Source organism: Colias eurytheme, chromosome 18, assembly GCF_061535395.1.
Source record: "Colias eurytheme isolate Ceu_HAF_F1 chromosome 18, ilColEury1 Martin Lab GWU primary, whole genome shotgun sequence".
Taxonomy (NCBI): Eukaryota; Metazoa; Arthropoda; class Insecta; order Lepidoptera; family Pieridae; genus Colias; species Colias eurytheme.
In genome coordinates, this window is record NC_142997.1 from 3,777,205 (window position 1) to 3,899,100 (window position 121,896).

Here is a 121,896-nt window from a genome sequence, read left to right on the forward strand (position 1 = left end):
ATAGGGTTTCAATTTAAGTGAAACCTAGACGAGGGCCACTTTGTCATCCATTCAGCGCGTCTAGAGCTTCTAAATTCTATTTACCGAATTCAAATAGTAATATGACCATTGTATTAAAAAGGAAATAATAAAATTGGCAAAATGGACAATATAATTTTAGATTCTTTTAGAACAAGTAATTTTCGTGGCTTAACGTTTCTCAGAATATAAAATTATATTCCCCATAAGCCGTTTTTTGGATCTTGTAACGCAATTTTACAGTATTATAACATTATTCGTTTTCTCGGAAGAAAGAAATTATGCTATATTTTGATGAGGAAAATGATAAGACAGAACTTTGAAATTTGCCGTAATGCAGTTGAATTCCTAATGCGTCCATGTTTTAAAGATCAATAGGCCCGAATATGAGCTCGTTACTCAACGGGTTGCTATAACGTCATTTCACTTTGTTCCCTTCCTTTCCTTCATCCTTCCTTTGTGGAATCGAAATTCGTAGCTGATAGCAGATATATGCCGAAGTACAAATTGCTTTTTTTAGGGTCGTATCGAATCATCAGCTTTGTTGTTTAAAATTACAAGCACACGTATGCATACATAAGAGTTTGATTCAACATTTGTAATGGCATAACATTAGTTGTATTGTAGAATTGCATGTTGCCATTGGCAAGGTAATTTCCACGTTTTTAACTATTGAATAATGATTACTTTTAGATCTGAATAATAATTACCTCTGTGAAATAATTTCCAGCTTATTATAAAGCAGTTGAGTACTTTCCGTATATCTATAATATCTAATATCCTAATATTACGAAATGTATGTCATATCCCACAGTACGTGAAACATCGAAGCGTGCTAAAGCGTTATTTTGTACAAAATCATTGACCTAACTCCGTTTGGTACCGAGCATAGTATAAAGAGAACTTATACTATGATACGAGTATCTGAAATATGAATTCATTTGGGAGTACTCGGTAAAGAGATGTTCTCAATCAAAATAAACGCTCATATACAATGTCATCCAATTGTTTCTGTGCCGTTCGATTAATTTATCTGTAGCAATGATTGTAATTGCGACGCTTTGGTTCTGGGAATAATATGAATGGTAAGAATGTAGCGTGGAGATTTTATTTTATCTTTATCTAGATATAAGCTGATATTAATAAGAAGGTATTAAGGTAAATAGGTACTTAGGTATGTACTTTTAAGTACTGGTATCTTACAGTTTTCCTGTTAGTTTAAATTGTAGGCACTTTATTTGGCTACGCTAATGCTGTTATTAGAAATAAGCCAATACTAATAGATTATATATTTCTTTTGATTAAATATCCTATTGGTAATGATTTCTCCGAACTTCGAGATGAAATTTCATAATTTCGCAAATAAAAATTGGGGTTCGAATAAATTCCCAAGGCTCATAATATTCTATATATCTATCTAAGTATCTTTGCGAAAATATTTATCAAGAAATACACATTTGAAATACGATCTCTCCATAAAGATCTTGACCGGAGTTTTATTTAGCGACCCCGTTCCAGTTTCTTTTTGAATAGGATATTTGGTGACGACACGGTCCATCACGACTCTTAGAAAGGGGTTGAATCGTCTATTTGAATCCGACAGGTGAGGTCGTAACAATCATTGGGATTGAGGTCGCACTAGAAATAAAGTGAGACTGTATGTTCGCGACATTGACACATAATACCTAATGTTCCAAGTATTCGACTGCACTGAGGCATCTTGAAGCATCTTTTGAAGTTTTGTGTTTTGAGTGCGTCTCTTTGGAATTACTTTTTATACTGAGGTGTTGATGATTCCCTACTGTAAACTTTGTTTACTCGAAGAACTTTTGAGGTTATCCTCATAGGAAGCCCGTGTCACAGCAGTGGGAACGTATATAAGCTGATGATGATGATGATAAAATTTAGAAAAGAAACAAGTGACTACATAGAATTATGATAAAACGAGGCTATGATTCTGCTTACTATGTATATAGCATTACCCAAGCGTACCCTAAGGTTGTTTTACCTAACCTAAACTGGCCTTGACAGATTGATGGATGGATATGTTAAAACTAATGTATAAGTTGTAGGTTTGTTTTAAGAGCGCATATTCCATTTAACGCAAGCCAAAATCTCCGCGATCTATTACGATAGATCGCGGCTCGCGCTATCCTTTTACTATGAACAGCATAGGTCGACAGGAGAGCGCCGAGCAACATGTCCTCTCTCTGGAAAGGCTCGCTGCCGACTGATTTTAATCGGGTGACGGGTCGCGCGCAGTGTTTTATAGTACTTTAAAAAAAATTGTAGAAAAATAATAGAGGTACCTTAGTTGATTTTTTAAATTTTATCTTATAAGTAAGACATTCTTTTATTGCAATATGTATAAATTATATTCAATAAAGTCAAATATCTTGGTGAAAATAATCATTTTGTCGACTATAATTTCTAAAAAAAATCACATTGTTCGGATTTTAATTTCGTAAGTTAGGAGTCCAAAATAAAAAAATCTTTTAACTAACTATTTTAATAAGGATTTTTGCAGTTAGTTAAAAATAATTGTGTGTTAGATCTGTCAGCAATTTCAGATATTTTTAGCTTCGAAATTGACACTAAAAGTGAAATCAAGTAATCATCGGCTCAGTTATCTTGATGGTATTCACAAATACTGTATTAATTGAAAAAAACTCTTAACTAACTACATAGACGATAAAATTTCCTAAAATTATTAGTAATTCATATGTTTGTAAGATAAGTGGTTGATGGACAATCTGGTTTGAAAAATCACATATTTGAGCCAAACAGCGCACGGACCGCGTACACGGCCTTAATTTCGGTCCGATATTGGGAAAATGGAATTCGACAAAAGATTTATTATCTTTTTATTGATTTGTGGTCACGGATTGACTTGGATACAATAAAAGAAAAATGAATACAATTTGCCACTAATAAAAGGCACAAGAATATTTTATATAAAATGGGAGCGTGTTAAAAGCTTGTAAATAGCCAAAAATGAACAGACAATAAATCTTTGATGCTGCTATTCGACGACACCTACACAAAAGTACCGTTTTCATAAGACTCGAAGTGTGAAGTGCCATTTACTATAGCTTCAGGTTTGAAAATAGGCACCACAGATTCTACAGAGATTTCTTTTGATGTGAATTTTTCTTTACATTCTTTAAAATTTTATTTTATACTGGCAGACTGTTGTGACTATAGTGTAACTATCGTCATATTGAAATATTTTTTTTACAAATTATTCAAAAGGGAAAGGTTTCCCCTTTCCTTCAAAATTGCATTAGAAATTTTAGAGCATTTTGCGAAAGTCGGAATACAAATAGACACAGTTAGATTATTTTATGAAATATCAGAGATTAGTTATCTGATTATATTCTGGTTTAATTCCTCCAAAAATTAATAGTTATTGCTATCAGATTTTTCCATATTGGCAAAAAGCTCCTTTTTTATGCAGTCTCTAGGAACCGTAAAGATAAGAAAGTAAAATTTATATGAAACAATAAACTAGCCTCACTAGAAAGCCCACGTCTTATCTTAGAGCAAAATTATCTTTATGTTGCGCATAGTTTCATTAAAATTAGTTATTATACCTAGGTGGATGTGTTGTTACACTTACAAGCTATACATGGTGTTTGCACGATTTATTTGATTCATAAAAAAAATTATTCATGTAGGCTAAAAATCTAATTATTGTTTCAAACAAGTTCCAAATGAATATGTCAAAAGAAGCTCTTTTTTACTATGAAAATACAGGTGCATAAAACATTTCATAACTGAAATACTTAATATCTAAATATTAGGTATGTTTTTTAATATCTAATTATAGAATAAATTATGTAAAAGAGAATGTTCTTCGAATTCTGTACTACGTGTATTCATTCGTATTCCACTAAAAATACATTTTTTAAACATTAATATTTGTACACGTTTCAATTTCTCAAATAAAGTCCTTCCAACCGAAATAAAACACACGCATTTAAAATATCGGCATAATCCATTTTTATTTCGAAAAATATCTCTCCAATTTAATGGCGGTCAAATATCAAAGAACTGGAAAACAAATAAAACGAATCACTTTACGACCTGTTGATATTCGACGCGGCAAGTTTTTAATTAGAATGTTTTAATTCTCATCAGAACATTGGTATTATTGGGAAATAATTCCGATTGGATTTTGAGGTTATTTAAGACAATTTTATGGGTTTCATTTTGATAGCAATTAAGTGTTGTATTTACATATGGTAATGAGGAACGGACTTGTAACTAAACTTGTAAGTACAATACGACCAACGTAACTTGGCGGGCCTGAACATAGCCTCTACGAACTTTTGCGCATGTACACTCGTAAAAAAAAGTGTTATAGGCATTTATTTCTTTTAAACTGAAATTCGAATAAAAATTTCCTTATACAGAGACCAAGTATAAATAAAATAAATATCAAAACGCTATGAGACATAAAGCAATAAAAATAACCTAATGAATTCAGGATTCACTCAGCAACTCTTAAAAAAACTTTGTCAACATTTTTTACGCCTTCTTCTTTTTCTTTTTTAAAATACTGCGTTAAATCGAATATTATTTTTCTCGCCTGGCGATTTAAAACCATATTATGCTTTGGTGGCATCTTTGTTCCCGAATAATACAAAATTCCAAGTAGAAAATTCCAAATTATCACTAAAACAAACTTAAACACGAACAAATTTAAACTTAACACTCAACAATATAATAATAACAAATAATAACGATCAACTCAACGAAAACTTTTGTAACCGCCTGTACTCAAGACAGAGATAGCGACACGAACACGACACCAATGTTAACGTGTGACTGAGATACATAATTGCGTACCGAGAATTGCCGAATATGCACGAAGTTATACGACGTAAACAAAAAGGGATGTCCACTATGCGTGTCTGAGGATATTGATTAATCGATTTTTTTTTCAAATCGATTGAAATTGAATTGTGAAATATATTTATATTTAATTTTATAATAGGTTTCAAATATTCTCAATCAGTCCTTATTGTAGTGGTCGTTTATAAATAAATGATATTTAACTAAATCATGTCTTACAACCATGAAAATAAAATGTTATTAGTTTTTTTTTGCTATTAAACTCGAAATCTCTTTTACTAACGACAAAATTCAATAAGTTTGTAAAGCTATTTCGTTCAGTATCTCATATAAACAAAAATCAATAAATTTCAAATCGATAAAAATCGATTGCGATATTCGTTCGAATAAAGGGATGATTGTGTTTACATAGAGTCAATCCCTAGCCTAGATCTCCGCCCCGCGCACGCCGCCTCATGCCACCATTTCGTTCCTAAAAAACGTTCGTGCGCAGCCTTCTGCGCGAAGTTCAGGCCCGCCAAGTTACGTTGGCCGTAGTGTAATGATTTACGTTTTTATGTTTGAAACGTGATTCTTGCAGCCATAAAACGCTCCTTGCCGCTTTGCTACCAGATTCCTGAAGGTAGAGGAATTTCGTTCCGCTTGTAAATAATATATCCTTTATTTTTTTTTGATTTTCAAAATGCTCAATACACATTAATAAAGGTATTATTTCTTTTTTACAGTTTATAAGTTGCTCGCAGTCCTGAAATCAGAAAAAATTGGCTATGAAAATCTCTTTTGAAGTCAGTTGAAACATGGTTGAAACATTAGACGGAACTTACATAAAATTGTTAAAGTGGGTATTCAATAATATTTAAGTATTTGCTATTTATTCGATTAGTGAAAGGTTCTACCATTATGAGACGAAAGTTGTTTGAATTACTATAAGCAAATAAACAGGGCAGCAATCAAATACTTATTTATAGCTGTAGTAAACATTGTGAATTACGGCTAAGTACCCACATACTAGCCGACAATAACAACATAAGGTAAGGCTTACATGGCTCTTAGTAATTTGAATTTATGATGTATATTGTAGTACACTGTATTGCAGATGCCGTGAGTTCTAATGCGTTTGAGCTGGCGACATGGAATATCATTATTATGTATAAATTTACTATCTGTTTTTGCTCAATATTACCTACAATAGATTTTGTGAAAGGATTATATATGTATACGACCGATAAAAAAACTTGTAGATACCTAAGTAAGAGAAAATAGGAAACTGTGCTTAAACACTCAATAAAAAAAACTGTTATTCTTCAATCATGGTGTTTGAAAATAACTTTAAAGTAAATATTTTAGATCTACCGAATACCGACTTCAATAACAGCATTGCTTCGTCCTTAAAAGGATATATTAATGTCCATGTAATCCCACGCGATACGTAGCGTTGTTGTAATATTGGTATAAATAGCTACCACCAGTAATCTGCGGTAATCAGACGAGATCAGCAGAATGTGAGCAGCTGTTACTTATTGTACTGGAATGTCTTGTTACTATGTCCCTTTTCCCTAGCCATGGCGAATGTAACGATTGTAAAGCAATTTTTCAAGAGATCTAGTAGGAATAAGTTTGATTTGTCATGACAAATCTATCCAATATGGTTATGGTTTGCTTTGTCTAGAAGTGCACAAGAACATCTTGAATTGAAGTCGGTTCAACAAGCAATAATCTTGAATTTGATATTTTTGGTTTAAATATAAATTTATAAGGAATACGCTTGGATGAATTGGCTGCAGGCGTCCGCCCCGGATTGGCGTGAAGGACGCGGGTTCGCATCCCGCCTCGTGATCGAATTTTTTCCATTATTTATAAATTTATAAGCAATGGTCTTAATTAAAGATCGCGAAATATTGTCTGATGGTTATGGGGATACTAAACATTCTGCTATAAGTGACCAACCTTGAGAAGGTACTTTGATGGAAGAACTAAAAAAAGGACATAGAGCGATCAAGTAAAATATATATTTATCGCATTCTATAATGGCAATTGATTAATAATCAAGTCATTAAAACATAGAAAACTATTCTATAAAATAAAACAACGGTTATTTATTGTTGTGTACCTTTGTATGTAAATGAGTAATTAATACAGTTACAAATGAATACACAATTGTTATGTCGGTATGATATATTATTTATTAGAACTCATTACACAGTTTTTGCTGAACATAAATTCTTACTCAAACTATTTGTTATTGAGTAAATTGACGTGAACATTAAGTTGATTGTAAAAATATAGAGACAGTAAATATAGAGGCATTTGTTATTTGTTCTATATGTCCTTTTTGTAGTAGTCGTTACATTACTTTAAACTATACCACCCTTAATTACTTGTACCTACCCTTAATGGTGGCTTAAATAAAGTTTAAAGTCAGACATATTATCACTCTTAAATCAATGAAATTCTTCAATTTAATTAAAAATATTTAGGAAAAGCAGGTATCTAATGAACATCAAACTTTAAACCCGCTTTTTTCTTTATTTGTTCCTCATTTGCATACAAAAATCTAGAGCTTACCGTTTGCGATATTTATACGCCATTTAAAAGCTAACTTTTCGTATCTATATTGCATGCATCTTTATAAAATTTAATTGTATCAAACTGAACCTCTTCGTTCGTACAGATTTAGTTGGCTCGTGAATTTTTCTTTTCTCGTCTAGTTTTCTGTATACAAAGTTCTTTGGCAAGGAACTGAATATTAACTATTCACTAGAAAAATCTCGGACGTTATTTCAAAAAGGTCATATATAAAATATAAAATGCAAAATTTTATATTTTCTAGTGCATAAAAATGAGCGAAGGAAAAAAGAAATATGGTGCATTCCGCTTCCTACTATAAATATTAATCTCAGGCAATTTATTAATAATTTATTCTAATGAGTTTTGCGCATAATTTTCAGTTAGCATGTATGACTCCTCATATTTTACTTATAATGGAAAAATACAATCTTTATAACTTCCTACATCATCTTTCTATTTTCATCAAAATCCAATATTTCTAATTGCACTGTACTATTACGTACAGTATGATAATAGAAACAACACAATCGTATTTAAAATACGGTCTTTTTGCGACTATAATAGCTGAACTAATAGTTTTTATTTTGTGTACTTGTCCGGCATTTTAAAATACAACAGTTGTTCCCACAAAGCAAACAATGTTCGCATGTTGTGTGACAATAAGATTGATACAGTGCTATTAATTATGAACTGTTATAATGACGGTTGTTAAGACTGTGTTTATATCCGCATAATAAGTGACTTCCAAACCTCTTACAAGGTAATAGCACATTCAATTTGAAATTAAATTGACTTCACGTAATTTGTGGCTTTGATTTAATAACAATGTTTTGTTTGGTTATATTGTGGTTTCAATCAGTTTGTTTTCAATTTGTAATTGATGAAATACTTTAAAATAAAAGTTGTTTAACTGGAAAAATTATTTTGTAGAAGTTGTATAAAATCATAACAGATTAAACACTCTATATAAAAGTAATTTGAATTGAAAAAGAAACGGTTTGTGTAAAAGTATTATCGAAAGATATTTTATTTCGATTCAAAAGAATTTGATGATAAACTTTTTTACAAAAGTTACATTTCTAACTCGATAGTATCTCTTCATAGATATCAAATAAACCTTTCACATGAAAGGTTTGTAACTATACAGCGATTTCAGTAAAATATAACAAATTAATAGTCGGGAAAACAGTTCATTTCACTAAAGTTCAATTGAAAATGTATAACATGAATATAATAATACTTAATATAAATGTTTAATATATTTTCATTTGCTTGTTAATACCCACTCGACTCTTTTGAAGAGCATTACTCGGAAGGGCCAATACTCAATAGGTACACGTGTATTTGTGTAGTCATTGTTTGATTTAATTATATAACCACATAATACTTTAAGAAGTGCACTTGAGTTGTTGAAATTACTCTGATGAAAGTTTTCCTAACTTTCTCTATGGATATGATAGATTAAAGCGTAGGTATGCCCCAGTACCTACATAGTTTAACAACTTGATCGCTCTGAAGTAAGTCACGAGTTGAGAAGATGCGTATGCTTCAGTACATTTCTTGACCGCTCTGAAGTACGTCACGAGTGGAGATGCAAATACATTTTTAAATGCGTTAGACAAGGACAGATAGAGAAAATATCTAACTTCACAGTGGTAAGATGTTCGACGGGAGCTGTGTGTTAACAATAATAATTAGCATTGAATACATACTTTTAACTTTTATAAATAATTTTAATTCCTTTAGAATACCTGAATTAGATACATCTTTGATCTTTTATCTTCATAAATTCTAATTTAACTATAAATACAAATTGTTCCAAGTTAATTTCGTTGGTATAATGGAAGAAAAGAGGACTATTTCTGTGTCGTCTTTAAAGGCCTTATCTAAGAAAGCTCTTAAACAGAAGCTCGTTGACTTCTGTGATGTTGAATATTATAACGATTATGAATGATAACATTTTCTTGTATGATTTTACACGTTATTTTACGAACAATTCTTGGAAATTTAATGTTATTTCAGTGTCTGTCAAAACATCTTACAAAGACTCTACCTGAAAGTTAATAAGTTCACTGAACTGTTCAAAACGTTGGAAGGAAAAAATAATAAAAAAAACTATTGTATTTAATTTATTGTCTACTGGTTTCTTCTACGAGTTTTTCCGCTTTCCCTAATTAGGTATTTATCCAAACCAGTGAGTTTCTTTAGTATCGAAATAACTGCTTAGTTCTTTGAAGAGTATAGCCCCTTAGCTAGTATCTAATCTGTACTCTTAGTTCAAACAGATAGGAATAACATTTTTATTTAATTTTTTTCGTATCGTTAGACAGATTAAATAAAAAGCTTAAATGTATTTCGAAATTACCTAGTTGCTTTTATGTGTTTGTTGTGTTAATATATTTTAGTTATAAATAGCTTCTAAAGTTTATTTAAGCCTAAACTGTCCCTCAGTGTGTACCCCGTTTTAATGTCAGACAGTAAATTATACAATACATCATAGCAAACAATTTATAGGCCTAAAATTCGCCGAGGGAATAAATGTTTGTGGAGTAAAACTTTCCCTTCAGTTATACAGACCTGGAATCGATAATGGACCTCAGGGATAAGTGGTATCACAAATATAAAGTGATTTATGTTTGTTGTTTTATGTCCAAGCTTGAGTGCTGTCCGCGTGAGCCTATGCCAACCGCATACAATTTTGCCTTACAAATTGAATTAGCTCAGTCTTACCCGTACTCACACTATAACTCCAAATATGTTTATATCCATTATATTGTAACAAAACAGATGAACAGATGTTCATAAATATACATAGAAATAGAGCAGACGTATACAGTTTAATCTATCTGTACCTATACTATTCATTTCATTTCATTTCATTTCATTTCATTTCATGTCATTTCATTTCATTTCATTTCATTTCATTTCATTTCATTTCATTTCATTTCATTTCATTTCATTTCATTTCATTTCATTTCATTTCACTATACTTGTCAATATGTAAATATCATCTAATCGTATGGCTCGTCTGAGAACTTATTACACTTCACTTCATAAAACTTACGTGTAAAGAAGTCATATTCCCAAATTGGACAAGTTGGCAAGAACACTCCTAGAATAATTTTGAGACTATTTTTTGTACCAAAAACAAAGGAACTAAATCTGTTCCGGACGTTTTGACATCTCGCCAATTTCACTAAGTTTGGTAAGAAATAGTTCTAGGAAAGGTCGAAGAACGATTCCATATTTTGATCTTCTTAAGACAAAATAAAAATTATATTCATAATCAACTGCGTCCCGCGGTTTCATCTGCGTAAATGAGTTTTTCCTTCAATTTTAATGTTCCTATAGGAATATCTATTAAAAGTAGCTTAAGTTACTCTTTATTGCATTAGCTATCTGTCAGTGAAAGTCACTTCAAAATCGGTCTAGCCGTTCCAGTGATTAGCCGGACCAAAAAGACAAACATAAAAAACTTGTTAAAAGTACGATTTTGTTTTATATCCGGTTTACAAAAAATAAGTTATTTTTAATATTACAAACAGACACTCCAATATTATTATTGGTATAATTTTCTTACTCGTAGACATTCTTTGCTCTAATTACTGCATAGAATTGAAACGAGCTCAGAAAGTTTCAAATCTAGCTCTAGGAAATAGAGCAGGCGTTTTAATTTCCTCTTTATCAGACTAATACGTTATCTAACGAGTTCTTGGCGTTGAATACTCAATATTTTTAATGCTAGTTCTTATTTAACACCTAGTTATTATGCTAAATGGTTGATGCAATTTGTAGTTCTAGTATTTCATGTAATATAAAATGTATTTCTATCTAATTAGTATTAGATGCCATATTGTTGGTTTATTTTTGTAGATCTGTAAAAACTAATTGGTCAATTTGTATAGACTACTAGCGGTCCGCCCCGGCTTCGCCCGTGGTACATATTTACGTTTTCTCTACATAAAAACCATCCTCGTACTTCAAGGAATATAATAAAAAAAGAATTATCGGAATCGGTTCAGCCGTTCTCGAGTTATGCGCTTACCAACACATTTTGCGATTCATTTTTATATATAAGATGGAACGCATATTAATACTTATATGCACTTAATGCAGAAAATGCTTTTATTTCTGTTACTGCAAAGTAAAGAAATGAAATGCAATTTACAATAGTCGCTCTAGACAACAATTTTATTACAATAACTAGCTGCGCTCCGCGAATTCACCCGCGTGGATCCGCTTCTGTTGCCTAGCGTGATGATAATATATAGCCTAATAAATGGCCTATCCAACACCGAAAGAATTTTTCAAATCGGACCAGTAGTTCTTGAGATTAGCGCGTTCAAACAAACAAACTCTTCAGCTTTATAATATTAGTATAGATTATAATTATTAACGATCTATCAACCAAAAGTAAATTTCACTAATTCTACAGACGAATAGATTTCACTGTTTTTACCATAATAAGTACAATTCCATCTACACGTATAAAATAATGTTATAAGCAGTAAGTAGAACAATTGTTTGTATAATGAAAGCTCTGAAGTTAATTCTACGAACTAGCCTCGGATAATGATTGGTACAAAGATATTATTATTTTCGCATTAGTGAATGCGAAATAAAAATGTAACTGGAACGACACACGAAGGTTTTTGATACAAAAATTTAAATTGTGTCGCTAAATTTTAGCTTTTAAAAGATTTTATTAATGTGGGTCATATTTAGATAGAGAAATCGTATACATCCATTCTCGAGCGAGCCATTTCTCGCAATTGTAGAGATGAAACTTATTTCATTCAAATTACATATTTTACATATTATAAATTCAAATTTACATATGAATCTTAATCCTCACAATCAAATGAGAATTTCAGGTCAATTCTCAAAATTATATAATTTTCGGAATTTTCAGAAATTATTCGATATTCGACTAAACTTTCATACAAATTTCAGATTAATTCCATACATTTTAACTATTGTCTGCTACATAATATGAATGAAAAATGGATAATTTAAGAGATACATCATAAATTGAGAGTGTAAAGTAATTTAACTTCGAAGACTCAGCCCACTGGGCAGTAAACTGACAGTAATTAAGATCTGTGTTGTCGCCGTAAAGGGTATTTTCACACGTTAAATAATCCAAGACTGTATAAATATTTATGTTACATTGAATAAATTTCTATAACGTTTTGAATTATGTAATTTTTAACTTCTTTAGAGCCTTATTATATTTTCATAACAGGGTCGATTATATTATTATCAATCCTAAAAAATTTATCCATGCAGTAGGTACATTAATCAAACTTATTTTTTTATTCGATATATTCATTAATAGTATGGTTATCATACCACCACTTTTACGTTGACGTTATTAACATTCAAAACTAATCAATTCATAAAACACAGATAGCGTTTTGAACCCTTTACAGTCTATTTTTAGCGTATAATATTCGCATAATCAAAGCTAAGAATACTATTATATTATCTTAGTAAGATGGTAACATGTAAATTAGCTCGAAGCCGCATTATGTTGCCTTAAATAACAATCATCTTTGCGAACATAAAAAGCTCATTATCGTTTAACAGCGGAAAATAAAACCATCCACGTCGTAAACCAGACACCTTCGATCAATTTATTTAAAGCAAGGTTCGGAGAGCTCAAGTGTAAGGCCCTCTTAAATAGCGGCGATCACTCAGTGAACACGAACCCTTATTTGAACCAGTCTGAATGTTTTATGACCACTACTTCGCCCTTTATGTTTTCCCAATTGTTACTGGTCTCTCTTGAAGTTGGCTTTATTAGTTGCCATGTTTTACGGCCCGATGAAAAGTTAATGACATTCGGTCAGCGTTAATGGTCACTATATCTCAATATTTAATGGCTTAATATACGGCGGTGTTTTCTAATCCATATTAATTATTATTGACCTACATTTTTCTCGTGTGATATATATGTTTTAATGATAGTAAGCTAGCAAGACTTGCTATTTTAACCTAATATTATAATCAGTTCTTAATTAATAATTTAATTATTCAGTATTTTCAAAACCCAATTCGTATCTCGAACAAAGAAAGGGCAAATAAACTATTCATGTCTATTCCAACTAAACTAGCGAATTAATCTGACATTGCCCGGCTATTTACAATATAAAGTAATTTTCTTTGTCCATTTTCAATGATACCTATTATGTCCTACACTTGATTAGGTAATCTATTTATTTATTTATAGGTTTTCTGATATTTTATTATAATAGTAGTCAGAACTTTAATTTGAACAGCCCATGTTATGCAAGCTCAACAAATATTGAAGAGTCGAAAAGAATAACCAGAACCGTTATATTAAGGTATGTTATCGGAATCATTACTAGCGTTGGGAAACTTGCTCGATATCTGTTCAGCCGGTTGACATTATCGACTGGCAGATGGATGATAATGCGCTAGAGTTAGGCTGGTTATAAACGAACGACAGTATTGTAGTTAATTTTCAAATAGTATACGAGAGACTTTGCAGCTATCAAATAGCTGTGTAGTATATTTGAGTCACGATATATTTTTATTCAATGTATGATAATGCATTTCGGTAAGGATGCTAGTTTTATTGTGTATTATGTTTCTCAAACATTAAATGTGTTATAATTAACTGATATTTGGTAAAAGTCAAGTCAAAGTAGAGTTGTCTCTTGTTTAAATTTGCACAAGTCGTCCGTGCGTGGTCAGCCTTAGATGAGATCGGTTAAACGCTTACACTTATTTATGATTATTTTTATACTATTTGCATTTAAACTGTTACTAAGTAGACCATTTCTTTCTTGCGCTTTAAGAGACCTCAGTAATTAGGAAATAATTCGTATTCAGACATGAAATGTTATCTTATTTCTTATGTATTAATGTTGGCATTCTAAATTTAATCGCAATGTGAATTTGATGATCCATACAAAATTGTGAAAGCAGACTATATTATGCTAACTGTGCCAAGTGCCTGTAATGCGCCAAATAATAGCGGCTACGGGTTTGTACAAGGAATTTTACATTTACCGGCTTGTACACTTTTTTCTATAGAAAATAATGCCAGTATTAAAATATATAGGACTAAAATATCTCATAAAATAGTAGGTAGGACATTTTTTTGATACATATTTCTCGACTGACCGACAAAGGTCGTGGGTTCGGTTCCCACCCAGGGCAAATATTTGTGTGATGAACATCGATGTTTGCTTTGTGTCTGGGTGTTAATTATCTATTTAAGTATTTATTTTAAATTATATTAGTATGTTTGTCAGCCATTTGGTTTCCATAACACAAGCGAAAGCTTATTATGGGATCATATCGTGCCGTGTCTGAAAAATTTCCTGAAATAATATATATTTTTTCTCTAGAAAACATAAAAGTGTTAAGTTTAATGGTTAATTCATTTTATTTCAAAAATCATTCTTTCGCCAAACGAAGGCACATTTCACATGAATGGAATGAAAAATTTATTCATTAAAAAACCTTTATTAGATTCATTATAAAGTATAACGGTCAAACAAAAGTTAAACATTAGCAATGTACAGAGGGTCTATATAAAAGATTAATTTACACCGTAAAAAGGAATGTTACGAAACACCGCTTTTTCTACCGTAAATTTTAAACTCAAAAGAATGTATAACAATTCTCGCTCAATAAATAATTCAGAAAGTATATAAAATTGAAATGGGCCTAATACAGGAATTTGTAACGAAATAAGATACTCAATTATATACTAAATTCCTATCAACAATCTGTGATGTTCACATTGGTATGATATCTCGGTCATTAACATGAAGATTACAAAAAAGCCAACTGTTTTCTTTCAAAATTCCTGCATTTGATTTCCTTATAATTAGATTTTTTTAATTGAGCAAGACAATATTGGGAATAAGGTATTTTACGTTAAGTATAGAGTGTGAATTTAATATTTTAGTTTTTTATTTATCTTATATATAAAAATGAATCGCAAAATGTGTTGGTAAGCGCATAACTCGAGAACGGCTGAACCGATTTCGATAATTCTTTTTTTATTATATTCCTTGAAGTACGAGGATGGTTTTTATGTAGAGAAAACGTAAATATGTACCACGGACGAAGCCGGGGCGGACCGCTAGTTTGTAATAATTTATTAATACAAAAGTGATATAATATTATGATATAGTAACCTTATTTTATCCGTAAAAATTGCACGAGTACACAATAATTAATTTCCTACGCCGTTTATTTGTATCTGAAAAAAGTTATAAAACAACAACAAAAAAAACACTAGTAAATGTAGAATGGAATGTGAATGTTCAGTCATCCGACTATTTGCAGTAATTACTCCAAATAATGCAGACAGTGTTTTAAAATTGAAGCCAAAACGGATACATTTTATTTTACTAGAGTTTTGTGTCATTTATCATTTGATATTTTCATACGTAAACATTTTATGGCACTCTGGGATTATACGAAGCTTAGAATCTTTTTACTGTTTTGCATTTTGCTCCTGATTTTTAAGCTTACCTTCAGATAATAATTGTTTGTTGCATTTATTTATAAAGTATATAAGTACATTGTACCTACTTAGACTTGATATACATAGATATGTATATCAAGTCTAAGTAGGAATCTTTTGTACATTTTGAGATCAAAATGTACAAAAGATTCCTATCGACTCAAAACAACTTATGTTTCAGTTACAGCATCTTTGATCTTCCGCACAAAGAATTCAACTGCACTCTGCAACTCAAGTAGATTCATGTCGCAATGCCGATCAAGGCGAATAATACTTCAGTTTAGAAAAAAGAGAGGATTTAAAAGCCAAAAGGTAACGCGAAAATTCAGAAGCGCTACTCTGCCATAGCGAGCGGACCCATTCATGCAGCATATTTTGAAACAAAGGAGAACCTTTGTAGAGTCTAGGTTGTTATTCGTGCAATTCGTAAATTGGGTACAGTGTAACGCTTTTTAGGTTGCTTTTGCAACTAAATATTGTAGTAAGATTCACCGGGGTCTCTCGGCTATACCTATCGCTATAGGTTGTAAAACTGGATGAACCTATGATGGTATAAAATTTTATGGTAATTGAATTTATGGTCATGACTCATGACATTTATTATTGTTGTTATGAAATATAGTCTATAATATTTCAAGACTATTTGCAAATTCATTTCAATAATAAAGTAACTACCTAGGTATTTAAGTTTATGGTGATTAAATGTACACAATAACGAAATCTAATATCTAATATTCTAATATATATTATAAAGGCGAAAGTTTGTAAGGATGTAAGGATGTATGGATGTATGGATGTATGGATGTTTGTTACTCTTTCACGTAAAAACTACTGAACCGTTTACAATGAAATTTAGCAGACATATAGAGGGTAACTTGGATTAACACATAGGATAGGTTTTATCCCGGAAATCCCACGGGAACGGGAACTATGCGGGTTTTCCTTTGAAAATGCGGGCGAAGCCGCGGGTGGAAATCTAGTAGAACTATATAATGGAATAGAAAGAAATAGAACCACTAAATTGACATTTGGAAATAATTTCTCAAATTACTCCACATTCGCAATTACTCTAAAGTTATGCAACTTTATTATCACAATTATTTTTATCTAGCCAAGGCTATAGTGTACAATTAACAAACGCTCATAGATTACCATGACTTGCACCTGTATACGTCATAATGATGACGTCACACGCCTGTCTTCGGAGCGCTTTGTAATTAAATAAATGTACACTTCATCAAGCGTTAAAGTAATTAAGAGAACTCACAGATCAACTTAAATTAGATTGGAGTGCAATTGGTTTTAATTTATTCAAAGGAAGCATTTGATAATGAATTAAATTAAAAATTAAAATGTCAATAGTTACGTTTAATATTTGAAGAATAATGAACTCTACAAGTAGAGAGTTATGTCATCAGATGTAAAATAAGTTTCTGTTTGCCAGGGTAAATAATATTTTGCATTTGTTACTTAAATCGTTTAATATGGATTCTCACTATTCTTCATAATAAAATATATGCTACCGTCTACCGTACATAAACTTTTTCGTACGGCCCGTAATATTATACAGAATGTACATGTTTAAGTAAGAAAATAAATATTATCTCTGATCTCTCATTGGAGAGATCTCTCATTGGATAGGCCGGTTTCGATATATTTTATTGATCAATAGCAATAATATCTGGGAACCTAATTTTATGTCTCGCTACTGCATATCTGTAAGTTAATATCAGACATTGATATAAAAACTTCAATCCATCAGTTTTTAATTAATTATAAAGTCGATAAATTTTTATCGAATCTTAATTGATTATCCTCCAGATATATTGTTTGTTTGACCGGAAGACGGATTGTAAAGATGTTTATTACGTCATAATTCAATTACAAGAAACTAGTGGCCACCCGCGGCTTCGGTCGTGTATACGTCGTTATTGCCTGCTGATAAACAAGATAGTCTAAAACACGATTCGGCATATAAAAGGTGCCTCTGTTTATAATTTGTATTGAGTAATTTATGACGTGAATTACAAATTGTTTCCTAATTTTTTTATCGGAAAAATAGTATTAGTCAATCTAAACTAATAGTGCAGATGAAGCGTTTGTTTTGTTCTTTGAAAGCGCTGTATTGATTTTTATTTGTATTGTATAGTCGATATATCAAGAAAGGCTAAATTTTAATCTATAAGATACTAGCGGTCCGCCCCGGCTTCGCCCGTGGTACATATTTACGTTTTCTCTACATAAAAACTATCCTCGTACTTCAAGGAATATAATAAAAAAAGAATTATCGAAATCGGTTCAGCCGTTCTCGAGTTATGCGCTTACCAACACATTTTGCGATTCATTTTTATATATAGATTTAACACAAAACGAGCGGCGCAGACATCGTGGCATAAATGGGAAAATATTTCTAATACAAGTAAAAACACGAGGCACAACTAGTGTGTTTAAATAATCTACTTTCCAAAAATGTAGAGTTTCTCAATTCAAAGCGTATTTTTCGATACGTTTTACAGTTCACGCTTTTAGCACTCTCAGCTAAACTCTAAATTTTAGTTTTTTGTCGAATTTTGAATTTAAAGTGATACTTTAGAACCTACGTATTTGTGTTAAAAGCGTAGATTTATGAAAAAATATAAAATTATTTTGAAAAATCTCACAAAAAGGTAGGTAAATAAAAACATTGACAGGAATTCGTATTCACTAACAATGTGAGAATTCTTTCATGGTCCAAACATGCGCTTTTATCAAAATAAAACTTTACATACTATAGAGAACAAATTCAAAACATTCCCGTATGGAATGTTAGATCAAAACCCATTTTTTATGTTATTCAGAATAAACAAAGGAACATAAAAAAGATGATGTTTTAATATTTTTTATTAATAATGTTTTAACCATTATTATTGTTTTAAGTTATGGAAGTAGTTAGGGAGGTGGTAATTTAAAAAAAACCTAACATTGGGTTCTTTACCTTACAGCCACAATAAATAAATATTCATATACCTACATAATTATTTTATTCTAACGGATTAGTGATTTGTAGAGATTGTATTCAAGTGTCTTGTTACTATAACTTATGTTAATTTAGTTAATTTTCATATTTTAAAGTTATTACGAGGGATTACATTAGAGACCTTGTGTCATTCATTATTACATGGTAAAATCGGAATACAAATAATATATAGGTATTAATAATATAAGAATAATATTATAATATACATATATTTGATATTTTTTAAAATATCAAATAAGTGTTTGTTGTTTTTATTAGCCTAATATTATAGAGTTTATACACCTATGCATAGTGCATAAGTTTGTTTTAAAAAAAATTAAAAGCATTTCTTTCTGCTTCATCTTGGAGATGAATTACATTTCAAATACAAAGTGCCTTCCTTGAATATAAATAATACAATGTTGAGTTCAATCCGTTGGAGATTCTTCGTTTGTTTTTTACGTCCAAGAGTCATTATAATCATTGATATCACCGGATACTCTCTAGTAATGGAGTCTAAAATATTTTTTCTTAATTCGAGATAGAAAATGAAACCTCTCTGTTTAAATAAAGAAGAGTACGTAACAATTTGTTCACTGTGAGACGTAGAGGAAACAATTATTGTTAATGTTATTATTGATTATGTCATTAATTTATGTATACCCCTTTAATTGTTTCTGTAAGATCTCCAAATAAATAAATAAATTATTATTACAGGCATTGTTATTGTCTATTCTATATAGAATTACTGAATACAAAGCTATCTGGAATTTGGAATATGTCCGGATTATGGAAATGTCTGCTAAATCCTAAATACCTGTAGCAGAAATCGCATACCTATCTGTAGGATATTTAAACATACTTAAAAGACAGTTTGACATGTTAAAGTACCATGTATTTATGAGATGGCACTTTAACGTGTCATAACTACACTTTAATTTGTCATAAAATTTAATATGATATGACTGCGATCTCTTACGAGAGATATTTATCGTATACAAGTCCTAGCCGCACCTATTGACCGCGAAATTCTAATGAGAATGAGTATAAATTGTATAAAGTTCTCTAGACCCTATCCTAAGACATAAAAATAATATCATAAAATCGCTAAAAATTACAAATTCATTTAAAATAATGGCAGGTCAAATTATTTTGCTTGTCTTTAAACTGTGAACCTAGAAAAGATTATACTTGGACAAAAATTCAATACTCTGAGAAATCTATTTAAATTTATTTATCGAATTTCAGGGTGACAAAATCACTCCATAGTAAGTAGGTTCTGTTGCCACATTTCAATGCACGATAAAGTTGGCGCGGAATCACAATTCCAACCGCTCAACTTTGTTTCCCTATACCGACTTTCAAAACTGTATATTATTTTAACGGAACACTTCACAAAACAGCTGAAGCATATTACTTACGAGAAATTAATGAGGGTATCGAAAACAAACAAAGAAGGAGCCGTTTAAATAAACCCGTGTTGTCGTGGCTCGGCCGTCTGTCAACAAATTACTGAGAATGTCAATAACGTTCAGCTAACAAGCGTTTTTCTTTATTTCGGGCTCTATTACTTTGTAAATGTGATTTTTTAAGCGAAGTTAATTGTTGCTTTTTCTTGGAACAATGAATGTTTATAAATAAACATTTTTTACCTTAGTAAGACTGACATCCATACTAATATTATAAATGCAAAAGTAACTCTGTCTGTCTGTCTGTTACTCAATCACGCCTAAACTACTGAACCAATTTGCATGAAATTTGGTATGGAGATATTTTGATACCCGAGAAAGGACATAGGCTACCTTTTATTGCGAAATATGTACCACGGGCGAAGCCGGGGCGGACCTCTAGTAAGGTTATAAGCGGAATGTCAATGTTCTATAAATATTTTCACACTGTGTACATCATCGAAAACAGTAAAAAACAGTTTTTTTTTTTATTATTAACACAAAATCTTCGCCTAAACTCGCTGAACATAAAAACTTTGAACACTGAAACTTTGCTTATCTCTAGGATTAGACTTAAACATAACATACGATAACAATTCGGGAAATGGCTAGTTTTGAATACAATTCTATGTCTGTACAAACCATAAACGCATATTTAAGTATTTGTTACGTTTGTAAATATAATTTTAAATTTTAATTTTAAAAATAATATTAGTTAGCTAGGTGTTACGTACTTATTTTTTTTCTGTGAGGATAAATATCTAGAGGCTTTATAAAAATTTATCAATAAACTATTTCATTTTACGACTTATTAAGAAGAACGACATGACAAAACAGTCTATAATAATTGAACATTTATTATTCCGTATAAGCTTTTAATAAGATAGAATATTTATACGAACACTATAATCTGTTTACGAAGCAATAAGTACTTTTTAATAACTCTTCAAGGCTTGTCAAACGTCTTCAACAAGACGATCGAATCTACATTGAATCCATTTACAATTTATTATTAAAATTGAGGTCAGATTTGGAAAGATGTCCTATTATGGACTGAATAAACGTAGGTGGAGCATAATGAGTGCTAAAATCGATATTTAGCGATCTAAAACATACATCCATTACCACCTCTTATGATGTATAGTGACGCCGTAATCCATTAGTCACTCGGAAAGGAATTAATGATACAAATGTTCTTTTGTTTTCGCGCCCATACTACTTTTGGCGGGAAAACGGATTGTGTTTCTGCGATACGACCTATATCACACCTTTATTGTATTAACGGGAAATAGAACTAGGAAACTCTGTTTTGATTATTTTTACGTGCAATTATGAAAATTGTCTGCAGTACCTTCCTACGTAAATTAATAAATACTGAAATACATACTAAACAGTCATGCCATTTTATTTCGGGAAAGTAATAATGAATAAACTATTATTTAAGAATTATATGAATGAATGAATTTGAATTATTGTTTAAATAATAATTGGCCAGCAGCTAATTACTGTCCATAAATAAAAGTCCATTAGTTTAAGTTGATCTATAATAATTTCCATAGGCTGTAATAGTAGCTATTACGTTCACCCAATGAATAATATCGACTTGTAAATGCAGTAACTGGGTTACATTTGAAGCTAAATAAAACGCTATAAAATATCTCGCTAAAAATATTTATTTCACATTCCACTAAAAGTAATAAGCGCTAAATAAAATGCGCAGCTGGTTTAATATTTTCCCAAACAATGACCTATTTTTACTTTCAAATTACAATAATTAAAAAAAAATGTTTCATTCTAATGAAAAGTTGCAAAGAACTCTGGGTCACGAATCATTCGCTTCAACGCAAGCACCATATTGAAAATATTACACATAATACATGCATACCGCCGAACAATGGATATAGCACAATGAATTTTTAATTAAAAATTTCATTATTTTAACAAGAAATTGTATTATATTCCGTTTTTAAAGGAAAAGTAACTCAGGTTTATTATTCTAAGCAAGCTTTTTCTAGTATCTGGAGCGTGATATATTAAAAGGGAGTAATTATTAATTAGAGAGACAATTACTACCTGTTTGTTTCTATATAAGAGAATTTTCATTGCTTTTTCATAAGGAATTCTTTTCTGAAATTGTTTACTACTATTAAGTATTCTGTGCTTAAATATGTGACAATTTATAATAATGGTATTGGTAGAAGCAGATGGACCCACTTCGGGGTTTCAGCGCCACAGGAGTAAGTAAGTAAGTACTAAGTAGAAGCAAATGTTAATAAAATGAATAAGTAATATTTGATGTGAATAAAGTTAAGTCTACTCGGTTCTAAAAATTTTCTCTCATTTTTTTTTTCTCAGATATAAGATGGGAAATGAATGATTTTCAAATTACAACCTTTGTGAACTCAAGCAAAGCCGGTTAATTGATTAGTAGGAAAAAAAATCAACGGTAAAATTGCGGTCAACACAAAAATATTTAACTTCGCCAATTTCTACGAGCGCTAAACGAGTAATCATTTTTTATCTTATAAACCATTCATTGATGTTTCAACAGTAATTAGTATACATTTATCAATTCCTTTATTAAGCAATTAATAACAATTCTCGAATAGAAATTTCGAGAAAAAACGCTAAGTTAGGTTCTTACGCTAATTGCGCCATTTGCCGCGAACGCCTAACTGTAAAGGCTCTATTAAAATGATGTATGGGGAGTAAAAGTTTTTATTTTCTTCTCTTTCGCAAAATACCTAATAAATGGTCTCTTTATGATAACTTTTTTAATATGAGTTTTCGAAATAATTTCGTAACAAGATTATAAGTAGCTTTGTAAAATTCGTATTACTTATATCGATAAATTCTTCGATAAATTATATTTTGAATATGAATGGGAAATTTGTGCTTCTGTATGTGAAAATTTTTTTTAAGGAAAACATTTACCTAGTAGGTACTTACGTTTATTCAAAAAATCGGCTATTATCGTTTCGCCGAAATTGATATACCTAGGATAAAAACAAAAAAAGAGATAGGTATCTCATCGTATACCATAAGTTTTTAAACAAACAAAATCAATTTTATAATAGTAGTTTATATCCTTAAAAAAATGTGAAGTAGATTCTTAATCCTTATGTTTCTACGTAGAAATTATTAAAAAATTTGAACAGATAATTCAACCCGGGTAGAGCCAGGGGACGCAATGAGTTTATCATAGCCTTTAATTTCTAATTAAATATTTTGTCATATCCCTCCGTCTCCAAAATGTTGTATAATAGGCGCAGTTCATAAATTTATTAAAGAGAAAGAAAACTTATTAGGTAGGTTCATATTAAAATATTAATAACTAGCTGTGTCCCGCGGTTTTAACCGTATTGCTCCGCTCCTTACTCCTATTGGTCTCTGTACCATGTTTTTAACAAATAAATATTATTTCATTTTATTTTTATTTTATTTAGCATAATGATTATAGCCTTTCTTGATAAATGGACTATCGGACAGTCAATTTTTTTTTCAAATTTGGCCCGTTTATGAGATTAGCGTGTTTAAGCAAACAAACTATTCACCTTTATAAAATTAGTATAGATAGGTTATAGATAATAATATTTACTACCAACTGTACCGATATTTAATTAGTCTAGGAATGTTGGTATCGAATTTCATAATTACGAAATACTTGTTTACTAATTTTGATATTGAACTGGGATAAACTTTATTTAGGTACCTACTCATCTTTCAAGCCTTGTGAATTTTAGCAAATTATCTATGACGGTTATAATGTTTTTATTCATTTTATTTTCTTATACGATATACATGATTTAGAGATTACCTTATAATCAAATATGTAAGCCAAATCGGTGTAACTGTAACAGCTCGCCTTTTATTTTTTACTTTGTTATGACATAATGTAACACAAGGTAGGTAGGAACGTGTCAGAAACAGTGAATAATATATTATGTATTATATACGTATATATATACGTTACTAAAACACATTGTTTTAAGCCCATAGTTATTTTATGATTGAATAAATATAGATTTCATAACAATTAAAACCAGCAACAATTTTCGAATCAAAAGTAAATAATAATAATACTATATAAAAAAATATCAGAGTCAATAATCAACACTTTTGAACTCATTAAGTACAGGTGGTCGATACAAAAACTTAATGAAGTTCTGCTCCTGGTATAAAGACGTATTCGAAAATAAATTTCAATCACACACAAGACGTACTGTGTAATTTACTATAAAGTTATTAAGCATCGGTATTTTTAATACGAACTCAAGGAAACGTAAGTAAAAAAAAATTATAACTGTGGTGGTATTTATTAAGTCGTAGAAACCGAATATGGAATATAAGTTCTTTGGTGTGAGTAATTTGAATTCATTTTAGGACTTTAGGTGGGCTTTTAGGGTTTTATATCAAAAATATTATTATAATTTTAATAGAGAAAGTGATATTACTTTAATATACATATACGTATATTATATTTTAGACGAAATATAGGAAGTAGGTATGTTAGTAAGTACCTACATCTAGGTATGTGAGCTTATTTATCTGTTTCTGGCAAACTTAGAAGCAAATTTACTAGAATGTATATTTACAATTTCCCATCCTATTACAATTTTATTTGGCTATGACAAATCAGTTTACCCATGAGAGGCATAAAGCACCTTGACCCGAGCGATTGTCGTAAGTCAAGGTGAGGTTTAAAATTTATCAATTAAATTGCAATATTGTGTGTACAATATGGTCATTGGTCAAGTTTCAATCGTATGCAGCACATCAGACCCAAATATTTACACAGATAATTTGATAAATTTGTTCGTTTCTGTTTTTGTTACGATTTTACGGCTAAACCATAACACCGATTTAGATGTGTAATTTACATAATTTTTTAGGTGAAACAGACGAAAATTAAAAAAAACAGTATGAAGTATTGAAATTTGAAACATCATCAGGGTCCCATTTCTTCAATTAAAATGTCGATGAGTGAAATTGCGAGTCACTGTTGGTACACCTTTTTTATATATCGTCATCGTATGATGCTTATCTAGTTCTAAAAGTAAGTAGTATTTTGCACCTAAATCCATACTTAATATTATAAATGCGAAAGTAATTCTGTCTGTCTGTCTGTTACTCAATCACGCCTAAACTACTGAACCAATTTTCATGAAATTTGGTATGGAGATATTTTGATACCCGAGAAAGGATATAGGCTACTTTTTGTCCCGGGAAAATGACGCAATCTCGGAAATCCCACGGGAACGGGAACTATGCGGGATTTTCTTTGACTGCGCGGGCGAAGCCGCGGGCGGAAACATAGTATTGTATAATTTGGAATATTGTAAATAGTCTATATTCAAAGTCAAATTCAATTATAAGTAATAATATATTACCTCCTAATCTTCCATTCCCGCCATCTTATACAATTTAATGCAAAATTAACAAAATTCAATTTTCAGCAGCGTTATTGAAATCACGCGGTCAAGCTCATTACAGTGAAATGTTTACCCTGTCATTAATCAGCCAACCAGCTTCGTTACAGGCACTATTAATTGTGTTTAATGCTAATTAATTGTTTTATTCTTTCATATCCATGTTGTTATAAAACGTTGATGAATCGTGTTTCAAATTCAATTGTTATCCCATTGGTAACACGTGTAACTGTTTTATGATAATATCTATTTTGTCTTACAATAATCTTTACAAATTTAGGATCGATATTCCCTTTATTATATAATTACCTTTGTGCGGGTCACTGACCGCATACTAAACAATAAGTATTATGTCAACCTAAACAACTAAACAATAGATCCTATGCGACAATTTTTTTACGTTAATAAACTTTTTGGATATAAGTCACAATCAAGCTAGACATCATTACCATAATCGTACAGATAATTTCTGCCACTCAACAATTATTATCTCTTTAACTGTACCGAGTTGCCGCAAACAATTAGCAACACAATCTTTATCTTCTTATCAAATGGAATGTAAAAAACCTATTTAATATAACATTACAAACTGAAGTAAAATGTTTTTATTTTATTGGACACCAACTCTATTGTGTTCATACAATTTTATGAATTTTAAACTATTAATAAATACATGACCGCCTCCTTGGAACAGTGGTTGACGCGTGAGCGTAGCACCGAAGTGTCCTGGGTTCGATTCCCGGTGGAGACGAAGAAATAAAAAATGTCTCGGTCTGGTAGAACACAGAAGGCTAATCACCTACTTGTCCCTTAAAGAAAATCGATCAGTGAAACAGATGTTTAATGCATCTGCCCCTTCCCCACAAGGGGACATGGGACTTAACTTTTTTAATAAATACATACGATCACTTACAAAATCAATTAAACATTTATGTATTTTCCATTATCTAAACAAGCGTTTCTACAATACCACCTGTCAAAGTAACTTCAACCGCAGAAACTTTCGCACGTCCAACATCGCAAAATGAATATCCATAATTGGAAAACTCTGTAAAATAATTCGTTCTTAACCATTCGTCGCTGAAACTAATAAAACGGCTTTCAATTGCCATCCCGATCCCGGAGAACTATTTCAAACTAACTCTCATAACATTGAAATACATTTAACGTAGAAGGTTTCTGATTAGTTCAGCCGATTGTTTTGACCACTGACCTGAATTTTACTTCATTAACTTTGTCAAGGTTTTAAGTATGGCGGTACTGGCGTAAGTAACTTTAATAATTATACGTCATTGTTTGTCAAGGCTTTGCTTGGATTTAATTTGTTTGTTACAAATAACAAGGAATGTTTTTGCCACGTGGGCGTAAGAGAAATTTACCGAGTAGCGCTTAATAAGTGTGTGGGGGCATACCCGATAAAAATTTTCTACACTAAATTTCACTCATTTACAAAGGAATTTGTATACTAGCTGCTCCGCGTGGTTTCACCCCCGTGGCTCCTTTTCTGTTGGTCGTAGCGCAGCGTGATGATATATTATAGCCTTCCTCGATAAATGAGCTATCTAACACAGAAAGAATTTTTCAAATCGGACCAGTAGTTTCCGAGATCAGCGCGTTCAAACAAACAAACTCTTCAGCTTTATAATATTAGTATTTAGTATAGATTTGTGATGGAACGTTGAAACACATAAAATACGAAAGGCATTTCACCGTGGCCGGAGGATTAATTACTTTAAATAATTAATTATACCCAATGTCATTTTCACAATTAAGACGAATTTCGTGTTGAAATCCATCAAACCGCAAGCGCTACAATGCCACAACATAAAACATGATAAAATAATAATACATACCTATATATAAATATATAGGTATGTAAATATAACTCTTATCAAAATTCTCATACAAAAATCCATAACACACCATTCCGTTACGCTTACATAGACTTACCTAGTCATGCAAAACTCTCCGAATTATTGCATGAACGATATCAGCCTTTACCAGGCGTGTTACATCACACCACGTTTTAAAAATTTGGTATTTTGTGCCATTAAAATAAATACCCTGACAATGTTGTTTAGATTTATTTAATATTGTGTACGAATTGCCCATTTAGCAATAAATCCCTACTTTTATAAAGCCGAAACTTTATTTGGCTGTGAAGATGTTTTTTTGCTGTTTCACGCCTAAAATACTAAATGGCAGAAATGGAATATACCTATTACGACCTTTTTATCATGCCACATGAGCAAAGCTGACATTGAGTTTTTGAGATATAAGTAAGGATATTAGGATATTAATCATATCCAATCAACAAATATTAAAAGCTATTTGAGGTATGTTTAGAATTTAAATTAAAATAAAAAAATAACGTGCCATATTTTCGTATTGCAAAAAACGAACATTTTGTTAAGTTATTCAAATGAAGGAATAATCAGCGCAGACAATTTGATATTCGTCTTATTATTGTTTTATTTCTATCTTGGAGTCACGAATGGTGAAAAATATTTGATATTCAATCACTTGCATATTTTATCACGAAGTTGACACTTAAATTGATACCTGTTCGCTTTGAATTATTAAATAGCTGTCCTATTTATATTGCGAAAATTATTTGCATAATAGTGTTATAGATTAGCGGCGCCAATTTAATAACGATGATTGATATTAATATTTAAACATCGAGTGTAATTGGACAGGGATTTAATCAAATTGTGTTCCGAGTTATCCATTTGTTGAAACTATTTCAGTATTGGTTTTGGATAGTTATCCTGCCCACTTGTTTCGTTTTAATTATCTAACCTTTAGGATATAGTTTCCTATATTAAACATATTTTACTTTAATTTTTATTCTCAACGGACTTCTGGCTAAATTTTATATGATTCATATTATACGAAATACCCACTAAAGTATTTAGGTGTGTTTTTTATGCGAAAATCTTATCAATAACTAATTGTGTGATGATTTAAACATTGACATTTTAAAATAACTTCTTTAGGAAGCCAAAACTGGGCGCGGGTGAATAAAAAAAAATGTTTGTGAAATGTCCTGTTTGATTACCCACGCAGTTTTGGAGCGAGGACTTCAGACCTCGTACTAAATAATCACATTGAATAACAATACGTTTAATTTACAATTCTATAATAGTCTATTATTATCTACAATGTTCGCGTCTACTGTTTCTGTTTTATATCAATACATTTCACGTGTGAATGTATTGATATTTGTAAATATGTCCAGTTGCTGTTATCGTCAGCTTATTAATTTATAATGACATGTGTTTTGTATACTATCAAATATTTCAATCCGTATTGCGTCAAGTAACTTTTTGTCTATACTCTATAGCCAAGAAGAAAACCAGAAGAAAGCTAGACAATTTTTACTTTAGTCTAAGGGCTCTATGACCTAGATCATAAATGTAATTCACATAAAAACAAACAAAAGACTTATACATTTTTAAAAATTCATATTATAATCGAAACAACTTATAAGAAAAGCTCTACCATACCGTTTATCTCCGTTTATCTGTCTGTTTCTTCGCGATTAACACAAAAATTACTAACACCAATGTATGTGGTTTTACCAAAAGACAGAGACATTCATGAGGAACGTTAAGGTGTTTCATTTGTTATGGATTTGCGTGAATTCAAATAGGTATTATAATTAAAAATTGAAAATTGTTTAAAATGACCTAAAAGTCAAGCCGCTTGGGAGTTTTCATTGACAATGTTGCCTAGTGTCTTTACAAAATAATGTTTAGTTGGATATTTCTGTTCCCAGTCTAATAGAAAAGTCTGCGCTATCACATACATATCTATAAGTATATATTATTTTAGTGATGATTTACAATATCTAGTCTAAAATCTATAAGCTGGTCACGTACCTATATTGTCGTATTCAGTTATTTTGTCGACTTAAATAGATTATTTACCTTTACTATTTCACATTACGAAAATATTTTGCACTTATTTTATAAGTTTATTAAATACTAGCTGGATCCCGCGGCTTCTCTCGCGTGGTATCCGCGAAAAGGAAGCCTTTGTTCTAAATTCTAATATAAGCTGCATTTATCTATCTGTGTACTAAATCTCATACGGATTAGCTGATTTATTCAAATTATAACTATTAAAGATGAGTTTCAACATTTCAGTTAGAAATAAACAACATTTATTTATTAGCGCAGTAATATACAAAATACTAAGTAATGTACAATAAAACACTGTTTATTTAACGTACTCAACACAGAACTAACTTCGAAGTGAACTTGAAGCATGAAGCCATATAAAATGAGCTTTAATGTAAAAAATGTTGCAGCGCTGACAATGTTACGTAGGTACCTTCTTTTTGTCCTACTGTAAATTTCATCCGCGGTGTCGGTTTTTCTTTTTGTCAAACATATTTGTACGAATACTTGAGCTCTATAAAATATCTACGCATTTCAATTAATTGCTCTATAAAATGTCTATTCGGGATCAATAATCTATATTATGTGAAATACAAAACTGACAAATATTGTAAGTTTATAAACACAAGATTGATTAGCATAAAATAATATTTAAAAACAAAACATATTTGAAACACACGTTATACTCGTAACTAACTTAAAGCTGACCTATGTCACTTCGTAGTTGACACGTCACCCCATTACTTCTTCAGTGACCTGAAAAACCGAGTCTCCTTTCAAATTCCAACATAAACATTCGCTTAACTGGGCTGTAGTAGAAATAAATAAGGCAATAATGAATGCCCCATATAATTCTAGGCACATATCAATCATTCAGTGTGAGTTGCCACCCCTAATTGGGGTGACAATGAGGCGAGCGACAAAGTGCCATTCCCGTAAATTAATGAGCCCATAAATGCGACGCTCCCTGTGCATCCCGGCAAACAGCGTGACATCAGCACTGTTTCGTTGTCCCTTTGTTTCCTTAATTCTTTGGCTGACGCTTGATATCATTCGAAAGCCATCAATCCTAATAAAAAGGAGAATGATGCGCGCTTTATTTAGCGGTAAGATTGCAAACAGTTTAATAATTACTTTTTTGGGTTACGCTATCATTGAGAACAATCGGCCTCTTACTTTTTATGGATAAGCAAAAAATGCTACTTTCGCGCACGGAAGTCACGCTACATACCACTTATCATTACAAATGATACTTTATATACATACAGCCAAATCAAAAAGGCAAAAAATAATAATTTGAATGCGAAAAAGAATTGTCACTCTGTTGCTCCTCAACGAATTTGATTAACTTGAAAAACTTAAACACAGTGAAAACAGTGCTATTGAAATAAGTTTCGAAGCTAAAGTTAAGTAAAATGTGTAAGTCTTCTGTAAAATTTCAAAAGCTTTTATAAGAACAATAAAACTCCGTTATAGACCTAAGAACTTAACAGCTGTATAGTAATATCGATTTTTATATATATTGGGATTCTTACTTAGATTTTATGTTATAGGTTTATTGTTTCAGGTTTACAAACAAAAGCTCTACGGGAAAGCATTGCATCAAGCCATCAATAAAGTAAAATCAATAAACTCCACTAATAATATACATACTATCGTTTATATTTACTGCTTAGTTCTTTTTACACAATTATGACCACTCGACATGCTTTAAAGTGTTGGCCTTGACAGCGATGAGGATTTTGCCACCAAAAAGCGTTAGAGTTTTATGCGGTCATTTGCGACACTGTTTTATTTAGATACGCCCTTCACCGACACCTTTAAACTTAAAGCAATCAACGTTAACAGAATTTGTTCCGCCTATTACATTGTAATTAAAGAAATTGCTTTTTTATAGTGACATTAAATTGCTTGAACTAACAAGACGTATAAACAAATTTTATTTATAAGACAAATTGGCATGTGCAATTTCGCATTCTTAAACGTAGCATACTATCTACGATATAACGATGTACATATGATATTCTCGGTATACGCGTTGGAAGATATTGTCAAGTGTACCAAGAGTCTCAAGATAATCTCGTATGTGCTCAACCTACGATTGAACTCGTTAAAGCTTGCTGCTACTCAGTACTCAGGGCGGCTCAGTCCAAAATTTCTTTCGTGCGGTGTGCACGTGTTTCATCGCTCGCTAGTTCACAACATCGTAAACGAAACTTTTGGAATGAAAATTTTTAATTAACTGAAACACATTTTTTATTGTTCCGCGTGTGATAGTGGTTTTGTACTTTATTGTTGTATACGGTTTTTGAGTTGTTCGGTGGATTTTGAGTGGATATTTTTTGGATTTTGGGTGAGTACAACCATGTCATTTTCTTAGATTAATTATAAGCTGTTATAGAGCTTTTAATTTTAATTTTAAGAAATTTGTTGAAAAAACTTTCATTATTCGAATTAATGCGTTATTAATAACAGTAATATAAAATTTATAAGATTTGTATTTAAAATAGATGGATTGGAAGTATCTTACGAAAGAAGCAATACTTTATAATGAAAATTTTCAATACTTTATAATAAAAACGATCGCAAGAGCATTTGCTCTACCAAAAATTTTGATTATTCGAATTATTAATGCGTTATTAATAACAGTAATGTAAAATTTATGAGATTTGTATTTAAAATAGATGGAAGTGTCTACCGCAAGAAGCAATGATGTTTATTTAAACGCACAATTAGAAACAGCTGATGAATTAATTACAAGTTTGGAAATGACTGAGCATCATTAAAGGGCTCGGATTCACTTTGTTGTAGCCGCCCATTAAATAAGAGGAGTCTTCATTTTTAGGCCATAATAATATCATTATTACTTACCTTATGCTCGTTCATTCTTATATTATAGAGATTATCTTATAGGTAGAAAGTAGAGTCGCGTAGTAAATTTCCTTTACTCCTATCTCAAAGAATGATGTATTGGTAATGTTTTATTGTTCTTATTAGTTTAGTATTACACTATCTGTATTGTTATCTATAAATATATTATGAAGGAAAGCATAAATAGGTATTATAATATATGTATATATTATTGAGCGCAAGGTTTGGGTATGGATTTATTTCTCTTCTTAGATTTTCCTTGAATGTCTTAGCAAATTCTGGGAATTTGGTTAAGAATCTTGATCTGAGACTTAGTATATTATTTATGTAGTATATATTTTGAAAATCCGTCGAAGAAACATAATACTTCTATAGGTACTTATAAATAATATTTTTATCATAAAGATACTTTTGCATAAACCTAGGTAGGTTAAATGGATGGACGAATAAGATTATATTTTATTTTTGCTTTTATTTTCTTAGGGCTGATTTTTCAATCCTTGGCTAAAACTTATTCGTAGAATAACGTATTAAACTACCATTTATGAAATGTATTCTAATTGCCAGTATTTGACAGTTTACAGGTGACATTTTAATATTATCGTGTAATACTTTTATTGGACGGGTAAGTTTTATCCAAGGATTGAAAAATCGACCCTTAAAATAATGTTTTGATATACCTATGTATTTCAAATTAACAAAAAAATTTAAATCTGCTGTTGGTGATGAAGAGAGATACATTTACCCTTTATGGTATCTACTCAATAGGTATTATCATTATGTTATAACATATAAAGCAAGGTGGGAAATGAAACCGGTTTCACGATGATACAGGTTTTTTATAGTTTTACTGTTTTATAAATAAAATTGTTATTGGTTTGTGCAATATTAGCATAGGTATTAGCATATGTATCTTCTTTACTACATTTTATTATTTCCTCTTCTCGATTTTATATCATACTAGCTGTACCCCGCGGTTTTATTCGCATTGCTCCACTTCAATTGGTCTTAGCGTGATGATAGTATGCCTAGCCTTCCTCGATAAATGGACTATCTAACACTGAAATCATTTTCAAATCCGGCCCGTTGTTCTTGAGATTAGCGCGTTCAAGTAAACAAACTCTTAAACTTTATAATATTAGCATAGATTTTAATGAAGTTACTAAAAACAAAATTCACGCTTGTGAAATTATTTTAAAGTTAAAATATAAGAACACATCTCGGACTAAGCAAAATATAAAGATTTTACAATGAGCTTTCAATATAAAATCGATATCCCTTGCTTTGTCCGAGATATATACTTATTTAACTTTACTACTTTAAAAGAACTCCACTTAGACCAAGGTGTGCTCATTTAGTTATGTATTTATTTTTATAGAATCAGTAATAACATGTCTATTCTATTCATTTATGCGATATATAAAATGAAATAAATATAGTTTTGGAAGCTTTTGTATAGCTTTTTCAAAGCTTTCTGTGTTTGAATTGACAAATTTCAACCAAATGGAGCGAATAATTCAAATCACTTACTATTCCATTATGTTTATATATTAATACTAAAGTGAAAATCTTTTGTTTAATATAGACAGCTTGACTACTAGGTACTCCTTTGAACCATAGAGGTATTAATTCCAAGTCTTCGATCATTTATAACAACTATTGTCGTAATTAATGATCGAAGTTCCTAGTAAGTAACCATTATATTCTTAACCTATAAATAATATAATAATATATAAATTATAAATCTTATATATAAAAATGAATCGCAAAATGTGTTGGTAAGCGCATAACTCGAGAACGGCTGAACCGATTTCGATAATTCTTTTTTTATTATATTCCTTGAAGTACGAGGATGGTTCTTATGTAGAGAAAACGTAAATATTATGTACCACGGGCGAAGCCGGGGCGGTCCGCTAGTCTTATATATAAAAATGAATCGCAAAATGTGTTGGTAAGCGCATAACTCGAGAACGGCTGAATCGATTTCGATAATTCTTTTTTTATTATATTCTTTGAAGTACGAGGATGGTTCTTATGTAGAGAAAACGTAAACATGTACCACGGGCGAAGCCGGGGCGGACCGCTAGTTATAAATAATACTAATAAATGTTTAGTTACCTATTAATAAAATGATAGGTACATAAGTTTCGCTTTAAAAATATTGACACGGAAATCTATACAAAAATTATATACCGGTAGAGTTCGTTTGTTTAATCGCGCTAATCTCAGAAACTAAGGGTTCGATTTGAAAATATATATTCACTGTTAGATAATCCATTTATTGTAGAAGACTATAGGCTCTATATCGTCACGCTAAGACCAATAGGAGCGAAGCAATGCGGTAAAAAAAGGGCACAGCTTTCAGAAATTACGTTTTAAAACCATTGTAATGTCATTAATAATATCTAATTGATATGACATTGTTACAATGCAAGTGTGGCTTAACAATAGTCTGTTAGGTTAGGTATAATTAGTGGGCTAACTAAGCTGGAATAATTTAGATTTTACCGAGCTGTCTCGTGTAACGCGTTATGAATAAATCGTTGGCTGCAGTTTCATACAAGTGTAATGAAGTAATCCTAATACTATTATAAAGGCGAAAGTTTGTATGTATGGATGTTTTTACTCTTTCACGCAAATATTACTGAACCGATTACAATGAAATTAAGCACACATATAGAGGGTAACTTGGATTAACTCATAGGATAGGATTTATCCCGGAAATCCCACGGGAACGGGAACTTTGCGGGATTTTCTTTGAAAACGCGGGCGAAGCCGCGGGCGGATAGCTAGTTTGGTATAATATGAAGATTCTATTGCCTCGTGCTGTATTTCGATTTCGTGCTATTAACAATAAAAATAAATTCCATTCATTCCATAACCATTTTGCACACACGCTATTTCTTACCACGTATTCAAAAGTTTCCAACTTTTACCATTTGCTTTGTTTGCAAACGGATGGTATAACTGGAGGCTACGGGATATCCATATAAATGTGTCTTATATAATTTATGAATATTTGCGGCAGATTTTTAGTTGAGAACAAATAAGTTCGCATTTTCATTCTATTTAATTGGAATTCGAAATGAGGACTCTTGCAAGTCGTAGATCGTAGTCGTTTTTTTATTTTATTTTTAATTGAAGATAGGGAAGCGCTTGACCATAATCTCGCCTGATGGAAAGCTTAGATGTGGTCTAAGATGGTACGCTTCCCTAGTAAGTACCTACCCGTTCACTCTTTGCTTGCTCCCATATTGTCGTATTTTTAAGGCCACCTGAAAAATTAACTGCAAAGACTATTTAATAAGCTGCAAACTATTTGTAGTAGGTACCTATACATTGTAGTATAAGTATTGCAGTGTAAAGTTGCCTTCCAACCTCTTTGTGTTTATTTTAGTATTTGATTTTAAGAAGAGCACGAAAATAAGCCAGATTGACAATTGACATGCCATTTAAGTCAGCCCTTTTACATTTACGTGTAAAATGTATTGTAGAATATATTTTCTAAATGTAGAGAAAACAAACAAGCTAGATTAAAACTTATACTTTCTATCGTTTTAATTAGGCACTTAAAAAAATACTATCTGCCGAAAAATAACAGTAAAACCGTACTTATACAATATAGGTAGGTACTTCATTTTTAATTTATTTTAATTTCTAAAAAAATTAAGAAACAACACGTTTATGTTTATTAAATAACATTCAACAATTAACAAAATCTTACACACCTTACAATCTTACACTTTTCATTGTAAAACTATTTTCCTCTATTTTAGTATACCTACTGTATTTTAGAGACTTAAGCCTTAAAATTGGGTCAATACCGAACAGTCACGCAACGACACCCTCTAAGTAAGAGATCGGTGTTAGTTGAATTCTTATGTCATCACGTTGAACTGATGTACGAATTTATTACCTACCAGCTTTACGCCCGCGGCTTGGCCCGCGTTTTCAAAGAAAAACCCGCATAGTTCCTGTTTCCGTGGGATTTCCGAGATAAAATCTTAATCCAAGTTACCCTCTATATGTGTGCTAAATTTCATTGTAATCCGTTCAGTAGTATTTGCGTGAAAGAGTAACAAACATACACACACACAGCCATCCTCACAAACTTTCGCATTTAGAATATTAGTAGGATATTTTTACTACATAGTATAAAACAAAGTCGCGATCCGAAGACTGTATGCTTAGATATTTAAAATTACGCAACAGACTTTAATGTTTTTTTTAAATAGGCAGATAGAGTAATTCAAGAGGAAAGTTTTGCCATTATAATTTGTAGAGTTTGAGACAAAGCGGACGTAGCCGCGGGCATAAAGCCAGTCAAGAATAAACGCATTTCCGCGTAAAAGCTCTCTTTTTAATTAACGATAAACGATAACAATTATAGAATTTTGAAATTAAGGACTTTTTAACGAATTACAATAATTTTTTCATTATAATAATATATTGTTTGACGTGACGTGACGTGACGTGGTTTCGAACACTTTACAGCGAGCATGGTTGTGGAGAGACAATATAATGAATAAATCGCGTTTCAAATCTTTTAAAAAGTATTTAATATCTAAATGTATAATACTCGCGTAAAATCAAACACAAAAATATGTAGTATAATAATTGTATTTATCATGTTAATTATTTATCCCCAAAAATGACATAAGTAGTACCATAATTTAACGTCTCTACTTTTACAGAATTCAGTTAATTTATTGATGTATTTTGAATTTAAAAGATTTTTTATCACAACTACTTACTTTACTACGAATTATAAATATTAATATTCAATAAATAAATATTAATAATTCATTGTTTGCTTACAATAAAAAATACATTTACATTAATTATATGTATTATATATCTATCCTCTACCTTAGGTGTCCTGGAAGAAATCGCTTTTAAACGATAAGGTCACCTTTTGTACTTTACCTCGCATCCATACAAATTATATATACCTACTGCACATTGTAATGTTAAATGGTGTGGTACAATAAATGGTGAAATAAATAAATAAATATTGAAATACTGATTTTATATTGTATTCAAGAGAGCTTATTTGACATTGACAGCGCTTGTCAGTTGTCGTTCAATCAAACTCATCCGAGCTTAATTTACGAAAAAATAAATAATAACAACATAAGTATGTACCTACTTTATAATAATTTTTTTTGAATGAATAGTGATGTTATTTGTTCCACGTGTTTATTTAGAATGAAAAGGGCTTATACATATTATAAGGGCTATATATATATAATATTTCTAATTGAAAAATAGATCGATTGATTTTAAAATTTTATATACCAAAAAAATATAGCCTACCTATGTGACTCAGGAAAAAATGCAGGTTACACTGGAGAAATAATTTTAAATTGATTTAAAATCGGTCCAGTAATTTTTGTGTGAAAAAATTACAAATAAACAACACCAATTTTTCCTCTTAATAGATATTTGGTACGTCTGAGAATCGGTTGTAATCTATTTTTCATACCTCTTAGACCAAATTGATAAAGGCAAAATAAAGTTTACCGGATTTGCTAGTTACTATTTAATATATTCCTCTATTAGGAATTCTATTTTTGCATATATATGGAATTTCCATTAACATTTCATGCAAAGTTAGAATATAACGGCAGAGATAATATCCGTCTAGTACTATAATTGCTTATACCATAATACCACGAATCGATTCATTATGTACAAGCTATATATAGCGTTTAAACCGCCTCCTTGGTACAGTGGTTGACGCGTGAGCGTAGAACCGAGGGGTCCTGGGTGCGATTCTCGGTGGAGACGAAGGAAAAAAAATGTCTCGGTCTGGCAGGACACAGAAGGCTGATCAACTCCTTGTCCCTAAAGAAAATCGATCAGTGAAACAGATGTATATTGCATCTGCCCCTTACCCCACTAGGGGACACGGGACTTTCCACACACTACTTAGCGTATTTGAAACAACGCTAATATTCAAGTTAGATTACTACGGTTAATGACACATGTTATGTGTTTATTTTGTATATCAAAGTAGATATATGATAATGTTATATAACAGTAATAATGTATGTCTTTATTAACATAAAATAATTAATTAGTTGTTGATCGTCAATTTGTTCACGTGGTTGCTGTTAAGTGTAATATGTAAATAAACATGAAAGCTATCGATATTTTGAATTATTGTTTAAAACTCGTTTCTTTGTTCGCAGGCGGTTTTAATTAAACAAACACCGCAAATAAAATTCAATACATGATAGTCGTAGTTACTTGTTTTCCAGGAGTGCAAGAATAACAATTTTAAATAGAAATAAAGGGATATAACAAGAATAAGAAACATATAAGCACACTTAACACAGTTAAACAATGTAATCCACAATTATAGTAACCTTATTAAACTCCCTAAAATTATTGCCTAAATATAAGTAGCTAGCTGTGCCCCGCGGTTTTAACCGCATTGCTCCGCTCCTGTTAGTCTCAGCGTGATGATATATAGCCTATAGCCTTCCTCGATAAATGGACTATCTAAGACAGAAATAATTTTTCAAATCTGACCAGTAGTTCCTGAGATTAGCGCGTTCAAACAAACAAACATACAATGAATTTTCTTTTTAACTTTAGCTGTAACATTTGCACCGTAACACACATTAAATTTACCTCACGCAAATAGTCAAAGTAATTCATGAACATGTAGAATAAGTTTCGTGGCATTTTCCTTCGAGCTTTCGCTATAGCAATAGCCTTGCTACGTCCTAAAATATTTTCGTAGAACTCCGATTTAAGCTGGAAAGGCATCTGTAATATCTGGCTTGGTAATTTCCACGCCCCGTTTATGTTGAAATATTTTAATACGAATTGTATAATAAATAGCTATTTCGGGGTTTCTCAGATATCGTATTACCTTATTCTATAGATTCTATAGAGGTAGACTTCGACTACAAGTTATGAAGTTAGACTGAACTTTGTAAACAGTTTCGAATCAACCAAATAGTTGGGTGGTTTGTATCCTTCTATTATTGCTAGAGTACTAGTATAATACTATATTATCTGTGGCTAGAATAAGGTTTTAGAGTAGCTATCCATAATATGTGAAGTCCCATGTCCCCTTATGGGGTAAGGCAGATGCAGCATTGTTTCACTGATCGATTTTCTTTTAGGGACAAGTAGGTGATCAGCCTTCTGTGTCCTGCCAGACCGATACATTTTTTTTTCTTCGTCTCCACCGGGAATCGAGGGCCCTTCGGTGCTACGCTCACGCGTCAACCAAGGAGGCGGTCCATATTGTCTTTAGGTGTTACCTGTGGGTGTTACTATGTACATTGTACACATTTATTAATGTGAACGTTTATGTATTTATGATATTTAGACCAAATGAGTATTCAGAATTGTGTAAAGCCAATTCCAATTCAATCGGCGTAAAAGTAGTCTAGTATTCTATTCTGTGATTCTGTTCATAAACGAAATATAAAAGGATTCATGATCATGTCACCCATCATTCAAAACATCCAAACGTTTCATTTACACTATTGTAATTTTATAAGTTCTTTGTTGGTCGACTGTAAATAATAGTAAAAATACAATAATATTTTTCTATATATCCCTTAAATATTTCAACTCTTATTATAATTTATAAATCGTTTATATTATAAACGAAGAACTTGTAAATACATACATTTCCTTTTATTTTTCTTGTATTATATTGTAAAAAGAATTTCTCTAGGTATTATATGTCAAAGGTGACACCTCCATTCCCCGAGAAATAAGGCTTGTTCTTATGATCACTTCATGAAACTTCATCTAAGGGATTAATCAACTATATCACCACAGAGATTAAGTGATCTCAGTGAGTTCTCGCTTCGTAAAGCACCTCACGTACTAAACTAAAACATATGAATAACTAGCTTTCCGCCCTCGGCTTCGCCCTGTATCTCTAGAACCTAATCTATACTTAAATATTATAAAGATGAAGAGTGTGTTTGTTTGTTTGAACGCGGTAATCTCATGTATTACTGGTGTGATTTGAAAAATTATTTCGGAGTTAGATAGCCCATTTATCAATCACCACGCTAAGACCAACAGGAGCGGAGCAATGCGGGTAAAACCGCGGGGCACAACTAGTAAATTATATACTAAAAACTTCTCTTATTTCTTTATCTATTAAAAAAACGCATCAAAATCGGTTGCGTAGTTTGAAAGATTTTAGCATACATAGGGACGAAGAAAGCGACTTTATTTCATACAATGTAGTGAGTAGTGATACTACAAAAATTGCTGAATCAACTTCAACTCAAACATTTATCCAATGAATGAGAATTCTTAAGAAGCGCGTTTGAATAGCCGTGAAATAAAGTTCAATGTAATTTTAAAGTATAAATTGAAATGAATTTTGTAAGAATACGTTAATATATTTGTCTCGAATCTTACAAATCGACTGCAGTTCTTAGTTATTTGAAGGTTAGGAATATTCTGTAGAACAATTTAGTTACCTTTGTGTGCAGAATTAAAAGCATAGAGAATAGTAAAAAAGTGTATGTACTCTCTTCCCGTTCAATCACTTAAAAGGCACTGTTATTCAATCTATTGTTGGTTTCAATCATTTTCTTATCATGGCAGCACTGCAGTTTATACCTTATGGTGCAACTGGCTGGTAAAGTAAAACATTTTTATTTTTAAGTGAAAATTTTCTTTAAACGAAATAATAACTTTATTTTAACGAATATCTTTATTTTTTTCTTTACAAGTGAGATTAAAATTTCAAGGTCACATCATGGAAATACCGTCACGTCATGGAGTAAGGCGACGGTTTTGGTATCTTTGAATTTTGCCAAAGAAGTTTCACTTCCGACACGTGTGCTTGGCACACACGCTGCAGATGACGCACTAGCCGCTCATGAGCCGTTTACCTACTAGCAAAAAGTTGTAGGCTTTCTTCTGTAAGGGGTTCACGTCATAATAGTTTAATAATTAGTTTGGAAGCACCAAGGCAGGTTACTTCTTCCACAACAGCGAGTGTTTGAAAGCAGAAATTCTTAGTAGGTATCTAGTATTCATTACATGTGTAGAACAGGCATAGAATACTAAGAACTGTGAGAAGAAGAACTGTAATCAATTCAAAGATAGTAATTTCCAAGAAAAAAGATTTATTCCAGGTAACATCCTAGATTTGGATTTACATAGAGCTCTAGATTATTTTTCTATTCAATCCGATATATTTTTATGCTGAAAATATAATCCAGTAGGAAACCAGGGCATATTGAATGTTCAGTGATATAATATTTTTATTTATATAGAAGCTCCCTAAAAACGTTTAAAATGTTTCTATCCAATTTTCCCGCGCTGACGATTTCTCCTGCGATGCAATAAATAATGACAAAAATATTAAGAGATATAGTTTGAAACAGATTTCACTGTAACATATATAAGTACGTTTACATTATACAAGCTTACCACCCGCGACTTAGCCCGCTTTGTCTAAAACCCAATAAATTATTTTCTAAAATTGCTCTTGAATCACTCTATCTATTAAAAAAAACCGCATAAAAATCCGTTGCGTAGTTTTAAAGATTTAAGCATACAAGGGGACATAGGGACAGAGAAAGTGACTTTGTTTTATACTATGTAGACATGTAGTGATGTATTTATACCTACTAAAAACATCAATCAAATTTTTACAACGCAGACAAATTTCCCAACCATGTTATTATTCTATTAAGGGCTGATTTTTCAATCCTTGGTTAAAACTTATTCGTTCAATAACGTATTAAACTACCATTTCAAAAATTTATTCTAATTGCCCGTATTTGACAGTTTACGTGACATTTTCGTGTTATACTTTAATGGACGGATAAGTTTTAACCGGGTATTGAAAAATCGACCCTATTACAAATAATATATAATTAATGAGAAAGTTTTCAAGAATACAATGTACTTACCTAATTAATTTGTGTATAAGTAAGTATTGAAACACAACTGTTTTATATGTTTTTGCAATTAACCTAAAAATACAGTGTTCTACAATACGGCTAGACTTCAGTAATTTATAGTGTAAAGCCCGTTCCTTAGGTCTTTATCTTAATAAAAACAGCTCCATTATTTTCTTATCAGATCTTTTTCTCTTCACATTATTTTATTATCTATGTATCTCTCTGTGCAAAACAGACTACAAAAGAATGTACGAATTCCTAACGAATTCGAATTTTATTCAAAATACAAGCAAAAATCAGCGCCAACGTAAAATATTTTTTTTTTTATTTGCAGCAAACTATATTTCGTCATGCAATAATTGATGTAGGTATGGAGCAGGTTTTCCAAACCCACTTTTATTGTTACGATGCTCACACGTACACAACAATTTTATTATGTCAAATAATGATATATTGTGTCGGTCTAATGGCTCTATACGTGTATTTCTTTAGACGTATACAACTACATCTCTATATATAAAAATGAATGCCTATTTCCCTTGGTTACGGCATCACGCGTGAACGGCTGGACCGATGTCGTTTTTTTTTATAATATTCCTTGAAGTACGAAGATGGTTCTTATGGAAAGAAAACGTAAACACGTACCACGGGCGAACCCGGGGCGGACCGCTTGTCTTCTACAAGACTGAAATAATTGTTTTCAGATAAGTGCTCACCTACAGATGGGTTTTTGTAAAGTTTGGAAGTGGGACCGTGGTCTTGGCAGCGTGCTATCTACAAGAAATCTATCCAGTGAAGAAATCTTTTTGTTAACAGCTTCGGGGAAGTTTTACCTCCAATATTAGACGGTTATCTACTACCTTTTTAGATTTAGCATTTCTATTATATTTTCTTTATGATTTCAATAATATTTGTGTGTATAGAGCGAAATTACCAATCGACTATTAGATGATAATATAATGTGTAAATAAATACTAAATCTAAAAAATAAAATACATATCAAACTAGATGATATTGTCTATCAGTAAAAACGGCACGTTACAAAACATTCAATCAACAATAAACAAGAACAATTGCTTAATTTAAATCTCACAAAATTTACTCAACACGTCTCATTTGCATTCGCATTACAAACAATAATCACGTGTACGTTTCAATCGATACTATCTTGACGTATAAGCCGTATATAGAGACTTATAAACATCCATCACCCATGGTCTTAATACCTTTAATCAGCCAGCGATACACACGTCAAGCTCACAATGCGTTCAAATTGAGGAGATGGCAATAAAGTTTAATTGACAGCGGATGAGAAATTGCGTTGTTGTTACTAGCCCGGTTTTATTGAGATTTTATACACAAACACCTAGATAGGGAATATGTTGAAGGCTTTATGAGAAAATTCTTTAACACAATAACTATGGAAAATATGTTAAAAATAATCGACTGGTTAGATAATACTTTTCCTAGAAGGTATTAGAGGTATAAGGTAGATATTGATAGGTTTTATATAAATACTATTTCAAAATTAATAATGAAGCAACTCTCACAAGTAAAGTGAATTGAACGATAAATCAATCTAAAGTCGATAAAATTGTTTACGCTGAATGTATAGAAACAAAATACAAACACTCTTTAAGCCTTGTCCTATTTAATCATGTAACTATGTATTACAGATGTCCTATGTATACAAATTTTGTCATCTTGCGTGTCAAAATTGATTTATATTTAGGTACATTGGGTATTTATATGGCCCTATTCATTCTCGCATGGGCAAGATCTGGCAGATGCTCCTCGATGAAATTACTATCAGATCCTTTTTTGCCGAACCCGATATTTTATAAGCTTTTTATGACTCGCCTGTTCAACATTTATAATGGTATTTTCAAGCACTTGCTCGCAATGACATCTTCTATAGTATAAAAATGAATCGCAAAATGTGTTGGTAAGCGCATAACTCGGGTACGGCTGAACCGATTTCGTTAACTCTTTTTTTTATATTCCTTGAAGTACGAGGATGGTTCTTATGGAGAGAAAACGTAAACATGTACCACGGAAGAATCCGGGGCGGTCCGCTGGTTTGATATAAATTTGAAATATTTGTGACCATGTTGTTATGTATTAGAACTAGTCTGTTAGTAAACAACTTATTCGTATTGAGGCTAATTGCTTTTTTATTAAACAAGTAATAAAAATGATGGATTGAACACATAGGTAGAGTGCACTTTGGAATTATTAATTTCATTTCAGGTAAACACTTTTTTAAACTTAATTGATAAGAATGACTCTATTATTATCTATTAGTAGAGTTTAATCATGTTGCAAGCTCTATCGTAAAATTAATGTACTTTAATTATTAATTAGTATATTTTTGTGCGATTATTAAATTTTTGGTACTTTCCATATCCTTCTTGTTGGGAAATCGGTTGAAAATCAATACATTTGTCAGTTAAATTCAATGACCGTGTGATAAAATTAGGTGTCATAAATTTTCTCAGAATAATTGTTTATCGTAATTTTCCCTTTATTGTTCTCAACTTGGTATCTTGTTCAATGTTTTGTTTGTATTATTACTGTTATTTTGTTTTAAATACAGATTTGTAAACACGCTAGCTGCGTATAAAACATGATTCTTATAGATTGGAATCGCTAGCACTAATAGCAGTAAGGACATAGTGTATAATATATATAATTTAAGTATAGTATTTCATAATGTGTGGTGTTATTAAAGTACTATTACTGCTAGTATAGTATATACCTATTTTATTAACTGTTAGTATTAGGTGTTAGGTAAGTATTCAATATAGCGTAATATAAAAAATACGTATGAACTATGCAGTATGCAGGTATAACCTTAATGTAGGTAATGTTACTCAATATTATGAAACTTTCTAAATTTGAATATTATTGGATACTCGTGGCCACTTTTCGTGTCGTAAAAGAGCTGTGGAAATTGTATTAAATTTCACGCAATAGTTTTCGTGGTATTCGTCTGTTCTTGTAGGTACTAATACAGACAGACAAACAAAAATTCGAAAATTGTATTTTTGGATTACGATGTTCTAAGAAATTCATAAGTTTATATTCAAATTCTATTTACAGACTACCTAACTGACAATGTTGCAAACATTGTGTTTATATTATTTTAGTATTCAAGCTTTTAATCCTTACAATTTATTAACATAACATTTAGAAATCTATGCAAATACTGCAATATTAAGAGTTTACTGCGAGATTTAATACAACCTTTCTGTATGTGAGTAAATTGAATTGCACGAGCACCCACTTATCCTATGAAATCCTAAAATCGAGATATACAATTTCTAACATAACATAACCTCAAAGCAAAGAGGAATATTTCTAAATATAATGTAGTTATTTGAGGTACGGCTTTTCAATGGTACCTATTTGGTTAAGGTTTTTGCATACCTACCTACCTATAAAAAAAAAACGAAGAAAAAATAAAATGACATTTCAAACATATATCTGCGGTACACATGGATGGAGTATGTATTTTTTTTGTTCATAAAGAAATTAATGATTAATTAATTATTATTTACTTGACATGAATAGTTGAATTTGATTTAAATACCTTTGCTATCATAATATTTCCCCTCTGCGTTGTTATTATGTACTTAATGCATGTAGCTTGGAAAATTTTCTTGAATTCACGAAGAAAGAAATTGATCAAATATAATAATTATAAAATTTTATTGTTTATAATTAATGTCTCTTCTTTTTAGAGGTTCGTCGAGAACTTAATTATTACAGAGACAATTTAAAAACAGTTATAAAAGACGTTTATCCTCTATTATCATAATAAAGTTATGGGCAAAGTCACAACATAAACGACTTTGCAACTAATTTAGAAAATCTACAGACTTCTATCAGATTTAACTTTTAAGCGCTTTAAATTATAAGGTTTAATAAAACTAATAACAGCATTAAATTTACTGAATAATTTCCGATGTGTTGCAAATTTTTATATTGGTTGGATGTTATATAAAAAAAATGTGGACGATACAAGGAATAATACTGGGTATGGTAAATGCTCAGAGTATTTATTTTAAAAAGTTAATAAAAAAACAAAGTTTAATTTTACTAAAAAACTTAATTTAAGTATTAAACAGATTCTTGCATTTACTTTTAAATTGAGCAAAGATTCTAAATAACATTTTACATATTTAGAAAAACCTATATAATGATAACGATGGACTAACGTTCTATTAGATTTTGCCCTATTTAAACAGAATGAACTTTTTATAAGTATTTTTATTCTACTTGATTGATCGTCAAGCAGATAATTTTGTCACCAATAAATTGTCTAAAAACATATTGGGTCGACGCGGACGGTATGAAAGTATAAAACGTTGCTTTGTATGAAGAAGAACAAACTTTTTTAATTTTAGCTTTTAAAATATTTCTGATTTGTGACACAAGCTTTTCCGCTTGGAAAAATATAATTTCAAACTAACTTTTTCGACATTTAATTAGATTGTATTTATCACGTATACCGATAAATATTTATTAACCAAAAGAGCCTGAAAGCAAGTTATGTTTGTAAATCCCACAATAACGTTATAAATGTAATTACAGCTTTTATAATGTTTTCTGCTTTCTATTAATGCTTTTATACTGATTGAAAAATTCATTTTTTTTTTCCAAACTCGATATGATACCTTCACGGTACTCGCAATAAAACGATGCTCTGAATTAGTACTCACAATTTTCCGAATTACCCGACATCCGGAATTCCTCGAATGCACTCTAGGTACTATAAAAGTACCATTGGTGTCAGTGGTACCTTAAAGTTTACTTTGGACTATAATAACAAAATCACTCGCCTGACGAGAATCAATCGCTTAAAAATAATAAAGAAACCTATAATCAAAACCAGCAAGGCCATAATAGGATAAAGGTAGGTACATGACTCACAAACATAAACCACCTACTATTATATGTAATTTATGTACAATCATTCAAACGCATAAAAGATTTCGCAAAAACATATTTTATGTTCAAGGAATTCTACACATTACAATTCAAAGTCAAACATAATAAAAAACCAATTAGATAGCTGATAGGAAGAAAAAAGCTTCACCTTTTAACAACATAGTTCAACGATCTTGGAGGCATTTAGTTTCAAATTTAGCACCACAATTTGGCAACAAAAAGTTTTCGATGGGTAACGGTACATAACATGGGTTTTTAGTGTTTAAACATAGCGGATATTAATTTAATCGAATTGCCAATTCAGTCATATGTAAATTTTTTTATAATCTGTAAATCAAATTTGGTTTTTAAACCATCCTTCTCCTTAATCTTTTCTTAATAGACTCGCTTTTATTCCTTGAATGGGCAAAAACATTTTCTTAATTTGTAATTTTAAGCTCCTTTTACTTTTATGTAGGTAGGCAATTATTTACTAAGTTTGTACAATGTTTATTAGTACCTAATTGGTTTATTTGCAAGAGTGATTTTTAGTGTTCATTTTTTATAATATTTAGCTATTTTAAATAATATAGAACCGTAAACTCGCAGAAAGTATACATGACTGATTTTTCTCATTAATTACGAAACAGTAAACTTAAAAGTATAAGTTAGATTAAACTTTGTATTAAGTACTTCATTGTCACGACTCACGAAATCTTCATAGAATTAAAAAAATATAAACGAACCTTGCAATTTTATCGATTCGAGGTCTAATATTAGGCTAATATAAAACTACAGCGCAACTCTAGCAAAGACAGTTTCTTTTTAATTACGAAATACGAGAACGCAAGTTTACGAGTAGATGATTCAAAAATCCAAATTAAAAAAGTTCATAAACTCTAGCTCGTCCACAAACGTCAGAAACATGTAAATATTTAACGCCAGAGGCTGTATGTATTAAATTGCGTTCAGTCGTTTCATTCGGGTGACGTGTTCTTATTAATCTGTGACAAAAAGCTGACGAGGCGCAGAAAAAGAGCATTTCGATCGTCATTCGAGCGCTTAGCCAACATTGGATATTGTCATTAATCATTTACTAAATAGAATTCGCTGACACGCTCAGATTATGGGCCTTTTGTTGAATTGAAAGAGGCCGTAGATTATCATTTAGTTGACGCACTGAATTACTATTTAAATGTTATATTTTCATTACGATTGGCGTGTGTCGAGTGATTCTACGAATAGTTGTATAGTTCCTGTTCTGACATTCGAATATTGTTATTGTTGCTTATTCTATTTTACACCACAGAGTAATAAATTCGTAATTTTTCAGTAAAACTCCTGTCACGTTATTACAGAGTTAAACTATAGATTTTACACCTTTGTGTATATATTTATAACGTGTTATATCCAGAATGTTTTCTTAGCCTATATTACCGGGGTAGCTGAACAGTAAACAGGAAATTGTCATCGCTTTTACAATCAAGCTTCATTTGTGTTCTAAATATTTAAGAGAAGAAATAACGCTCAGTTTTGCATGACATCGATAAAATAATACGTGTTTTATTATTATTAAGTAATTATTAATCCATTTATATTTTAAACGACCATGAGGTCGTAGCTCTAAAATATTTTCTGCGTAATGCCACTTCAAGAATCATTGAATCAATCAAAATTCTATAAAGATCAACTTAATCCTTTTCAACGGTGACATGATGAGTAATGCAAACATTAGAGATAAAAAATCATGAGTTATGAGTTATACCGTGGGTCTGCCACTCCCAAATGCCACTAACAAAATATCGAAAAACCCGAGATGATGTCAGCTCTTGAGGTAGGATTAGCAAAATTTATATTATAGCAACCGTTTGATGATTGTATGTATTAGAGAGCTACTCGTTTTTAAATTGAAATTTTATATTAACATAAATTCACTTTAGATTATATTCTGTGCATAAATCATTTTGATATTGTGAAGATAATTTACCACCTGAACACCATTTTCTTTTCAACTTTTCGGAAGGAAGATCTAAAAATATAACCGGCAAATAACGGATAACAAATCTCACTCTGATATTGAGTCTAGTTTGAAATTGTTGGCTTAAAACTTATAGCTTTGCGTATCCACAAAAACTTTTCCGTTTTTATCGACTATAAATAGAACTTTTATCCGCCACCTGCCTCGTCAATTTTAGTACAACTTTTAAACCTTAAATGTAAAATTATTTCGCATTGTTTGAAGTGAATAGCAGTAATGGCTCAGTGGTGAAGACTTTGGACTAGCCAACCCGCACTTGGCCGGTGTGGTGGATTATGGCCTGTACCCTCATAGGAGGCCTGTGATCCTTGCAGTTCATTATGTCCACAAGTCACAACTCACAACATAATTGGCTGATGATAATAAATTGAAAATAAATATTTTTATCATGTATCAATAAAACAAAAATTTAATTAAATACCTCTTTTATTCACGCTCAAATATTTTTTAATAAAATCACACAAATCGAAAGTTCTTTCAAAAACCCTTAATTAATGCCTACTGATAAATACATCTTACTGCTCATAATACCCTTAAACATCTCAATATGTTTCTACAAGGAAACTATTTATATACCGTGCGAACCCTCAATAAATATTGCCGTGTCAGCTAAGCAAGCTCTCTACCGTCCATTAGTCGTATACGTAACATCACTCTATCTAAGAACATAAGTCTTGATACTAGTACGCGACTGTACCTGAACTGTGACGGTTTAAATTTGTGACTTACATAACAATGTACCTATGTCACAAATTTAAACATAATTATGTTAACATAAGAATATGTTAATGTATAATAAAACATATAAATGTATAATTAAAACATCCATATTACGTACATTATTAGATATGTTAAGTGATCAACACAGTGCGATTAATTCTGTAAGTACAAATAACTATCATCCACACTGAAAGTAACTCTGTTACAGTACTGTCCGTCTGTCTGCCTTTTCTTCGTGCATGTACCACTTAAATAATGTAGATGAAAGCTACTTAGAGAGTTTGACGTCTGATAAAGTTCATAGGATAGATTACATACGGGAAATCCAAAGGGAATGAGAACTATATGGGTTTTACTTTGCTTACACGGCCGAAGCCTCGTGCAGAAAAATCTTTATAAAAATTAGTCAGTATGTAACGATCTCTCTTTTCTATGATAGCCCCCCACGTAAGTGCTTGTTATTTTTTTATAAAATGAACACTATTTGAGTCGAACGTATTGAGACAACACGCAAGAGTAGATAGTATTATTTGTTAATTACATTTTAGGTCTGCAGTTTAAGTTTGACAAAAAATCGATAATACATAGTTTCATCTTCAAAATGTTACTTATGTCGAAGTCGAAGTTCAGTTTCGAACTTACATCAAATAAAGTCATTTCTAAGAAAAAGGGTCCTCAAGAACTGCTGGATAAAGTCGAATAAAGAAAAACATTACTTTAGTAAAATTAACAAGAAATTTCTACGAAAGTGCCTTTGTACACTATGGTACATCAGATGACATCAGATACATTTTTACAAACATGTCACATTCTCATAACAAATGGTGTCTCGAACGAAAGGTCAAACGAGAAAATAGTTTATTAACATCGTAAAACATCCTTTATTTCATACAAACATGATTGTAATGGTATAAAAGAGCATTGTAATGGACCCACAAATCATAGGTACCTTCGTCCCAAGGCCGGCTTCGTCAATAAATCATTCCACCGGGGAATACCAATACTGTTTGCTTCAATAAAGCATTTGCACGAAAAGGACTATGCAAAAAATCGTCCCATATCATCAACAGATGCCAAACATATCTCATTAAATACATCTCGACATTATGATTATTTTTTACTATGGCGACATCACTGTAGGATATGGGGTTATCGTGCAATAAAAAAAAATATGTTATACTTATACAGTTTTATTAAGTATTAAGAACTGAATTAAAAATGTACTATTTAACTAAAAAAAACTCGAGAGAGAACAGCCGTAAGACGTACTTTACCCTCCCTCCTTGCTCCGTTACCCATATAATATCAATTATATGGTATATGGGCAAAGGTCGACATATCAACTTTAATCTACCAGCGGCAATGTTATCGACTATTATAATAGATGAATAATATAACGTTATTTTTGTCTGGATAATAGTTCTGTTGTTATTAAGTGTCTACTTGCACAATTGTTTTTGTGTTATTAATACTTAAAATGTCTAGTTGAACAATTGCTTTTTGTAATTATCGTCTAAAATGTAATTTTTAATTTTAAAATAAAAATACTTTATTTTTGTCAAAAGTCTTTTAAAAAAAAAACCCCGTCGAATTCCGAACTAAAAATTGGTACTGACTTTTCATGGGACGTAATAATGATATTGAAACTTGTCCCATGTCTGTTGATGGGATGGGACACTGCCCATACACTTTTTTGCATGGTCCTTTCGGCGTCGAATTTTGTTTTACAAATTTTTGTAGGTTAAGAGTTTTGTCAATTATGTAAAAAGTGCAAATCGCGGGACTAAACAAACTGTATTAACGAGCCACGTCGCCGTCGGCACACAAATTGCGCCCTTTTCAAGTGTTTTTGAGAATTTCAACTTGTATAAACCGAGTTGAGAAACTTTCGTTTTGAAATCGTTTTATAAACTTTTGAGAAGGTCAGCGTGTCCAATTCAGTTGCCATGGCTATGTTTGATATTCGTTTGTTTTTATATTTCTTTAACTTTGCTTATAAGAGTTTCGAGATAATTGAATCGGTAAATCAGAATTACTTTTGGTCACAGCTTTTGGTCCATTAGCCAGGTTCATGAATTTCTGGAAATATAATTAAGGACATCGGCCACTGCCCATACATACCAAGACCTGACTATGAAATGTCGCGACCATGATTAATATAGGGCTTAAATGGTTCGCCTAACCACCCTTAGCAATCCCACATTGCAAATATATTATTTGAAAGTGGTGGAGCTTAGAATTTTTACATAATTTGCCATTTTTGAGGTTATGGCTACGTATATAATGAATATGGTTTAGAGTTATACCTACAGCCATAACTAAATTCTAAGGGTGGACGACGTAGCCTATGTTATTTATTTGATTGATATATAAGCCAATACAACACAAATAATAAACAAAATCATGTTTTTCAGCTACGCGTCAGTCATGTCATGTGTCATCTAACCTTTGTGACTTGTGTCTATTATGCCGGTAAAAAATACGTTCCGTTTTACATATTTTAGGTATATTATTAAATGTATTTATGGCAAAAAATATTTTTTAAATCTATAAATTATATCTTTCTTACTGTTTTTGCTATTAAATATGATAGGTGAAATAAAACAAAGAAATATATATTATTATTCTAGTATTTTTTTAAACGTAATCGCTAATTAACTCCCGCTGCGCTGTGAAAACGAAACGCATGACACAGGTAAAAATGAAAGACGATTGGATGCGTTCAAACAATGTTATGAATTTGAGTTTATTTATTAATAATAATACATAACATTTTCCCGGCCCGAAAAAAATAAGTTAGACCCCGTTAGTAAAAGCACGCATAAATTACTATTTTTTGATACACCGATGATTAATGTTCGCATTCAGGTCATATGTGGCCATCCTCCTTTGACACATTAGAGGTTGTACGTGAAGTCGTGTAAAAAAGTATGTTACTGTCATGTTACTGTTACTGTTTTGCTGTGATTTCCTTTTTAGGTTATAATAATAAAAATTAAAAGGTTTTTAAGGTGCGTAAGTGGGTAGGTACTTTATATTTGTAATAAATTAAATTACAGTACAATTATTATATTTACAGTAACAGTATAAGCTTTATGAATTTTATGAATTTCTATGTACAGAAATTCATAAAAGTTTTCAAAGAAAAGTTATATTAATGTCACCAAATACAGATAATGGAAGAAAATATTACATGCGTGTATTCAGGTATTTCTAAAGAAACAATATAGTGAAGCCTTGATGGAACTTCGAAAAGAAATGCAAAGTTTTCCTTTTAAATTCTTCGAAACAAAAGTTTTCGGTGTAATTAAATAGAGTTCCTAATATTATAAGGATTGTTATTAGATTTATGTTTGAAGAAATTATATTGTTTCTTTTTTACTGACAGTAATATTAAATTAATTTATGATATAGGTACAAGCTTTCCGCGCGCGGCTTCGCCCGCGTTTTCGAAGAAAATCCCGCATAGTTCCCGTTCCCTTGGGATTTCCGGGATAAAACCTATCCTATGTGTTAATCCAAGTTACCCTATGTGTGTTACTTTCATAATTCATAGTAATCGGTTCAGTAGTATTTGCGTGAAAGAGTTTCAAACACACACATACACATTCTCACAAACTTTCGCATTTATAGTATTAGTAGGATACGATTTATACTTCATAATAATATGTATTTTATTTTATGTGATGCTAACAGCTAGTCCATAAATTTAGCTCAACAATATGAGTAACAATGACACGTTCGAAATTATGGTTCTGAATAATTATGCTGAATGTTATCCGACGAATATATGTGGCTCAGTGGCTGTGTTATTTGCATAACCACAATATCTTTTTAAATCAGTCGTATTATCCATGTCAATTGTATTAACAAAAATTTGTCTGAGTGTCTTTTAAAAGAATCGTTCACTAAAGTTTTATGCATGAGACCACAAAGAACAGTTGGCCAATATTCGACATTGTAACACAGTCCGTCCACAGCTCGTCATCTATATGTACCTACATAAAATACTTATGATGATTCAATACCTATGAAACGTAGAACGATTTTAGTTCATTAAATAATGTTTGAATAGTGTTACAATTACACGGCAAATGTGAAGTGACGCTGCTCTAATCGGTTCTTATCTTTTTCAGGACGCTTCTAAAAGTTGTATTATATTGTATAATATACCAGCTGTGCTCCTCGGTTTCACCCGCATTGCTCCGCTTCTGTTGGTCTTAGCGTGATGATATTATAGCCTTCCTCGATAAATGGGCTATCTTACACCGGAAGAACTTTTAAAATCGTACCAGTAGTTCCTGAGATTATCGCGTTCAAACACACAAACAAACTCTTCAGCTTTAAAATATTAAAATAGATTAGTTAAAACGAATTTGTCAAAAATCTTATATAATAGCTTCAGTACAATGTATTGGTATGATTTATAATCAATCAATAGTAATTACAATTTTTTACAATCCGAAATAGCTGGTGGCTTTTTACTACATTACGGACAATTAAGATCGATTTTCAGCATTAGTTATTCTTTACTTACATTCCGATATATTTTACGTAATCAATATACAATATTTATACTATCAAGTTTTCTTTACTGTCACTTATTTTGATCATTGATCAAAATAAAATGGAGCAGTAATACACTAAGCCTATATCTTAACTTTTCAGCGCTGAGTGTAATTGCTTACGCAAATTTCGAACAGAGCCAAATAATTGTTTGTTATATTGTGCTGAATCAAAAGCGCTAAAGTCTAGCTTAATTAATGTTTAAATTTTAGCTTACTAACACCAATTCTCGAGTCAATTAGAATCTGAGTAAGCTTTCTAAAACGTTGTTTAAAATCGCTTATTTATTTTATTCTTAGTTTAAGTTGCATGAAAATAATAGAGGAAACATCTTTATATGATGACTAGCTGCTCCGCGCGGTTTCACCCCCGTGGCTCCACTCCTGTTGGTCGTAGCGTAATGATATATAGCCTATAGGCTATAACCTTCCTCGATAAATGGGCTATCTAACAGGGAAAAAAAATTTCAAATCGGACCAGTACTGCCCACCAGAGACTAAAGAGCAGTAACAGCCCTTTTGTGATTTTTCGTTTTATTAGTGATTCTGAAAGCGGGTTTCTTAAGCTTTCTATTGAATTAACTTACTTATTTCTAAGACTATAAGAATGGTTTTTATTTAACAGTTTTCACTTACTGCAAACGAAAAAAATTAACAATTTGGCGTGATTTCCCAACTAAAATACAGTATAAATTATACTGCAGATTAAATTTTAAGGTTTCATAACTAAAATGCAGTAAGCAATATAATTTTACAGTTCTTTAGATAGTTTTATATTTCTGGAAAAAAATTAAAAAAAAAATTAATACGCAGTAAAATTTACCGCCATACAAGCTATTTTTACTGCAAATTAAGAAAATACAATTTATTGTCACGAACTCCCAACTAAAATGCAGTAAAATCAAAGCTTGTCGCATTTTAGTTGTGAATACTTAACATTCTTTTATCATTATAAACTGACTAACACGCAGTAAAATACAGCATTACTGCAGATTAGTTTGGATAGCATAATGACACAGATATGATTATTCCTAGCTAAAGTGCAGTTAATGTTTTAAATACTGCAACTGTGAACTAGCTATTTTTCTTACTGCACTAGTAAATTGAACACTTTTTTCTTAAAAAACTAACTAAAATGCAGTATTTTTTTGACCTTACTGCATGTTAGTTGGGTTTCTTGACAAAATAACTGATCCAAACACAGTAATAGGGCTTTTTGCTGCATTTTACTAAGTTTAAAATGGTATTTTTTACAAAAAAGGCTATGCAGTAATAGGCACCAAAAAGAATAAATGGCCATAATAAATTCAGTTATTAAGATATATTTTTTTTTATTGCTTTAACGTGTGAACCTATGCCTTTACAACCTTTCTGCATTCAAATTTTTTTGCTTATCATTCTGTTGATTTTTTAAAATCAATTCTTAACTTTAAATGCGTTTTACTCGAAATCGTGATTTTGCTGTTACTGCACTTTAGTGTATGGTGGGCAGAGTAGTTCCCGAGATTAGCGCGTTCAAACAAACAAACAAACAAACAAACAAACAAACAAACTCTTCAGCTTTATAATATTAGTATAGATATAGATTTTTAAAAAACTAGCTGTGCCCCGCGGTACGCATTGCTCCTACTGGCTTTGAGCGTGTTCAATCAAACCAACTCTTCAACTTTATAATATTATTGAAATAAAATTAAAATATTGTAGTAAGTAAAAGCCTTTCCACCAATAATGTGCAAGGATGTGCAGCTAGGAATGTGTTTGTTAATAACCAATAGCACAGACTAATAATAATATACTACGTATACAACCAATAGTATCGCTTCAAACTTCAAACTAAATGAAGCGATACGATTAATTAAATATCGCTTCATTTAGTTTGAACATTATTGGTGGAAAAGCACCCTAATGGTCATGTAATGATACATATTAGTTAACATGTCTAATGAAAGCATCTTGACAGCGCAGACGGCTCTTTGTGACAACTGCATTCTTTCAAGTTGCAACTATTATGTCTCACTCAGAAAATATACAATGGAAAGAGCTCCTTAAGTATGACGTCATTCACTGCTAGTTGAAAAGGAAAAGTATGACTGGGTCTTAATTATCATAAAACCTGACGACTATCGAAAATTTTACCAAAATTACATCTTTATTGTAAAGAAAAGAAATGTTATAATATAATTACATCTTTGTAATCTATTTGGAAAGCTCTACGAATTGCCAAGCACACTGAACACTTTAGAACATAAAATATAATTCTGAAATGAATGAATGAACAAAAATATGCAAAAAATTGTACTTAATAAAAATATTCAATGCCGACTCTAAAAGAAACCTGCATACTTATTATAATTTAACTATCGACCCATCCTTTGCTTCCTTATAATAGAAGAGAGAATAAGTTGTTAAACTTGACAATGACTAGTAAAAGTACACAACCCTTTTGTATGGCACACGTACATTCAAAAGGTCAAACTTAAACGTCAAATCTGCATTTTATGTGTAATAAAATATAAATTAAAAAGATTCTCAAGTTTATAAAGTGAAGCTTTAGGCCTTTGAGAGTAAAATTTCAAGGTCGTGTCATGGCAGTACTGTCACGTCATGTAGTAAGGAGTTTGGGCATCTTTGAATCTTGCCAAAGAAGTTTTACTTCTGACACACGTGCTCGGCACACACGCTCTTTTTTATTCAGACACTAAAATATCAATAAAAAGGGTTACAACGCGTTGTTATATTGAAATGTGTTCAATTTTATCGACATAAGACACAGCATCGTTTCAGAAATTCATAACAAAGAGGCACTTTAATATTTTTGCCTTTTAATGTCAAGCCTTACAACTTACTATCTTCAGACCAATTTCTTGACCCATATCCATTATTAATACCACGCCTAGATATGCGATATTAATATTCAATAAAGGCAATACCTTGACAACGTATAAACACTTTATTGCGGAAATATCTTGTAGTTTACATCTCTTACCGGTTTTAACATAAATTTTGGCTATATCATACCGGCCTATGCATATTAATTCTAATCCACTATTACCAAACCTCTTGCGATTTTCCTTATTGATGCGTTATCAAATGCCATTTGTTTCCAAATTCTTAAAAGGAGTGGTATTTTATGAATAATACACATAACTATAACGATATCCTAAATTTAGCTATAAGATTCATCCTTCTATAGTCATCTATTCTGTTTTATATTACATGCAAGTTGATATTTGAATAATTAAACTTTAAGGTAAACTCCAAAACCATATTATGTACACCTTGTTATAATTTGACATTTCTGACACTTTACGTGTGGCCACAGTGAAATGCCTTATTTTGCATTCATAATTAACTGGCTACACCAATTTTGTCATAATTAAATAAATTAGGTGTTAGTTCTAACGATTTTTATATTTACTACTAGCGGTCCGCCCCGGCTTCGCCCGTGGTACATGTTTACGTTTTCTCTACATAAGAACCATCCTCGTACTTCAAGGAATATATTAAAAAAAGAATTATCGAAATCGGTTCAGCCGTTCTCGAGTTATGCGCTTACCAACACATTTTGCGATTCATTTTTATATATAAGATTTACTATTTAGTTTTAACCCGTCCATTCACACCTCCATAATAATTCTACAGCATTCAATTTTCTAGAGGAAAAGTTATCCCCATGGTCCATTACATTTATCAAGCCTTACATGACAGCAAACACGTCGCCAAGCATACCAAAAATGTTTGTAATATCTAAAATATTTTCCTGTTCATAAAATATCCTAGGCTATCATTAAAATTACATAGCACGTAGCAGTATCTCGAGTATTTCCTGCTGTATCTAGGAAATATATATTGGACTCATGTGACGAAACAGCTCTACAGGGGACGTCGCTACATATGCATACATTATTTCACAACTCCGAATCCTCTTAAATTGAAACTGGATAGCGTTATTCAAATATTATATGAAAATTTTAATGATAGCTGTCTTACTACAGGTAAATTAGCTTGGAGAAATTTTTGCGTTTGTAGTAGTGTATGGTCAGCAAATAAAATAAAACAACATTTTATTTTTAGTTTTTATTTTATACAGGGTTACTTGTAAAACACCAGCAACCTCGCAGGACAAGATAGCTAACATCATAAGTAACAACATTTGTTCTACGACTTTTGGCATAACGCAATAAATTATTTTTAAATGATTTTTTAAACTTTTATTGTACTCTCCTTACATTTGTAAGTCTATGTTCTATTAATAATTATCGGATGGACGACGCGACGCCCCCTTCCCCCTCTCGTTCGCTTTTTGTTTACGTAATTTTTGGGAGGCGTAGAGTTTATAATATTCAGACGGAAAATTAAATGAATATTTATTTTTGTATGAAAATAAAATCTAACAAATTATCAAAAGTCGTAGAACAAATGTTGTTACTTATGATGTTAGCTATCTTGTCCTGCGAGGTTGCCGGTGTTTTACAAGTAACCCTGTATATATAAGGGATTTTAAATTAAACTATATGTGTTTCTCCTCTGAAAAAGATGAGACTTTATTTTAATATTTGCACATTTAACATACATATAACTTTTACATTAACAATGTTACTAAAATGAAAAATTTACTAACCTGAAAAAGAAACGACATTTAAAGTTTAATTCTTTAGTTTGAGAAGTCAAAGGCTTGCCTCGACCATGTTTTAACACTGGAGCCATATTGAATTAACAATATAAAGTTACAACACTTACACACAAATTAAACACTAGTTATGGCCCTGCCTTCATACAAAACTGCTGAATACGCCGTTCGCAAGGGAATAGAATGTGGATGCGATTTCCCTTAGTTAGCATCCAAGCTTACGTCTTTATAATTATTAAACTGTATGAATTCATTCTTTAACTCCGGTCTGCATCGTGCAGACATGGGTATAAAAGTCTCATTTTAGCTATTAAATGTAGTTTTTAAGTACATCTGAGTTTTCATTTGGGGCCTCCGGCTGCGGGACATGTAATTCACTTCAACAAATATTATAACAATAATAACAAATAATAACAACAATCAACAAATACAAAATTTATCAATTAAACTACGTACATAATAATTATAATTTTTGAATGAAATGTGCTTTATGTTGTAACGGTACCAAACGACTGCACGTGGCACCTGCGGACAGCGTAAACTGGTTTATTCTGGTTTTGTGCGTGTTTCCACTTTCCACTATCAAGTGACGATTTATTTATTTGTTTTGTTTCGTAATTATTATGGTCAAATATTAATTATGAAACAAATTATTATGGACACGATATTTTATTGTTTCACGGTAGTCGCCTTGTCGTTTGCTCAAGGACGTAAAATTGAATGATATATTTTTTTTTATAAAGTCAAAACCATTTTCTTTCAAATAAAAACTTGTTTTTATTGAAAACAAAAGTGTTGCTAGGAATAAGTATAAAATTAAATAGTAATGTAAGGATATCGAAACATTTTTGTATAGGCCAGAACGATATAGTGGAAACGCGCTCTAAGATCTGAGTAATATACACACCACTACATATGCAAAAATTTCTCCAAGCTAATTTACCTGTATGCAACTTCTTTTTGGTCCCCGACTTATACTTGTATCTTTTCTTTAACGATTTCTATTTCATCTTCTAGAGTATATTATTGTATTTATCTTGGTCTCATTTTAAATATGAATATTGTAGATGAAACAGCGTTTGTATTTTAGATGTAAATTATGTATCTCTCTATGTAAAGCTTGCAATGCAAATTTTTAAAATCGGGAGATATAGTTTGTCTAAAATTTAATGCAGACGAGAATAAAGTTGATTTTGGAAATATTGTTGGTCTTAATTTTTGTATTGTACATCATATCTTTGAGTGTTATTTTATTGAGATCAAAAAACAACAGCTAAAACGGTTATGGAACAGCACAAACATCACGTGTGCCTTCAGAGAACGCTTGTTTTTGCTGTGTTTTAAATACATTAAGCTTTACAAAGTATACATAAGTTCAAATATATAAACACAGGTTAAACGCAGCGCCATATCGATTTCTCCGTAGCTCACGAGAGGCCCATTAGAATAGCAAATTACCATATCAGGTTGCAAGCTTTTCTGTTTCTCTGACTGACTGGACAGCACCAAATAGCACGCCATTTTTGTTGATGCATTTCTAAAGTTATACATACTAAAGGTAATTTTTTAATTCAGGATTATTATATGTGTGCTCTTGTACGCAATTTCGTTGAATTAATTTTATTCTGTATTTTGGTTTTACTTTGTGTATCGGGGTTTGGAATGTAGTGTCATTTAAAATCCGTTTTTTGGAATGAACATTTTAATTTTTTAGTTGTATGAACCAAGTAATTAAATTAATGTGCATTTTTAAATTATTTAACATAAAACCTATTTTTATGTTTAAAATGATCTGGGTTAAATTTTTGAAACGTGCTCCCCGAATTTCATTATTTTGAATGTGTCTAATCGATAAATAAAAGGGTAGTTTGGGGTGGGGTTTTAGGGTGACTTTTCATAGTAAACTGCTTTTCTTTTTCTGCCGAAATGCGTAGTTTTTGTGAAAATCGAAAATGTAAATTATTTTTTTAGGTTATTTTTGTACTAAAAACGCAACTTTATGTAAAATCTTAAGCTATTGTAAAAATGCAGCCATGATCTGATCTAATTTCATATAGTTCTTAATATATTTTCTGATTAACCTAAATAAAACAAATTACAACAACAAAAGGAGAAGTAATTACAAAAATCGACAACCAACACAATTATGTTGTTAAACTTCCAAGTACAATGTAATAGCACGAACATTCGTAACATTAGGAATTCCACCGAGTACCGGCATTTATTGCCTATACATAAAATTAGTACAGCGTGTACTTTTACAAGCATAAGCATCAAGAATACTTTCAAGATACTTAAATAACACTAAAAGTCGTATCTTTCATCTTACCGCTGCAATTATGACTTCGCGGATCAATAAAAACAAAATAAACGATAATTGTCTAGAATTCTCGATATAAACTATGTAACTGTTGGCCACTTTTTGCATTACAAAGTCTAAACTATCGAACAAGTTGACTGACGACTGTTAAATATGTATTTGCGAGAACTTCGAGCGAACTTTGCGATAGTTTATCTTTACAAGCTAGTGATCCTCACAGATAGTGTTCGAAATTTACATTAGGAATTGTAAAAACACGTTGGCAAAATCTATGATGATATTTTTGATTTTAAATTAAGTACACGTCACATGTGATTAGTATATTACCGTCAATCCATAGTCAAATAAAAAACTAAAGCTGCAAATAAAAAAGTTAACTTACTTTCAAATCGGTTTAAAGAACTTTATTAATCTCATAAACAAGAACAATACAACATGATCTTTTACAAATATGAGAAATAACAATTTTGCAGTTAGTATAACACAATCAGCTATCGAAATTAGTTAAGTATGTCTTTAATTTATTTTTAAAAATAGTAATTGATGAGGATTCTTTAATTGCTTTAGGCAAGCTATTGTACAATTGTGCTCCCTCAAATCTTAAGTTTCTCTTACCGTATAGAGTTCTTATAAATGGTAATTCAAGGTTATCACTCTTTCGTGTGTGGTATTTGTGGGATTTTTTGTTTAGTGTTATTTGTGTTTTTATATTATTAGATAGAATATTTTTAATCAGTATGCATGTGTGATATTTATATAATTTATTTAAATCAAACAATTTGGTACGGAAGTATAGATCCTTAGTTGGCGTTAAAAAATTAAAGTTAAAAAGGATTTTTATTAGTTTGTTTTGCGTAATTTGTAGTTTTTTTAAATTAGTAGGCGCCGATTGCCCCCAAACTGGGATAAGATAATCTAGATGTGGTTTAACAAGCGTGTTATAGATACTATAACGTAATTTAAATGGTATATATTTAGCCGCATTTCTTAAAGCTCCTGTAAGTGGTATTAATTTAGATCTCACATGGTTTATGTGTGATTTAAATGTTAATTTATTATCCAAGATTAGGCCAAGATAATAAATGAATAAAATAAAAAATAAAAAATGAATCATCAAAATCGGTTCATCCAGTTGGAAATTCTGAGGTAAGAAAGCCCAAAACAATAATACAGTGGAATTGTAATATTAATATAATAATGTGTAAATTGTATTATTAGCTGTATTTATAAACTTACAGCTGCGTATTAAAGTACATAAAATCATAACCATTTTATGTATTTTAATTAAATTTTATTTGCTCAACTCGTAAGGCCAGTAATAAAATGTACGATGGGTCGCAATTTGAAATAACCTCGGTTGGACTAATCATTGTGTGTAAAGCAAGAGTAATAAATAAATAATGGGATTACCGGAAAATCAAATTAACTCACGATCAAATTCTGTGATCCCGCTGTGTAATAATTATAATTCACAAAATGTATATATATAGGATTATTTATATTTTATTTTATTGTTTGTAACCAGTGTATGTGTGGTGTGGTGGAGTTGAAGACAGTAAATTATTTCTTTCTTTCTTTCTTTCTTAATATAATTGCATAAAAGATAAGCAAAATATACTAGCTGTGCCCCGCGTTTTACCCGCATTGCTCCGCTCCTTGATCTTAGCGTGATTATATTATATAGCCTGTAGCCTTCCTCGATAAATGGGTTATCTAACACCGAAATAATTCTTCAAATCGGACTCAGCTTCTGAGATTAGCGCGTTCAAACAAACAAACTCTTCAGATTTATAATATTGAGTATATTGCGTATAGATTTGTTTAGCATCAGGTAGCGTGATTCATTGTTTACCTTCCTCTCACGAAAATATGAATTTTGTATTTGAAAGCAAATCTTAAAACGTTTTCAAATTCTACAAATTCTTCCTGTGCACTTAAAATACATGGCGTGCTACGCGACTTGTGTATTCCCGCCGAAATGTCAGTTCCAGTGAGTCGCAGACTTGAATTTCCCGGTAAAAGCTGTTCATCGCTAGTTTTGCTTCAAAAATGTTGTGTAGCTCTAGTGGTGGCCTGTTGTACAACGCAATGTATGTTATGTGTCGGCTTATAGTCTGTTTGCCCAACATTCAAGTCTCCACACATTTAATCTTTTATAGCAGCGCCGTAGCAGGTGAAAAATACGTTTAAAAATAGGATGTTCTTGAAAAATATTTTGTAAGAATACATGTGACAACCAACCTTTTTGGTTTTATGGCTGCATTTAAACTAGGAAAGATAAATTGAAAGAAAGCGTCCACTTTCTGACGAATGCACAATGTGTGGTGTAAAAAAAAGTTTCTTAACTTGCCAACATTGTCTATGGAAAAATAATATTTTCAACATTACTGGTGATTAGGACTTACAGTTTAAGTGTTGAGCCGTTGTCGTAATTAAATTTTAAGAATGGTGTTATTACCCGATTAATTATTGGGCCTATTTTTGATCCCTTAAAATGTAGGTACTAACTTTCGATTCAACAATTTTAAAAATACCTTTAAACACTATTCTACCCACGATCATGATTTATGGTGAAATTAATCGCATCAATAAATTAAATCGAAAGAATAAAGGATGCGAATCAGCCCTTTCATTTTCCGATCAATACGCAATAACAACGTGACTTAGCCGTTATTGTAAAGGCTTGTATTTCCTTGAAAACCTTTCATAGCACAATAATAAGCCACAATACAGATTGGGTTCATCGTTGAAATGATTGGTCTTGTTGACATGGTTCTAATATTTTACGGAAAATTGTGCTCTTAACTTTAGTACGGATGGCATGCTGCTTGTAAGTTACTAGCTGTGTCCCGCGGTTTCACACGCATTCCTCCGCTCCTGTTGGTCTTAGCGTGATGATATATAGCCTAAAACCTTCCTCGATAAATGGGCTATGTAACACCGAAAGAATTTTTCAAATCCGACCAGTAGTTGCTGAGATTAGCGCGCTCAAACAAACAAACAAACTCTTCAGCTTTATAATATTAAGTAAAGATAATTGAAGCTACAAAACTACTAGAAAGTAGAAACCTTAGGTAGAAACTATTTATTATACAAAAATGCTATATATTGTATATTGAACAATAGACAGAAGACTTCTGTATTATTCGTAAATCAAACGTGTTGTAAAAATGTCTGAAAGAAGAATTATTAAAAAAAAACGATAGACTACCATTTAGACTACAAATAAATTGAACGAAAATACTGAAATTGTCCTTTTCAACTCAATTAACTTTAAGACTTCTTAGCCATTTTTATTTAACTTTCCATTATGAGATATAATAATATTTATTGGCTAATCCATGAAACTTCTAGAAACACTAGTAAAGTTCGAAGGCCAGATTCTTTGAAATTGTATCCGTTTCTACGAGAATAAATGTTTTTTTCAGTACATATAAAATAATAAATATAATAATCTTGGACATTTCTTACACCGAATCTCAAAAAACATAATCAGAGTATCATAGGTTAACTTAGGTTCATTTTTTTTATTTATAAAAACATAATACTTATATAGGAACACCCACACAAAAAAATCACACCATCCGGGTCATCTTTAAGTTTATTAAAATAAACTTTTTATAGTAGTATTATAACTATTGTTTATATGAGCTCACAACGTGAAACAACAACCAGTTTTTACAACGCATACCATTAAAATAATGTCGATACTGACATAGATGGGTTTATCAATCACATGCCTAATGCTGTGGCTACATTAGCGCGCTAGGGCGACTGTTCGTGTACAGATAATAAAAAGTATACACACTAGATTCATGTAAACACAATGTGTATGGCCGGGTAGAACGTTGCGGGAGTTATAATTTTTTATGGAATAGTAAATCGCTTCGTTACCTATGTATCACGTTACGCGCTAGTCTGTCTGACTTTCGTTCTCTAATGCATACGTTTAGATTCGTTTTGTTTTTCTTAAAAATTATTAAAAGAGAAGAACAATAAGTTAAGAACAGTAAGTTTTTTTCGAGGGTAGGAGCAAAAAAGAGACACACGTTTTTTCGTAAGCTGTTATATTTAAAATTTGATTTTATATACAAACTCATAGTATTACTTTACCTATATGTGTTAATTTTGTGCCTTTACCTACCAGTTAAATCTCCATATATAAATATCCAACATTCACACACTAAAACTATTACTTCACTTTGAAACCACACAATGGAATCTGTCAAACAATCAATGACTGACATGGCAGCCTTGTTCAATGCAAAAATGGCTGAATTTCAGCGGGACCTGCACAATGTTAATAACACCAATAATTCCCAACCTGCTTCTACCAGCCCCACTTCAAAATTAGCAGCAGAGTTCAACACCTTCCGCTCTTTTGTTGTATCTTCTCTGCATACTTTGCAATCGCAGATTGAGTTCCTCTCAAATCAGTTTATTAGATGGGAGATGAGAAGTCGGAGGAAAATGTTATTATTGCATGGATTACCAGAAGCTTCAAAAGAAAATTCTGCAGAGTTGGTGTCTAAAGTGGTGACGGATCACATAAAAGTTTCTCAATTTCAAAAGGAATCTATTTCCCGGTGCCATCGTTTGGGTTCAGCAAAGTCAGATAAGCCCAGGCCCATTATAATTAAATTTAAAGATGTTTCTTTAAGAGATACCATCTGGTTTTCTAAGACTGCTCTGAAGGGTACTGGATACACACTGTCAGAATTTCTTATGAAGGAAAGACATGATGTTTTCATTTCTGCAAGAACCCGCTTCGGTATAGCCAACTGTTGGACCAAGGATGGTTATATCATTGTTCAAGCTTCTGACGGCTCAAGACATAAGGTCACAACGATGGCTGAACTTGAATCCATTCCTTCAACTGCCGGGTGCTCAGCTTCAACTTCCACTAATTTGCCACAACAAGTCAATAACTCAAAGCCGTTGTCAAATGTTAGACCGAAGAGGCTCGGCAAAGTTAAGTAAGCATTCAATGCATGTTTATTTCAATTGTATGTTTTGCCCATATATGATTTAGTAATTTAGTTTCCTGTCATATGAGTTATCACTGTGTATCTCTTCTAACTTCTCTCAATTACTATGCTGCTTTTTATTTTTAAGTGTTGTAAGTTCTTATTTTAAAGTTGATTGTAGTTTTATATTTTATCTCTTCACTTTATCTTTAGTTGATTATAGTAATTAATACTACCCTTTTATTGTATTAATGTATTGCTTGATACCCGATTATTTATACGATCATACTTTGGTCTTTGACAAACTGTCAATTGTCAAATGTCAAATTTGTGCATTAATTTTTTTTTTTTTATATAATCTATTAATGTCATTTGTGTGGATACTAGCATATTTGAAATTTCACAGTTAGTAATCGTTTTAATTTTGTGTTCTTTTGTTGTAATTTTAATTTTCTTTTTTTTAATGTAACTGGTGGTTAAGGTAATGTTTGAGCGTTACATATTTTTAATTTTTTATTAGTAGCTAATTAAATATATATTCGTAGTACATTTATTATATTATATATTTTATATTATGACTTTAAATTGTAGCACAGACAATGAAAGTTTCATTACACTAAATAATTCTAACAATGATTTCTCAGATGACGACAGTTTCCATAGTTTAACCTGTTCTCCTTCTCCTTGCATTTCTTCTCTCTTTTCTAATTTTAAAAACAACTTAAATATAGTACATATTAATGCGCAGAGTATCCCGGCACACTATCCTGATCTCCTTGCTACTTTCGACTCCAACTCTGTTCATGCTATTTTAGTATCCGAGTCCTGGTTAAAGCCCTGTCTTCCTTCCTCTTCTTATAGTATTCCAGGATTTAATCTGATAAGAAATGATCGGATCGGCCGAACGGGGGGAGGGGTGGCTATATACTTGCGCTCACAAATTCCTTACTCCATTATAAGCCTATCTCCTCAGCCCCCGCCTGGTGATGCTGCCGAACATCTTCTTATTGAGATTACTTCCTCGAATACTAAAATCCTTCTTGGTGTTTTTTATTCCCCTAGCCTTACAGTTAACTATTTCCCGTCCTTTGATCACATCCTTGAATCCTTCTCGCCACTTTATAAGCATATCATCTTGTTAGGAGACTTTAACACTTGCTTACTCAAGGGTGATCAACGCAGTAAAAGGCTACTATCTATTGTAGATTCTTATAATCTAAAAGTCCTTCCTTCACAAGCTACCCATACCGCTCCTAACTGTATTCCTTCCCTCCTTGACCTGGTCATTGTTTCCTCTCCTGAGCATGTCACCGAGCACGGACAGTGTTCGGCTGATATGTTTTCCTTACATGACCTTATTTTCCTTTCGTATAAGATAAAGCCCCCTAAGTTAAAACCAAAAGTTGCCATGCATCGTAATTTTGCTAAAATGAATACTGAACTACTTTGTGAAGACGCAAGTAACATTGACTGGTCGGTTGTTTTCTCTGCCGATACTATCGATGAGAAAGTGTCTTTATTTAATTCGTTGATTATCCAACTTTACGATGCACATGCCCCACTCCGCCCTGTTAAGTTAAAACACTTACCAGCCCCGTGGATGACAGATGACCTTAAAAAACTGTTACGAAAGAAGGCGCGGGCAAAGTCTAAATTAAAATTGTCAAATTCGGAGTCCAATCGGGAAAAATTTATTTTGATTCGAAATCGCTGCAATACGCTATGTAGGGATGCACAACGCCAGTACTTTGCCAAATCTATTGATAACGGTGACCCGTCGAAAATGTGGAAATTCTTCAGATCCCTTGGACTTGGCAAATCTCCCCTTAATCCTGTTCCTAGTACAGTCCATGTCAATGACCTTATTTCTCACTTTTCTAATCCCTCTTCTGATTTCCTTCCCACCTTAAAATCTAGTACCCTAAACTGTCTTAACACCTTACCTCTTCCCAGCTCTCCTTCTTTCGTATTCCGTCAGTTCACCGAGTGCAGTGTTAAGAAGAGCGTGTTGTCAATCACCTCGAAGGCTGTTGGTAGTGACTGTATTGGTCGAAGCATGATCATTCCAATCCTTACCATCATTAATCCTGTCATTACCCATATCCTAAATTCCTCCATTTCTACAGGAAAGTTTCCTAGTGATTGGAAAAATGCCCATATTCTCCCTCTCCCTAAAAACCCGAATCCTTCGACTCCGTCTGATTTCCGCCCCATAGCTATCCTCCCTTTCCTATCCAAGGTTCTCGAGCGGTTGGTTCAAGAACAACTGAGCATTTTCCTAAATCATCACCAACTCCTAAATCCTTTCCAGTCTGGATTTCGACCAGGACACAGCACGACCACTGCCTTAATTAAAATTACTGACGACATCCGACGAGGTTTCGACAACAAAAAGCTCACCATACTCACGCTGATTGATTTCAGTAACGCGTTCAATAGCGTCGATCATGACGTACTGCTGGCAGTGCTGCGCTCTCTTAACTTATCCTCCTCGGCTACTGACTGGTTACAAAGCTACTTAGAGGGACGTCGCCAGCGTGTACTAATTGAGGAAGTTTCTTCAACATGGTGCAATGTTTCTGCTGGCGTTCCTCAAGGTGGCGTATTGTCTCCCCTCCTTTTTTCCATTTTTATAAACTCCATTTCCAAGGACATTGTGTCATCTTACCACATGTATGCGGACGATTTCCAACTATATAAACACGCGTCACTTCTTGAACTACCTGAAGCGATTTTCCAAGTTAACGCTGACCTCGCAGCAATAGTCAGATGGAGCAAAAGTCATGGTTTAACAGTTAATCCAATTAAAACCAAGGTTATCATATTCGGAAGTAGGCAATTAGTCTCAAAAATTGACTGGACCAATTTACCGAACGTTGTCGTTGATGGTGTTCTCATCCCTTATAGTACTCAGGTAAAAAATCTTGGTCTAACTCTGGATCAAACTTTTTCCTGGGATGAACAAATAAAGCAGGTACAAAAAAGGGTTTTTTCTTCTGCCTTTTCTTTACGGCGCTTGCGCAACTTTCTTCCAGTCACATCCAAAATTACCTTAGCTCAATCCCTTCTCCTTCCTCTCCTTGACTTTTCTGACTCCTGCTATCCTGATATTCGTCAATATCAACTTGACACCCTTGAGAAGCTCCAAAATTTCTGTATCAGATTCATATTCGGACTCCGTAAATTTGACCATGTCTCTGAATACAGGAAAAGGCTTAAGTGGCTTCCTATCCGTTATCGCCGGGATACCCATCTGCTGCATCTTCTATACTGTATTCTGTTTAGCCCTAAGACACCTTCTTACTTAAAGGATAACTTCGATTATTTAAGCTCTAGTCATACTCTCTCTCTTCGTTCTTCCAACTTGTTATTGCTCAGCACCCCTTTCCATCATTCTAAATTTTTTAACAATTCTTTCACAGTCCGGGCTATTCAACTATGGAATACTTTACCAGAAAGTATTAGACGTGCTCAAACGCTCAGCTCTTTTAAAGTATTGCTAAAAGATCACTACTTTTCCTTGCTATAGTTTTTTTTATTATCATCCTTTTTTTTTCCTTACTTTATGTTTTGCTTGCTGACGTCATCAAATATTGTTTTTTATAAATTTATTGTCTTTGTGCTATAGTATATGTATGTTTATGTATTCTATTTATATAATATGTATTCTATTTATATAATATGTATTTATATATCATATGTAACTATGTATATGTGTATTTTATTTATTTGTAGTATAATTTATGTATATATAGTAGGTATATTTGATACTTAAATAATTTTATTTATTTATTAGGTATAATTATTATCATTATTTTTTTTTCTCTTCTTTTTGCACTATCCCATTAACATCATACATTTCCTTTCCCATCAGGTTGCCTGGTAGAGATTGCTGCTTAGCAATAAGGCCGCCTCTTGTACAAACTATGCCTTCCTTTTGTATTTTAATGTTATTTTTGTCCTAACTTTGTTTGTGCAATAAAGTGTTATAAATAAATAAATAAATAAATAAACAATAGCTTGCACAATAGCACAAGAACAATAGCTTTCAAATAATTAAAGAATTATCAAAATTGGTACACACAGTTGCCTAATCTAGACAAGAACATCGCGTATGTCCATATACGAAATTTTTGGCGCGCCATCTGAACATGAATCTTCGCGCGCTAATGTAGCTTCAGCTATAAAGATACGATGACATGACAGATGACTAGTACCTTAATGAATAGTTATTTTTAAAGAACTTGAATAATATAGACGCTATTTTTAAAACAGACCTAGTTATTGTGAGCCTATTTTTTACGCCTGTGGGGTTTGGGAATATCTTTCCTCATTTAGGTTTTTAGAGCTTTTTGGTGCAACATTTTGATCTCACAATATTTTTTTTTTCTTGAAATAGATTCATTTATACAATAGGTGTTCTATGTTTTTCCTATTTAGTGAACAAGTATAATTAAACCTTCGATATATTGATCTTTAATAATTGTAACAAAATATTAAAATACTGTTACTTAAATTTTGGAAATTCGATAACAAGTTTCTAACAACAGTATCAATTAAGTGGGAAGTAATTTATCCACTCGCCTTTGTATTAAACAAAGCAATTAAGTGTTATATCGAAGTAATTCTTTAGTTACGAAAGAACTATAAGGAGCTGATAATACTTATACCTACCTATAAATTTGTTAGTTAATTTTAATGGCAGGTAATATAATATTATAGTAGTGTCACATAAAACTTATATAGTCATAAATTTGTATGTAATTTTTATGGTATATACCAACAAACCTTTATGTGCCTACAGAGCTAAATAACATTTTAATCTATAATATAAAATAAAAATGTATCGCAAAATGTGTTGGTAAGCGCATAACTCGAGAACAGCAGACAGCTGAACTGATTTCGTTTATTCTTTTTTTATAATATTCCTTGAACTACGAGGATGATTCTTATGGAGAGAAAACGTAAACCGTATTACGGGCGAAGCAAGGGCGGACCGCTAGTTTTACAAATAGAAACAATATACCTGAAAATATGAGTATGCAAAGCTTCATTCAATTTTCTATTTCAAACCACTATAAGTGTTCAATTCCACTAATATCAACTGATACCAAGCGGAAAAAGCAAACTGCACAGTAACAATAAACGTTTTACAGTTCACAACAGCTTCCAAATAGAGATTAGGGTCCTCTACCTCGAAGGGCCTATCAAACTAAATTACATAATTGATTCCCTTTCCTGGACTAAAGCTATTGTTTCGGTACTCGATATACTACTATTTGATTAGGAATATAGCCTGAATAAATAACCACGTGTGGTCGATCATTTGTTTATTATGTTATCGCTTCTATAGGAAATATATTAAGGTGTAAAATCCCTTCATATGTTTGGACTTTGGAGCTTGTGTAAAATTTTAGACGTTATTTGTGTGGAAAATATGTGACTTTTGTATCCTATGGTTTCGTGTCTGATTTTTGTTAGATACGGTGTATTTTGCTAAATTGGACTAGTCTTTTTTTAGGGTTCCGTAGCCAAAATGGCAAAAACGGAACCCTTATAGTTTCGTCATGTCCGTCTGTCCGTCTGTCCGTCTGTCCGTCTGTCACAGCCGATTTACTCGGAAACTATAAGTACTACAGTGATGAAATTTGATGGGAATATGTGTTGTATGAACCGCTACAAAAATATGACACTAAATAGTAAAAAAAAGAATTGGGGGTGGGGCCCCCCATACATGTAACTGAGGGATGAAATTTTTTTTTTCGATGTACATACCCGTGTGGGGTATCAATGGAAAGGTCTTTTAAAATGATATAAAGTTTTCTAAAAAACATTTTTCTTAAAGTGAACGGTTTTTGAGATATCAGCTCTCAAAGTCGTAAAAAGTATGTCCCCCCCCCTCTATTTTTATAACTACGGGGTATAAAATTCTAAAAAAAATAGAGGTGATGCATGCTAATTAACTCTTTCAACGATTTTTGGTTTGATCAAAGTATCTCTTATAGTTTTTGAGATAGGTTGATTTAACTGTAATTTATTATATTTGCTGCTACGGAACCCTTTGTGCGCGAGCCCGACTCGCACTTGGCCGGTTTTTGCAGTTAAGATTCAAAAAAAAATAGGTTAGGTAGGTAGAACTAAATAATTTGTTTTGTCGTTTTAGCCCTTTGTTTTTTATCTCTAATAAAAACAAGGACGTTACACAATTAACGTTCTAACAAATGCCTTAAATACCATTAATATTATTTTAAAAGTTATAGTTTATCGCAATCTAGACTCTAAACAATATCTTGGCAGCATACGAGAATAAATAATGTTCAATACAGGCAGAGAGGACATTTGGGACATATTAAGGAACTTTTCTTACCAACTTAACATACATGCATATAAGGTGCAAAAATATAGCAGCTATTTTTAAGCTTCTAATAAACAATATTATTTAAATTGTGGATAAAGACTCTTTCACCTGGCTTGATAGTCTTTATCTAGGTATACTTATATGATAAAGCTGAATAGTTTTTTTGTTTGAACGCACTAATCTCAGGAACTACTGGTCTGATTTGAAAAATTCTTTCAGTATTAGATAGCCAATTTATTGAGGAAGGCTATGTAATATGTAGCAAGAGCGAAGCCGGGGCGGACCGCTAGTGTACTTATATTACAGACTGCTCCGGAATTGCGCAAAAATATTATTAATAGAAGATGATACTCATCAATATCAATAATATATAATATCAAGATATAACTTATCACTGTAATAGATATTAGGATATAACATCAGTTAACAGATGGTTAGTTGAGTCGACTGGACAAGGCATCCATTTTCGCTAGAGGAATATCACCTTACATCCACACCTCTATTCATAAGGCGCGGGTCAAACACAAGCGGCGCGGGCGCGGGCGTGCCATAAGCGCACCTCTTGAATCTGTTTTGCACCACTTCCTTCTTATACATTTTGTATGAAAGAATTTTGGACAGGCGTCGAGACGGCACGCCACGGTTGTGCCAAGGTTGCGCCAAGGTTGCGCCTTTCCAAAATTATTTCATACAAAATGCCAATAGCGCACCCGATGCACGCCGGCAGCGCGCCCGCGGCGCGCCGCGCCGCTTGTATATGTCCCGCGCCTTAAGTGATATCTTTTATCAGATATCTTACTTCCTAGAAATTAATAGGAATCTATACTAATATTGTAAAGCTGAAGAGTTTGTTTGTTTGTTTGAAAGCGCTAATCTCAGGAACTACTGGTCCGATTTGAAAAATTATTTCGGTGTTAGTTAGCCCATTTATCAAGGAGCCACGCGGGTGAAACTGCGAAGCGCAGCTAGTATTATATAAAAATGCGAAAGCGAAAAAATTTTCGTTTCTCTCTCCATGAACCTTCCTTGTGCCTTTACAAAAACTTTAAAAAATTATCCCAATTGGTGAAGTCATTCTCGAAGTTTACGCTTAGCAACACATTTAGGGATTCATATTTATTATACATATCTACATACGTTATACAGTATATCACCAGAAGATTACTTCCCATGTTTCCCTCTTTTATTCAGGTGTATGCGAGTAATTCACATAACGTCATGTAAATTTCCCTTTTACACGTCGCGTTATCCTCACAAACAGCTCATAATGAATGAAAATTCCTAAATTCATATGCACAAGCATGACAACGATACACATGTTGGCTTTTTTATAAAATGTTCAGAGTTCTACCGCCATTCTACATCCTTAAATAAATAAATAAAAACACTTTATTATACACACAGATGAAGTTGACAGAAAGACAATAAAAATCAGCACAAGAGGTTAAGGTACAGTAGGCGGTCTTATCGCTCATGAGCGATTTCTTACAGACAACCAAAAAGCAAAGGAGAGATCCTTCGTACTAATATTATAAATGCAAAATTTTGTGAGGATGGATGTAGAGATATTTGTTTCTCTTTCACGCAAATACTACTGAACGGGTTACAATGAAATTTGGTATGTAGGTAGCTGAAGACCCGGAATAAGACATGGGTTATTTTTTTATCCAAATCTCACAGGACTTCACAACTATGCGGATTGTTCTTTGAAAACGCGGGCGAAGACGCGGACAGAAATGTACTTTTGATACACTTTTACTTTTCGGTTAATGAAACATACACGAAAGAATAGAAGTTAACACGAAAGAATATGAAACAGACTGCAAATGATTATTCAGGTGCCTTTTATTTAGACTTCGTCGTCGTCGTCGTCGTCGTGTCAGCCGTGGGACGTCCACTGCTGGACAAAGGCCTCCCTCAGGGTTTTCCACCACGACCGGTCATTATTATTATTAGACTTTGATTCTAAAAAAAACCTGCTAAGTTTCTTAATGAAGATAAAAAGGCCAAAAAGTCATGCCCGTCCTTTTACTCAGGTACCTATAATGCTTATTTTAGATTTGATTTAAAAATATACATAAATTTCGGCGTGTAAAGGATCAACGGAAAATAAATTGTAAACAACCGCTTTAAAGTATAATATTGTATATTATAGTTATAGAATGTAATAAATTTATTTAATTTACTGGATACAATTTTCATAAAAGTGAGATATATTCAATTCATAATTCCCTTATACAGTTGAGAACATTCGAAATGTATCACATGTTTTTGTAAATTTCATCCAATAAGAAATACAACTACAAACGAAATGTCGTATAATAAGAAATTCGAATAAAAAACTAGTTATTACGCCCCTAGTTTCAAGATAGCGCAAGGCCGTATTTTTTCATAAGGCGAGAAAGGGCTTTACCTTAAATAACACAGTATATTCACTCTCAAAATCTCTCAGGACGCACTTGCGATCCGAGATGAATGAATCTAGGTTTTAGTACATAATAGACCACCTACAGACGTATATCTAACCCGAATTCAAATAAAAGAAGTACTCATTTTGACCCATTTTTTACTGACGTGAAAAAGTCTGAATAGGTTATGTCCGTTTGAAGGATTATAACTCGGAAATCGTTTCACTGATTTTCATTTCAGTGTAATTGATGACTTTTGATTGATTCAGGTTTGATGAAAACCATCAAAATCAATTCACTGAGATTATAGGTTAATCCTAGGATTAATTTTTTTCAATGGTTTATTATTTTATATTTTATTTGCCAAATTGTGTTTTATGGTGTAGGATAGATAGATATCTAATAATTACACTTATTGCATTCTTATCTTATAATACTACCGCGGCCCGCGGTTTCACCCTCGTGGCTTCGCTCCTGTTGGTTTAGCGTGATAATTATATATAGCCTATAGCATTCTTCGATACATAGGGCTAACACCGAAATAATTTTCAAATCGGACGAGTAGTTTCTATGATTAACGCATTCAAATAAACGAACAAACATTCTCTTCAGCTTTAAAATATTAGTCTAAAGATCACTAGTACCTAGTTTTATATTAAAATTGCATTTATCTCGCTTAAACTCCTAGCCTCTTTGCAAAAAAAAATCATTTTAACCGATTATATTATGTTATCGGAAAAATTAGCACGAATGTTAAAATTCAACAAATGGAATTGGTGTTATATTTTATTTACCAACGCTTTACGCAATGCGGTTAGCAAAAGCCACATAGAGATATATGCAAACACACATGGATAATATTTGTTGATCCTAATCCAGGGGGAATAAATATTTAATTGCAATTCGGCATTGATACGAAGATAAGGGTAAATTGTACTCTAACATTTACAGAAGTCGGAGTTTCTTTGAGTATCCCTATTCTCTATATTTATGTATATATGTACTAGTTCTCCTACATTTATAAATATATCTGACTATCGCTTATTGACAAACGTGATTAAGATCCGTTTAGCCATTCTATAGATTATTCTTAAATTTGTATTGTATGTTATGTAAATTAAAGGAAACAATTTAGAAAACATAGTTGTAAATTAAATTCACAGATAGTCCAAAATTATATTAGGAATTTATTTTTTTCTTAATATTGCAAGACACTGGAAAAACGAATATTTACTATCGTATATTTAACATACGATAGAAAATATTCGATTTTACAGTGATCTCTACTAGATCTAGATCTCTACTAGTGACTATAGTAATTCTTACTATAGTCTAAAATTTTAGTAAGAATTTATTTTTTCTAAATTTTGCAAAATACTTCACTGGAAAATCGAATATTTACGCTCGTATATTTTATATTGTATGTTATGTAGTATAAAGAGAATGAAGCCCCTAGTTTGACGGGCAATCAAGTTCGTAAAAATGTAACGATCAACTCAATATGTGGTGTTCGTAATAGCCAATCCTTCGAAGCCTATAATCCAGGGATGCACAGACTTATTGCGACTAGGGGCCACTCGGGCAAATTATGACCCATGGCGGGGCGCCGGAAGTAGGTATAGGTAATTAAAGACAAAGAATTGATAATAATGTATTAAAATTGAAAAAAAATTTATTTAATTTACTTGTAGCAACAGGTAAAAGTTTCGTTTGCAAGGCGGTTTCGATTTTTTGTTTTATTATTATTTAATATCGAAAAGGTTTGTTCACATATGTATATATACCTAGGTAGAATCAAATAAGCTGGCACATTTCAGAGCGTATAAGCGAAACTCTTTGTACATATTTTTATCAATGCAGCGGTAAAAGTTCAGCAAGTCTCCTTCGTTGAATTTGTTGCGTAAATCTTGGTCGTTTTGAATGTCGATAATTTCTAACTGCATTGACTCTGGCGCATTTTCAACTGAAATCGTGAAAGGATTGCTGAATATGTCCAACAGAGGTTTCACTTTTTTAAACTCCGAAAATCTGTCTTGAAAATATTGAATCAAAATATCCAGCTTTTCTATATAACTGAAATTAATCGCAGTTTTGTTGAATTTTTCAGCCATTTTCTTATAATTCTGAAAAGTGTCAGCTTGCATTTAAAGGATGATACATGAGCGTAGAGCTGGGATATCAGTTGACTTTTGCCTTGAAGCCGTGTGTTCAAGACATTCAAATGATTTGTTATGTCAACTAAAAAAGCCAAATCACACAACCAATCAGGATTTTTAAGTTCCGGTACATCCCTTTGCTTTTCCGCCAGAAATATTCAATTTTATTCTGGAATAGAATTCAATATTTTTCGAATGTATGAGAGTATTATTTATGCTGCCGGCGGGCCACCAGAATTCGACCGGCGGGCCGCATGCGGCCCGCGGGCCGCGGTCTGTGCATCCCTGCTATAATCAAAGACCCTTTCATGTTTGCTCCTTCAATAATCATATTATTTGATATAAATACGGTCCCCACTACCGGAAATCAAGGAAAAACATCGACAATCTCTAAATCAATTATTTTATTATAATAAACATTACTCTGCAGAAAAAATCGAAGCATGAAATATTTTATCACATATTTTTACATATTATTGCTTGCTCGGCTTCGCAAAGATTCACTTGACATAATAAATAGGTAGATGTTACTTGGTAGAGATGTAGCTTTCTAGTGTTTTTATATGAAAACATTACTTAAACATACATACAAAAGCACAAATGATTATATTCATAATAATACAAGTTTAGATATTTGTGTGACAAAAATACTATGATTAGAAGGAAATAATAGTTTAAAATAATAATAATAGTTTAAAAAAAAACTAAAAAATACGCTTTTTATAGAAAACCGAACTAAAAAATAGAAAATTTTTATCAAATTAGTGTATTGTCATCGGTCCTCAATAAATCTACAAAGTTTGGCCGTTTAAAGTGGGTCAAAATCGCGCCCAAAGAAGTCGGTTACAAACATACAGGTGAAGCTAATATAAAGCGTGTAAAAAGGATTAAACACGAATAAAATTGTCTAACTCCTTACCACAAGAAAACATCACACATCAATTCAAATTACGTAACATTTCTACGCAATGCTGATAATTACGTCGGCTAATGCAGTTGTCGATTCCCATTGATAATTCATCCACTAATAGAAATTGGCTGAGCTAATAACATTTATCCAAGACTTCGACAGTCTAACAACAACAGATAGTTTCAATGTGCCGAATTGGTTTATCTTAATCGAATATTACGAACTTGTTGAATTGAATAAATTCGTTAACAATTGATTAAGTAATGGTTGGGTTTTGTTTGTGTTATTGCCGAGTTCGTTTTACGTTTGAGAGGACAAAAGAATCATATTGCGGTTAAATTCAAATACAGAAATTGATGGTTTATGAGCTTTTAGGGGTAGAGCAATCAATACACTTAATGCGTGCTTCATTTTCCTGAAATACAGAATATTCATAATTATAAATTAATGTCCATACAGTTATCGAGTTCCTACATTTGTGTAACATTTTGTAAAATTAATGTATATGTTACGGGCAATGTGATTAACTGGGCTTTATTAATAAGGACTGCCATGCAAATACATCAATGTTTTTGACTGTAAACAAAATTATTGTCAATACTCTATAAAGTCTATACTCTATAGAGTCTATACTGTATAGAGTATTGACAATAATTTTGTTATGTAATATTCAATTTACCTACATTTTACGTGCCTCTATTATTGTTTCCTTGCCGAGTTTATTTGTGAACCATTTTGAGGATATTTAGAAATTAGTGAAAAAATATTTTTTAGTATTAAAGCACTATCAATTATCCTTCAAACTGCTGCAGAATATGCTGATATTTCAGTAGTTTGCAGTATGAACACAAAACTGCCGTTTCAGATAGGTACTTAATGAAATTAATTAAATTTAATATAATGGATTTATTTTTTGCACGAATACTTCAATGTAAGTATAGTACGATTCAAACTTAATGGCGGCTCGGAAAATCGTACAATCCGATGCCCAGAAAACAATTTTAGGTATTAGCGGTAGGTTGTGGGATCCGCACTCGCACCTGCACCTAACTTCCGAACCGCCATTAAGTTTGAATCGAACTATACTTTAAGGGAGGAACTGTAATATGTATTGCGTTTACGTGGTTATGCACGGCTAATCTAGAGTGGGTCGATACCACACCACAGCCAGTCAGCGTGACTATTAATTAATTGTGGCCAGTTGGTTCGTCGATTAGACGTCCGAGAGTTGAGTTGGTAGTATATACTGGTATAAAATATCATTATAAGTTTAGTGTAAAACTAATACATTGATAAATATAGAGAATAATGCAAAAATAAAATCATAATTAAGATCGCCTCCTCGGTACAGTGGTTGACGCGTAACTCCGAGGGTTCCTGGGTTCAATTCCGGGTGGAGACGAAGAAAAAAAAATGTCTTGGTCTAGTAGGACACAGAAAGCTGATTACCTACTTGTCCCTAATGAAAATCGATCAGTGAAACAGATGTATAATGCATCTGCCCCTTACCCAAATAGGGGACATGGGACTTCACTTAAATGATCGGTTCGGGGTAAAAGACGAACGTTTATATATCTCATTAATTAAATATTAAAAGCAAAGATTAACTTTGATAAGCGAGAATGTGCTGGTTAAATATAAAAAAAGTATAACTATATACGAACAAGGTGTCCAATAATAAAAAAATCGATTAATGGATGCAATTATAATATTATGTTATGATTACAAATAAATTTAATGTTTATAGACGTGGAAATTAAATAACTAATACCCAAGGAATTCACAGTAACGCCTTGAAAATATGATTAGCAACAGCATATTTAATTAAGCAATATTCTGAGGCTATTCATCAGAAATATTTCTTTTTATCGCCATACAAAATGGTTAGTATATTTAGTGAAAAAGGCTTATCTTGATCTGATATGCTTATTTTACGCGACGTAGTTAGCTGTGATTAATGTATCAAGCTAGTTAAAACATTTGAAGCCAGCTGTAATTTAATTAGTTGTATCACGGGTGTATTAATGAAAGAAAATAAATGTTTATTTTATATAAAATTAATATCGCATTGTATTTTTTTATTGTAGTGCTCCAGATGTAATTAATAATAGGACATACCTACTACTATGTGCATATTCTAAGGGTTGTTGTTGTTTCTATCAGCTACCGGGCCACCCACCTGTCCCATTGCCCGCTTAGTAATAAAAAAAATTGAATTAAAATCTTCAACTGCATATACTATAGGTCAATCTTCGCTACAATGATACGAGAGACGCTTCGAAACCTATCTCAAAATTAGATTCTTTAAAATTTCAAATCTTATAAAATTAATAATACCTATTAATTTATAAGAAGATATTTGTTGTTCTAATACTGAACTACACTAAATACATGTTTTCGTTTACACTAAAAGATCACGAAAGAATGCTCTTGCTCTAGCTCTAGCTCTATGTTCGTTTGATGTAAATGCACCGTAACATGTATCATTTAAATCATAATTACAAACACTAATTTTTATTTTTTAACAATAAATTATTAGTTGAAATTCAAATTCAAATTCAAATTCGTTTATTCAGTCTAACTTAACCTAACCTTAGAGCTAAATACATTTGGTGGTAACTGTATAATGATAGGTATATATCAATCAACGGTTCAAGACTGGCATCTTTGCTAGATTACCGAGTAGGTAACCTGTATTAAAGATATCAGTTCCTTCCCCATATAATTTATATAATATAAGAAAAAACATCTTAAGGTGGTCATCACAACTTAGTCAACGAAATTGATTTTTAAGTTCAGATATAAGGAATATAAAAGTAAATTAACTAATTGATATCTTAACTTATGAACATGAAAGGAGTCGAGTGATTATGTGGTGGCATAAGTTAGTGTGTGTGCGTATGTGTATTGAGTATGTTTGTGTCTGCGTATGTGTAAGTGAATGTGTGTGTGTGTGTGTGTGTGTGTTTGAGTGGATGTAGATGTGTATGCATATAAGAGAATGTGAAATATGAATGTAAAACTTTCATTAAGTCATTGTACAAATTAAATTTTCAGTCTCCTGATAACTAAGATTCAGCAGCCAATTAGTAACTTGCGTTTTGCAAGTAGCGTAGGGGAGTTTATAAATAGGTAATATTTTATTAATTTTATTGTATAATGAAGGGGCTAAAAAACAATTAAATCTTTTGGAGTGTACGAAATTACATTTATCAACTTCGCAAATTTTATCCTTGCGCCTTTTAATAATATTTTGAAATGGAGTCACAGAATGTTGAGAAAGAACAGTATGTAATATAAAGAGTTGCCTCACAGTCAATACTTTAAGGCTCTTGTACAGGTCAGCTGTCGGAAATCTGTATTTTTTAAAAGTACCAACTTTTAAAATAGCTCTCTGAGCTCTTTCAAGCTTCAGGAGATGAGTCTTAGGCGCACCACCCCAAGATGATATGCAGTAACATAAAACCGATTGGCATAACGAATAGTAGACCTGTCTCAAAATTTGACCATCAGCAATATGGCGAAGAGTTTTAAAGATATAGATCAATTTTCTGACTCTGTTTTGAAGTTGTTCTATATGTAAAGAAAAGGAAAGATTGCAATCAAGAGTTATACCCAGATATTTAGTGCTTGATTGTCGAGTGAGTCTGGGGCAATTGCAGTGCTGATTAAACGGATTGTTGCAAGTGTGAGCGTATAGACATAAAGTAAGGGGGGGTTGAGATGTTTGCCGAAGAGAAAAAGCTTTTAAAGCAATTATTTGAATTAACTTATTAAAAAAATTACCAGTTTATTATATTGTATGCCCTTGCGTATGCCGCAAGTTGGCCGCAAGAATGTGATTGTCAAACGTCAGTGTCATTATCAAAGCTTTCATACAAGTTTCATAGCTTGTAATGTATGAAAATATCTATCTTATCAGTAACTCTACCAGCAAGTCGCTATACTGGCCAAATGCGTGAAAACACGTCATGTTTAGAAGCGAAAAATATAGAGATTAAGAGTTACTCATGTTATGGTTGTTAATTAAAAGACAAGATTTCGTTTATGCAAAAATCTAATTTTTTTAGATATCTCTTTTAGGTGAAGAATATATTATATTAATTATTTGGATTGTATAAGGATACCTATGGGACTTTATGCTAATCCAATTTTTTTCATGTTGCCGATTAAAATGTTTGAAGAAACTTGGATCATTTTATATTTATTAGTCAAAACATATAAGTAGGCAAGACATATAAGTATTATGATACGAAAGAAATTAAGCAATTATCTAGTAGTACATCTTTAAAACTATTTCTTATTCGTTGAATATCGTATTAAAGAATCGTTTCAAAAATGTGTGAGCTCATATTTATGGGGACTATTTTTATTAATACCTAGAGCATTTCTTTATTGGGTGAATAACTTTTAACCAAGGATTGAAAAATCACCCGTATAATATGATATTAATATCCCCTTAGGTTCTATTATAAATAGACCAAACAATAATCCAGTTCAGTTCAGTTTAGATTACCTACTCGCGGTCGATATCCTGAAACGACGAATATACTTCATGAAGACATAAGTAGATAGATCCCGCGATATTGTGTGAACTCTATAATGTACGTGCTGCCATAGTGCCATATACAACATAGGGGGCCTTCCTTCACTGGTCAATTATCGTGTTTGCTTTGTGGGGCTTTTGAATTTATTCAGTAAATATAATTTGTTTATTAAATGTAATAATTAAAATGATCTTTGAATTATCAAATTATGAAAGCTCTTCAATCACAACAAGGCGATAATTTTATTTTTATTTTTATGTGTGTTTTCGCTAAACAGATATCGGGTCAAGTCGGCAAGCTCCCGTTGATAAGAACATATATAATAAATGCTGTATTTGTTAAACATTTGCAAAGGCCACAGATCAAAACACTGAGTGAGGCGCGGTCAGCGGTGTCTAGATCGCGTCACATTTCCCCCAACTCCCGCCGGCGCCGGTCTAGAGCGTCACAAAATTTGGAACAATTAATTCCTTAGCAACAAGCATATTGTTTGATTACAATTGTTTATAAACGAGTGCAAGAGATAAGTTTTGAGTGCAAGTGTGATTAGCGAATTGTATTGTATTGTACGCCTATCATTTGCAAGAGGCTCCGCAGGGGTGGTCTTTAAGGTAAGTCTGTGCTATTTTGCGAACAATTTTATTCGTGTCTGGCTATGACGCAATCGTTCGGTCTATTTACTTATACTTTGATAATTGTGATCTACATTCGATTGTCTATTCATAATAACAACCTGTTGCATATATGACGACATTAACAACGAAAAATATTTTTTTTATGATAATAATAATATATTGCATAATGAGACCCGAAAATTACTAGTAGAGTTGTTATTTGTTGTTCTTATAAATAGTTATTTCATGTTGACTTCTATAAAAACGAAACACATGTTAATGATATGCACGCGTTTTCCTTATTCTAATAAGAATCATTAATCTTTCAGATGGTCGCCATTAGTAAAGATCTGTATTGTGTTATACAATTTCAAGATAGATTGCCTGATGCTAATACTGATTTTTTGGTATGCGTACGCTACGGCTGGATCAAAAACAAGCCTGATTCCGATTATGTAGCATACCCAGTAGAAGATAATAATGTCACTGAAGTTCGTGTGATAAAAAATGAGAAAGCTAAAAGGAATTGGAACACCTATAAAGTATTTGTGCTGACAATTACACGTGAGTTATGTTATGTATTAATACTAGCTCAGGCCCGCGTTTTCGCCTGGATCTTAAAAGGATCTTAAAAACAAGTAGCTAAATGCACAATGTATCAACTCACTAATGACTCACACACTCTTTCTCTCTCTCATTCAAACACACACGCTCACATATTCAACCATGCTCACACACGTGAACGTCCTTCTTTCCTTTTTAGGGTTCCGTACCCGAAGTTTAAAATCAGAATCATATGACTGAATTCACTGTCCGAAATTTTCATCTATGGCTGTTGTCGCTATAAAAACAAAAAATCAAGGTCGTTCACTGATTGACCCGTTCATAAATCATAAACATTTAGTTTCACAATTTTTCTTTGCAGTTGCTCATTGGCTTATTTCGACGGAACCCTTAGAGTTGTGAGTCCGACTCGCACTTAATTTTATTTTTTATTTATATATTTTATAGTCATGATTGTTAAACAAAATGCCCTAGATATTCATATATTCATTCAATATTATGCTTCTTACTGTGTGATAAACACAAGCTTTAGCTCCAACAAGAGAGTCATAATTCTGTGTTTATAAATAAATGATAGATTCAAATACCTATAAGTACGTTTTTCCAAACTTAAATCGATATTGTTTAACAATAGTCACTATTGCTACATATAGATATTACCTACGTTGATTATATACATTGAGTCAATATTATATTTAAAAATAATGTTTATATTAAAACTTTCAGCTACTTACGATGAAGCTCAAAAATTTATCGCTAAAAGACTCTCCCTTTTAAGAGAAAATTGCCAAGTTTTTCAAACAAAGGAACGCAAAGGTAATGAGATGAATATTATATGAAGAAGATTGAAATCTTAATTGGTTTTTCTTGACTTGTCTGGCCTTGTAGATTTAGATGTGGTGTATCGGAATCGTTAAAGATAGCAAAAACTTTAAACATATATATAATATATTTTAACGATTTCAATTTGGCATCTCTTTATTTCGAATTATGTAATTTAAAGAACTTCATTTTCTTTATCAGAAACGAAGAAACGTCCATCAAAAGTTAATTCCAAGCCAGTATTTAAGAAACCCAAAACCAATCCTGCAAAACCAAAAAAGAAGGTTTCTCTTGATAAGTCTACCACGTCTGATGATGAATGTTTGGTTTATTCGGGTGAAGAAGATGAAGTTGAATTAGCTGACAAGTTCACCCAAACTGTTTGTATAAGCCAAGCAGATAAAGGAACAGATACACCTGCAGAATTGCAGCAACCCGATACATCTAATAAGACACAAAATCAGCGATCTATTGGAACTTCTACGGATTTCCAGCTCTCACAGCCTCAGATTAATGTAACAAGAACGCATGATGTGAATCTAACCAGACTTAATGCATATGCAATGACCGAAGCTCATTATTCAGAAAACTTACAATTTCCATATGGCACACTGAATCCCACGTTGAATCCTCAAGGACAAAATTATCTTCAACAAGCGCCCTTCTCCAGAGGACCAGAGGGATTCAATATATTCATCAATGGCATTGATGTTAGAGCTAATCCTAATATCAACGTCAACGTAATACCAACGAGGCCTTTTTATGGTGTAAATCAGGGACCACGTGTGCATTATCAAAATTATTGGCCGCAAGATACACGTTTCCAGAATAGTTTTCCTCCACCAATCTTTTATTCATACCCCCAATCGTATGGGTATAATCAGAGAAGTGGAGAGCAAATCCAAAGAGATGCACGCAACAGTTCTCATATTATGGAAACACAAACAAATTCTAACCAAGAACAGATGCAAACAAATGTTGGAAATACTTTGCACGTACAGCAGGAGACTTATTCGAACCAAACTGGACAACAAATTCCAAGCAATGATACCAATGAATCTATATACGTAGATATGGACTCGTCTTCTACATAAGAATTGTTTAATTGAACAAATTGATGAATACTTGAATTCACACAAAGCAAAGATATAGGAATTTTAAATGAATTACGTTTGGTAACTATATTCTTAAGGGAGTACAAACAAATAATTATTGGTGCAATATTGAACAGTTGAACACACCTTCGAATTTTCTTGAACAGGGCAAATACTTAATTTTTTCAGGAACCTATCTACCTCAGAATCACATTTTTTATATAACTTGGTATAAAGTTATTAATTAATATAGTTTTACATTCAGCACTATAAATCGCTAACATAATATATATTTTAATAACCGACTTCAAAAAAAAGGAGGAGTTTATCAATTCGACCGGTATGTTTTTTTTTATATATAACTTATATCAAAATTCATACGTAAAGTACAGGAACCAGTAAAAATTAAAAATAAAATACAGGAAAGACTTGTGTTAATCGTCTTATAATGCTGATTGTATGCGCAAATGTACCTCTTCCTAAAGATACATATATTTATATTTTATATAGATTATGAACTTGTTAGAATAATGTTATTATAAAAATCTAAAGTTAGAATAAGGGAAAAATAATAAGCTTGTCACATTTGCACAAGTTGTCTGGGAGTGATCACTACCATGTGATAAGGCCGCCTTATTTTGTCAATGTTATAATATTAGCCTTATATTACCACTCAAGTGCCATATAAAAAATGTTGAAAAATTGTCTTAGAATTGTTTATTTTATTTTATAATTATATTTAAATGTTAAATATACTTCTGATGTTGTACACGAAATTACAATTGCTTTTTTTTAAGTGAAACTTCATTGCAATCCCGTCACATCATCGAGGGCGATGATTTTGGTCTCTTTTAATTTTACTTCTGACACTTGTGCTCGGCACACACGCTCTTTTTTTGTGGGGAAATCTTTCAAAGGATCTTACCGACCAAAACCCCACTGTGTTCCGTCGAGCCACTTTAATGACGGGGACATTAGTGTTACAATGTAGGTAGTTACGAACAATGATGGTGTCTTAAAATCTATGAATAGAATACTAAGATTTTATTGGAAATTTATTCCATATTTTTATAATTGTAAGATTGAAATTAAAAAAAATGCTACAAAAAAAGAGTAAATGATAAAAATAAGATTTTTTTATGCAATTAAATAAACGCTTTTGATGTGAACATAATATGTTGTATATTATTTTATCCTAACATTTAAATATTAACTTATACGAACTGATTACATTCATTCCATTTTATTCATTTTTTGTTAGAAAGACTGCGCTTTAAAAATTTTAATTATTGGAGTAGGTAATTTTAAGCTCTTGCGTTCTGTAGTTCGGTACCTACTACAACCCAAGTTCTTACGATTATTGTTTTTTTTAACCTGTTAAAAAAAGTTTAATTCATACATAATGTTTTTGAATATCACCAGGAGTGACTAGTAAAAAGTACTAATTTATCAATGGATAAAACTATGGATTTCCAGGTTTATTTAGTTAGTTTACCTGTCCTGTGTCCTTTCATAGGTATCAAACTATCTTTGTAAAAAGTCGTTCAATTTGTCTCATTGGTTTCGGCGTGAAGAAGGGACAGACAGACAGATTTAAATAAATAAATAATAAATAAATATTATAGGACATTATTACACAAATCGACCTAGTCCCACAGTAAGCTCAATTAAGGCTTGTGTTGTGGGTACTAGGCGACGGTAAATATAATATTTAATAAATACATATATAGATAATAACACCCAGACCCAAGAACAAATAATTGAGTTCATCACACAAATATTTGCCCTGACCGGGGATCGAACCCGGGACCGTCGGCTCAGTAGGCAGTTACTTTACCACTGCGCCAACCGCGTCGTCAATTTACTTACTTTTCATTTACTTTTCATTTACTTTAGCATTTACCATTGGTGTATTTGACCTCCGAGACAATATGGCAATAGTCTCAACTCTCACCTGAGATAAGGAAAATTTGTTCCAAAATGTCTGTGTACAATTATTTTTTAACCAAATTAAAATGCGCATTCGTTAACATAAATAAAACATATGTATGTAGGTAGGTATATTTTTGTTGACTGTCAGAATTTACATAATATAATATATTAGGTATATGTATTATATAATATTAGTTATTACCTATAACTGTGATGTGATTTTTCTTCATTTATTATTGTTATAACAAATGTAGGAAATTACAAGCTATTGTAGAGCCATTTTAATAGGCAACATTTGACAGTTCAACAAAATTCAACAACGTAACCTAGTAACCACGACATAGAATAACATGATATTTCGTTTTGTTAGAACTGCACATTTGTTTAACTTTTTTCAATTACGATTACATATTTATAATAATAATGACCGATAGAAGTAATTTTAGGACTTGATTTTACTGATAAACCATTCTAAACATAATGAACAATTTCTGATTTAAAGAACTGACGTCGCTACAATTTTGTGTCAATAAACCTTTTTTCTTTTTAAATACCAGAGACGTTACTCTAAAAATCGAAATCTGACATCTAGAATCGAATGCATTGATTACTTGGGAATAAAAATTATCATAAATTATTGACATGTGTTTCAAGTTCGATTGACAAATGTTTCAAGTCCGTATCGATTAATTCACTTTAATCGATGTTTTTAAGCAGGTTACCACCCTATGAAGATAAAATTGATAGACGTCAAATGTTGCCTATTAAATTGGCTCTACTATAAAAAGGTAACTTTTTTAGTATATAAAACCAGAGTGAAGCAAAACATTATTGTGTGTATTTTTTAACCCATTGAGCCCCGAACGGCCCGATCGGTCCACGACACAATAGATTTTCGATTGTGTCTGTGATTCCGAGGCCTGAGTTATTAACAAGCAATATGTTATCCAAGACTTTATGTTATCTTGTATGTTATTAATTTAATAGTTCGCTGTTACACCTATCGTAAGGGTGTTATAAAGATGTTGGTTCTATATTGAATATTTCTTTATATACATACTACTAGCTGCTCCGCGCGGTTTCACCCGCGTGGCTCCACTCCTGTTGGTCGTAGCGCAATGATATATAGCCTATAACCTTCCTCGATAAATGGACTATTGGCCGATTAAGAAGAGCTGGAACGTTAACACATTTACACATTGCACATGTGTAGTGTCTATGAAGACGCGCGCGGCGTGACGTCATACTGCATACGCATCATGAAAAGTCTGCCAGTCTCTCTCGCGCGCAGACTAGCTTATGAGAGTGAACAATTATTGTTTTTATTTTGCAATTGTTTATTAATACAGGGTGATGTAATTTAAACAAAGACGTTAGGTATACTACTAACTATATTCGACGAGATAACTACTTCGCGGCACGCGGATTAGAATATTTTTTTACTTTACCTAGGTTAAATTATGTAATAATTTTAATATGTTTTGTAAACAAAATGTAAACGCCGTTAGTTAAAATTTTCATACATAGCTGAACAATACAGCTTTTATTGTAATGTAACCTTATCTCTTACGTGCTAGGGTTTCGATTGTATTGTATTGGGAGTGAGCGCATGTGCCTGTTATTTGTATTGTTTATATCGTTATTTTGAATATGACATTAAATTTAATTATTTTTTGATAATTGAATGATTATCAATACTATTTTACAATTGATTATGAGAATAAATAATTAAGTTCATCGATTGAGTTACTTTTAAATTGTAATTTTACATATAAATTATGAGAGCTTTCATATTATCTACAACATGTCTACAACGCACCCATTTTACAATTCAAGTCTACTCTTAAACTAGAATCGTATTTATTTTTGAACATACTGTATAGTAAAATTGCATAAGTGTGAAGTGATTGCAGTACTGTGAAGATGCCAGCTTTCCTTAATCGGCCAATATCTATCTAGAATTTTTCAAATCAGACCAGTAGTTCCCGAGATTAGCGCGTTCAAACAAACAAACTCTTCAGCTTTATAATATTAGTATAGATAATTCTGATATTAGCATTTTTCTTAGTCGTCGCTAATTAATTATTGTGGATTTAAGATGCCGGCCATATTATCATGACGCGCGGTTTTTTCATGAAATGCTCAAAATTGGATCATATCGTAAAATAGTTACAGTAATTATTGGTAGATTTATATATCCTACTATATTATTATATTTGTTTGTTTTCTAAAAATACTTGACATGTTTGATAACTAATAAAAATAATATTTAATTTTGTTTTAAATAATTGTTTATGTTGATAAAATACAAATACAGGAAAGTCATTAATTTTAATATTGTAGTAGGTACTACATGGCTCAAACAACAATTCTGGCTCAGCAATTCCGAGATATAATAATTAGTGATGACGTTTGTGAAAGATATGTACCAGAAAGAGCATTGAATAAAATTAATTAATAGGTATTATGGCAGCAGCGGCTCAGTCATTAATGGATTCGACTTCCATATACATATAATAATTAAAATAGATTAAAAAAATAAAACTTAAAAAACACGCATAAACTCGTATTGTCACCGATCCTTGATCCAAAGTTTGAATTAAATCTGTCCGTTTATAGTGGGTCAAAGTCGAGTCTAAAATAAAAAGAAATTAAAAAAAAAACTTCTTTATTTATCCATATCTTCAATTACACTGTGTATGCTACTCAATTTATATAAACACAATACTTAAAACTATGGACATAAGACATTATCGCCTAAATTAAGGCCGAGCCTGTATCTTAGACGATAATATCTTCCCACTATGTAATATAAAGTATAAACTAATTATTCACAATAATACTTAATATAAAAGAGTCGGACATATAGATATATAGATTCGGATTCGGAATTATTCACTCTTTTACTTTTAATACATACAGGAAACAAAGCGAGGAAACCGACATGTCTAAGAGCCAAAAAGTTTGTCCACATAACATGACTTCTGCCAATCTACATTCGGCCATTTATTATTGGTAGGTATTCAAACCTCGTGTTTCGGTTATTGGATATATTCATTGCTAATGTATGCACCGAATTTAGAATCTCCTCCTTTTATTTGAAGTTAGTTAAAAATCTGCAGTTTTAAGCAATCGCAAAATATGTAAACAAAGAGAAAATAAATATTCTAGTTCTTAAGAAACTAAAGTGTCAGACAGCGCTCGTTTTCATATTCCATTCTAGCCTTCTGGGAGTAAAACCGTAAGAGAGAGTGTAATTTTAAAAATAATGTTGATATATTATACACGTTTAATACTCCTTTTAAGAAGGTTTCTCAACTCTTAAATTACAAAAGAAAAACTAAACTTATCATTGAAGAATAAATTAATATTTTTTTATGTATAAGTTGCTGGCAAACGAGCTTGCGCGTCACCGATTTCTTTTATTCCACTTAATTCGCCGACTCGTCAGAAAGCGATAATTGGCGCCGCCCATGAACAACCACAGATTCTGGAGAATAGTGGTTGCGTTGCCGGCCTTAAAATGAAGGTTCATTGAAGGATCAAAGATTGAATTATTAATTCATGGCATGTAATCATCATTAATAATAATATAATACTTACAAAGGGACTTATAGGAACTACAATAACAATTTATATTACAGTCGTAGTCCCGGGCTTCATAGTTCATTGCAATTAATGAAATTAAAATAAATTGAATAATTATTTTAATTCTCTCATTTCCAATGCAACAATCGAATTACTATAATACTGTGCGCTTAAATCTATTTAACTGTTAAATTTTGTGTGACCCTTACCAAAAGTTGCCATTAAAATAATTGTCTTTTATCAAACTATCGTTGCAATCCCACGCATATCATAGTTAAGTCTGATGAGTCACGTCAAAGTACTTTTTGAATCACCCGTGATTTCCGACGAAGCGGATCCTATTAAACTGACAGACAATCATAAAACCACAATATTATAACATAATAATGCCAAGACTGACCTTTATATTTCCTGTAGAATGAAGCTCGAGTTCATTTTGCAATTTCTAAACCAGAAGATGAATTTGAATTTTCAATACAAGCTTAGTTGGATATGAGAAACGTAATAAGGTCAGGTTATTGTATAGAAACAACCAGACTCGTAAAGGGATTCGACCACTGTGGCCTTGTAAAAGGCAATATTGTAGGTTTTAGTCGGTAAAACTCCTAGGCCCATTTCCCTAGAGGCCGTCGGTAGCCCATTTCGGGCTAGATTTCTCCAAGTTTTACATTGCTCATCAGTCTGGTAGAGACTAATTTATATTATGTAAATGGAAACGAAGTATGTATAAGCTCTACGCATGTAATTAGCAACGAAATGATATGTATAAACTCTACGCATATGTGATTAGTGATTACCAATATCATAACTTAACAAACAACATATTTAATTTTTTTTTCTGTTTTCATTAGTGTCAGGACAATGTTTATATTTGGTTTATATAAAAGAAATAAAACAGAAAATTTCAATCCTTTAGCCGGGCGGACGGCTTTCATGAATAATGCATTTATTATGTGTATTACAATGAATTGGCTCATTATATGATTGTATCCTTTTTAGAGTTTACACGAAATCAACGTAATGGTAAATAATTATAAAAACTACCTATAGATATATTTTACAATAGTAAATAGGTAGTCTTCTTCTTAATTAACCAAATGAAGACCCACAAATATTTAGTTGATTAAGAAGCTTACAGGTAATAGTTTAATATTGAATATAATATCTTAACCTATTTATGTTTATACAAATAACAACAATCCATACTAATATTATAAATGCGAAAGTAACTCTGTCTGTCTGTCTGTTACTCAATTACGCCTAAACTACTGAACCAATTTTCATGAAATTTGGTATGGAGATATTTTGATACCCGAGAAAGGACATAGGCTACTTTTTATCCCGGGAAAATGACGCAATCCCGGAAATCCCACGGGAACGGGAACTATGCGGGTTTTTCTTTGACTGCGCGGGCGAAGCCGCGGGCGGAAACCTAGTATCACTATAAAGAAGGAACACGAATACGTTGATCCAGGTTTAAACAGAAAAACAAAAACTACGGCAACTAAGGTAAATAGAGACATTTAAAATCCCAGAGATTTTCCATCCGACCCACCTGTCCACAGCTTAGCTTTACAGGGGAATAAAACTAATAGGTTTTACGCAATATTGTTGGAAGGATCCTCGATTGAAGAAATAATGAACAATAAGAACATGCTAATATTTCTATTAACAACTTTGTAAGGTTATTTCTCTGGTTATAATATCAAAGGTTTATACTTACATACATTGGATGTTACATTGATAATGTGCTTTGAAACTTTTAGAATACATGATTTTATTTTGATATTTACGATCAAAATTAGATTACCAAGAAATGTTTTCATTTTAATTTTTGGACTATCTAAGTTATGAAAGTAGGTAGGTAAGTACATATTTACATCAATGCGGTCATAAAGGTTAAAAAAACTATCTTTGTGGGTTTATAGCTTATCTTCGTGAGGATGCAAATTAGATACATACATAAATACTATAATTTTATTTACGTCTATTATGAAGCACTTTAGCAATTAAGACTAGGAAAAAATCTAACATGAACAGGATATTATCAATATAAAATGATTAAATAACGTGAATTTAAATACTTTATTTTGATCTAGTCTTGTTCTTACATCTATACACATACATATTAAAAATGAAACCCGTATTCCTTGGTCACGGCATCACGCGTGAACGGGTGGACCGATTTCGATAATTATTTTTTTATTATATTCCTTGAAGTACGAGAATGGTTCTTATGTAGAGAAAACGTAAATATGTACCACGGGCGAAGCCGGGGCGGACCGCTAGTTTTATATAATTATTTTATAACTCCTACTTGTGTTAGCATTAACAGACCAGTTTGAAAACATCTTAATAAAGCCTACACCTTATCTTACATTTCTTGGTGAATATTATCATATATTAATCATTGAGGTATTATTACTACGTATAGAGAAGACACCACGAACAAAATCTGTGCGACATGCGCGGCGGCGCGGGGTGACTAGTGAGTCATACACTTTGTAGATATTCTGCCGCTTACATACATACATACATTTTCAGACTACATTTGTCCACTGCTGGACATAGGCCTCAGTCATGGCACGCCACTGAGCCCGGTCGTTTGCTCGTTGTCGCCAGTTATGCCCAGCAACCCTGCGGATGTCGTCACTCCACCGTGTAGCAGGGCGTCCTACGCTACGTTTGCCGAGCCGCGGGCATGTGTGAAAAGACAAGACATTCTGCCGCTTATTACTTATAAATTAAAACCAATCAATGTAACAACTAACAAATAAATATTTTTTATCTTATTAAAAAAATATGAATAAACTTATCAATTAAAACCAATCAATGTAACAAGAAACAGAGACGATTGACTCTAACTCGTGTAATCGTGTTACAAATAGTGTAGTAGCGATGTCCTCTCTAATTTAATTCATATTTTAATGAGCAAATAACACACGAAGAAGTTGTGAAACTAATTCTAATACGAATTTCGCAACAATAAATTTGGTCTTGCAATCCATTCTGAAAAAAGCGCTTGTCAATAACCAACCGAATCAATGTTTTTGTAGGTACACTTGCAAGCAGATTAGAGATCCATCGAATAATATACAATAAATAATAATAGAAGATTGATGCAATCCTAGATAAGAGATACATACATTTTAAATGTCAGGTACACCGTACAAGTGATATTTCATATGCCCCAATCTCACAGTATAAAAAAAATGTTTATCGTTTGTACTGGATGGTGCATTCTTGTATGTGACAAGAAGTCCTTTGCATAGACCTTCCTGAGAACTGTATTCATATTAAATTCGTACCCATAATAACTTTGCGCTTGACGCAAAACCAATATAATATGAACACGTGTTTGAGTTTGAAATTCAAGCTCTATTTGATAGACAAGAAACATAAGAACTAACAATAGGGAAGCAGAAAAGCGCCGAAAGTCTTCAAAACTTCTACATTATTCGGTCTTGATGGGAAATTCCATTGTATTTACTTTCGATCTAATTACGAAGTAACTTCCGAACTTGATATTCAGAAATAACGTTACTATATCCTGATATTATATCAAACTATATACCGTGCGTTTTGGTCATACAAACTTCTAAGTTATTTTGCCACACTTGTATTTCTTTCATTTAATGGTTTAAGGGTGCTTTTGAACGAATATAATTATGTTTGTAAATGCTAGTTTATTGTTATTATAAAGAAAACATGGTGCGATAAAGGGTAAAGAGAATGTTCAGATTTGTTGATGTTGGTAAAAATATGGCATATATAATATGTAGTTCATGATTATATAATTGCACAACCGGAATATAAATTACATTTATATTTAGTCCACTATACCTAATATAATTCCTTGACATTTGTATATAGTTTTGATGTATTCATATTTATTGAAAAAATTCTCCGTAACAGTACATTTTTGGTAGTTCATGATTGATGATTTATAAATGGCGACATGACAAATGACAATTCAATAGAGGATGTCAAATTGACTAATAGATTGCCCCGATTTCGTTTAGATTTAAAATGTAATTTATGTGTCTATTTCTTCGTAGCGCTACTTTTGTAAGCCATATAATTTATAGTCTTACGATCTATTTCTTTTCTTTAACTCTGTAAGATTCTTCTTAGAGTTAGAGTGCACTCAAAGTAAGAGTAAAGTAGCCACTGCTAGAAAGTATCAAGATTTATTCAGGACACATTGATCTCTAAAGCTCAAGTGACATAAAATATTTATCCGCGTCAGAGTATCTCAAATAGACTACAAGCCCGCATAGGACAAAAATATGGGTCAAATGAACCACCAGGGGACTTATCTTGAACGATAGCAGAGCAAAAAATAATAAGATTCATCACTATGCCGTCACTTGTAAGCTGTCCAACTTACAACTGAGGGGAGGGGATTACAACTCTCGATTTTTTCCCCTTGTCCCCATGATTTTTGTACGGCGTTGCGGAATAATGGATTAAAAGCAGTATAGCAATAGTATGACACAGATGCCGTACATGGTCAAATGACCAAATTTACCCCCGGTAACTCTCGGAAATTAAATAAAAATTCCGACTTGGTGGACCCACATTTTTGTACGGCACTGAGCGGTTTCTTATTATTTTTAATGGATCTATCGATGGTTAAGAATGCCGTACAAAAATATATGACCAAAATTTACCGAGTCTACCTGTACTTTTCAATTCTCATCTGTACTCAGTTGGACAGCTTACAAGTGACGGCATAGTGATGAATCTTATTATTTTTTGCTCTGCTATCGTTCTAGATATGTCCCATGGTGGTTCATTTGACCCATATTTTTGTCCTATGCGGGCTTGTAGTCTAAAAGCAAAGGGAATCGAAATGCAGAAGTAAATACATTTCTCTAAAGAAATCTATATTAGTAATAGTATAAAATATAGATACACATATCAAAAAGAAGATACATTTTGCTACATGTAAGTTATACATATAAAAACTTACAAAGCTGATTGACAATTCGATTAAAGGACAAACCAATTTCAAAAGAAATAAGAAATTGAGGTTCATTACTTACCAAAAATACTCTGTAAACCATGTTTCTATTTTTCTATTGTATATAAGGATTATTGACTTGTTTATATAAATACTAGCTGCGTTTCGCAGTTTCACCTGCGTGGTCGCTGCTGTTATAGTCTAAGCGTAATGATATACATATATAGCCTATAGCCTTGCTCGATAAATGGGCTATCTAACACTGAAAGAATTTTTCAAATCGGACCAACAGTTCCTGAGATTTGCGCGTAAAACAAACAAACTCTTCAGCTTTATAATATTATTGGTATAGATTTAAATATGTTCTTTTGTTTGTTTTTTAGGTGATTTATAACAATCACTTCACCATATACGTATGTACGATACAATCTTGAATATTCTGAACCATTGTTGGTTACCAGTACGCGCTTTCATTGTATTAAATTTCGTTATCTGATACTATATCCAAATCCATGCAATATCTTACAAGAAAGTCGTGACTATTGTCATGTTCACCTATTTCTTATCTATCTATACTAATATTATAAAGAGGAAAGATTTGTAATTATGTATGTATGGTTTTCACGCATAAACTACTGGACCGATTTAAAAAATTCTTTCACCATTAGAAAGCTGCATCTTCACTGAGCAACATAGGCTATATTGCATTTTCAAAAAAATTAGAGATCCTTACCAAAAATGCAATAATGTGACCTAAAGTGTAAAAAATTCCTTAATAAAAACTCTGTCATCGCGTGCGCTGTGGAATCTATCCCTTGAAGTACGAGGATGGTTCTCGGGGCGGACCGCTAGTACTAATGCTGAAGAGTTTGTTTGTTTGTTTGTTTGAACGCGCTAATCTCAGGAACTACTTTTCCAATTTTAAAAATTATTTCGGTATTAGATAGCGCATTTATCGAAGAAGGCAATAGGCTATATAAAATCACGCTACAGGAGCAGAGCGGGTGAAACCGCGGAACGCAGCTAGTTTAGATATTCCTGGTAACATTTCATTATAGTTACCTACGAAGGTCAGCTACGTTCTATAAAACTTTTACTGAATAAAACATGTTCAATTATAGCCAAAATTAAGTATATAAAAGGGCTTACAATTAAAGAGCATTAGTAATGTTAATTAGCAAATCCATTCGAGCTTTTTATTTTTAGATTCAACCTTTTCAATATTAAATTTGTATTAACGTAATGTATTTGAATAATGAATATGTGAGCTTGAAATTAATTAATTCTTTAGATACTAACTTTTTTTATTCTTGTGACTCTATTTTTGTAGATATACTTAACTGAAATTTTAAATCGACTCTTGGAATTACGAAGTATTTAAGACTAGCTGTGCCCAGCGGTTTTACCCGCAGTGGCAGTCCTGTTGGTCTTAGCGTGGTGATATAAAGCCTATATATAGCCTTCCTCGATAAATGGACTATCTAATACCGAAAGAATTTTTCAAATCGGACCAGTAGTTCCTGTGATTAGCGCGTTCAAACAAACAAACTCTTCAGCTTTATAATATTAGTACTTATAGATAATTCAGAGCTATGTGATAATGCTTAAACTATTATTATTATTTTATTATTTACATATTCTATCCATCAGTAATTCATGGATATTTGGTATATTCGTTAAGGCCAATGAATGTTCCCGTGGGAATTCCGGGATAAAAACTATCCTATGTGTTAATCCAAGTTACCCTCTATTTGTGTGCTAAATTTCATTGTGATCGGTTCAGTAGTTTTTACGTGAAAGAGTAACAAACATCCATACATCCATACATCCATACATCCTTACAAACTTTCGCCTTTATATTAGATATTAGAATAGAATAGATGTTCATAATCAAATTAATAATCTCGATCTCATTTAATCTAATTAACTGGTTCATTAATAAAGCTTAACATATATGAGAATCTTTTCAAAACAAAATCATCCTAATGATTCTGGTTTTCCCAAACCACATTCCATATATGCAGATATCCGCAGACAAGTTTTTATCTTCAATGTTTTGGTATCGAATCTCATAAGGTATTATTATAAGTGCGTGAGTGAATCAATTCTTATTTAATTATTGTTTAATAAAAAACTTATCCACCTTCGAAAAGCCAGAACAAAATTTTAATGCGAATAACCGAAAGCTTTCAAATTAAAAAAATATTATCGAAATCGGTTCGCCCAGTCACAAGTTATGGGGTGACAAACCAAAATATATACAGTCGTAAAAACCTCCTTCTTTTTGAAGACGGTTTAAAATAGTGTTTAATTGAATATTTTATTGTGAACAATTTTATAGTAGAAATGTGGATTACATCTGCCCTACACTGCAATGGGACAGGGGCTTAACAGAAACTGTCAGGTCAGTCTCTTTTACCAAAATACGAAAACATATCCTATTTTATTGGATTTACTGACTTACTGTTTCGTAGAAATAAATTATACATCCATGTTGTATTGTTTTAATTCCTATCAACTTGATTGCAAAACTTTGGCTTTTGATTATTTTAAGATAACGCCATAAATAGATATCAGATCTTAAATATGTAGATAGGCTATCGTTTTCTAATTATATACTCAATGGTTTTAAATAACTAAATTAATTATTTTATGATTTATCTATATTATATCTATTCTTGTTCTATCTATTTAATAAAGTTTTGGTTAAATGTTATAAACAGTATCCTTTTATATAACAAATAGAAAATTTACTTAATTTATTAAGTTTTCGTCATCACAGCTGTTTACTACCTGTGTATAATTTTCTTATAGTTCTATATTTTAATTGAAAATATTTCTTCCAGATATACCTCAAATAATATAAAGCACAGAGCTCATATACATGTGCCTCTACGTTCTCTACAGACAACTGATCACTGGCTTGCCTCTATTCAAACTATATTTTAATTGAAAAGCTTTGTTCCAAATAGACCTCAAATAATGTAAAGCAATGAACTCATAATATACATATGTCTCTACATACTCTACAGACAACCTTAGGTACGCTTGCTGCCAGCAATAACTTTACGTCTCAATTAACATTTAATATTTTGTTCCAGGTAGTCCCCAAATAATGTAAAGCAGAGAGCTCATCAACAAATGGGTTCTACACTACGCCTATGACAGCGCAGCGTGGAGGCATGGATGGACCGTAGGATGCGCGTCTCTGCGGCGCTCATATACTTCATGACTATTTTCATACCCATAGCTTCATTCGTGCCTGGGACCGATGGTTAGTGTAGACTAATCCTACTAATATTATAAATTAAAGTTTGTGAGGGTGGATGTATGTTTGTTACTTTGTCACGGTTTTTGATAATACATGTAGGTACGCAGCTTGTGTATCAGAATAAGACATGTGCTATAAAAATGCTTAATTTTTTCTGCTGGACCTTTTTGTAAAGAGATATAAAGATAGGAAAGAATTGTGTTTTTGTATGTATATTTGTTATGTTTACACAAAACTACTGGACTGATCTTAAAAACTCTTCCACCAGCAGTAGGCTAAATTTTTCAAAGATGTTATCGGATATTATACAAAATTACTTATATATTATGTAATAAGGCATTTTGTATCGTAACAAATATAATAAATAGCATTGTAACTTTTTCACAAGAAAAAGTCGTGGTGTTCAGGTTAATAAATAAGGAATAAAAGCCTAAGCTCCGGCTTTCATCCTATTATTTAAGTAACAATCGTTTTCGTACATAAAGGCTCAACCAGAAACTTAATGAAGGCCAAACAAACTATTGTTCGACGACTGCCATCTTTAACATTATATATTTTACTAGCTGTGGCCCGCGGTTTTGCCCGTAGTGCTCCGCTCCTGCTGGTCTTAGCCTGATGATATATGATATAGCCTTCCTCGATAAATGGACTATCTATTTTTCGACGAGAAAAATTTCAAATTTGTGTGCCAAATTTCATCAAAATTGGTCCAGTAGTTTATGCGTGAAAACCATACAATACATACCAACATTTCCTCTTTATAATAATAGATATTTAAAATGAGTAGTTATTTCCAAATACTACACGTAAATATTCAAATGGCGGATTGAATTGAATTTCTAAAATTGGAAACGTATTGAATATGCGATTATAAATTATTATATATAGCGTTTCAAATATGTTTCAATTTGTGTATCTAAATGTCGACTGCAAATATTTAAATGTAAATATCGTGATATTATATATGAAAATTAAACCAAATTCCTCATATTATAAATAAGTAGCGTAAATATGAGCTTTCTCTTCAAAGGCGAGGGATCATTTTATTTTTAAAAAGGGTTTAACACGCACAACTAAAACAAACACATGTTTATTTGAATTTGAAACGATAAATGTATTTTTTCTGTCCCAAGGCCAGCAAAAAAAATTTTTTTGATGTTCCAAAAAAAACTTGCCTTAGAAAATATTGTTTACTTTCAGGCCCGGTTTCAAGGCAGGACTCCTTGGAGGGTGGCAGTACTACGTTATACTGCGACTCAACACCCGACACTATAAATGATGAATTGATGCTTCTAGTCTGGTACAAAGACAATGTACCTATTTATAGGTAAGTACAATACAATACAATACAATTTTTAATACATATAATTAGGCTGAGGAAGGAAAAAGAGCTCTCATGCAACTTTAATTCAGCCGAAATTTGTTAAATATGCTAAGGTTAGGTACTTTCAATAACATTTTTAACTCAATATTTAGTTGAAGTACGAAAGTATTTGTAGTTAGGTAGTAAGCGTTTCTTCTAACACTAACTCTGACTAATTACTATACTTGACATATTATATTTTCTTTCAAATGTTAAATTTCAAAAATAATAATTAGTGAAGCAAAAATTATTTAATTACATAATACATAATAATTGGTAAAATTGGTTCCATCAGTAAACTAACAATACAAAACCTTACAATATAGAATAGAACTTGTACAAAAGGAAAGTATCAAACGCCAAAGAGACTGATCAATAGAAAAGTGTTTTTATACTTCTTTTTAGTTCGATCCCGTACATTTTCTCATTTTCCTAAACGAATAGTTTCCGAACCGAGGCGAAATTTGTACTTTAATTAACTGAAATAACTTTTGATACTTTTAGATTTAGTTTCCAGAACAAAAAAGAACATTTGAAACGATTTTAATATTTCTGTCTCGTTAATTTGGTTTTAAATACTATTTTCGATAAAGGGAAATTTAATTTCTGTACGATAGACTCGTGATCGTTTATTTAACTTGCTTTCACAAGGTTTATCTTAGAAAAATTTATGAATAATAACACTTTCATTTAATTCAAAATTTTACGAACTTAACCTTGCTTATATCTGGCTTCAATTTTAGTTTTCTTTTTAAATACTCGCAGTATATAATTTTGTGGGCCAATTTCTTATAAAACAACCCCATTTTGGGTTGGAATATTAGCAATAACAATTGTATGGCTTCATCTTCACAAAAGAAAGTTGTTATGGGTAACAAAATATATTGTGATATTTCATTTTTCTTTCTATCTATTTTAATATCCATATAAAAACTTTGACATAAACTCAATAGGTAAATAAATAAATGATTTACCTCACTATAGACAGGGCTTTACTGATCGTCATTTTTTCTTACAAGTGATAAGGCTTCTGTATACTTACCACAAAGAATTTTAATAACGTACTGGGTATCGACAATTCCTATTGGTTCTAAGTATTAATTATTGTTCACAAAAAACTGATTCACTTCACCGGAAAAGTTGTCACAAGAAACATGCACCAAAAATCTATAAATGAAGTTAATCACTTTTAAGATCAAATATATAGATAATGCTTGTTAGAACCTTTAAGAAGAATATATACAAACAGTTCATTGCTTAACGCAAACATTTACAAAACAGCTATAATCGACTGGATCTACACAGTCCGAACGTGTGTCTGAACTCAGATTCTTAATTCTTAATTAATTCGTATTTCTTCAGTTTCGACGCGCGTACCGGCACTGAGTGGTCCAGCACCTCATTCAATACCAGCAGTCGATTAAAAGCAGATGTCGGCCAGCAGCCAACTAAATTAGTGATATCAGACTTGAGAGGAGATGACCAGGCTCTCTACCATTGCCGCGTGGACTTCCTTCAAGCTCCTACCAGAAATATAGGCGTTAATTTAACTGTTATAGGTAAGTTTGAACTAGTTGGTAAGTTACTTATATGAGTTTTAGGTTTTATTTATTTATTTATTAAAAAAAACCAACAGGTTCGTAGAGTAGAGGAAGATACTATTATTTATGTAACTGAGATAAGTACTTCTTTGTAATTTTTTTTTTAATTTGTCTCCTTTTAGAATATCTTGGTTTTATAGATGATTCGCTAATATTGATGCAACTTCTTGTTTATTCAATGACTATTAAATATTTCAATGTAATAATGCGATTGGTTATCATAATATTGCTGTAATATTGAATAAACTTGACCTATAAAAAAAACGGTTTGCAACAAGGTTACTCTTTGCATTTGAATTTGTTTAGACTAGAGTTTTAGCGCGCAAATAGAATAATAAATATTATTATGCCTTTTAAAAGAATTCGCACACAAATGCCAACGTTACAAAATTCAGTGGGCCGAGAACTGTGCCTTGAGGAACACCTGGCCAATTATGTTTTGGGAAATGGGTCAAGAACAATTCGCTCGTGCGCAAAATAAAGTTGTGAAAAAGTTGAAGAGTTCGAACATTATTATTATTAAAATTTCAGGAAGATTTATAAAATTGAAATCTAACATACTGAAATTCGAGTAGGCATCGTTTTTATTAACGGTTGGTTTTAAAATCACTTGCACAAGATCTCCAATGTAACCCAGGGACAGTAGTTGTAATGTAAAAGAAAAAGCTAGGAAATTGATGAATACAAAAAAAATTGGATTGTCTATAGTCTTTTTTTATTACCATGTAATAACTATTTACTTATTAAGTAATATGTGCAATTAAGAAGATACTTATTATTACTTGTCTGGTTCTATCAATCATTTTATTTTTTTTACAAAATATCGATCAGATAAACTTTCGCAGAGAAAACAAAACTTTTTAGCTGGCGGCTAAACCCGTACGAATAGAAAATCTGTCCCGTTTTTGGTGTCGATTAAAAAAGGATTGTTTTGGCCCAGTAAACGGGTCAGTCGCTGCGTCAATCTGCACACAGACGAAGTCGCTGAGCAAAGCTAGTTACACACGCTGTATGTTACACACGCTGTATGAATAATAAAAACTTTTACTTCTAAAGCTGGTATACGTTCTACTGGCATTAATCATGTAATATTATGTTTATTTGGTGTGAAACCTAAATTAATTTTAACGGTTTAAAAGGCTACTTTATTAAAAATAGCGGTTAAGAACATTGTGCTACCTAAATGCCGCATGCATTCTAGATTCAAAAAATAATTTGCGTATAAAAAATTCCGAAATATTGAAAGGTACCATACCTACTGCTATCTTTTCATAGAAAAATGTACCTATATGACGGGAAAGTAAATTTACAAAAACATTTTTGTATAATTAATATTTTACTACTTACAAAATGATTAGAGCTTATCAGATATTCAATACATAATATACAATTTACAGGTACATTTATTTATAAACAGGTTTTAGTCTTAAGGCCGTGTACGCGGTCCGTGCGCTGTTTGGCTCAAATATGTGATTTTTCAAACCAGATTGTCCATCAACCACGTATCTTACAAACATATTAATTACTAATAATTTTAGGAAATTTTATTGTCTATGTAGTTAGTTAAGAGTTTTTTTCAATTAATACAGTATTTCTGAATACCATCAAGATAACTGAGCCGATGATTACTTGATTTCACTTTTAGTGTCAATTTCGAAGCTAAAAATATCTGAAATTGCTAACAGATCTAACACACAATTATTTTTAACTAACTGCAAAGATCCTTATTAAAATAGTTAGTTAAAAGATTTTTTTATTTTGGACTCCTAACTTACGAAATTAAAATCCGAACAATGTGAATTTTTTTAGAAATTATAGTCGACAAAATGATTATTTTCACCAAGATATTTGACTTTATTGAATATAATTTATACATATTGCAATAAAAGAATGTCTTACTTATAAGATAAAATTTAAAAAATCAACTTAGGTACCTCTATTATTTTTCTACAATTTTTTTTAAAGTACTATAAAACACTGCGCGTGACCCGATTAAAATCAGTCGGCAGCGAGCCTTTCCAGAGAGAGGACATGTTGCTCGGCGCTCTCCTGTGGACCTATGCTGTTCATAGTAAAAGGATATCGCAAGCCGCGATCTATCGTAATAGATCGCGGAGTTTTTGACTTGCGTTAAATAGAATATGCGCTCTTAAATTGTAAAACGATTCGATAGCCTTTGCCGTTATTGCAAAACTTTAACATGAAATTAACACTTTTGCAAATAATTAATTATTATTTAAATCCTTTTGACACGATTATACATTCAAAGCAATAATAAGTTGTATCTTTTTATATTAAAATATTTTTTTAAAATAAATTATCTCGAATACTACGCAATTTTAATATAAATTATTATAAAAATAAATTAAAGCTTACATCATTTTTATTATTTTTGTTATCATAATATTGAATTATTTAATAATTATTCAAAACACCAGTACCATAAAATATAAAAGGATTCCTAATTTTTTTAATAAACAATTTATTTTCAATCTTCAAATAATAGAAATCAAATAAAAAAAAGATTAAAATTTAATACGAAACAACACATAAAACTTATATTTCTGTTATCTATACTTAATGCTGAAGAGTTTGTTTGTTTGAACGCGCTAATCTCAGGAGCTACTGATCAGATTTGAAAAATTATTTCGGTGTTTTTTTTTTTTTTTTTGTGTGTGGTGTCTCTCAATGTTAGCCAGAAGAGCTTCTACATTTTAACGCGGACGCGGGGGTGAACTGAAGGTTCACCCTGGTGGCGACATGCACAAGGGCGTCCCCCCTTGACGGGGATCTCGAACCTCGGCTTGGGCTGTCGCTTGAGTGGAGGAGGCCAGAAGGGCCCTAATCGGACGGGCGCTCACCCGGGTGGGCGCGGGAACGCGGAACAAGGGAAGGCTAAGACCACAAGGAGCGGAGTATATAGTCAGTTTCACTGCTTGCTGATAATACCTTGATAATCTATTTCACACTTTAAAACGTGTATTTCATAAGAAAAAATATCCAGCGGTTTTAAAGCCGACCATTAAAGCCTATAAGTGAGTTTTCTATAAAAAACTTGCATAGCGCGATACCTATCTTTTCTTAGAAATACTGTTTACTGAGACTTGAGATAACTCGTTTTCGAAGAATATGTTCCTATAATAGATAATGCATGTTGATATTAATTTTATATGTATTAGAAAATATTAAGAACCTATACTATGATATTAAGGCTTATACATGCGCTAATAACCTTGACCATACTAGACGGATCTCAAACCTCTCCCGCTGCACCTTCTTTTTTCCTCGCATTTTGTATTTAAAAATATACTAATCAGTGAAACAAAAAATCCTCGTCAGGGACTGTTGTGTAACTGATAATTTATTAAACATAAAATTTTCAGAGCTCTAAGTCAGCAGGTTACGAAGTTTATAGAGTATTTGCGAAAAAATCGATGACCACGGCACATTTTTTTTCTAGAAATCTATTAACTTTGGAAAAAATTCCTCGCGAGCAATTAAAGATCAAAGACCATCCTATTTTATATATTTTTTTCGGTATTGTGCTTTATGTTGTACCAGACTTTATAGAGGTTGAACATAGTCGAAATTGCCGGGTAACGCCTTAAAGAGAGATAGACTTGAGATTGACCTAATTCTTAATTCCATTGTTATTATATTTGTCATATTATGTAAATGGTACACGAATTAAGACCGTAACAAATCAGAACAAATTAAATACTCTGTACTGAATCTATAAAAACGAATTCAATAATATGGTGAATTTAAAAAGAAACGTTTTAACCTTATCTGGATAATTTCAATTTTATACCTACAATTACTAGCTTTCCACCCGCAGCTTCGCCCGCGCAGTCAAAGAAAAACCCGCATAGTTCCCGATCCTTTGGGATTTCCGAGATAAAACTATGCTATGTGTTAATCCAAGTTACCCTCTATATGTGTGCCAAATTTCATTGTAATCGGTCCAGTAGTATTTGTGTGAAAGAGTAACAAACACACACACAAACACACACACATCCTCACAAACTTTCGAATTTATAATATCATTGGGATTAAAATTTTCATTTAACTGATTTGTATTTAATATTTTTATTCTATATTATTCTTTTTTCCTTTTTTATTCTTTAAATATTTAATGAAACATCTAAACGGCTTTTGTAAATAAAGTTAAATATAGAGGAGGTCTTTTATTTATAGTTTCATTTCTAGAATCCTATTCATGACCTAACAATGAACACAATTTATTCCTTTATAATATAGACTAGCTGTGCCCCGCGGTTTTACCCGCATTGCTCCGCCCGTGTTGGTCTTAGCGTGATGATATTATATAGCAAGCCTTCCTCGATAAATGGGCTATCTAACACCGAAAGAATATTTCAAGTCTGACAGTTCCTGAGATTACTGACTAGCGCCTTCAAACAAACAAACAGCTTTATAATATTAAAGTATATAGTATATTGTTAGATTCGTGAATATGATGAAAAATAAATCAATTTTGGTATCCAAGAAAGTACATTTCCTTACTCATTAAGAGCATGATGACTCTTGTGTTTTAGTGGAAGGAAAGCGTAAATTTTAGCGATCAATAAAGATGACTCAGCACTTTTGTCCTTTAAGCATTCTTCGTGAAATTAGGACCACTTAGTAACAGTTATAATTAAAACATTAACGTGAAAAAACTGTTCACTTTTATTAACATGAATGTAATATTTACATCCAGTTTTGATTAAAAAGTTACATTCATAAAAACTACAATCTCAACAAATCCATAACTACCTTTTTATTATGTTAGTTACTAGAAAAAAATATTAATTTCGCGTTTTTATCAAAATCATCTTACAGATACAAAAATATTACCGAAACCGAACTGAAAACTTCTTTTCACTAATGTCTGTTAAAAATAATAAATTCTAGTTTATATAAGCAATACGTAATTTCTGAGAATCGCACAGATTTTAAGATAAATGAAAAGGGTTTCAGTTTCAATGACGATTTCCAGATAAATGTACTACACAATCTAGGGCATAGAGTAGAGTACCTACTAAATCTATACTTGTAGTATAAAGCTAAATAGTCTGTGTATTTACTTGCTTGAATGCGCTAATCTCAGGAAACAAGGGTACGATTTGAACAATTATTTTTATGTTAGATAGTCTATTTATCGAGGAATTCCACTGTTAGATAATGATATGTTGAATGATATATCGAGAAAGGCTTGCTATATAATATCATCACACTAAGACCAATAAAGGAGCGGAGCAATGCGGGTAAAACCGCGGGGCACGCGGGGAAGCTAGTTAATGTAAAAAAAGTATAATATTAAACGAAAAAAAGCAATTTCACATTTTTATTTGGCTTCACCAATATTGTGTGTTTACTTATTGCGTTCGAATTCGGAATAAAGTGAAATATTTTTTTATTTTATTTGTTACATTTATTTACAATCCGCCCGCGGCTTTGCCCGCGTTGTCAAAGAAAAACCCACACAGTTCCTGTTCCCGTGGTAAAAATCCCGGGATAAAAATTATAACCTATCCTTTGATAAAACATGTCGGGAATAAAACATACAAACATGTCCTTTTTACCCGACTACGGCAAAGCAAAAGGAGGGTTATGATTCAGGTCTCAAGTTATCTCGGTACCAAACTTTATCCAAATCGGTTCGGTGGTTGAGGCGTGATGTACAGACAGACATACAGACGGAGTTACTTTCACTAACTTTAATATTAGTTGGGATAAAATTTGTTACATTTAGATTTGTGATATGACATCCTTTCTAATGGGAATGGTTTACTATGGTTGTGCTTATCAATATAGGCCCATGTTATGAAATCGCTTTTGAGCTGTTTTTACATCTAATAATACGTTTAAAGTTATAATTTTTGTGCAATAAAGTTACTTTAATTTATTACGCCGTGCCAAGACATTGTAGTGAATTAATGACACTGTCAGGAAGCCCCGAAACGATGAATTGTTACGACAAAAAGGGCTCTGGTTTTGAAAGATTGTCCTTATAGAAGATAATTTCGGGATATAAAAAGCTAACTTTGGAAAATAATTTTAGCAGTAGACCATTTGCAACTTAGGCTCATGCTAGATTTTGCTCGGAGTTGAACCCAGCTTTTAGAAAGAAAGAAAGAAACCATTTATTCCAACACACAAACACACAACAATAGCATTGTAAATTATAAATAATAGGTAATAGAAAACGTAAATTTATGTGTGGTTGCCACTCAGGATAACTGAGGGATAATACCTCAGAACTTTTATCGATTCAAAGTTATTTATTTTTTCGGATACTACACATAATATCAACATTAAAAGAAGTGAAGGTAAATAACACATCTAGGAAATAGAGTAATACTTTTGATTAATAATACTCAAGTACTCTACTCTATAAGAGGGCAATTACTGAAATTCCATTCAATGTCCAATAACTTACAGAATGAATGACTTTTAACACATAACCATATTGTATAACCTTTAACATATAATATATTATATAATATACTTTGAAATTTAATGTTTGCTTCCGATATAAGGATTTAAATTAAATATGAAGCAAACGCCAGTGAATAATTAATAATTCCTCTTTCATATACAAACGCACTCTCGCGTTTAAATTATAATAATATAATATTAATATCAACGTGAATACTTGGAAATTAGAAAATCGATATATTAATTTAAGGAGAGGATAAAGCCGAGTTATGACTGAAAGATATGTCGTTATTTGCAAAAAACCGTAGGTATAGAAAACCATAACTATTTTCCTATTATTTTACAGAGATTTTTAGCTCTATTTATATAAAAATTATTATTGACTAGCCGATTGACTCGAATTGACTTCCATTAACAATATAAATACATCCTACGTCACTTGGTAAAGAATAAAGATGACCTTTGTAATAACAAAAGCTCTTAAAAAACGGTCCAATTACAAAAAAAATTCTCTTTTGTTGGATTGGAATAGATTGGACCAAGCACAAGTCTCTTCTATAATAAGCAAACTTTTGTAAAAACATAAAATTAAGTACAAAAAGCAGTCATGAAAATAAACACGTTTATTATTCAAACAAAAATGCCACTGGGACCTTCCTTACACATACCTACATTTCGCATCATTTCCTTCATGTTCGGTACTCGGGCATGCATTCATGCATTCATTTCAAATACTATACTAATATTATAAAGCTGAAGAGTTTGTTTGAACGCGCTACTCTCAGGAACTACTGGTCCGATTTGAAAAATTATTTCGGTGTTAGATAGCCCATTTATCGAGGAAGGCTATAGGATTATATCATCTCGCTAAGACCAACAGCAGCGGAGCACTGCGGGTAAAACTGCGGGGCGTAGCTAGTAAATTATATGTATAGTATTGTATTATTTGTGGATATGTTGACCAAACAATTTAGCTCAAGTCTAATAAACATCTGTCAGATATTTTCAATTCGTTTCCGACGCACCCCACCCACGTCTTTCTGTAATTATTTATAATGACATGAAAAAATAAATATAAATTGTTATTGATTAAACACCTGCTATTTTTGCCTTTGTTATGTATGTGTATCATGTATGATATAAATGTGATACTGAGCTTCGATACATTTTTTTTAAGTTTTAATATTGTTGTTTTAATAGGTACTTTTATCTTATAAATTACTTTCTTATACCAATGTCATGTCACACTAAAATGCTTCGTAAATGAGAACTTTGGTGATAAATGGTGTTTTGTTGAAAGCGACTCTTTTATTGGAGACATATTCCTAAATTTTCCTCTTTTCTAGTATACCACGTATTTCCCTTGCGTTTATTGCGAAAGTAATAACAAAAATGTTTTTATCTTTTAAACGTGTCATGACTACCATACTTATTGTACTTATTAAGCTTTTAATCTTACTGGTTAAAAACTATAGTTAAGGATAGAAAATATTGATGTAATTATTTTTTAAACGGTAATAAAGTAGTAAAACTATATTTCAGATATCGGCTTATGAAAAGTGTATTTTAAATGTTTATTTGTACTTTTTTATTCATTTTTATATAAAATGTATAAATAACATAAAATAATTACTATGACCTAAATATAACAGAATATTAAATTCAATAGTCAACAGACGAATACCTCACTGACTTTTTTAAATTAAAAGACGCCTTTATATTTCATACCTATCTTTCTTTTCTTTCTTTTTATTATCTTTTATGTTTCTTTCACATAAATATTTCGCATTACCTACATCTTGAAATGCGTTTTCTTTGAAGGGTTATGATTATGTATAGTTATTAAGAGTTTTTAATTTCAGCAATATAATTTTGTTTCAGTGTTACCAAGCCAACCGTTTTTCCTGGATGAATTAGGGAACAAAGTTGAAAATAAGATTGGACCATATCACGAGGGAGATACCTTAGTTTTAAGCTGTCTTGTTATCGGAGGTAAATATCTGCTTAAAACTCTATTTGCAATGGTTTCGAAGCAATATTTTTTTAAATAAATAAAAACAACCATCTTATCATCGTCATCTGTCATCATCATCTCATCTTTAAATCATGTAAATGATTAATCTCTACAACCTTAGATATATTATATTATAATGTATTAAATTATAGTCTTTGATGTAATATCAAACTTTATGATCTTTATTATTCTATTGATACTTGTCTACATACCAAACATCCTTAATTCATTCGATATACAACATAACATGCGATCAATCAACACTACAAACTTGAAAAACAATATCCTTATAGGAAGGCCTCCACCACGAATTAGTTGGTATTCCGGTGAAGACCTGGTCGACGCATCGGACGGCATAAGCGACATTCCCGGTGTACGGGAAAATGAACTCTATCTCCCATTAACAAGGGACAATGCGCAATCACTCTCGTGCAGAGCCAGCAACACACACCTCACTCAACCAGTTATTACTGCCTTGGAAATTGAATTATACTGTAAGTAATGTGAAGTCTAGGGACAAAACAATTGCCTTTTTATCTATTGGCTTGTATTTATTTTACTGATTGTACGTGACTTTTTTTAACGAACTAGGTAGACTCAGATTGTATTCATTGCATTATGACATGGTTTAATTAGATACTGTCGACTCGGTATCTTTCTTCGCGATCTCGTTAAATTATTCATTTACTTTTAAACATTAAACAACAAAATTGACTTCTTGTTTGCCAAACTTTCTTAAAGTAAATTAATTTTCCGTGATCTTATCTTAATTAAAAGTTATTTGTAGATTGAAAATGAAGAATTTAATTAACTTTTACAGTATCTGCGTACAATGTGTCCATACATTGGGTTCGCGGGACGTACGGTGACGTGCTGCAGGCGGGGAAACCCGCGGTCGCAAGGTGTATAGCGCATGGCTCTTACCCACCACCTGATGTTCTATGGTGGTTAGATAATAAGCATCTAACGCAGCATAGCAACCAGGTAAAATGTACACAAGAATCTCAAAACAATATTGTAAATTACAGTACCTAATAGTAGGGTGGATTAGAAACTCTAGCATAAGAGCATTCCCTTTCCATCTAGAGTAGAAAATATATGTACTCGTTTTACAAACACAACACACACAAAAGTTTTAAAATATTTGGCCTATGGTTCACACGCGGGTAAAAAACGAACTACACCAGGATTGAAACGAATGTTTATTCCATTTAAACCAATTTAATTTCCCAATTATTTAACAACTATATATATTAATATATATATATACTTAACTAGCAAACCGGACGAACTCCGTTTCGCCACCAGAGACACCTTTTCTTTGCTTTAAACCTCACGGAGCCCGAGACCTTTCCAACGAATGCAAAACCGTGGAAATCGGTTCGTGCGTTCTGGAGTTATAACGTCAGGAACGAAAACCCGACTTATGTTTATATGTATAGTAAAAAAATTTTTTAATTATTTCAAAACTAATTCTCTTTTTTCAGAGCGTTAACAATTCATCTCAAACAGCTGTATCGTATTTGGAATTAACGCCATCTGTGATCGACAATGGCGCAACTCTAGCCTGCATAGCAACCAACACTGTCATGGCGCCCGGCAGAGACTCCAAAGCTGATGTGGTTGTACTGAACGTTACCTGTGAGTATTTACTGTGGTACGGTAGATGGAACTAAAACAAAACATTAGATTACTATCTTTACTTAATTCCTACTTGACAATACGTAAGATAGAGGTTCATAGAAATCAAACGTACTGTTTTGATTTAAATCCGTGTTAATTTTTATTTTGGCTATAGCCGGGTAATATTTCACAAGAAGTGATCGTCGATACCGATAGACTCGAACAAGTGGTATTTTTATATTCTGAAGCCTAGGTATTTTATGACGCACAAGGAAAAATTCTTAGACCTCTTTTTAATTGATCTGAGCGGTAACATACATTTTGTTGAATCTGACTCACATCTGAATAGGAACTGCTAAATATTTTCCTCGTAAAGAAGTACCTATATAAGTAAAATGGGCACCTACTACTGGCTAATGGAATAAACAATTACATACAATTACAACATTGACAACAATTAGATTTGGTAACACAGGGACACACCAAATACTACATAGATTAACAGAAGCAAAGAGTAAATAGCACAAGAATAAATGACACTACTCTTTGCAGTTAACTCCTAAACATTGACATTTCAGATAGCCCAATAGTAGAAATAATAAAAGAAGGAGATGGAAGACTGAACGAGGTCTTAGAACTGGACCAACTGCATTTGATATGCGACACTAAAGCTAACCCACCTGTTGAAAACTACACTTGGTATTTTAATGTAAGTACTATAGCATTCAATACAGGCTTATTTATTTGCGAAACATCCATAGTCCTAACAATACTAGCTTGACATTTAAAATTATATCACTAAATGAAATAGATCATTTATGAATTTTTGACTAATTGAGTATGTTTAAATCTTTAAAAACCGAAAAGCTCTCAAATTTAAAAGAACAGTTTTTGACTAAAAAATTAGTGAATCATTTATTTTGAATACAAACCAGAAAATCTTTGTAATTGCAGGAAATAGAAATTAAACCAAACAGCATATGGGGCAGTGAGACGAACAACCAGGCTCTAATCGTAGAAGAAGCTGATCGGAAGCATGCTGGGCGCTACTCCTGCTCTGCTAGCAATAGTGTTGGTGAAACAAGATCTGAATTCATCAGTATTATTGTTTATTGTAAGTGTTAAGGAACAAAATTATAATTTAATACTTTACTTTACGTAAATATATAATACTAGATACGTAAAATGATATCAATCGAAGTACGTAAAAATAAGTAATACGTAAATATTCTTTCTGCAAAAATATAAACGTTACCCGGATACCCCAAAATTTTGCGAATAATTTAGTTTCTGAGTTTGTTAGAGCAATTTAGTTCCCAGTAAAAATCCCAACCAAATGTTGCAATTTTGAATCATTGGAAATCGTATTTTAATTATTCATTCACTAACTTAATAATTGTGCAGTCACTTAAATATGTAAAAATTGATAATTATTAATATTATTCCATTTCTAGATCCACCGGAATGTATAAGCTCAGGAATTAGTTTAGTTAAAGAGACACTGAAATGCAACGTTCGGGGCTTGCCAGAACCCGATACGTTCTTTTGGCACATTCAACCATTTGATGAGGAGATGCAGCATCTTACAACTGGGTCTCCAATCTTGCCACTAAGCCAAATAACCGGGACATTATCCCATACTATAGACGCCAGTTGTGAAGCTGGTAACGGCATAGCATCTCAAGAAAAACCGTGTAAGAAATTATTCACGTTGGAACAGTTGAGACCTCCCCAACCTCAGCAATGTGATCTGGCGTATGAATATGAGGAGTTTCAAATGAGATGTGTTCCAGGTAATCATTACTTTCAATTATTTTGTTATTATTTTGCTCCTATATATCCTGTATAACCTGCTATCACTTTTATTGAATTGGTTTTATAGAAGGATATGAATAATGTAAGGATAACGTTCGTATTTTCAGTTGAAAATGCCACATACTATGAAGTGTCTGTGTGGCGCATGTCTACTTCGAATGCATCATTGTTTCTTGAACGGCGAGGCGCAATGGGATTCGGAGTGAGCCAAGCCCTGGCGCAGGGGGGCGGAGTGCCCTGGCTTGTGAGAGGACCCCTAGGAACCTTGAAAATTGGGGATGAAGCTGGAGCTTCCGCGTGTAATAGATATGGGTGTTCCAGGGCTTTGCTTTTACGGCCTACTGAGAATTTGTTACATGCAGCTGGCGCTCCATGGTGGAAATGTAATTAGATACACCTTATTTACTGACTTAACAGGATAGATAATAGAAAAACACGCTAGAATATTTCAAACTTTTATATTCGGAAATGTAGTAACAATGAAACATAAACCTCAACACATTATGATTCAAGGAAACATAACTTTTGTAAAATAATAAATTACAATAAGAACTAACTGAACTAAAATAATGTTTGAATCAATTTTATTTTGCAGTTCTCCTGGACAGAGATGTTGGTATATCCGTTGGGGCAATCGTGCTCGTGGTAGTATTCATTACGTCAACAGCACTTCTAGTGAGACTCGTGCGCCGGTCGCGAAGCAAGCCAGCTCCTGTCATCCAGGTGTTGCAGTTGGATGACGTCGCTAGAGACTACTTGGATACGATAGGAGGTAGGTAAGCATGAGTTTTCTTAATCACGATTTCCCTAAGAAACTATTAGTCGATGTAAGCCATATTGCAGCCGTATTATATAAAATATGTAAAAGAGCATTAAAAAAAACTGGTCCAGCTTACTATAACATATTAACAAAAAAAAAATACTATTCTCTCATATAATTGTGAATATGAAGAAAAAATGATGAAACTTTTATTTACATGGAATTTCCTAGACACAATCATTTTTTCTTATAGCACATACACAGTCTGGTTCACAAAGCAAATAATCGTTTTCAGAACATAAAGTCCACGCTTCCCACAGTCTAAGATCATGTAGCAGTGGATATTCTGATGGGTCTGGAGAGACAGCCCCCACAATGGACAGGCGAAGGAAACCACGTACGATATGGGAGTGGGACCCACCACCACCAGACGTGACTTTAACGCTACATAGGGAGAGTGCAGTGTAAATAAGAAATTAATATTATACTCTATTTATGATAATAAATTGTTGAACTGCCTGTGAATATTTTTCCTTTACCTTACTCTAGCTGAACACTAGTTAGATAGTTCACGGAAGTCTAAGTAGTAGAAGTTTAATCGCTTTTATGCCACGATGATTGCAGAGAATCAAGGGATGGAAGGTAATGAAAAATTAAAAAAATACTTTTTAATAATTACGTTTGAATTTGCTGTAAGTAACCTATAACGAAATATGATATTAATCTTAAAACACAGGCTCAAAAAATATAATCTTAATATTTTACAATCTTCCTCAAAAAAAAAGGTTTTTGTAATAATAAAACACGCAAACTTTGTTAAAATATTTATTTTAAGGTCTTATAGTATCCAAAATCCATTCCATATGCTTTACTACATCCACATATATGTCGGTGTTTTTTATGCACTTCTTCAATCCGTGTGAGTATAACCCATATAAAACATATCGGTTTACTTTATTGACCATATCAATACCCATAAATGGATCACCACCAAAAGCAATACATTCCACCTTCTCCCCGGACTCTAAGACCACACAGAAGGTATCTTCAGACAGATCTTCTACACCATTAACCCTCCTGTAAATGTATGTGTTATTAGATATGACATAAAATTATATTCCTTAAATTTAAATTTTATTTCCAACACGTTTGCACAAACGGCCAACCTCTTGGTGGTAACATTGTGTCCACCACAAAACTATGAACTGAAATTACCAGATATAACTATTTTTTCTATAAAACCAATGAAATTGACCGACAGGTTGGCTTGGTTGATACTTGGTAGTGGCCCTGCCGGCCAAGCCAGATGTCGATTCCCACCCGGGGAAAATATTTGTGTGATGAACTGAATGAAATGAACTTTGTGTGATGAATTGAATGATGAATGTTTGCTCTATGTCTGGGTGTTTATTATCTATACGTATACAGTAGCACCTCGTTAAGTCGAACCTCGATAAGTCAAAAACCTCCAAATCTCGAAAAAATGTCTTGTTCCCTTCCCTTCAAACCCGAAAACCTCCGTAACTTGAAATCTTGGCCCTCTGTTAGTCGAAATAATCACCGAGTCCCTCCAAGCCATTTTGGTACATATTTTCACTCTATAACTCGAAAAATTAAATTTGACCTCTGTATCTCGAACATGGCAACATTTTATTTTACAATCTTTATAACTTGATCATTTGGACTTTAACAACTTGCCGACAGTGCAGTACACTATAATAATTGTTTCTTAGAAAACATTTTAGGAGTATACGATAATAAATTTATGACTCCCGTAAACACGTGTTTGCATTAAGTAGGCATCTGATGACGAAATTATCGATTCAGTAGCTCAGAAAACCGATACTAATCATTGATAGATGACATAGAAGACGTGAATAGTACATGCGCTCCATGCGTTTCCATCAAAGAGGCAAGAACCGCATTGAATACCTTACGAAATTTTATAGAGCAAACCAGTATCTCTGAAGAAGAAGAATTTTCTGTTCTTTATAGATCAGACAATGCTAGAGAACAACCAAATTATCTAAAGAAAAAAAAAATACTTACTGACTTTTTTAATGCCATATTTTTTATTTTAAAATGATTTGAAATAATGTTGATTTATAATAAATAAAAACATGTTTGTCACCTCTGCAAGTTGAATTTTAATGTACTTTACCTCTCTAACTCAAAATTTATAAGAATAAACCTCAAACTCTTTATGTCGAATCAAAATCCGCCTAAGTCGAAATCCTCCATAAGTTGAAAACTCTATAACTCGAATTTTTTGGCGTCTCCCTTGATATTCGACTTATAGAGTGTATATGTACTTACTAGCTGCTCCGCGCGGTTTCACCCCCGTGGCTCCACTCATGTTGCCCGTAGCGTGATGAAATATAGCCTATAACCTTCCTCGATAAATGGGCTATCTAACACCGAAAGAATTTTTCAAATCGGACTAGTAGTTCCCGAGATTAGTGCTTTCAAACAAACAAACAAACAAACTCTTCAGCTTTATAATATTAGTATAGATTTAAAATTATATACATATTATATGTATGTTTATCAGCCGTCTGATTTCCATAACACAAGCGAAAGCTTAGAATGGGATCAGATCGTGCCGTGTGTGAAAATTGTCCTGAATATATATTTATTTATTTTATTTAATGAAGATTGGGTTCATTCAAAAATTAGTAGTAATCAAAACTTATAAAGCGATATTTCATACTTACCTATATCAAGCGACCAAACACATTGAAAACGAAAATTCTAATATCTTAATCTTACCCGAAATTTTGTGGGTCATTTGTAACAGGATGGCGGTTCTACAGGGGTCTTAGTACGCAATGAACGAAATTTGTTTAGTTTGTATTTTTTTTTCTTTTATTATGTGTGTGGTGTTAAATAAACTTTTCTTTCTTTCTTTCTTCTTTCAATGACAAAAAGAAAAATGATGGTCAGAACGCTGATACCGGATACCTTAAGATACTGTAATATAAAATATTACAGTTTCTTAAGATAAAATATTATAGTATCTTCACCGTGTGTGACGCGATTTAATCTTATGAAAACTTGAGATGAGATACTTACATGTTCAGATCTTGTATGCACTTTTGAGGTTCAGCTATATAGGCAGGTATCTTTAAATATTTTGAGAATTCACGATTTTTACCGTCGGTGACCCAACCTGCTACAATGCCGGTCGTGTTTATTTTAGCACTTTGAATATGTTCAGATATCGGTAAGCATATTGGCGCTATATTTCCTGAAAAGATATAAATTTTTATGATTATTCTTTTATCTATTTATCTGTATATAAACATAAAACTGTGAGTCTGCGGAACCATATAAATATTATATAGATGTAAAGACTGGGAAGAAACTGGACTTCGAAACACAGTCTTGCACTAGTTTGAAGGTCAGGGTCTGAACATAATGATGTAACTGTTTCTGGAAAAATAATTTTTTATATTTCTTTTTATTATGATAAATTCCGCCTAAATTATTTTGTTGAGATTGTAGATTAACATGAACATAGATGAACAAAAAATTCTTATCGCATTTACTTATGGTGTTTTAAATCTCGATATTAAAGTGAGTTAATCCTGCTCTACCTGATTTTATAGACGAGAACAGAGGTTCTATCTAAAATCCATAAAATCTTTAAAAAAAATATGGATGCCGTTTCATCGTTTTTAAGCATAAAATATGACAATAAGTAAGTAATATGAAAATAAGTGTAATTGAGAGAAGTGAGCGTATTTTCGAATCAAATGATTCTTCAAGACTTCAGGCTTCTGCTGGTATAGCAGTGGATATTCTGATTGTAAAAGCACACATAATATAAAACTGTACTAGATACTTGTTTGAAATTTTGTAATTAAATTTTGTACTTACTGTGGGAAAAATCAATTTCATTGTTAACACGAATTAGGGCGATATTATGTTTAACATTTGGTATTGTTAATACATTTTCTGGATGTGGAATTAATTCCTGGATTGTGAGATTCTGTAATCAATATTTAACAACAATATACAAAACAACTCAAATCAGTAGTGCACTCATATGGTAACTAATCGTACTTATCAGAAAAACATATAGATTATATTTAATACCTGAATGAAATTTTCACAAATGTTACTTGCACCGGGCATACAATCAATTTCTTTCTCGGGGTTATAATCCCCAAAACGCACAGTATTTGGTCTAAGTCTTATGGCGCAGTACGCTGAAGTTAACACGTATTTACTGTTTATAATAATTGCGTCACATGCCAGTTTCATGGCAGGAGCTGAAACACACAAAAATTCGAAACAGTGGTTATCATATATTTGGCAATAGTTTTTTTTTATTCATGACCGTATACATCAGTCCTTAATCCTTATATCAGTCGTTACAATATAAGCAGTATTAAACATAGTAATATATTTACATTTAGATTTAGTTAGCTTAACAAACTCTTCATGTATAAATTGTAGTATTTCAAACAAGAACATAAATACATACTTACAACTCAAGAGAGCAATCCATGGAAATTCATATAAATTCGCAACACGGTTAGATGTCTGGTAGTTGTCTATATAACCGCAGCTTGTTGGCAACAAATTTATGTTGGGGTGTAATTCAGAACAGCATACCTTGAAATAACAATAGATTTATTATTAACGACACTTATTAACAGAATCACATTGAGGTTTTCTTAAATTATTTTTATTTAAATTGAAAAGATGCAGCACTAAAGTTTTATTATTAAAACTGGTCGTTAGAACAAGCTTCTTGTCTTTCGATGAGAATTTCTTCGTGTAAGTTTAGACAAGAATTAGGACATAATTTATTTTCCAGCGTGTTTCAGAAGTAAGTGCTTAGTCGAGCAGATATTTTAATTAAATAAAAAGATGTCACTGTGATATAACAAGCAGATATCAGTGGTATTATCAGAATACATGTTCTTATAAAATACTTACTTTTGGTATCCTATTACCGTCAATATATTCTACACCACAATAGTTTTCTTTGAAATCTTTTTCTGTGATATCATCAAATTCTAGGAAGACATTGTCAAAAGCTGGACATGAGGTGTACGGTGTGCAATCATTGCAAACCTCTGAAATACAAACATACTCGTATTATATCAACCAAAATAGCACAATAATTATTGATAGTAAAGGTTGTCTGTAAAGTCGGTTTACTGACGATTTTTGAACGTGACAACGGCCGATTGTGCTTTGTCGCTCGTTCCGCGCTCTCGCTTGCACTTCAAGCATTACATGGAACGCCTCAGAGCGAGGTAACGCCGTATGAGTCATGTTTTTTCGTGCGTGCAGCCGAATTATAAGACGTTGTCACGTCAAAAAAAATATTCAGGGTGCTTTTCCATCAGAGAATGACGTGCTACGTTTCTGTGGATGCGTTTGACATCCACCAGTCAAATTATTCATTGATGCATATAAGTATAGCTTAGCACTGATGGAAACGGATTCTACTTAGACCCGTTTTTATAAAGAAAGATGCGTGGTTGATTCGCGATGTGGATGGTCACGAGTTATGTGCAGAGAGGAGCCTACTATCGATACATTACATAAAATAAGGCGCGAGCCTCGAGCTGCGCATGTTCCTCGCGCAGCTACTCTGCGGTGGCGCATTCATAGCACATCACAGAATAACATCATAAGCCGGTTGTAACTTGTAGCTAATTACAATTTTTTTAAGACTAAAATCAATCTATTTATATTGACAAAAATAAGATCGTCTTGGTGGACGCACTGCTGTGCGCCCAGATTCTGTCGCCTGAATCTTGTAGCTTTTACAAGATTTAGGCGACAAAATCTGGGCGCAACAATAACAAAAATAAATACAAAATATTGTTCATGACGACGAAGTTATCTAAAGAATTGAGAAACCTCCTTCTTCTTTGATATCTAAAGAATAATCGTATGTAATATATTTCATTAAAATATAAAAAATACTTACTACAATGTATTGCGGACGTAAATAGCAATCCAAATATCGCAATATATTGCATTTTTATTCAAACACTGATTATATTATATTATAAATAAATTATTAACGCATTAGATAACTTGGCGTGCACATTGCCAATGAACAAATGTAATCCTTGATGACCTTTATCTCTGCACTCTCAGGGCCACAGCCGAACTAACTAGCTGTCGACCGCGGCTTCGCTCGTTGATGTTAAAAGTTGGGTATGATCCGCATGGTTTTAAATGTCGAAAACTTGACATAATATTCTCTATAGGTATCCTAGAAGGACACAAGAAGAATTTGAGGGGCACAGTAAGAAATAAGAACGAACTTTTAATTCTTAGATAGTCGGTTACCTTGCGATATTATTTCTCTTTTTATTAACAATGTAATTTTATCTACAAATC

General features: G+C 32.1%; 4 protein-coding genes across 7 annotated transcripts; 3 read left to right on the plus strand and 1 right to left on the minus strand.

The window, feature by feature from the left end:
- The first annotated feature begins 31,889 nt into the window (after positions 1 to 31,889).
- Positions 31,890 to 116,043, plus strand: LOC149900532 (nephrin-like). 3 transcript variants are annotated; one of them, XM_090112635.1, is made up of 14 exons: positions 31,890 to 32,082; positions 99,738 to 99,910; positions 101,108 to 101,234; positions 102,633 to 102,829; positions 111,194 to 111,304; positions 111,620 to 111,820; positions 112,147 to 112,310; positions 112,814 to 112,967; positions 113,528 to 113,658; positions 113,904 to 114,063; positions 114,404 to 114,742; positions 114,872 to 115,147; positions 115,360 to 115,540; positions 115,820 to 116,043. In XM_090112635.1, the coding sequence occupies exons 2-14, from the start codon at positions 99,823 to 99,825 to the stop codon at positions 115,824 to 115,826; spliced, it is 2,136 nt and encodes a 711-aa protein (XP_089968761.1). In that variant the 5' UTR covers positions 31,890 to 32,082; positions 99,738 to 99,822; the 3' UTR covers positions 115,827 to 116,043. The 3 variants fall into 3 exon arrangements, with proteins under 3 accessions (XP_089968761.1, XP_089968759.1, XP_089968760.1); XM_090112633.1 differs by having other exon boundaries at positions 115,360 to 115,536; XM_090112634.1 differs by having other exon boundaries at positions 99,742 to 99,910; positions 115,360 to 115,536.
- LOC149900533 (uncharacterized) lies at positions 65,926 to 66,957 on the plus strand. The gene has a single exon (XM_090112632.1). The coding sequence runs from the start codon at positions 65,926 to 65,928 to the stop codon at positions 66,688 to 66,690; it is 765 nt and encodes a 254-aa protein (XP_089968758.1). The 3' UTR covers positions 66,691 to 66,957.
- On the plus strand, positions 83,533 to 87,313 carry LOC149900534 (uncharacterized). Its single transcript, XM_090112744.1, has 4 exons — positions 83,533 to 83,667; positions 84,000 to 84,234; positions 84,961 to 85,050; positions 85,258 to 87,313. The coding sequence occupies exons 2-4, from the start codon at positions 84,000 to 84,002 to the stop codon at positions 86,148 to 86,150; spliced, it is 1,218 nt and encodes a 405-aa protein (XP_089968870.1). The 5' UTR covers positions 83,533 to 83,667; the 3' UTR covers positions 86,151 to 87,313.
- A 298-nt stretch (positions 116,044 to 116,341) lies between the features above and the next one.
- LOC149900535 (phenoloxidase-activating factor 1-like) lies at positions 116,342 to 121,611 on the minus strand. 2 transcript variants are annotated; one of them, XM_090112409.1, is made up of 7 exons: positions 121,478 to 121,611; positions 120,472 to 120,611; positions 120,018 to 120,144; positions 119,623 to 119,798; positions 119,404 to 119,515; positions 118,597 to 118,771; positions 116,342 to 116,601 (listed from the first exon to the last, which is right to left on the minus strand). In XM_090112409.1, the coding sequence occupies exons 1-7, from the start codon at positions 121,527 to 121,529 to the stop codon at positions 116,355 to 116,357; spliced, it is 1,029 nt and encodes a 342-aa protein (XP_089968535.1). In that variant the 5' UTR covers positions 121,530 to 121,611; the 3' UTR covers positions 116,342 to 116,354. The 2 variants fall into 2 exon arrangements, with proteins under 2 accessions (XP_089968535.1, XP_089968536.1); XM_090112410.1 differs by lacking the exon at positions 121,478 to 121,611 and adding an exon at positions 120,903 to 120,982.
- Positions 121,612 to 121,896: the final 285 nt, after the last annotated feature.

Bases quoted from the DNA above. Each gene is read 5' to 3' on its own strand.
- LOC149900533 (XM_090112632.1), top strand. From the start codon at position 65,926: ATGGAATCTGTCAAACAATCAATGACTGACATGGCAGCCTTGTTCAAT.
- LOC149900534 (XM_090112744.1), top strand. From the start codon at position 84,000: ATGGTCGCCATTAGTAAAGATCTGTATTGTGTTATACAATTTCAAGAT. The intron at 84,235-84,960 runs GTGAGTTATGTT...TAAAACTTTCAG, and splicing joins ATTTGTGCTGACAATTACAC to CTACTTACGATGAAGCTCAA. The intron at 85,051-85,257 runs GTAATGAGATGA...TTTCTTTATCAG, and splicing joins TCAAACAAAGGAACGCAAAG to AAACGAAGAAACGTCCATCA.
- LOC149900532 (XM_090112633.1), top strand. From the start codon at position 99,823: ATGGACCGTAGGATGCGCGTCTCTGCGGCGCTCATATACTTCATGACT. The intron at 111,821-112,146 runs GTAAGTAATGTG...TAACTTTTACAG, and splicing joins CTTGGAAATTGAATTATACT to TATCTGCGTACAATGTGTCC. The intron at 115,148-115,359 runs GTAATTAGATAC...TTTATTTTGCAG, and splicing joins TGGCGCTCCATGGTGGAAAT to TTCTCCTGGACAGAGATGTT.
- LOC149900535 (XM_090112409.1), bottom strand. From the start codon at position 121,529: ATGCAATATATTGCGATATTTGGATTGCTATTTACGTCCGCAATACAT. The intron at 120,145-120,471 runs GTAAGTATTTTA...TGTTATTTCAAG, and splicing joins ACGGTAATAGGATACCAAAA to GTATGCTGTTCTGAATTACA. The intron at 116,602-118,596 runs GTAAGTATCTCA...ATACATTTACAG, and splicing joins TGCATACAAGATCTGAACAT to GAGGGTTAATGGTGTAGAAG.